Source organism: Rattus norvegicus, chromosome 5 (assembly GCF_021556685.1).
Source record: "Rattus norvegicus strain SHRSP/BbbUtx chromosome 5, alternate assembly SHRSP_T2T, whole genome shotgun sequence".
Lineage (NCBI taxonomy): Eukaryota > Metazoa > Chordata > Mammalia > Rodentia > Muridae > Rattus > Rattus norvegicus.
Genome location: NC_141538.1, coordinates 144,388,326 through 144,528,755, shown reverse-complemented (window position 1 = coordinate 144,528,755; position 140,430 = coordinate 144,388,326). Strand labels below are relative to the sequence as shown.

General features: G+C 47.2%; 5 protein-coding genes and 1 long non-coding RNA gene across 40 annotated transcripts; 3 read left to right on the top strand and 3 right to left on the bottom strand.

Annotated features, from left to right (window-relative positions):
• The first annotated feature begins 20,325 nt into the window (after positions 1-20,325).
• On the top strand, positions 20,326-62,383 carry Thrap3 (thyroid hormone receptor associated protein 3). 16 transcript variants are annotated; one of them, XM_087549300.1, is made up of 14 exons: positions 20,326-20,403; positions 21,862-21,923; positions 23,163-23,196; positions 30,003-30,089; positions 40,365-40,518; positions 46,812-47,714; positions 49,038-49,220; positions 51,257-51,429; positions 52,376-52,487; positions 53,687-53,771; positions 55,281-55,468; positions 58,953-59,148; positions 59,560-59,703; positions 60,840-62,383. In XM_087549300.1, exons 5-14 carry the CDS (start codon positions 40,382-40,384, stop codon positions 61,059-61,061), a joined length of 2,343 nt encoding a protein of 780 aa, XP_087405426.1. In that variant the 5' UTR covers positions 20,326-20,403; positions 21,862-21,923; positions 23,163-23,196; positions 30,003-30,089; positions 40,365-40,381; the 3' UTR covers positions 61,062-62,383.
• A 655-nt stretch (positions 62,384-63,038) lies between these two features.
• On the top strand, positions 63,039-78,463 carry Mnmip1 (manchette microtubule inner protein 1). 3 transcript variants are annotated; one of them, XM_087549980.1, is made up of 16 exons: positions 63,153-63,263; positions 63,360-63,517; positions 63,612-63,672; positions 63,902-64,020; positions 64,204-64,294; positions 64,446-64,501; positions 64,588-64,633; positions 64,770-64,870; positions 64,960-65,046; positions 66,479-66,521; positions 76,617-76,710; positions 76,796-76,848; positions 76,938-77,023; positions 77,172-78,022; positions 78,108-78,165; positions 78,244-78,463. In XM_087549980.1, exons 1-16 carry the CDS (start codon positions 63,260-63,262, stop codon positions 78,313-78,315), a joined length of 1,980 nt encoding a protein of 659 aa, XP_087406106.1. In that variant the 5' UTR covers positions 63,153-63,259; the 3' UTR covers positions 78,316-78,463.
• A 723-nt stretch (positions 78,464-79,186) lies between these two features.
• Eva1b (eva-1 homolog B) lies at positions 79,187-80,554 on the bottom strand. 6 transcript variants are annotated; one of them, NR_174171.1, is given in 3 exon segments: positions 79,187-79,736; positions 80,009-80,170; positions 80,397-80,554. NR_174171.1 is itself a non-coding variant. In NM_001399219.1 (3 exon segments), coding segments are annotated over 2 exon segments (492 nt in total). In that variant the 5' UTR covers positions 80,076-80,170; positions 80,397-80,554; the 3' UTR covers positions 79,187-79,393.
• A 1,095-nt stretch (positions 80,555-81,649) lies between these two features.
• Positions 81,650-88,201, top strand: LOC108351032 (uncharacterized). Of its 5 annotated transcripts, none has more exons than XR_015621122.1 (4): positions 81,675-81,835; positions 83,084-83,659; positions 86,353-86,525; positions 86,628-87,077. It is a non-coding gene; the product is annotated as an uncharacterized LOC108351032 (long non-coding RNA). The 5 variants fall into 5 exon arrangements; XR_015621119.1 differs by lacking the exon at positions 81,675-81,835 and adding an exon at positions 85,326-85,414 and having other exon boundaries at positions 83,305-83,659; positions 85,989-86,525; XR_015621118.1 differs by lacking the exon at positions 86,353-86,525 and having other exon boundaries at positions 81,650-81,835; positions 82,961-83,659; positions 86,628-88,201.
• A 1,552-nt stretch (positions 88,202-89,753) lies between these two features.
• Stk40 (serine/threonine kinase 40) lies at positions 89,754-126,794 on the bottom strand. 4 transcript variants are annotated; one of them, XR_015619779.1, is made up of 11 exons: positions 126,405-126,794; positions 105,489-105,608; positions 104,242-104,327; positions 103,783-103,926; positions 101,431-101,658; positions 100,720-100,772; positions 95,262-97,838; positions 93,667-93,811; positions 93,388-93,507; positions 92,952-93,036; positions 89,754-91,973 (listed from the first exon to the last, which is right to left on the bottom strand). XR_015619779.1 is itself a non-coding variant. In XM_087549582.1 (11 exons), the coding sequence occupies exons 2-11, from the start codon at positions 105,598-105,600 to the stop codon at positions 91,755-91,757; spliced, it is 1,308 nt and encodes a 435-aa protein (XP_087405708.1). In that variant the 5' UTR covers positions 105,601-105,608; positions 126,405-126,794; the 3' UTR covers positions 89,754-91,754.
• A 4,708-nt stretch (positions 126,795-131,502) lies between these two features.
• On the bottom strand, positions 131,503-140,170 carry Lsm10 (LSM10, U7 small nuclear RNA associated). Of its 6 annotated transcripts, XM_087550222.1 has the most exons (3): positions 139,877-140,170; positions 133,543-133,637; positions 131,503-132,263 (listed from the first exon to the last, which is right to left on the bottom strand). In XM_087550222.1, exon 3 carries the CDS (start codon positions 132,237-132,239, stop codon positions 131,871-131,873), a length of 369 nt encoding a protein of 122 aa, XP_087406348.1. In that variant the 5' UTR covers positions 132,240-132,263; positions 133,543-133,637; positions 139,877-140,170; the 3' UTR covers positions 131,503-131,870.
• Between the last annotated feature and the right edge of the window lie 260 nt (positions 140,171-140,430).

The window sequence follows — 140,430 nt, the reverse complement described above, 5'->3', positions numbered from 1 at the left end:
CTACACTCAGTTCGTTTGGTTTTGTTTTATTAAATAGGGTTATGCAAACACTTATGGATGTTTTGTTTGTTTCAGAAGGCTCTCCTGTAGACCGGATTAGGTTTGAACTCATTGTACAGCCAGAAATGACCTCTAACCTCTGATCCTTCTTGTAGGGAACCCAGAAGTCAGCTCAAGGCACCCTAAGGCCAAGTTCCCAGAGGGACAGAGGACAGGGATAAAGGATAAAGACAGGAGATCTTGGGGCTGGGGATTTAGCTCAGTGGTAGAGCGCTTACCTAGGAAGCGCAAGGCCCTGGGTTCAGTCCCCAGCTCCGAAAAAAAGAACCAAAAAAAAAAAAAAAAAAAAAAGACAGGAGATCTTGAGGGAAGAGGGAAAAGACATTGGGGGGAGGAGTTGGGCAGGGAACTGACAGACAAAGGACTGCCTCTAAACAGAGAGAAGACAGATGTTGGCACATAGCAAAATGGCAGTTTATAAAGGCAATGGGGAAAGCCCCTGTTAGGACGAGGTGTTTAATTTTAATTAGCATGTTAATTAGGTGAGTCAAGGAGGCTTTTGATTGCTGGACTTCAATACTTGGATAACCAGACCTTGGTGGTCAGCCTCGGGTGAGGAAGTGGCCAAATAAGGGAATAGACCTTGGAGGCCAGCTTTAGGAATGTAATCTAACGGTTTTTAGCAAGGCGGAGGGGACTGGGGAGAAGGGTAAGGCCTGCCAGAACTGTGTTCGCCACGTTCAGGCTAGCTGGAGTCCCTCACTTCTGCCTCTGATGACTGAACACCATGTATGTGCCACTACCCCTAGGGTTTTTGTTTGGTTGGGTTTGTTTTTGTGTTTTAAGATAGGGTCTCTTTATGAACTCCTGGCTGTCCTGAAAATCACCGTGTATACCAGGATGGCCTCAAGCTCACAGAGGTCCGTTTGCCTGTCCTTCCCAATTGCTGGAATCAAAGGTCTGCACCATCAAGCTTGTCTCATCTGCACGATTTTTAAATGTACATTCAGTGGCACTGAATGTGCAACCACCACCACCACCACCACCCAACCTTCCCATATTCCCCAACTGGAGCATTTATTAAGCTCTGTATATTACATTGTCTGCATCAGAGTGTGACCGTCTTGATATTGGGTGGAGCTGGGGAAGCCCTAGGTTTGATCCTCCCTCGCTACCACAGAAACGGTGCATGGTAATTAATACAAGCCCATAATCTCAGCACTTGAGCTCACCCTCTGCCATGTAGTAAATCCGAGGCCAGCCTGGGCTGAGTAAGACTTGTCTGAGTCAGGTGGTGGCGGTGCACACCTTCAGTCCCAGCACTCGGGAGGCAGAGGCAGGCAGATCTCTGTGACTTTGAGACCAGCCTGGTCTACAGAGCAAGTTCCAGGATAGCCAGGGCTACACAGAGAAACCCTGTCTCAAAAAACAAAACTAAAAACAACTGTGACCAAGAAAAAAAAGAGAATAACTTGTCTATAAATAGATGGGCAGTAGTGTCTTTATTGAATTAATTAATTAATTAATTATAATTTTTTTTTCTTTTTTTCGGAGCTGGGGACCGAACCCAGGGCCTTGCACTTACTAAGCAAGCACTCTACCACTGAGCTAAACCCCCAACCCAATTATGACGTTTTTGAGACAGGGTTTCTCTGTGTAACCCTAGCTCTCCTGGAATTCCCTCTGGAGACCAGGCTGGCCTTGAACTCATACATAGATCTGCCTTCCTCTGCCTACTGAGAGCTGTGACCAGAGCTGTTTGAGGAACTGTTTTGTAAAATTGAAATCTTTCCATGCAGTCTAGACTAGATCCAAACTTTAAATCCACTTATGTCTGCCTAAGAATTACAAGCTTGTGCCACCATGCCTGGTAACTCTGGCACCTCAGACAAATAGCCTTACACAACATCTCATGGCTAGCTAATTTCACCTGGGACAATATGCTCACGCGTGAGTCAGATTGTAGCTTATGTTGAAATGTCCCCCTTGTTTAAGGCTTTTCAGCACGAGGTAAACTCTTGTCTTCCCTTTCCTCTGTGGACAAGATTACTCCCCCTTGTTGGCTGCTGAGAAAAATGCTGGCACGAATGTGGGTACCCAAGTGTGTTTGAGTCCTTGGTTTTCAGGTCTTTTGGGTGTACATCCAAAAGTGGAATCACTGGATCACACGGCCATTCTATTTTTAACGTACCGAGGAACTGCCCCGCTATTTTTGCATAGCAGCTGGGCCACTTTAAACTCCTGCCCTGGCAATGGGCAAGGACACCAACTTTCCACATCCCGGTAAATGCATATTTTATACTAACGGCTGTCCCAGTAGGCATGAAGAAGCAGCTCACTGTGTTTTGTTTTGTTTGACTGTGATTTTCCACATTCGGTAATGTTCAGCACCTATTCCTGTACACGTGAGTCGTACACTTTTATTTAGAGAACTGTCAGATCCTTTACCCGCTTTTAAATTAAGTTTTGTAGCTGGGCATGGTGGCACATGCTTTTAATCCCAACACGCATGAGGCAGAGGCAGGAGGATCACTGTAAGTTCAAGGCTAGCTTGGTCTACATAATGAGTTCCGGGTAGGCAAGGATATAGTGTGAGACCCTGTCTTAAAAAGTTATTTATTAAGCTAGGGTCGTGTGGCACACCTTTAGTCCTAGCAGGGGCAGAGGCAGGCAGATGTATGTGAGTTCAAGGCCAGTCTGGTCTACAAGTGAGTTCCAGGACAGCCAAGGCTACACAGAGAAACCTCGTCTCAAAAAACAAACAGGGCTGGAGAGATGGCTCAATGGTTAAGAGCACTGACTGCTCTTCCAGAGGTCCTGAGTTCAATTCCCATCAACCACATGGTGGCTCACGACATCTGTAATGAGATCTGATGCCCTCTTCTGGTGTGTCTGAAGACAGTTATTATTATATATAATAATAAATAAATACATCTTTTTAAAAAAAAAGTTTAAAAAATATTTGTTTCTCTCTCTCTCTCTCTCTCTCTCTCTCTCTGTGTGTGTGTGTGTGTGTGTGTGTGTTGCACACACATAAGAATTCACATCTGCCAGGAGACATTACGGAGGGCAGGAGACAACTTTGTGGAGTCATTTCTTTCTCCTCCTCTTTACCTGGCCCTGAGGATCAAGTGGAAGTCATCAGGCTTACTCAGGAAGCATTCTTCTTTTCTTTCTTTCCTTCTTTCTTTTTTTTTTTTTTTCGGAGCTGGGGACCGAACCCAGGGCCTCGCGCTTGCTAGGCAAGCGCTCTACCGCTGAGCTAAATCTCCAACCTCAGCAAGCATTCTTAATCTGCTGAGCTGTCTCGCCAGCCCACAAATAGAGTCATATTGTCATCTTTGTGCTCATGGTTGCCCAATAAGAACCTCTAGTCCAGCCAGGTGTGGCGGTCCATACCTTTAGTCCCAGCAGTCAGAAGGCAGAAGCAGGTGGATCTCTGAGTTCAAGGACAGCCTGGTCTCGAAGTGAGTTGTAGGCCAGTCAGGGCTGCATAGTGAGACTCTGTCTTAACTGCCTCTCCCTCAAAAAAAAAAAAAAAACACACAAAAAAAAAACAAAAAACAAAAAAACAAAACAAAACAAAACAAAACAAAAAAAAACAATTCCCAGTTCATACTTCTTCCCTAAGGTTAGCTATTGGCTCCTCTCTACGTGTGGGACATCTTGATTTGAATGTCCTCCCCACTCCCTCTTCTCAAGACAGGGTTTCTCTGTGTAGCCCTAGCTGTCCTGGAACTCACTCTGCCTCCTGACTGCTGAGATTAAAGGCAGACCTGTGTGTCTTTGAAGCACTTAGCAAATCTGAACTTAAAAAGTCCCTTCCAGAGAACAGGACCAGAAGCCACTAGCCCTCAAAAGCCGGACTCTGGAGAGATCACCCTCATTGCTGTCTCACCTCATCTCTGACTCTGTCCCCAGTGCCTTCTTCTTACCCCAGGCTGTCGTCATTTCTACCATCCTAGGAAGAGAGGCAAGGCTTCTCTAATCTCGTCTCTGCACTACATCCACAGGCTGCGTGGCTACCCCTCACGAGGTCCCTCCCAGTCTTCCTCATTGTTCTCAGACACAAAGGCAGGCTTCAGGATCAGTGGAGTAGCTTCCAGGGGACTTCCCACCTGTGGCTCTTTTGCTCTCTCCTGCGTGTTTCTACCAGGCTGAACTCAAGATCTCTGTACAGAGGCTGCAGTGACAGCTCAATGGGTAAAGTGCTTGCCCCCAAAGCATCAGATACCATAGTTCAAGTCTGCAGAATCCCATGTAAAAGCTGGACACAGCTTTTATATGAATCCCATATAAAACCCTATTGCTCTTTTGGTAAGACATACAAGGTCTGACTGCCACATGTGCTATATGCATGTGTCTGCACCCACACACACACACACACACACACACACACACACACCTTCCAAGCTCACAAAGACTCCTCTCCAAGTCTCAGAGCCTTTGACAATCTGCCCCTGTGCCAGAGACACTACCTGGTGGTCGGTTCAAATCTTAACTCACCCATCTTCCCAGAGGCCCCCTTTTACCCAGGGTTCCAGATCACCCTAGGACAACAAGCACCTCCTTGTCGCTGTTTGCCCAGCAATGCTCCTCTGCCAGAATGTGAGTCATAGCAACAGAAATGCACCAGTCTGGCAATCCACAGCATCCGTCCCAGCCCGGGGCTGGCATGCAGGAGGTTCTGTGCAGTAAAGTCCAGGCGAGAAGCATGAGCAATGCAGCGGGAGCCAGAAGAGGCTGCCGAGCCTGGGAGACAGCAGACTGTGCACTGTGAAAGGGGAAGATGCTAGAAGTGAGGCAGGGGCCATGCGCCTACTGTGCTGTGTCCTGTTAAGTCAGGAAGCTTGCTTTCCCACTCTCATGATGAGAAACCATTGCCGTAGAAAACTGACTGTGGCTGAGGGGAGAGAGAAGCCGCTGTGAAAGGGAGGTCGCTGGACTGGAGACAGGAAGATAGGAATGAATCTGCAGCAAGAAAGTTTCCACGTCCCACCCGCTAGAACCATCGATACCAAACTGCTCTAATGCTGACTCTTATCTAAAAAGTTAAACTCGACGACGGTTAGGGAGACGGTTCAGCAGGTCGAAGCTCTAGCCATGAACGACCCAAGTTCGACCCTCAGAACCCACATAAAAAGCTGAGTGACGGGGTTGGGGATTTAGCTCAGTGGTAGAGCGCTTGCCTAGCAAGCGCAAGGCCCTGGGTTCGGTCCCCAGCTCCGAAAAAAAGAACAAAAAAAAAAAAAAAAAAAAAGCTGAGTGACCAGATAGTAATAGCACACTCCTTTAATGCTAGCACTCGGGAGGCAGAGGCAGGCAGATCTCTGTGGCAAGTGCAAGACTGGAGGTAGAAACAGAATTTCCCAGAAGCCTTCAGGCCAGCTGTCTGGAATGCAGATCACAGTAGCAGAAACGGAAGAGGCCCTCCTAGCTTAACAAGATGGAAGGCAGAGACCCAACCTTTATTCTGCACTGTGCACTGTGTAGTACACCTGCACTCTCTTACACATAAATAAATGAACAGTTTTTTTTCACAGTTTAAATATATATTTTTTTGAAAGATTTATTCATTTATTATATATAAGTACACTGTAGCTGTCTTCAGGCACACCAGAAGAGGGCATCAGATCTCTTTACAGATGGTTGTGAGCCACCATGTGGTTGCTGGGAATTGAACTCAGGACCTCTGGAAGAGCAGACAGTGCTCTTAATCGCTGAGCCATCTCTCCAGCCCAAATATATACTTTTTGAGATAGGTTCTTATTGTGTATTTACGCCTGGCCTAACTCACTGAGATCCACCTCCCTTTGCCTCACAAGCACTGGGATTAAATCTGCCTGCTGCCACACTGGGCACAAATAAATATTATTTAAACATAGGAATTTGGCCAATGAGAAGGCTCAGCTGGTAAATATGAGCCATGAAACCCGGCGATCTGAGTTTGATTCCTGGGACCACAGAAAGGCGAAAGCAGAGCTTTGACTCCATAAATTGTCCTCCGACCTCCACATGCACGCCTTGGAAGGCGCGCGCGGATGCGCACACACATGCACACCCACACACTAATAAATCAAACGAGGGCTAGACAGTAAAGAGCCCTGGTTGCTCTTCTACGGAACCTGAGTTCTAGTCCCAGCATCTACCTGGTAGCTCATATTGTCTGGAACGTCGGTCCGAGGATGCCCTCTTCTGGCTGCCTCTGGTACTGCATGCATGTGGTGTCTAGACAGTGGTGCAGGCAAACACCTGTAAGCTTAAAATTAAAAAACTGCAGGGGCAGGCAGATCTCTGTGAGTTCGAGGCCAGTCTGGTCTACAAAGAGTATCCTGGACAGCCAGGGATGCACAGAGAAACACTGTCTCTAAAAACAAGCAAAAAACTGAAGATGTAAGTGAGAATAATAAAATAAAGACCCTCCCCCCGTAAGGTTGTCCTTACCCCAATGTGGGCAGTGTCAGACATATTTCCTGTGTCCCCACCTATAGCTACTAGGGAACGAGATCCATGGGAAAGGACTGATTATCCCCCACTAGGGCTGCCAAACTGAACACATTAAAACAAGCACCCCGGGCCAACATAATGACACACAAATGTAGTCCTGGTATTCAGAAGGCTGAGGAGAACCTTCAGCAGAATTTCAAATTCAAGGCCAATTTAAACTGCTCTAGCGGGGTTGGGGATTTAGCTCAGTGGTAGAGCGCTTGCCTAGCAAGCGCAAGGTCCTGGGTTCGGTCCCCAGCTCCGAAAAAAAAAAAAAGAAAAAAGAAAAAAAAAAAAAACTGCTCTAGCTAGCCTCGACTTGCTTTGCAAACCAAGCTAGCCTCAAAGAGATCTGCCTGCCTCTTTCTCCCACCAGAGTGCCAGGATAAAAGGTGTGGGTTACCATACATGCCTGCCTGGGCTCAGGCTGGCCTTCAACTTTATTATTATCATTATTTTTAAGATTTATTTATTCAGGGCTGGAGAGATGGCTCAGCAGTTAAGAGCACTCACATATAAAAAAAAATAAATCTTATTTTCTTTCTTTAATGTATATGAGTATACTGTAGTTGTCTTCAGACACACCAGAAGAGGGCACCAGATCCCGTTACAGATGGTGATGGTTGTGAGCCACCATGTGGCTGACTGGGAGTTGAACTCAGGACCTCGAGAAGAGCAGTCAGTGCTCTTAACCTTTAATCCCAAGGCCAACCCAGTCTAGACTGTAAATTCGGGGTCAAAAAAGGGGTACACAATGAAATTCTTTTTTTTTCTTTTTTCTTTTTCTTTCTTTCTTTCTTTTCTTTTTTTTTTTTTCGGAGCTGGGGACCGAACCCAGGGCCTTGCACTTGCTAGGCAAGTGCTCTACCACTGAGCTAAATCCCCAACCCCCACAGTGAAATTCTTGTCTCAAAAAACAATAAAATGATTTCCTGGTTTCTTGACATCAAACCAGACCTAGCACCCTCCATAACCCCCCCCCCCCCCCGTGCTCTGTCTTCATCCTTCTCCGTTTACCTCACTAGCCCTTCCCCCCCCCCCCCCGTTTTTACCTTATTCATTTGAATAAGATTGGACTTCAGAAGTCCTTAGGGCCTAGGATATGGCTCAGTCCTTGAATGTGTACGGTGCAATATCAGGCCTCGCTGATACTTGCCCCTGCACCACACTGGCCTAACACACAGTAGCCTAAGCCCCTAGGGACTGTGAGGTGAGAGACTGGGAGGGATGGAGTAGGCAGCTCTGAAGGCTGGGCCCTGGTGACATTAGGCTGGGTGTAAGTCCTGGGATTCAATACTTGAAACCGTGTCCTGGCTCTGGACGCTACACTCTGGGTTCTGAAAACTAGGCCCATGGCAGAGGCCACAGGCTTCAGGTCATATGACCCTCGTTTTGCGTCAATTGGTACCCAAGGTGGGGCCAAGATCAAGGAGCTGCCTAGTTCTCAGTTTTATAATAGCTATTGGACAAGCCTAGAGGAAAATATTAGGGAGCTGCTGTGCGTGCGTGCGTGCGTGCGTGCGTGCGTGAGGTCAGTGAAGAGGTGGAGAGGGCACGGAAGGTTGGACACATAGACTTCATCCTAGGTCCTGGAGATAAAAGCCTGGGTATGGTCCAGGGCTCTTAGGGGTCTCTCACAGTTAGGGAAAGATGGGGTGGGTGGGAAGAGTGGAGACCTTCCATGTTTCCTGTCTCTATCCACCCCCATTGCCTACCATTTGGCTCAGCTCCCAGGCAGAAGTGGCTGGAGCAGTTTCTGTGGGTGAGGAGTATGCATGCCTCAGGCACGGGCTGCTCTCAGAACACAAGGATCCTACCAGAGCAGATGGCAAGACGCAGAGTGAGAAATGGGACAAACAGGGGTGTCACCAAAGACACGGACCAAAGAAGCAGGTCAGAGAGTAAGTAAGAGTTGGAAAGCCCGGGGTTGGGGATTTAGCTCAGTGGTAGAGCGCTTGCCTAGGAAGCACAAGGCCCTGGGTTCGGTCCCCAGCTCCGAAAAAAAAGAAAAAAAAAAAAAAGAGTTGGAAAGCCCACAGAGAGAAATGGATATTGAGGCTGGGAGTGAGGGGTCAGTAAATACAGCTCGGCAACTCTTGGCTTTGTGTTCTCTAAGATTTGCCCTGTCTGGGGCTGGAGAGATGGCTCAGCGGTTAAGAGCACTGACTGCTCTTCCAGAGGTTCAAATCCCAGCAACCACATGGTGGCCCACAACCATCTGTAATGAAATGAGATCTGATGCCCTCTTCTGGTGTGTCTGAAGACAGCTACAGTGTACTCACATAAAATAAAGTCTTAAAAAAAAGATTTGCCTTGTCTGAGTTTCTCTTTACTGCACCCAGGTTCTAGAGAGTTAGGACCTATTGACTTTGAAACAAGAATATATATATATATATATTTGAAACAAGAATATATATATATATATTTGAAACAAGAATACACACACACACACACACACACACACACACACATATATATATATATGACATGCATACACATGCACACAGCACACTTTTTTTTCAAGGGAGGGTTTCTCTGTGGCTGTCCTGGAACTCACACTGTAGACCAGACTGGCCTTGAACTCACAGAAATTTGCCTGTGTCTACCTCCCCAGTACTAGGATTAAAGGATTAAAGGTGTTCATCACCATTGCTTACCTGGAACAAGATATTTATTCTTAGACAGGTCAGGGAAGCAGGCTGGCCTTGAACTCAGTGATCTGTCTGCCTCTGCCTCTCCAATGCAGGGCTTAGAGGCCTGTGCCACCACAGCCTTGCCTGAAGCATCTATTTCATTCCATGTAGAAAGCTTAGCAGTGTACCCTATAAAGTACTAGGGCATGCTCTTTGAGAGAAGAAAGATGAGCCCTGGGATGCGTATACAGGGTACTTATAGTGACATACATGTATTTTGTTTGTTGGCTTATTTTTTTGAGGAAAAAGTCTAACTATGTAGCCTTGGCTGGCTTAGAATTTACCGTGTGGATCAAGCTGGCCACTTCTCTGCCTTACAAGAGCTACGGCTGCAGAGGTATCTTACCATGCCTTGAAAGCATGCATTTTTTTCCCATAGAATTAGGTGTAAGAGACACCTCCTGTCTGGGTATGGTGACACAGCCTGTAATTCCCAACACTGGAGTCAGAGGTAAGAGAACAAGAAGGTCTTAGTCAGCCTCTGCTATGTCTTTAGTTTTCTTTAGTCATTCTAAATCAGCTTGTCTACTGGAAACTACTAGGCAGGCTGCTGGGAAACCCAGTCACAGCGAGGTTTTGGAGTTCTCTGGTGTGCTGGTAGCTGCCTACAGATGACATGGGGATTGGGGAAAGGGTGCTTTCCAAAAGGACAAGGTCTGCAGTATTCTCCAGTTCTTTTTTTTTTTTTTTTTCCGGAGCTGGGGACCGAACCCAGGGGCCTTGCGCTTGCTAGGCAAGCGCTCTACCACTGAGCTAAATCCCCAATCCCTTATTCTCCAGTTCTTTTTTTTTTTTTTTTAAGATTTATTCATTTATTATATATAAGTACACTGTAGCTGTCTTCAGATACACCAGAAGAGGGCATCGGATCTCTTTACAGATGGTTGTGAGCCACCATGTGGTTGCTGGGAATTGAACTCAGGACCTCTGGAAGAATAGTCGGGTGCTCTTAACCACTGAGCCATCTCTCCAGCCCTATTCTCCAGTTCTTATGGCCAGTGTCAAACCCTCAGCCTGAAATTACTGTCGGTGGGGTTGGAGAGAGTTGAACATAGCACAGTACTATATAGGGGTCACACCACCAGCGTGTGAACAGCCTCAGAGCTCTGACAGTTCCAGGCTAGTGGAACTTAGAATCCCAGCACTCAGGTGGCTGAGGAAGGAAGATCCTGGATTCAAGGCCAGTCTGGGCTACGTTAGGAGACTCTGTCTCAAACTATGACAATAATTGATAATAGGAAAAGAAAAGGAGGTCGTTGAGATAGCTCTGTGGGTGAAGGAACCGGCCGTCAAGCTTTACAACTCCTGTGAACTTTTCTTGGGCCCCCATCCAGGGCCTGAGTCCAGTTCCCAGTGCACACCTCGCAATGGCAGCCACTGGGAACTCCAACTCCTGGAGAGATAACGTCTTCTTCTGGTTTCCATGGGGATACACATACATGGTATAGTATCACACATGCACATGCACATGCTTGCATGCTTGCATGCACATGCACACAACACCAAGCAAACAATGTAGCAAAACTCTGTCTCAGAACCAAAACCAAGTGAAAAATAGTAAAGTGACTAGGAAGGGATGCGCCAGATGTTAACATCTGTAGGTCTGTTCTTTTTTTTTTTTTTTTTTTTTTTGGTTCTTTTTTTCGGAGCTGGGGACCGAACCCAGGGCCTTGCACTTCCTAGGCAAGCGCTCTACCACTGAGCTAAATCCCCAACCCCTGTAGGTCTGTTCTTATTATAAGTTTACAATCTATTTACAGGTTTTGGAGTCAGATCTAAGTTTCTGCCATAACCTTTCTCTCTGCCCACCCTTGTCCTTCTTTCTACTGGAGATTGATCAAAGAGCCCTGAGCATGCTAGACAAGTACCCCTTCCCGCCCCCAAGAAATATACCCCATCTTCCATTGATTGCTTTTAGCTGTGTGGCTTCAGGCAAGTGACTTTTCTTCTTGAATCTTAATTTTCTCACATATGAAACAGGACAACTGTCACACAAGGTCCAGGCACCCAGCATTTGATACATCACCTCATTCCTTTGAAACACAGTGTATAGCAATTCTTGCAGAGTTATCCAGCCTGAACTATTTGGGGAAGGGCTGTAACCGTTGACCTGCTCCATCCTCCTAGATCTGCTTGGCCTAGTCTCTGTCTTTCCTAAGTAGCCCTGGCCAATGGGAACTCCCTCTATAGATCAGGCAGGCCTCGAATTCAGAGATCCAACTGTCTCTTCCTTCCAAGTGTTGGGGTTAAAGATGTGTACCACCACAGGCCAGCTAGATTTTTTTTAGGTTTATTATTTTATTTCTATAAGTGTTTTGCTTGCATGTGTAATATGTTCCATGTGCATGCCTAGTGTCCTTGGAGGTCAGAAGTGGGCACTGGATCCCCTCGGATCCCCTCGGAGTTACAGAGGGCATGAGCCACCAAATGGGTGCTGGGAATCTAATCTGAGTTCTCTGTAAGAGCAGCAACACTCTTTTTTCTTTCTTTCTTTCCTTCTTTCTTTCTTTCTTTCTTTCCTTCTTTCTTTCTTTTTTAGTATTTAACGTATGTGAGTACCCGGTCGCTGTCTTCAGATGACTGTGAGCCACCATGTGGTTGCTGGGAATTGAACTCAGGACCTCTGGAAGAGCAGTCAGTGCTCTTAACCACTGAGCCATCTCTCCAGCCCAACAATGGCTCTTAATCACCCAGCCATCTCTTCAGATCCTTAGTTTTTCAAAATTACTTAGTTATATTTTATGTGCATGGGTGTTTTGCCTGCTTGTATGTCTGTGCACCAAGTATGCACCTGGTGTCCACGAAGGTCATGATCACAGTCATTTGCTGTGGCTCCCAAGTCAACCGCCTGGGTACCCACTTCCTCCTGCAAACAACACCCAGAGACCCACCGGAGGCCCTGAAAGATGTCAAAGGGAGCCTTGAATATCACTCCCAGAAGGAAGCTGCTCCTTCCTGTGAGTCTCCTACACGGCTGATTATAACTGGCTAAAAACTTCAACAAGGGATTGGGGATTTAGCTCAGCAGTAGAGCGCTTGCCTAGCAAGCGCAAGGCCCTGGGTTTGGTCCCCAGCTCCGAAAAAAAGAAAAGAAAAGAAAAAAAAAACTTCAACAAGGGGCTGGAGAGATGGCTCAGAGGTTAAGAGCACTGACTGCTCTTCCAGAGGTCCTGAGTTCAATTCCCAGCAACCACATGGTAGCTCACAACCATCTGCAACACAATCTGATTCCCTCTTCTGGTGTGTCTGAAGAGAGTGACAGGGTACTCACTTATATAAAATAAATAAAATCTTAAAAAAAAAACTTCAACAATTGACGGAAGGCTGGAATGTTGCAGATCCAGGTCTAATTCAATTATCTTGGGCTCTCTGTAGTTCCTTAAGTAGCCATTCCTTGCCCACCTCTATGTCTGACCTAACTGATATCCTGTGACTAACAGATAAAACATTTAGAGATGTGTCAAACCTCACAAAGCCCTTCTTTTTGCTGATTGAAAGGTTAATAGTGCCATCAGATGGAGACCTACAGCTGATATGTCCCTCTTTTTCTACAACTGCACGCTTAACATTTCCACCAACGTATTTGAATTTTCGTTTTGTTCGTTTGTTTGTTTGTTTTGAGACAGGGTTTCTCTGTGTAGCCCTGGCTGTCCCGGAACTCACTCTGTAGACCAGGCTGGACTTTGAACTCACAGACATCCACCTGCATCTGCCTCCTTAGTGCTGGGATTAAAGGTGTGCGCTACCACCATTAATAAATTTGAAAAATCTATTGATTTACAACTTTCTTCTGTTACTATAAAAACTTCAAACTCTTAACACATTGGGGCATAGAATTTGGGCTGATCTAAAAATCCGGGTTTCCCCGTCCAGAGTCATTTTTTATTCCAGAATAAACGATACCTCACCCCTTTTGAAGAGAGAACGGTTTCTTTTGTGGACAGCTATGTAATGTCTCATGACTCGAGGGCAGAGATACAGACAAAGAAAGCTCGACTCATGTTGGTGTTCTAGGATTACTTAACTTTATCCTCCCCCCATCTGGAAGCCTCACCGAGGCTCTGGAGGCTCTGGAATAAACCAACTCCGAGTCTCCTGGAGCCTGGCCTTGGTAAACAATAGCCCTGGCTGGCAGATGTCTTCTAGTGCCTAGCAACTTCCGGTTTTGGCCAGGCAACCCCTAAGCCTTTGGCAACTTCAGTCCTTACCCCCACCCCCACCCCCCAAGGCAGGAAGGAGAAACCATACCCACATCAAGGAGACCAAAATGCAAATTACAACCACCTTCTGCTGAGAGAGCATCATGTGCATGGGTACATGCTGGCAAGATGTCCCCTGACCTGCTAGTCCATGACAGGATCTGCAGATCCTACCCCAACAGGTCAATATTGCAGACTTTGCAGACCATAGAGCCTTTGGTAAGTAAGCCCTTGACTCTTCACAAGCAAATATATGAATGGTGGCTATTTAATTTATTTATAGATAGGGTCTCTCAAACATAGCTCTGGCTGTCCTGGAACTCACTCTGTAGACCTACCAAGCCTCCAAATGCAGAAATTTGCCTGCCTTTGCTCTTGGTTGCCAGTCATTCAATAATTTTTTTTTCTTTTCTATTTTTCGGAGCTGGGGACCGAACCCAGGGCCTTGCACTTCCTAGGCAAGCGCTCTACCACTGAGCTAAATCCCCAACCCCGCAATAATTTCTTAAACAGCAAAAAAATTAACAAGGATAGTTTGAGTCTCCTTTTTCTTTCTAATCTTTTTTTTTTTTTTAAACTTATTTATTACATACAGCTTTCTGCCTGCATGTATTCCTGCAGGCCAGAAGAGGGCACCAGATCTGATTATAGATGGTTGTGAGCCACCATGTGGTTGCTGGGGTTTGAACTCAGGACCTCTGGAAGAGCAGTCAGTGCTTTTAACCGCTGAGCCATCTCTCCAGCACGAGCCTCCTTTTTCAAAGACTTACATGTGCATATATTTGCGCGAGTGTAAGCTATCTATGAGCGGGTGCCAGCAGAGGCCAGAAGAGGGCATCCGGATTATATGCAGCTGCGAGCCACCCAGTGCGGCCGCTGGAAAGTCAACCCGCACAGTCCAGAAGAACAGTCGTAAGCACTGTTAGTCACTGCACCATTCCTTCCAGCCCTGAGATTTTTTGTTTTTATCGTTGTTTTTTCCAAGGCAGGGTTTTTCTGTGTAACCCTGGCTGTCTTGTGTTGCAGTAAATATTTAAAAGTCAGTCTATGCTCCTGGCTGATGCATGCGTGGTCCTGCACCTGCCCAAGAGCTCTGGATTCACGAATGAAAGACACGCGCGCGACGTTATTTTTAATATGCCTTACTAGCTCAATGGCTGGGCCATTCCTGAACCTCCACGTGGCTAACACTCCCCTCCGATATTCCTGAGTTAATATTTGATAAATCTATATTTCATCTCTGCTACCCCAGACTCAATCAGGGGGAAGGGCTCTTAGGGCTGCTTTCTGTCTTACTGTCGGTGGCAGGCTCTTAAGTCTGATCTTTCTGGCTTCTGTCATGGGTGCTTCTGCGCCTTCTCACCTCTGTGTTTCTTGCCTGGGAATCCTAAAAGTCCCGCTTCTGTCCCCCTGCCCAGCCATTGGCCGTTCGCTCTTTATTGACCTATCATAAAACCAATTATTGGCAGGGACCTGCAACGGATTTCCACATAAACACAAATCAAACCCCAACAGTCCTGGACCTCACTCTGTAGACCAGGCTGGCCTAGAAATCTGCCTGCCTCTGCCTCCCAAGTGCTGGGATTACAGGTGTGTGCCATCACACCTGGCCATGAACTAGTATTTTTTTTTTTTCGGAGCTGGGGACCGAACCCAGGGCCTTGCGCTCCCTAGGCAAGCACTCTACCACTGAGCTATATCCCCAACCCCGAACTAGTATTTTTTTTTTTAAAGATTTAATCATTTATTATTTATAAGTACACACTGTAGCTGTCTTCAGATACACCAGAAGAGGGCATGGGATCTCTTTACAGATGGTTGTGAGCCACCATGTGGTTGCTGGGAATTGAACTCAGGACCTCTGGAAGAGTAGTCGGGTGCTCTTAACCGCTGAGCCATCTCTCCAGCCCCCGAACTAGTATTTTTAAAAAACTTTTTTTTTTTTCAGGTTGGAGTGATGATGGCTCAGTGCTTAAGAGTGCTTGCTGTTGGGGTTGGGGATTTAGCTCAGTGGTAGAGCACTTGCCTAGCAAGCACAAGGCCCTGGGTTCGGTCCCCAGCTCCGAAAAAAAAGAAAAAAGAAAAAACAAAAATAAAAACAAAAACAAAAACAAAAACAAACTAACCAGAGAATGCCTTGGGCGGGTGAGAAAGGATGGAAACATACTTTTATACACTGTATAAAAATGTTACACCAGGGGTTGGTGATTTAGCTCAGTGGTAGAGTGCTTGCCTAGCAAGCACAAGGCACTGGGTTTGGTTACACCAACATTTCTCCTTCTACAAGGTAGGTCTTGGGGATTAACTCAGGTTGTCAGGTTTGGTATCAAGTGCCTTTATCTACTGAGCCACCTCAGGGTCTGCTTCAATCACAGTCCCCTTGATTTAAAGTCCCCTTGACTTATTGAGGCAGGGCCTCTCAACTGACCCCAGAGCTTAAAGATGAAGTTAGTTTGCCTCGCCAGCTTGTGCCAACGATCTGTCCTGCAATCACATCACGTTTGGATGGCTAGCACCTTTAACCACTGAGCCACCCCTCAGCCTGCCATGATATATTCTTTTGAGTTTTCTTCAACTCCTTAAAAACGTAAAAGTCATCTTAACTTATTGCCAAATGAAACAGGAGATGGGCTGGAGTTCTTCTTAACTGGTATGAGATCATGTGACCACTGTTCTATATTATCAAGGCATACCATTTCCTGTATTTCACTTACATAGTAGCAGTTATACTAGTGATAGGATGCCATTGCTGCTGCTGATACCACTACTACTACCACCACCACTACTACTGCTACTACTATTACTGCCACTACTACTGCTACTATTACTACCACTACTACTGCTACTATTACTACCACTACTACTATTACTACCACTACTACTGCTACTATTACTACCACTACTACTATTACTACCACTACTACTGCTACTATTACTACCACTACTACTATTACTACCACTACTACTGCTACTATTACTACCACTACTACTACTACTACTACTACCACTACTACTACTACTACTATTACTATTACTACTACTACCACTACTAGTACTACTACTACTACTACTATTACCACCACTACTACTACTATTACTACCACTACTACTGCTACTATTACTACCACTACTACTGCTACTATTACTACCACTACTACTACTACTACTATTACTACCACTACTACTACTATTACTACTACCACTACTACTACTACTACTATTACTACCACCACCACTACTACTATTACTACCACTACTACTACTATTACTACCAAACCCAGGGCCTTGCGCTTGCTAGGCAAGTGCTCTACCACTGAGCCAAATCCCCAACCCTAGCACATTTTTCTTATTAAAACATCCTCTGTTATAGGAATCCTGAGAATGTTCACATGAGCAGTAAAATATATAAATAATAGGGGTTTTTTTTGTTTTTGTTTTTTCTTCTTTCCTTTTTTTCAGAGCTGGGGACTGAACCCAGGGCCTTGTGCTTGCTAGGCAAGTGCTCTACCACTGAGCTAAATCCCCAACCCCAATAATAGTTTTTTTTAATCCGCAGGGTTTTATTATCAAATTTACTGATACTTCCGAGAGGTAGAAATGTGCTTTATAGTCACACAATGACTTGGAAAGCCTTTCTTTAAAAATTATTATTTTTTTTAAAGATTTATTCATTTATTATATATAAGTACACTGTCGCTGTCTTCAGATACACCAGAAGAGGGCATCGGATCTCATTACAGATGGTTGTGAGCCACCATGTGGTTGCTGGGAATTAAACTCAGGACCTCTGGAAGAGCAGTCGGTGCTCTTAACCACTGAGCCATGTCTCCAGCCCCTGGTCTTCTTATGTTAAATAAGCCAGAGCCATTTGGAAGAGGAAACCTGTGGTACATCTTACTGTTGGTGATTGATGTGAGAGGGTCCAGCTCACTGAGGACAATGCTACTCTCTGGGTAATAGCTCCTGGCCCAGAACTATTAGAATGGGGCCCTGTGAGGCACTGGGAGTTCTTCAGTAAGCAGCCGTCCTCCTGCGCTTCGTGGCCCCCTGTGCTTCCGGTCCTACCTCCTGATCTCTGTCCTGCTTGCAGCCCTATGTTGACTTCCCTCACTGACAGAGTATGACATGAGGTGAAAGAAACCATTTCCTCCTTAGGTTGTCTTGGTCATGGACTTTTATTTTATTTTATGTATTTATTTTTTTTTCGGAGCTGAGGACCGAACCCAGGCTCTACCACTGAGCTAAATCCCCAACCCCTGGACTTTTATTACAGCAATAGAAACCCTAAGATATGATAGAACTGGGTGCCACAGTGCAACCCTGTTGTCCTAACACGTAGGAGGTAGAGTCGGGTGAATTCTGAGATACGGGTCAGCCTAGACGACAAAGTAAGACTCTTTTTTTTCTTCTTTTTTTTAGACAGGGTCTCTTGTGGCCCCAGACTCCTCAAACTTATTTTGTAACAGGATGACCTTGACATTTAGAAATGAGTTAAACAGCTCAAACAATGGACTGATGTAAAGGCTCCGAGAGCACACGGGATCAGTGGAGGAGAGCAGGGACCCGATGAGACTGGATGAGAAGAGAGGGCGAGGATCAGACCCAAGGGATAGTTTCTGTGCCAGAGAAAAGGCATTTAACTTATCACTGTGTTTGCAGTATTTTGCACTGAGAATGACTCTGTAGTAGACACCCAGAAAACCTGCAAACTTTAATTTAAATCGAAACCGAATGGCTCAAGAGGAATTATAGAGTATTCTGCTCGCAGGAAATGCTTCAGAAGTGGGGAAGTGTGAATTAAGTAGCAGAACACAGCTAAGACCAGAGAGCTTATGAGTTGAGTTTCCCTTGGCAACTTTTCTCTCTTGACAAGCAGATTACCGATGTGTGTATTTTGTCTACTTTGACCTGGTGTGTGGAGAAATTCATCAAGACTCATCTCTGTTGGGGTTAGTCTGGTGCCGCCATTGGTGTTGGTGTGCACGACAAAAGCTGGTGTACATGAGAATTGGCTCTTCTTGGGACAAACAGATCTTGGGGTACAGAATTTAGCTTTTAATACCAACTCAGACCAACTGAACATCTGTACTCAAAGAGCTCACAGTCTGTTGATGACAAAACAGGTATTATAGGTGGAGTCCCTGAGCAGCACACCGAAGGGACAGTCTAAATATCGGCAACTGCTTTCCCCGTCTCAGCCATCTTGAGATACCACCACAGTTGTGGCATCAACTCTCCAGCCTCTGTAAGCAGTTCAGCGGTGATGGCACTTCAGTCAAAGCTGCCTGCAGATGGTAAGGTCTTCTTATCCTAATCCATGGACCCAATACAGGGAAAAGGATGGGGATAAAAAGCCACCAATCCCTGTGCTCCAGGACTTGAAATCCCACCAATCGTTACTCTGGAAATCTCTGCCCTGAAAAGTCCCGCCCCCAAATAAATCCTATATAAGCCCTGCCCTTTGTTCACTTGCTTGCTGGTCACTTCCAGGAGCAGAGACAGCCACTTCGGCATTCGTCCTTCTGTACCCTGAACCCTCCCAATAACTTTCTTTTATGAGATTTAGTGCCTGGTGTGACTTTCTCATTGGAAGAAGCCAAGGAGAAAAGAAGCAATGAAGAGAAAAAGCGAAGAAGAATCAGGGCTGAGGCTCCCGAGCTGCACCACCTCTGCTGAGGAGGCTTCCTCTCAGAGCTGTGTGGTTCCTGAGTTTTCTGAATCCCAGGATACCCATCCATCTGAGCAGGAACATTTTCAGTGCGTACAACAGTATAGAGATCGGAGTAGCTAGTAAATGCACAACAGAAAAGGTGACATTTGAATGCATATAAGTGCAGGATTCACTAGGGCAAGCAACTGCAGAGAAAACCAGCCTGCTGTAAAACCTGGTGTGATTATGTGAGAAACAGCCTAGTGACTTACATCTGTAATCTCAGCGGTCACGAGTCTGAGACTGAAAGGCTGCCTTGGGTTTAGGGGCCAGCCTGTGCTACCTAGTGATTTCCAGGACATTCAAAGGGAGATTCTATTCTAAAAATTAAAGTTATGGGGGGGAAAAAAAAGAAGACACAAATTCCAGGACATTTGTGGTTCAACGAGTACTGAAATACTTCCTGGGCCCATGCTCTTAAAAAACCTCTCTGGACCAAGTTTGAGGCCAGCCTGGTCTAGTGTTTTAGGACCATCAGGGATACAGAGAGAAACCCTGTTAGAACCTCTGTTCCCCACGCCCCCCAAAAAACCAAAACTATAAACTTCTTTGGGCTTTTATTGTCATTAAATGGGATGGGAAGCGGCTGTAGGAGAGAGCGAGATCCACCAGGCTTCTGGGTCCCCTGAGGTCACACTATAAAAACAAGAACTCTTCTCCATTTTGCGTTGCATTTTCTGGATTCCGGGTGATCATTACGTGCTTTCCTTTATCCGGGCCTCTCAACAACTCTGTGAGGTACAAATTATGAACCTCACTCTATACACAAATGATCTGCTCAAGGTCAAGAAAGCGGGGAAAGGGTAGGGTACAGAATGAAAGCCAAGAGGGCTGGTTGGTAGCCACAAAACCAGAGAATTTCCGGGGACGGAAGCAAGCAGTCCAGTGGGTGGGGCTCAGGCCCTCCCTCAGTCCCCGCGAGAGGCCTCTCCAAAATGGTGGGGGCAGTGGCGTCAGCAATGCCCCGGCCTCTTCCGTCCACCTCCCTCCCTCTTCCTCAGGCCACCCAAGCTGGAGTGGGGGGAGGGGGATGGAGACACAACGCAGCTGCCCACGTGATCGCCGATCTTCGGGCGCGTGACGCAAAGCGGTGGGCCCAACGCTCGCTTTGCTTTGTGGGAAATAGAGTTCGAGAGGACGTCCGGTGAGCCAGGAGAGAGGAGCATAGGACTACATTTCCCAGGAGGTAGCAGACCGAGGCGGTAGCAGGCGTCGTCGGGGAGCGGGGACGCGGGGCGCGCTATCGGGCGGGGGCGAGGTTCGGGCCGGTTGTGCCGTTGCGAGACTGCAGCTGTAGTCGCTTCGGCCGGTCAAGGTGAGTGAACGCAGCTGATGGGAGTTAGGACACTTCAACTAATCTCTGTGTTTTGGAGTTTTTCTCTTTTCTCGGCGCCGGCTGTTTCCCGGCGAGGGGAAGGCCTAGCGTGCGGCGGCTCCCCCACGCTCAGCCCGGGCCTGCTCTGAGCGGGCCTCCTCGATCGGCTCCTCCCCCTCCCCGCCCTTCAGCGCTTCCCTCCGCTCCGGCCTAGTTCTCCAGGCTCCGGCCGCCTTCTCTCTTGCACACTTCTGTGCACTGTGCGGAACCGACGGCTCCCACCAACTCTACATTTCCCCCCCCCCTCCCCTGGCTGGGCGAACCCCATTATTTGAAAAAAATTTTTTTTTCGGGAACTCTTGAACGCCCTTCCCCCACCTAGTCTCAATTGGCCTGGTTCTGTCTTTTAGAGCGCATGTGGATGATAACACACTAAATGTTAATATTTCCTTCCGTTTCTTTTTTTTTCTTGTTTGCTTTTTTGTTTTGTTTTGTTTTGTTTTTCTCCTACCTTGTGGCCGAAAGAGACATAGTCCAAGTTTATTTCCTATCGGAAAAATAGTTCCCAGTTTCTTCCTTTGGTTGCAAGTGAGGCTGACTTGCATTCCTTTGGTGATTGGCGTGTGCCCTGCTTATGAGAAACAGTTGTGTCCCACACTTAAACAACTTTTCTCTATTCGCTCTTCTGAATCTTGACGGGTGGAGCGTGGCGGCAACATTGGTGGCCCAGAAGTTGGAAGCCATCGGTGAGAGTACTGTGTTAACGGGGAGGTTGCTAATTGGATATGGCAAGGACGCAATAGGACAGAGCTAATAAAGTCGGCTTTACCAGCTTTTGATTTTAAATTTCAGTTTTTACTTCCACGTACCTTCCCCCTCCCCCCCCCCAAATGGCAGTGCACAGCTCTGGCTACCTTTAGTGGGTTATTGTAAATATTCAATGAAATTAACTGAAGATTAGCCCCTTGTTAGCGTGTATGGGAGTTTTGATTGTGGGTCCTGAGTCAAAAGGCTTGTATTATACTGTCATTTTTCAGATTTTTCCTAGTTTTGTTTGTGGAAATACTGTCCAGTAGTCAATCCTATTATTTAGACAGCTTAAATATATATTATTCTGTATAAATGTTAGACAGCTGTTACCTTGAAACTTGTGAAAAAAAAAAACAGTTCTTTGTATTTTTTTGGTTCTTTCTTTGCAAACATGTATCCTGAATTAATGTTAGTACTTAGTGAGCTAAAAAGTAGTTAAAGTATTTCAGCATGATTGCATTTTTTTCTTTTTGTTTTTCCCCTGAAACAAGTCCAGGCTGGCCTCTAAACTCTGTATGTAGCTGATCCTGGCCTTGAACTCTTGAGCCTCCTGCCTCTACCTCAGTGCTGATTTTTTATGGGCTTTTGCCCCCTATTGGTTTTTTTATTTGTTTGATTTTGTTTTGTGTGTGTTTTGTTTTTTTAAAGACAGGGGCCCACTGTTTATCTCTGGCTGGCTGGAGAAGATCCCAGCCTCCTGCCTCCCAAAGGTGAGCCCACCACTCTGCGGTGTGATTAAATTTTGTAAAAAGAACTGGTTGAAGGTTACTATATGGCTGAATGGCTGGGTGTGGTGGTTCTTGTCTTTAATCATACCAAGGCACCGGTAGACAGGTTTCTGAGTTCCAGGCCAGCTGGAACTACATAGTGAGAACCTGTCTTGGGGGTTGGGAGAGACTTACTAAAAATATCATTTCTTTGTTTTTCAATTCTTTTAGTACCCATGTAGGATCTCTAGTTTTAGAGATTGACTGATGTAGGGCCTCTCTGTCTCCTGAGTGTTGGTGACTGATGAGATCAATAATCGCACTTAGTAAGATTGGTATTTTAGTCTGCAGACTAAGTACAGTTCTGTTTGAATGGGGTGCTGGTAATTGTTAATGCTCCAGTATATTTCTTTGCTATCAAGTATGGGCATTTTGGAATTTGGATTAGTTAGTGGAATCAGGGATCACATTCCTGGGGTGTAGTTCCGTGATTGAGTGCTTTCTTTGAGTACTCTTTCTTTTCTTTTTCTTTTTCTTTTTTTTTTTTTTTTTTTTTCGGAGCTGGGGACCGAACCCAGGGCCTTGCGCTTGCTAGGCAAGCACTCTACCACTGAGCTAAGTCCCCAACCCCCTTCTTTGAGTACTCTTAAATATTGGTTTTCCTTCGAGCAGAAGAAAGGAAAACTTCGAAGAGCTGGGCTAGGTAGGACGAATCTTTAATCCCAGGACTTGAGAGGCAGAGACAGATGCATCTCTGAGTTCAAGGTCAGCCTGGTTTACTTAATTCTAGGGCAGCTGGGCCTGTGCAGAGATATTCTCTCCAAAAACCAAAACTAGATTATGAAAAGTGATCTGCTTTGTATTAGTTAGTTTTTGGAAGAAACCCATGGAGTGTGTCTAAGATTTGCACAAAAGAGGTACTAGGCTGTCTGAGGAGCTCAAACTAAAGTTTATTTTAGAGCCCCCTTCCCAAGACAGGATCTCTGAGTCGAGGCTGTCCTGGTGATGTCTCAAGGACCAGCCACCATGCCTGGCTTTTATATAGTTTAGATTGGAAAGATTTTTAGAATGCTACCATGGCTCTTTGGAGAATTATGAGATCTAAATTGAAGGAAATGTAAATGTTTTCGGTTAAATACTAGATTTTGGTGGATTGCTTCATAAATCTCTAGGGTCAGTGAACTAATTGACTCTTTTTTTTTTTTTTTTTTTTTTTTTTTTTTTGGTTCTTTTTTTTCGGAGCTGGGGACCGAACCCAGGGCCTTGTGCTTCCTAGGTAAGCGCTCTACCACTGAGCTAAATCCCCAGCCCCAACTAATTGACTCTTTGTGGGTGAATGATTCAGTAGTGCCTGGCAGCCTATCTTCCCAGCATGTGTTTAGGCTTTGTGAGTACCGTGCAAGAAGCCAAGGCAGTGTGGTCACCAGTTGCCTCCCTGGCAGCTGATGTGCACTAGGCTGGCCTCTGTCTCTTCCTCCTGAGCGCTTGGACTAGAGTTCGAATGCCTGGCCTGAGTTGTTTGGGAGACAATTGAGGAACCAGCTTTGTGGGGTATTGCAGAGAGAGTATTCAGGAGGAAGGAGTAGTAGGTGCTCACATAGGAATGGATAGATTTCCTTCTTGCTCTCTTTCTTTTTTTTTTTTAAAGAAGGCCAAGTACGGCGGACAGGCATGACTTTTAAAGTAAGTTAAGAGGTGCGGAGGTTGGTGAAGGGATTTCTCACTGGTACAGATGAAGAGGAAAGATTTGTGACTTAGGTTGTGGGTTAGATCATTATTGCAGGGCTCGGTGTAGTGCACTGTAGGGTAATAGAGGCTGGAGACAGCACTTGCCTGGTGTAGAATAATGGGTGGAGGTGTAGGATAGAATTACAGCATAGACTAGGGATTAGCTTTATGTTCTCTAGAGTCCAGACATTACTGTATGATTCAGAGTTCAAGAAGGCCAAGATCTCTGTATAATTTTTATGCAGTGTGCACAGTTTTAGAAGTGTCTCCATTATAGTTATGAATATCAAAAAGTTTAGGTTTGTGAGAGGCTAAGGAGGTTCAGATAGAGTTCCAGGACAGCCAACGATACAGAGACCCTGTTTTGAACTCCCTGACCCCCAAAAAATTATGATGAAACTCCTAGTAAATGCTAATTAAACACCAAAGAACACTTGCTTTAGACCCTGTAGTGTAGGATTATAACCTATAAAAATATAAAGGCCTAAAAGTTTGTCTTATTAGTCTTTAAAGAAACTTTTCTTTTTTTGAAGAAATAATTAAATGATGTGCCACAGAAATTAGATATGCTTAGTTTCATTTTGTCCTGAAGATGTGAGGAAGCTAAAAGTTAAAAGTTAGTTCACATAAGTTAATTTGCTGTTTTGTTTTCGTTGTGTTTTTTTCCCCCTTTCTCTCTCCCTTTTTTTTTTTTTTTTTTTTTTTTTTTTTCTTTTTTTTTTGAGGCAGTTTCTGCGTAGACCTGGCTGGCCTCAAACTCAAAGATCCACCTTCCTTTGCCTCCTGAGTGCTAAAGAAGGCATGTGCCACCTCTACCTGTTGTCTTTTTAATTTTTATAAAGACTGCCTGGTTGCTCAGGCTGTCCTTAAACTTGGCAACTGTCTGAGGATAGCTCAACTGGCTCCTTTTAGATTTTGTTTATAGATCTTATTTTAGTGGCAGAAGTGGAAAGTCTGGTGTGAGAACAGGTGGTTTTCAGGTTTGCATTAAAAAGTGTGCTTTATTGGAAGCATAGGATAGACATCTGCCTTAGGTGCCAGTGGAACCTGTTTTTCTTTTATGGTGGTAGTTGAACATTTAAGTCTCTTGGACTAAATCCAGTCTCTAGATTGGTTTTGTTTGGCTTACATGGAGTTAAAATTGAATTGTTAGCATTTGGAAAGATATATATATATATATACATATATATATACACACACACACACACACACACACACACACACACACACATACATATACATACATACATACAGATTCGGGCAGCTCTTTAAAAATTAGTTCTCTTGTGATTGAGACGTGTCTTTCCTGGTTGCCACAGACCTTCTCAGCACAGCCTGATGGGCATCCCTGACTGGAGCAGTGTCCTACTTGTCTGTTTATTACAAGCATTTTAATTTGCTGTCCCATTTTGCATTTGTGATGCAGGTCTCTGAATGTTCTGTGACTGGGCATGGTGGGGCTGGCTTTGGATCCTGGCAGAAGTACCAGCAGGATCAGGAGTTCAGCCTTATTTCCTTGGTGACTTTTATTTATTTGGGCTTTATTTACCTTAACTTTTGTTTTCTGAAATTTTTTCTTTTGTTGAAAAAAATTTTTTTTCACAATGTATCTTGATAACAGCCCTTTGAGACAGGGTTTCTACAAAGCCCTGGCTCTCCCAGAGCTCACTTTGTAGAACTGGCTGGCCTGCTCATAGAGATCCACTTGCCTCCTAAGTGCTATCTTGCCTGATAACATTTTTTAGAAAGATTTTTTTTTTAAGGGAGGGTCCCCTAAAACATGGAAATACTTTGTTTTGGAACTGAAGCACAAGGAGTTTTAGAAGGCAGTGCCTTTAAAATGATAGTCATGTGCCCTAGCTGACTTATTTTCAAAGTCTCCTTTTTTTGCTTTGCTTTGCTTTGCTTTGTAGCATCTGAAATGTAACTGCAAGTTTGGTCTGTCTCAGAAGGCCAAACAAAGGGAAAGGCCACGTCCAAGAGTTTGGACTGGTTGTCTTGAGACTCTCCAGAGCTTGCCTTGTGCGGGAATAGCCTTAGTTCTAATGGCTTCTGAAGCTGAGGGTCATGATCTCTTTCAAGGCCTTTTGTAGCCCTCCCTCCATAGCAAGTCTGAAGTAAGTCCTGGTAGCAAAGCATAGCAAGACAGCCCCCTAAAAAAAAAACCCAAAACAAACAAAAAACATAATGGTCTCTGGGATGTAGAAAGCCTATTTAGCATTCAGAGGCTCTAGGCTCAATTTCTAGTACTGCATAAAACAAAACAAAAACCCTTGAATTAGAGTTTGTTTTGTTTTGAGAAAGAGTTTCTCTGTAGCCCACTGTCCTGGCTCTGTAGACTAGACCAGGCTGACTTCAAATTCAGAGATCCGCCACCCCTCTGGGCTCTGGGGTTAAAGATGTGAGTCCCTGCTACCCAGCTCACACTGCTCTTTATTAATATGAGAGAAATGACTGGGCAGGTAAGCCATAAGACTTGGCAACTACCCAAAGGAAGGGGGTGGTGATAGGAAAGGAAAAACAGTATCATTTGTGAATGACTACGTGGAGAAGGGGTAGGAAGCTCCTATGAAAGAAAGTAGACACATTCAGGAGTGGTGGTAACTTCTAAGTGACACTGAGAATTTTTTGAGAATTTTCATTTTTAAAATTACTACACATCTGTGAAAGCCATTGTTTTGCTTTTAGTAATTCTTTTTCTTTGAGGTTAATGATTAATAACTGACTTCCCTCTATTTTAGTAGAGAGTTGAGTTATGGAGAATTGATAGAGTGGCTCACTGAGATGAGGGTGCTCCTAAAGTTATTCAGGAAATTTCATTGTGAGAAAGCCAGCATTACCTCAGGAGACTTTGGCTTTCATCCTTAGCACCAAAGATAGTAAAACTAGTATCTTGGAGCCTTAACCAATATTAGCAAAGAAAGAAATGTGCTTACCAGTGAATCTGATGATCAGAGTCTGATCCCCAAATCCCAGATGGTGAAAGGAGAGAACTGACTTCTGCAAGTTGTTCTCTGGGTGTGTGTGTGTGTGTGTGTGTGTGTGTGTGTGTGTGTGTGTGTGTGTGTGTGTGTGTGTGTTTGAAAAACAAAACTTTGAGAATGATGAGATTCTGCTGATCAGAGTGGTCCATGCCTTTGGTCCCATCATTCCACAGGTAGAGAAGTAAGTGGATTTTTAGAGTTTAATGCCATCTTAGGCTATAGGGTGAGTTCTAGGCTAGTCAAGGCTACACAGTGAAAGTCTGTATCTAAAAGAAGGGACCAGTGCAATGACTCAGGTTAAGAGAACTCAGGTTACATTCTCAGCACCCATGTTTGGTGGTTCACAACTGCACATAACTGCCTCTAAGGGTTTGGGCATCTTCTTACAGGGCAAGCACTTTACCATCTTTCCAGCTTTTTTTGTTTGTTTTAGAGATACGGTTTCTTTGTGTAGCCCTGACTGTTCTGGAACTCAGAGAAGAAGGCCTCTGCCTTCTGTGCTAGGATTAAACTGACCGAACTTTATTAGCTTCAATAGACCTTTGAATACAAATTACTTGGAACTTCTAGAAGAAATATTTTTCATTTCTTTTCTGTTTTGAAAATAATATGTATACAATTGACAGTAATAGAAATAATGCATGTATATTGTAAAAAAATCAATATTTCATTGAAACTTTACTATAGCTTAAAACGAAACAGCCACATACTTTACTCATTTCACTTACTAGTCATTCTGTCTCTTTAATAGTAAATGGCAGTAAGGACTTTTACTACTTTGTTGGTTTGTTTTTGTTTTTTTTTTTTTTCCCTTTTCCGGAGTTGGGGACCGAACCCAGGGCCTTGCACTTGCTAGGCAAGCGCTCTACCACTGAGCTAAATCCCCAACCCCTACTACTTTGTTTGATAGAGAACTAAGTAGTGCTAGTGGACCACACTAAAACTTCTCAAATGCATTTGTCCTGTGCTGCATTTAGATTTAGTTATTACAGTGAATAATTTTCCAACCAGGGCTGAGCAGTGGAGGTACAGGCCCTTATCCCCAACACTAAGGAGGCAGAGACAGGTGAATCTCTAAGTTCAAGGCCAGTCTGGTCTACAGATCAGGTTCCAGAATAGCCAGAGCTACAAAGTGAGACTCTGTCTTGGGGGTGCAGCAGGGAGATTAGAAAAAAGATCTGGATTAAAAGTGTAACTATTTCAAAGATCAGATCAGAAGAGGATCTTCCCACTTAAATGACTTAATTGTTTTAAAAAATTCTTCTGGTCTAGAGAGATGGCTGGCTAGTTAAGTTAATTAAGTTAATTAAGAACACTGACTGCGGGCTGGAGAGATGGCTCAGCGGTTAAGAGCACCCAACTACTCTTCCAGAGGTCCTGAGTTCAATTCCCAGCAACCACATGGTGGCTCACAACCATCTGTAAAGAGATCTGATGCCCTCTTCTGGTGTATCTGAAAACAGCAACAGTGTACTTATATATAATAAATGAATAAATCTTTAAAAAAAAAAAAAAAAAAGAACACTGACTGCTCTTCCAGGGAACCCAGGTTCAGTTCCTAATACCTACATACATAGTTGGTGGCTTGCTGCTGTCTTTGACTGGAGACACAACATAACTTTAAATACAAAATATATAATTTTAAAAAAGAAAAAAGTCCCTCACATGAGTGCTCAGCTGTTGTGTTTTAGTTAATTATATATGTAGTCAAGTTGATAGCCAGGAACAGCCATCACACATGGGCTTTTGATTTTTCTGGGTAAGAATTGTGTATGTATGTTAATAGAGATTGACGTACACATGCATCCTGCACAATAGGCAAACACATTTTTTTTTAAGATTTATTTATTATTATATATAAGTACACTGTAGCTGTCTTCAGACTCACCAGAAGAGGGCACCAGATCCCATTACAGATGGTTGTGAGCTACCATGTGCTTGCTGGGATTTGAATTCAGGACCTCTGGAAGAGCAGTCAGTGCTCTTAACCACTGAGCCATCTCTCCAGCCCGGCAAACACATTTTTAATTTTGTTGTCTGATTTTTCTAAGATAGACAGCTTTCTCAATCTTTGTTTCTTTAGTTTTTGTTGTTGTTTTGTTTTGATAGTGTTATAGTCCAGGTTAGCTCAAACTAGGTAGCTGCAGATGATCTTGAACCACTTTTCTTGTTTCAGACTACATAGTGTGTGTGGGTCATAACTGGGCACCAAATTTGGGTTTTCAGGAAGAGCAGCAAGTGCTCTTAACTTCTGAGCCATATCACCAGCCCAGACCTTGAACGTCTGATCTCTGCTGTCTCTGTTTCCATAGTGATGGATTTATCGGCATGCATGTAAGCATATCTACCTGGCTTAAACTGTTGGGGATTGAATATGCTGCTGCTTATGTCCTTGGCTACTAAACTAGATTCTCAGTCATCTTTCTCCCCATCTTTTTGTTTATTTTTTTCTGAAACAAGGTACTTTGTATAGCCATAGTTGTCCTGGAACTCACAGAGATCTAACTGCCATCTCTCTAGTCCCCCTCACTTTTTTGAAACAGAAAATGTTTATTATATGTGCTTGTATGTATGAAAGGGGGACTAGAGATTGTTGAGGTCAGAAAACAACTTTCAGGAGTCTTTTGTGGATCTTGGGAGTTCAGGCCAGTCTTGATATCCAGTGCCCTTACATCTTGTGAAGGTATACTCCTCTCCCCAGTTTTTTTGAGACAGAATTTTGCTCACTCTAAATTGACAATTTTCTTATCTTAGCCTCCTAAATGTTGATTCTAGGCAGGTACCACCCCTCCCAGTTTAAGAATAGAATTCCATTTTAACATCAGCTCAGAGTTAGCATTACCAGCAGATAGATATCCCTCTATTAGTGCTGTAATACTTCTTTCTCCTCATCCTTTTCCTTTTTTTTTTTTTTTTTTTTTTTTTTTTTTTTTAGATAGTCTTTTAACGCTGGGGAAACCCACATGCATGCATGCTGGTGCACACATTCACACACCCAGATCTTATTTGCATGCTGGTGATTCAAACTCAGGTTCCCACAATTGAATAGCAAACAGTTGGGATAGGTTGTTTTTTGGTTTTTGTTTGTTTGTTTTTTGTGGGTTTTTTTGTTGTTTGTTTGTTTTGTTTTAATACAGTTTCAATTTATTGCTTTGACTGTCCTGGTACTCACTGTATAGGCCGGGCTAACCTTAAATTTGGAGCTCTATTTGTCTTCTCCTTCCAGGTACTAGGAGTAAAGACATATGTTAACCACGACTGACTACAGCAAGCACTCTTAATAAATGAATCATCTCTCCAGCTGTGGGTTTTAAGCAATAATAGATTCTTTAAGGTGTAGTAAACATTTTATCATTTCTTGTCATTGCAGAGTTATACCCTGACTGTAAATTGGAGAAGCCAGTAGTGCTGCTGGTGTTTTTTTGGAGACAGTTGAAGTTGAATCATTAATTCTAAGGTAAATGCTTGTGGTAAAAGAATCTTAATAAGCACACTCATTTTAAGGAACATTTATGTTCCAGTCCAGCCAGGGCTTTATAGTGAGTCCCTGTCTCAAAACACACCCATACCTCCACCCACCTGTTATATTGAATTTTTAGCATTCTAAATCCATAAGATTTCTAAATCTCAATTCTATGTTGTAATGTGTATGTGTGTGTACACATGTGTCTGCACATGCCTGTGTTCATGCAGAGGCCAGGAGAAGGCATTGGGTGTCTCTCTTTTTTACTCGGTCTCTTCCTGTGAAGCAGAGTCTCTGAACCTGGAGCTCTTGTTGTTTCACTAGGCCTCAAAGGTTCTTTTGTCACCTCCCCACACTGGTATTACAGGTGTTGTTGGGATGCTCAGCTTAGTACTGGTGCTGGGAGCTGTTAACCACTAAGTCATCTCTCTAGCCCCTAGGTTATATAGTTGTTTGTTTTGAGACAGTGTTAAACTATGTAGCCCTGGTTTGTTTAGAACTTCTTTGTAGACCAGTCTCTCCTCAAACTCAGAGAGATACTGTCTGTCTTTGCTTTCTGGGTGCTGGAATTAAAGGCATGAACCACCATGCCCAGCCCTGTAATTTAAGAAGTCTTGGGTTAGGTTTATAATGATAATCTGAGTTCTTGGGAAATGAAAGTAAGAGTTACATAGTGAGTTTTAGGACAGCCTGAGTTGGAGACCCAATCTCTTTCTACCAAAATAAGAAAAAGAAAAATCAAAGTCAGGATATGGCTTATATGATCCTGTAAATCTAGTACTTAGAAAGCTGAGACAGGGGCTGGAGAGATGGCTCAGCGGTTAAGAGCACCGACTGCTCTTCCAGAGGACCTGAGTTCAATTCCCAGCAACCACATGGTGACTCACAACCATCTGTAATGAGATCTGATGTCCTCTTCTGGTGTGTCTGAAGACAGCGACAGTGTACTTATATATAATAAATAAATAAAATCTTTAAAAAAAAAAACTGAGACAGAATGATTAGATTCTGGGGTCAGTTTGGGTTACAGACTATATATACTCCCCCATCCTCCAAAAAAATGCAGAAAGGAAAACTTTGTTTTGTCAACTAGAACTATGAAACTAAATCTATAAGCACAGATTTGTTTTTGTTTTCTCTCCTGATTTCTTTGAGATGGATCTTTTGTAGTCCAAGCTGGACTTGAACTCTCCTATCTTCTTGCTTTAATCTGTTTTGAGTATGGAATTTTATAGCCATGTCTTGCCAGTCCGTGGTTATTCTGGGTATTTTTTTTTTTTCTCTTTTCTTTTTTTTCGGAGCTGGGGACCGAACCCAGGGCCTTGTGCTTGCTAGGCAAGCGCTCTACCAACTGAGCCAAATCCCCAACTCCGGTATATTTTTTTTTTTTTTTTAATTCTGGGTATTTTTGTTTGTTTTTTTCTCTTTTTTGTTTGTTTGTTTTGATTTTGTCTTTTTTTTTTTTTCCGGAGCTGAGGACCAAACCCAGGGCCTTGCGCTTGCTAGGCAAGCGCTCTACCACTGAGCTAAATCCCCAACCCCTGTTTGTTTTGATTTAAGACCACCTTTTGGTGTTAGTTTCTTGAACAGAGAAAGCACAAGAAAGTTGGGTAGCAAGTACAACTCCAAGAGATTATACTATTGCTCTGGGGCTGGAGAGATGACTCAGTGGTGAAGAGCACTTACTAGAGTTTGGTTTCCAGTATCCATATGGTGACTCCAATTTGAGATGCATGTGGCGCATATACATACATGCAGACCAAAAAAAAAAATCCCACAAAGTAATAAAAATACTTTTACAAATTCAAACTGCTGGAATCAAGCCTATATCTTAGTGTTGGAGCATGTATATAGCATGTACAAATCCTTCATCCCCAGTGTTACAACAAAAACAAGACCTGCTTGGGAAGGAAGGGATTGGTGATGAGTACAGAGGTACAGAGATTGGATAAGGACAAAATACAACTGGACCAGATAATAGTATGGTTGAGATGTTACAAACATATGATAAATTAGTGTTACAAGATACATTCATACCAGATATTATCATACATGCCTGCTAATCCAAGCATTTGGGAGGTGGGAGTAGGCAGGATCAAGGTCTTCAAGGCTAGCTTCAGCTAGACAGATTAGACCCGTGTCAGAGAACCAAAATAAAAATAAATACACTTACGTGTTTTTCTTGTTCTAAATCTCCGTGATAAACTTGTAGGAAGAGGACTTGATGTTTAAAAAAGTGTAGTCAGGTATGATGGTGTATACCTCTAATCCCAGTACCCTGAAAACCCTAAAAACAAAACATGGATGTATAAAATGTGAAGCTGCTGGGCACACCTTTAATCTCAGCACTTGGGAGGCAGAAGCAGCAAGATCTCTGAGTTCAGGGCCAACAGGTCTACAGAGTTCCAGCACTGCCACAGCTAGCGCTACACAGAAAAACCCTATCTGGAGGGAAAAATATAAAATTTTCAAATGCAACTTGAAAGAGTTTAATTTGGGGTTCACAGGTTCCAAAGGATTAGAGTACATTCCATGACTATCATGGTGGGGAACATTGTAGCAAGCAAGCAAGCTATCAGGCATGGCACTGGAATAGGAGCTGAGAGCTGATACCCAGATCCACAAACAAAAAGCAGAGTCACACAAACACTGGGTATGACTCAGGCTTTTAAAACCTTAAACTCCACTCCAACGGACACACTTCCTTCAACAAGACCATACATTCCTGATCTTTCCCAAATAGTTTAACCAGCTCGGGACACCAAATGTTCAAAGTTGTGCCTATGGTGCTCATTCTCATTCAAGTTGCCATATTATCACTCCTAATACAGTTGTGAATAGGCTTTGTATAAAAATCCACAGAAATGAATGGCTATGTATATCAATGTTCAGGGGCATGATTATATACTGTAGAGACCAGGACCTAACCGGCCTTTAGAATATTTCACTTCAGCCTTCCCAATAGCTGGATTTCTGGGTTTGCACCACTGCATCTGAATCTAGTAGTTTTATTTAAGAAAAGCTGGAGAAATGGCTCAGTGGTTAAGAGCACTTGCACAAATCAGATTTGGTTCCCAACATCCATATTGGACAAATCATAAGTACATGTAACTCCACTTGTAGGGGATCTGAGATACCTTGCTCTGACCTATGTAGGCAACCGTGCAATAGGTGCATGTGTATACATACACGGTGTAGTTTTTTTAAATGGCTAATATAACAATTGGCTGCCAAGTTAGTTTAATAATGAAAATTGGAAGGACACCATAGGCCATTAGTTAAGTCAGAAAAGCTAAGTTTTTTTGAGTGAGGAAATATTCCCATGGTAATGCATACTCATTTAAAATGCATACTGAAATTGCCATCACTCTCGCTGAGGGACATAGAGAGGAGCCTCTGGGGCGAGTCAAAGATTGTCTAAACTACCACCTCTGTAGTTCATTCTCTTTCCCTACTGATGAAAAATTTAATTGCATAGATGATCATATCATATAGTAGACCCTTTATATTGAGTAAATTCTCTAGAGAAGATCTAGAGAAGATACACAAGCTGCTTACACTGGGGATATTATTGTAAGGAAAGTTTTAAATGAATGACCTCTTAGCTTGCTGTTGATTTCTACCCATCCACATCAGACCTCTTCTTTTTTTCTTTCTTTCTTTTTTTTTTTTTTTTTTTTTTTTTTTTTTTTTTTTTTTTTTTTGAGATGGTTTCTCTTTATAGCCCTTGCTGTCCTGGAGGTTTCTTAACCTTGAGTTCAGAGATCTATCTGTTTCCCAAGTGCTGGGATTCACAGTGTGGGCCACTGCTGCCATCAATATTTTTGATCTGTCTTAGTAATACAGGTCTTTTCTTTTAGTATATTTCTTCTGTTTAATACTAGCCAGTTTAGCCAATAAAGAACACAGCAGTTTACTTTGTATAAGAAGATATCTGATCACTTATTACTTAAACAAGTAAATCACAATAAAAGTAAGATCTCTGAAATTCAAGGAAGTGTCTCCCCCCCCCACCCCCACCCCCGGAGCTGGGGACCGAACCCAGGACCTTGCGCTTGCTAGGTAGGCGCTCTACCTGAGCTAAATCCCCAACCCCTCAAGGAAGTTTCTAAATATGCCCTCTAGCCACCCTAGAACAAAACCTAGTTTAAGATGTACTGGGTGCCAGGAACTAGCGCAATGGTTCCTCGGTTTAGAAGTCACTGTTCTGGGACTGCAGAGATGACTGTAGTTTGGAGCTTCTGTTGCTTTTGCAGTTACCTGGGTTTGATCCCTAGCACCTACTGGTGGCTCACTGCCATCTGTAACTTTAGTTCCAGGGAACTCAATGCCCTGTTCTGGCCTTGGCCTCCACAGACAGTAGGTATGCATACGGTACACAGACGTATATATAGGCAAAATACCCACACATACAGAAAAATTAAAAAAAAATTGGGTAATAAGATCTGGTCCAGTTCCTAATACCCACATAGCAACTCATAACAAAGTATTATGCCAGTTTTAGGGAATCTTATGCCTTCTGGCATCCAAGGGCCCCAAGCATAAATATATACAAAAGCAAAACAAATACACTAAAAAAAACCCTTAAAATTATGCAGGTATTATTTTATTATTTAAATTGACCTAACTTATATGTTATTTGCTATTTCTTTTGGATGGAGCAAGAAACAGTCATTCTCAGTTTCTTTGTTTTTAAACTTGGGTTTCTGGGGCTAAAAGTTAGGTCCTCATGCTTGAAAGACAAATGCTTTATCGACTAAGCAGTGCCCCAGCTCCTGTTACTTTGTTTTGTATAGTGACAATTTTGGTTTCCTTGAAAAACACAGAAGCGGGCTTGGGGATTTAGCTCAGTGGTTAGAGCGCTGGCCTAGGAAGTGCAAGGCCCTGGGTTCGGTCCCCAGCTCCGAAAAAAAAAACAAAACAAAAAGAAAAACCAACACAGAAGCATTTTAAGAATGTATTTTTGTTTTAATCCCAGGTGTGGGGGGCTATGGGACTGCTTTGCACCAGCTGACTATGATCTAACTATGATCTCCCTTGTGCTCTAGCAGAGGCATGGTTTTAAGCCAACTGTAGATATAGTTTCTGGGATTGTGTGACATTTGGAATTCTGGGGACTTTTCAGAGGGTATATAAACGCAGGTGGCTGGTTTGTGGTGGTGGTAGTGGTAGGTTGTGGTTAGTTGTATTCAAAGAAGAAACAAAATAAGAAAAATTAGATTCAAGGATCTCTCTCCGATCCTTTCTTTCCTATCTGGTGATAGGAGGTGAAACCAAGAGGATACAGGGTGAGAAAAAGGACAGCCCACAAAGTAGCAAAGACCAGCTACAGTTTTTGTTTCTATTTTTTCCTTTCTTTTCTTTTTTTGAGACAAGGTCTCATACCATGACTTTTAAACTCTAAATCTTCCTGCCTTCACCTTCCAGTATTAGAATTTACAGGTATATACTACCACAACTGGGTTTATAGATACTTTAATTACCTTGATTTTCCTGCACAGTGATGATATTAGGATCCAGTTCACAGAGGGAAGATTTAACCCCTGACCTCCTCCCTTTCTTGCCAAAGCTTCTATTTAGTCAAGACCATGGCTGTTCTTCCAGAGTACCAGGGTTCAATTTCAACAACCCACCTGGGAGCTTACAACTGTTTGTAATTCTAGTTCCAGAGGATCTGACACCTTCATACAGGCATGCATGGATATAAAAAAGTAAAAGAATAAATCATTTAAGAACAAAAACAAAAATCCCAGAAAATTGTATAGGTAGTACAGAGTTATTGAATTTGCTATGGCTTCTGTAACAAAATATGGTTTAAATAGATGTTGTTGGTGTCTGGTAGTTCTATAGGCCAGAAGTTCAAAGTCATGGTATTGACAGGTTGTTGGTTCATTCTGAGAGCTGCAAGTGAATTGTTTGCTCTTGTTTTTTGGATGGTCAGTCCTGTCGCCCCCCCCCCCCCCCATGTCCCTATGTCTTACATTTTTTTTTGCATATATCTGTCTCCAAAATTCTGTTTTTAGAGATATCACTGTACTCCTCAGTAATATTATACCCTAAAGATAACATTCTGGGGTGCTGGAAACCAAGAACTTCTTTGTTGGTAATTGGGAAAGTAAGTGGACCCACAATTAGTATTCTGTGTCACAATGAACCAATTAGTGTTTTCTTTTTAACAGCAAAAAGAGGCAGAAGCGGTCTACAGAGTGAGTTCTAGGACAGCTAGGGCTACAAGGAAAAACCCTGTCTCAAAAAAACAAAACAAAACTCCAAAAGAAATGAAGCAATTTGGAAAAGATCTCTGGTGTTTTTACCACTATTTGCCAAAACAAGTCTTAATTGCCAAAACCAGTTTTCTGCCCTAAATGACAGTGGGGCAGAGAACTTTGCCAGTTTTATTTTAAACATAAGCCATACATAGGACAGAAAGTGTTCAGTGAGTCTGGGTAAATTGATGAGAAGAATGCTTAGATGTATTTTATTTTAAACTGTATGTGCCTGTGTGTTTATATTCTTGGATGGTCTGGAACTGGATATGTAGACCAGTTGGCATTGATCTCAGGATCTGCCTGCCTCTGCTTCCCAAGTGCTAGGACTAAAGAGATGTGCCACTACCATCTGGCTTGTTTTATTGTTTTTTGTTTGATTGATTAAGATAATCTCTGTATTCAGGCTGATCTCAAACTTGCCTAGCCTTCTTGCCTTGATATTGGGAATGTTGAGAATAATAAAGCTGGGCCTCTAACAATATACCATACTTTGCGATACTATTATGTTTGGTAATATTGGGCATTGGACTTAAGTATACTAGACAAGAACTCTTCTCATTGAACAATATATTTCCAGCTCTTAGTTTAGTTTTTGAATAACTGTTAATAACATAAAAGAACACCAACTGGAGGAAGCAGATGGGTTTATTTTGGCTCATGGTTCTCAGGGATACAGACCATCTTAAACAGGGAAGATGTGGTAGCAGGAGTAGGATGCTCTGGGTCTAGTGCATAGTAGGTAGGTCAGAAGCAGAGAAATGAGTGCTTGTGCTTATCTTTTTATTCTATCTCACTGAAGGCAGTGGGATTGTGCCACCATATTTAGGATGGGTCTTGCCACCTCAGCTAGCCTAATTAGAAAAATCTCTCCTAGACGTACATACCCAGAGAGTTGTTTCCATGATAGTTCTAAAATCCATCCAATTGGCAAGGTTCACCATCAGTTAAGGTGTTTAATATTTTCATTAAGGTATACAAATCCTAGATTCTAATGAGAAAATCAGCCTTGAAATAATTAGTTCTCCTCTGCCTTTGTTGTATGCTCCATGAAAAATACATGAGAATTTTTTTCTACCTTTTTAGTTACTGAGAAGTGATATAGTCCCTTCCTTTAAAAAGTGAACAGTGGAAAAAGTTGTTTAAGATGTGAAAGAACCAGAAACTAAGCCAGCAGGGTGTCCTTCACCAGTGGGATCTTAGAGCTGTGACTTACCACTTCTCTCAGGAGCTTGGTGTCTCCTGCCCTTGTTGTAGGTATATTGCCCCACATGCATTTCAGGGCATTCAGGAGATGAGTGGCCTAGATGGTTAGTGTCTTTATTTTTAGGTAGATTGGCTAGATTTTTAAAAGGCAGGAAAAGCCAGTCAGTGGTTGGTGCTGCACACCTGTGAGTTTTAGGCCATCATGGTCTACAGTATGAGTTCCAGGACAGCCAGGGTTACAGGAACCCTTGGTGGAACATTTGTTTCTGAAAATTGCTCTCATTTGGGGAGCCAAGATTCTTGCTTGGTACCAGTTAGGGATTTCAACCTTTAGTTACCCTTTTGTAGCAGTGAGAAAGATTGTTTCACCTATCCAAATGAGCGTTGATATTTTTTAGGGAGAAGAAAAGAAGGAAAGAGGGTTTTTTTGTTTTTTGTTTTTTGTTTTTGTTTTTTTGTTTTTTTTTTTTTTTTGTTTTTTTTTTTTTTTTGTCTGTTTTTGTTTTCCCAGTAGCTAAACAAGAGGCTGGAGTAACATCAGTTATTAGTGGCTGACTGGTACTTGGGTTTAAGCTCACATTTTTCACTCAGAATACAGAGACTACCTGCTTCTGCTTCCCCAGTACTGGGACTGAAGTCACGCGCCACCAATACCCAGCTTGTGATTTTGTTTTTATAATATATGTATATTTTTAAAAGTGCAGCAGTAAAATTGCCAGAATGATGCCTTGAGGAAATTCTTTAATGCACATGTGAATATTATAAATCGTAAATTCCTAGAATTGAACATTTTTACATGATTTAGAGTACAAAATAGCATCCACTTAATTGCAGAAGTGTCAGAAAGGTCTGTAACTTGACTCTTGATTAGGTGTGTTTCTTTGAAGTGTTCCCTAGAGGTGCCGCAGCTGTTCCTGCTCTTGTTTCCCCTTTTCCCCTCTTCCCTTTACTCTGGAGAGTAAGAGTACAGTCTCAGGAGAGACAAAGAAAATAGTAAACATGTTTAAAATTTCACCTGAGCTCTGCTTTCCTACTCAACTACCCTGAGGCAAATAACAAAAATAGGCAAATAACAAAAAATAACTCTTTGGCTGGTGGGTTCTTTCCCTTTTTTATTTCCATTCTGTTCCTTCATTTTTTTTTGAGGTAGGGTTTCTGTTTTATAGGCTTGCCCTGGTGCAGGCAGGATTTTGTTACCTTTACCTGATTTCTGAACCTCTTACCCATCTTCTCAGTGTTGGGATGACAAGCATACACCACCAAGTTGGTTTCCTGAAGCCACATGGTCGCACACAACCATCTATAACTCCAGATCATGAGTTTCAAAGGCACTTGATACCCAGGAATGCACCTTGTACACATACAGGCATGTATGCAAAACACACTCCAACACATTCAATAAATCATAAACATATTGGAGGCCAGGAGGATGCTGATTGTGGAAAGTATTTGCTGTGCAGGCCTATCAACCTAAGATTGGCTCCCCAGAATCCACATAAAAGCCAGATGTGATATGCAAGTTATTTTTTTATTTTTTTGACACCGTGTCTTTTTTTGCAGCCTGAGGGGGACATAGGGTCTTATTTTGTAGCCATAGCTGATCTAGAGTTTGTATGTAGACCAGGCTGGCCTCAAATTCACAGAGATCTGACTGCTTCCTGAGTGTGATGATTAAATTATGTACATACTACTATACTTGGCCGTGAGTGTGACTCTTCTGAAGAACATGGAGACTAGCTGGCGCATGCCTTTAATTCCAACAAGTCACTCTGGTCTACAGAGCCAAGTTTAGGGCAGCCAAGGCTGCACAAATTCTGTCTTGGAGAACTGAGAGACAGAGACAGACAGAAAGAATATGGATACTAGGAAATCAGTAAGGTTGGGAAGACGGCTGAATCAGTAAAGTATTTGTCGGGGCTGGGGATTTAGCTCAGTGGTAGAACGCTTACCTAGGAAGCGCAAGGCCCTGGGTTTGGTCCCCAGCTCCGAAAAAAAAGAACCAAAAAAAAAAAAAAAAAAGTATTTGTCATGAAAGTGTGAGGCCTGGAGTTCCAATTGCTAGAAATCTAGTCTAGGGCTAGAGAATGGCCTAGTCAGTGAAATTGTACTAGTTTGTGTAGGGGACCTGAGATAGATTCTCAGCATCTTCATCGAGCAACTTAAAACAGTCTACTGTAATTTAGGGAATTTCACATCCTCTATCATTTATACAAAGATTGGTTCTCATGTGGCTGTGAGCCACAATGTGGTAGGAACTGAACTAAGGTCCTCTGTATTCTTTTTTTTTTTTTTCCCCCCCGGAGCTGGGGACCCAACCCAGGGCCTTGCGCTTGCTAGGCAAGCACTCTACCACTGAGCTAAATCCCCAACCCCGCTCCTCTGTATTCTTTTTTTTTTTTTTTTTTTGGTTCTTTTTTTCGGAGCTGGGGACCGAACCCAGGGCCTTGCGCTTCCTAGGTAAGCGCTCTAACCACTGAGCTAAATCCCCAGCCCCGGTCCTCTGTATTCTTAACCAGCACTCATGCATCTCTCTAGCCCCCAACATCTACACATGAAAGGTTTTGGGTTTTGAGTTGGAGTCTCAGTATGGAGCTCTGATTGGCCTGTAACTACATAAACCATCCTTTCCTGCCTCTCCTCCCAGGTCCTTGGATTATGAACATAGCCATAAATTCCTTGTTAAGGAGTTGGCTTTAAATAATTGTGTTGTGTGTCTTCCCCTATGACCCCAAATGCTTAGAGAAGTTGAGATTTGCAGAACTGGTGAATTTGTTTGACTGAATTCTCTTAACATTAGGTGTAAACTCTTCCAAGATGTCAAAAACAAACAAATCCAAGTCTGGGTCTCGCTCTTCTCGGTCAAGATCAGCATCCAGATCTCGGTCTCGTTCGTTTTCAAAGTCTCGATCCCGAAGCCGATCTGTCTCTCGTTCAAGGAAGCGCAGGCTGAGGTAAGGGGGTGTGGTCTTGTGTGCTGAAATGGTGATTGTATTGATTTGGGTTTTGAATGACTCCTGTCATGGGGCAGGTAGGATTCGAGGCTGTTTGCTTCGTTTCTGTTTGACAGTCCTATACTTCCACTCACTTTAGAAGAGAGCATTTGTGTCTAAACTCCTTGGTTAAAGTCATGCAGCTGATTATCTTTTGTTAAAGTGATTTTGAAGGCTTATTTCAAACTTATTTATCAGCAATGAAAGGACAACTAAGGATTAATATTACTAATAGCATTGCCTTGGAGAGAAACCATAATCCACTAAACTCAGTTAACTTTAGAGATTTACCAGGTATCATGGGTATATATCTAATGTGCTGATCACTAACAAATTGATTTAATTTAGCAAAACAGATCTTAAAACTGAGAATCAGTTATAAACACCAACAGTTTTCTTTTGCTAAATATAAAAATGACTTTTTTTTTTAGTTTTCACAAATACTTTTAAATGAATACTTTAGTTTTCAAACCTTCAATAAGCATCTCCATTTCGGTTATGTTTCCAGGAGATGCCCAGCATCTTGTTTGAATGGTTTGTTAAGGCAGGCTTCTCATTCATTGAAAGCATGGTGGTTTGTTCTTTTCATGACAGATGGTGTAATCCAGGCTGGAACTGAATGTGAGAGCCTTAGGTTTCAGCCTCTTGAATCCTGGGGTTAAAAGGTTTAAATTTTCTTCTAAGGATTGATTTTAATGCTTATAGTTTTTTCTTGTGAATTTTTTTTTTTCTTTTTTTCGGAGCTGGGGACCGAACCCAGGGCCTTGCGCTCACTTGGCAAGCGCTCTACCGCTGAGCTAAATCCCCAACCCCTCTTGTGAATTTTTGAGAACCACTAAATATTCAAGGTGATCTTTGTGCAGTTCCTCCCCCCTCCCCCCAAATTGAATTAGCAAGGTATTACTGTATCATTTTTACCATCTTAGAAATTCTAGTAAGTAGTACCTAGAATCTTTTTCTTGGCAATTTATTATGAAACTAAACCTTTTCTACATAAAGTCATTATTCTTGATGACTTCTGTAGTTCTACAGTACTTAAACATTAAACATGTAATTGGTCCAAAAAAAAAAAATCTTCCTTTTCCTAACAAAAAAGTAAGTTAAATCTTAGTGAAATCTGTGAAAAGTCAGCCTCAAAATTAATTTTAGATCAGAGCTTGGACAAAGGGGGATGTATGAATACGGACGGGAAACCTACTGATTCTATGTTTATCCCTCAAGAGATTAATGTCCAGGCCTGGGATGGAACAGAGTCCTGCCTTGCACACAGTCTTGATTTAGGTGACTTAAATTTCATTTTCAGCTCATTTTGTTCTGAAAGATACCATTTTAAAATTTAATTCGGTAAATGGAAGCTAAATAAGTGGTTCAAAGCCAAGTATGACTGAACAGCCAAAGCTAAACAACAAAATTGAACTGATACAGACCAAATCGAAACATGCCAACCAACTCTGAAACAGCGGGAATTCTGGGCAGATCTTGTCTCCTGATCTACACATTTGTCGTGGCGATTGACTTGAGAATGAAGGAGCATTGTCGTAAACAGGCAATTTGTTGGGTAGGTCTAGAGCCAATTTAAGTGCTATCTTGTTACCTAGAAGATTGTAAACTATGGAAGAATTTTTTTTTTTTTGTCCCTAGAAAATAATGCTTTTTGTCTTGACTATTGCCTGACTTCTGTTTTTAAGAAGCAGATTAAGCTTGCCACTGTATGCTCAGCTTTTTATTTCTGGCTTATCTGTTTCATGGTTTTGCTTTTGTTGTTTCTTTTTGTTTTCCCTCTCCTATAAGGAAAGTATCCTGAGAGTTTGAGAAACCATGCCTTTAAATTAACTAACTGCTGAGTCTACAGAATTGGAGAAAGTTCATTTTTTCCCCCTTTATTTCAGACTGTATCCTTTTCAGTGACTTTAAATACTTTTGCAGTCTGCAGAGCCAGCCTCATGTTTCTGCATCTTAGTGACTACAGCTTTGGCTGCAGGGAGCCACAGGGTCCTCCCTTACTCTAGTAATTGGTAACAGGAGCAGCAGTAGACCTAAGTATGGGAACATGAATTATACACCCTCCTTAGGGCTGGTGATGGATCTCCTTCAGTGGGATCATACTCCTTCTCATAGCCTGCCTCTGCCTGTCCTTTTTTATTGTTACTGTTTCTGAATGAAAAATATAGAAGGTAAGTTTTTATTCTTGACTTTTAAATTTTGCTTAGATAGCAACTGTTAATTGACAATTAGATGCATCTTTGCTAGTTGTTTTTCTTTATGGTGTAGATAGATCTAAGAACAATGGACAATACTAGAAAACCAATTCTGTTTTATCTTCAGTTTCTGAACTGAACTTCAGCTTCTCCTGATACTGTTATCAAATCCTTAAAACAACACTTCCTAAAGGGAGTTACTGTCTCCAAGATTCTGTGTATATCTGGGATCCTGTATCACAGCTAGGTCTGATCCCTATACTTAGTTTTATGTTTCTTCTTGTATATACATCTATGATAAAGCTTAATTTACAAATTAACTACAGAAAGAGATTAATAGCAATGAATAACTAAGTAGAATATTAATAACACTTTACCATAATAAGAACTGTTGAGGGGGCTGGAGAGATGGCTCAGCAGTTAAGAGTACCCGACTACTCTTCCAGAGGTCCTGAGTTCAATTCCCAGCAACCACATGGTGGCTCACAACCATCTGTAAAGAGATCCGATGCCCTCTTCTGGTGTCTGAAGACAGCTACAGTGTACTTATATATAATAAATGAATAAATCTTTTAAAAAAAAAGCTGTTGAAATGTGGTAAACTAGGGGTTGGGGATTTGGCTCAGTGGTAGAGCGCTTGCCTAGGAAGCGCAAGGTCCTGGGTTCGGTCCCCAGCCCCGGGGGGGGGGGGGGGGACCGAAATGTGGTAAACTAAAGAATTAGGTGGCTTAGTGGATAAATATCAAACCTGAAGACAGGAGTTTGATCCCTGGGATCCTCAAGGTGGAAGAAGAGAACTGATTTCAAGTTGTCCTCTGACCACCTGTACACAATACACTTGGCACGCACATCCAACACACAACAAATAAATGGGGCACTAAAGAATTAGTTATTTTTTTAATTTACCACTTAATATTTTTGATTCTGAATTATCATAAGAGATTTTGTAAAACAAGACCTTGAAAAAGATAGGAGAGAAGACACTATCTTTATTACTTTATATGTATGAATGTTTTGCCTGCCTGTAGGTGTTTGTGCATCATATACATACAGTGACCTTGGAGACCAGTAGAGAGTGACAGATTCCTTGGAACTGAAGCTAATATATAGCTATGAGCTAGCATGTGAATGCTTTGACCCAGGTCTGCTGCAAGAGCAGATGATTGATATATATATATAATGGGCAAGCAGTGCCACAATTAGTATGAGGTCAGAAAATTGCAGGAATTGATACTCCCCTTTTATGTGTGTCCCAGGGATTGAACCCTGGGTTGAAATGCTTAGTGACAGGCATGGTTATCTGATGAGCTATCGGGCATCTGGCAAGCCTCAGGACTCAGGAACTATCATTTTAAAAGCACATGTAGCCAGGAACTCTGGCACATGTCCTCTTTTAGTCCCAACATTTGGGAGGCAGCGTTAGGCAGATCTCAGAGTTTGAAGCCAATCAAGGCTGCATAGTCAGAACCTGTCTCAAAAACAAAACAAAAGCAAACATGGCCCAGTGTTGCTCCATGGGAGAGTGCTTGCTGAGTGTGTGTAAGGTTCTGTGCACACACAAAAGCCTCTCAGGCAAGTTTACGGTCTAGAAAGACCATGTTTTTAAGTGAAGCATTGTACCAGTGAACTATATCCCTAATCCCTTCTAAATTTTGTCTTCAAACCAGGTCTTGCTAAATCCCCTAGACTATCCTCTAGCTTCAGTTCTCCTGCCCAGGCCTCCCAGGTTAACTTAAGATCACATGTATATTAACATGCTTGACAGAAGGTTTCTGTTTTGTGTTTGTGCCTGCACCTGCAGAGGCTAGAGGACACCAAATCCTCTGGAGCTGGAGTTAGAGCTATGACAGCTTACCCGCTGTGAAATGCTGTGGGTGTGGGGAACCAGATTATGGTCCTCTGGAGGAGTAGCAAGTTCTTTTAACCATTGAGCCAGTTCTCCAGTCCTTTTAACCAACCATTGAACCGGTCCTCCATTCCCTGGTCCGTTGTGTTGTTTCCTGAGACAGTAGCTCACGTGTCCGAGTGGCTTCAGACCTGCTGTGTAGCTTTGAGTGTTGTTTCTTTTTCCTGATGCTACTGCCTTACCTTGACAGTGCTGAGATTACTAGGTGTGCAGTAGCATGGCTGGCTAGACTTTTAATTAATACAAAATAGTGAATTTCATTATCGATTTCCATACATGAATACCATATACCTTGATTATGCTATTGTTTCTGAAGGGATTTTATTTTATATCTTGAGAGATCATATTTTTTTAGTATCCCCTAGTAATAGTAATAGTAATATTATGATTGGCAGAATAAATGGTATTTAAGGGGGCTGGAGAGATGGCTCAGCAGTTGAGAGAGCTGACTGCTCTTCCAGAGGTCTTGAGTTCAAATCCCAGCAACCACATGGTGGTTCACAACCATCTGTAATGAGATATGATGCCCTCTTCTGGCGTGTCTGAAAATAGTAACTGTACTTATATATAATAAATGAATAAATCTTTTTAAAAAATGGTATTTTAAGAATCTCGGGGCTGGGGATTTAGCTCAGTGGTAGAGCGCTTACCTAGGAAGCGCAAGGCCCTGGGTTCGGTCCCCAGCTCCGGAAAAAAAAAAAAAAAAAAAACCAAAAAAAAAAAAAAAGAACCAAAAAAAAAAAAAAAAGAATCTCATCAGATGTCCTAAATATTAGCACTCAGTGGGCAGCGGAGGCAGCTCTCTGGAAATGTGAGGCGGCCAGCTTAATCTGCATAGCAAGTTCCAGGCCAGCCAGGGCTACCCTGAGTCCCTGCCGCACCAAAGGTGGGGGTGGGGGTTGGGAGGAGAGAACTAAGTGAATTTGTACAAACCACTTTTTAAAATTACTATATTTATGTGTGTGTGTGTGTGTGTTAGTGTGTTAGTTAGTTAGTTGTAGCACATAGCTGGAAATCAGAAGACAACTTGTGGGAGTTGGTTCTCTGGCATGTGGGCCCTTGAGATCAGATCAAACCAAAAATGGAACTCAGGTTGTCAGACTTCCTGCTGACTACCCTCATTTCTGACTTCTTTGCTGTCTTGGTTAGGGTTACTATTGCATGATGAAACATCTTGACCAAAAGCGAGTTGAGAAGCAAAAAGGTTTATTTTTAGCTTATACTTCTATTGCTGTTCGTCGCTAAAAGAAATTAGGACAGAAACTTAACATGGGCCAGGGACCTGAAGGCAAGAGCTGATGTAGAGGCCATGGAGTGGTGTTAGTTATGTGGCTTGTTCAGCCTATTTTCTTCTAGAATCCAGGATCACCAGCCCAGTGATGGCCCTGCCCACAACGGGCTAGGTCCTCCTCCATCAATCACTACTTAAGAAAATGTCTTACATAGTACAGACTTGCCTATAGCCCAATCTTAGGGAAGTATTTTCTCAATTGAGGCTCTTTGCTCTCTGATGACATAAACCAGCCAGTACACCGGCCCTGGCTTTGGCCTTTTTGATGGTTCCTGGTTGTCTAAGGCATTTTATTTTTGAGTTCTTGTGGTTCTCTCAGTGGACCTTGGCTCTGTCACAGTCCTCCTGTATTAAATAAAAAAACAGTTCTGGCCTTGCCGCTGAGTTGAAAGATGTTCACACTGTGGGGAGGTGACTCTCCCTGTGCTTGGGTGCCTTACAGTCAGATAGTGCCACCTTGTGGTACCTAAGTGAGATCATCGAGTTCAGCCACAGAAATTTGACCTAAATTAAACCATCTCCAGTCTCTAGAACAAAAGTAGTGTTTTGTGTTTTTCTGATCTAATTTTGGCAGATTCTTTTGAGCTTTTCAATGGCTGTGTTCTTTGTTTGACAGCAAGCTGTTACAATTGTGCCTTTACAACCTCAGGTCTCATATGTAAGACCTTTATCTACCTGCTAAGTGTCCTGTGCCTGTATGTCTTTAGTTTACAGAATTGAGGGAACAATTGCTTCCACAACAAAACTGAAAACAAATATACAGAACCATATGGATTGGAGTGTTACCTTTTGTTGGCAGTTATTTTTTTTAACTGAAAATGCTCTTTAAAAAACATTTCCCCATTCCCTTCCTCTGCAGTTCTAGGTCTCGTTCCAGATCATACTCTCCAGCTCATAACAGAGAAAGGAATCACCCCAGAGTATATCAGAATCGAGATTTCCGAGGTCACAACAGAGGCTACAGAAGGCCCTATTACTTCCGTGGACGAAACCGAGGCTTTTATCCATGGGGCCAGTATAACCGAGGTGGCTATGGAAATTACCGTTCTAATTGGCAGAACTACCGGCAAGCATACAGCCCTCGTCGGGGCCGATCCCGATCTCGGTCCCCCAAGAGAAGGTCCCCTTCACCAAGGTCCAGGAGCCATTCTAGGAACTCGGATAAGTCATCCTCTGACAGGTCAAGACGCTCTTCGTCCTCCCGGTCGTCCTCCAACCACAGCAGAGTTGAATCATCTAAGCGAAAGTCTACAAAAGAGAAAAAGTCCTCTTCCAAGGATAGCCGGCCATCTCAGGCAGCTGGTGATAACCAGGGAGATGAGGCTAAGGAGCAGACATTTTCTGGAGGCACCTCTCAAGATATAAAAGGGTCTGAGAGCTCAAAGCCATGGCCAGATGCTACCACCTATGGCACTGGTTCTGCATCACGGGCCTCGGTTTCTGATCTGAGTCCCCGGGAGAGAAGCCCAGCTCTCAAAAGCCCCCTCCAGTCTGTGGTGGTTAGGCGAAGGTCACCACGCCCTAGCCCTGTGCCCAAACCTAGTCCTCCTCTTTCTAATGCATCCCAGATGGGCTCATCTATGTCAGGCGGTGCTGGATATCAGTCTGGAGCACACCAAGGTCCGTTTGACCATGGCTCTGGGTCTTTGAGTCCATCCAAAAAGAGCCCTGTGGGTAAGAGTCCACCAGCCACTGGCTCTGCATATGGTTCATCTCAGAAAGAGGAGAGCGCTGCTTCGGGAGGAGCAGCCTACACAAAAAGGTAAGTTTCTCATTTCCGCATCCCCAAGTGGCCAGCAGCTTAGTGCAATAATAATGCCTGAGTTACTGCTCTGATTAATAGCAATAAGGTAATACCTGCTTCCTTGACTCTTCATTAAAGGCCTCAGGAAACCTTCAGCCTAACTCAAGGTTTCCTGCGTATGTAGTGTAGTACAAGTTTCTTTAGACTCGTCTGCAATGGTGTGTTTTCATTAAACACTGCCTTGGATTCTACCAATCTAAGCTAGGAAATAGTAGAGGTTTGAGGGTCAGCTACCAAAAATATGTCTTTGCTAACATGACTGGCCACTGGAACTGTAAACCTCTAGGTTCTACCATCTGCCGTGTTTGATACACATTGGTCCATCATGATAAAGAGCCACACTGAAGAGAATGAGCAAAATAGGAAAGGCCAAGGCTTAGTCCAGGAGAGCCGTTATTTAAAAACACAGGGCAGGTGTATGTCCTAGTAGAAGTTGCAAGCTTTGTGTTACCCTGGAAGGGAGCATAGTGAGTTTGATAAGGAATTGTTTCTGTGTGGATTGGATGGAGTCAGAGGTCATAGGAAAGGTGCCAGAACTGTTTAGTCAGGAGAGACTCAGCGAGAGGTTCCTTCTTCAGTTCTCTACTCCTGGTAGCACATTCTCTGGTGCTGGCAGTCATGTGGCTCTTTGCCATGTTCATTCGTGTTGACCATTTATTGCCCATAATTACCTAAGTCTGCAGTTAGGTTGCTTTGCAGTATATGTTTTAGTCCTTGACAGCACTGAGTGTAGGTTTGAGTCTGGTCCCTGCTTTTCTATTAGGAGAATAATGATTTTGCCACCTCCCTTCATAATTTCCCCCATTAACAAGTATTTTGTTTTTATGTGTTCACAGTATGTTTCATTATGTAGATCTTCTAGGTGACTTGAAGCAAATTTGAAGTCTCTTTTGAGACTTGTATTTCCAAATGTGAGTTGTATAAAATCAAAACAGTCCAAGGTTGAACATTCTGTTTGCTTTGCTGAAAGCAGATTTTTAAATGAATGAGTGAAAGTTGGGGTAAGACTTTAGTTGTTTTCCCCTTAGACCACATTGCAGGTAAGTAAAAAATAATTTTCAGTATCCTAAATAACTTGCTCTTCTGGGTTTTTGGTTGTTTTTATAAGGCACAGTTCCACTGACTCTTAAATGCTGAGCTCATAAATTGTTAGAAATGTTTAGAAAAGAACAGGTAGACAGTTCTGATAATACTGAAAGATAGGTATGCTTGCTCAGAGACTTCAAACCAGAGCAGGAGGCTTAGGTCTCTTGTGTGTCTCCCTTGTGTCTTTATAACTAGGTATCTGGAAGAGCAGAAGACGGAGAATGGGAAGGATAAGGAGCAGAAACAAACAAATACTGATAAAGAGAAGCTGAAGGAGAAAGGGGGCTTCTCTGATGCTGATGTCAAAATGAAATCTGATCCATTTGCTCCCAAGACGGACACTGAGAAGCCCTTCCGAGGCAGCCAGTCACCCAAAAGGTATAAGCTCCGGGATGACTTTGAGAAAAAGATGGCTGACTTCCACAAGGAGGAGATGGATGAACAAGATAAGGACAAATGTAAGGGAAGGAAGGAACCTGAGTTTGATGATGAGCCCAAATTTATATCTAAAGTCATAGCCGGTGCAAGCAAAAACCAGGAGGAAGAGAAGTCAGGCAAGTGGGAGAGCCTGCATGCAGGGAAGGAAAAGCAGAGGAAAGCAGAGGAGCTGGAGGAGGAGCCTTTCACAGAGAGATCCCGAAAGGAGGAACGTGGAGGGTCCAAGAGGAGCGAAAGTGGGCACAGGGGCTTTGTGCCAGAAAAGAATTTCCGGGTGACTGCATACAAGGCGGTCCAGGAGAAAAGTTCATCGCCTCCCCCAAGGAAGACCTCTGAGAGCCGTGACAAGCTGGGAAACAAAGGAGACTTTTCCTCAGGGAAGTCTTCCTTTTCCATTACTCGGGAGGCCCAGGTCAATGTCCGGATGGACTCCTTCGATGAGGACCTTGCACGGTGAGGAGTGCTCCTTGTTGACCCCCAGGGCTCTAATGGCCTAAATAGTTTCCTTACCCAGTCTTTCTGAGGATGGAAAGTTTCCTTGCTGCCACCTGTCAGTGCCAGCACCTTTATATCTGTCCCTGGAGTGGAGAGTGACTATGGCTTACAGAATGATGATGGCCCATGAGCATTGTGGGGATAAAGGATCTTTCAGCCCTTTGTGGCTGGCTTTCTTTGTTTCTGGGAACTTGGAGCAACTATTTTGGTCTGTTTTCCCTCCAAACCAACTCACACCCACATTGTTTCTTTTACCTATGAAGACACTTGAGAACCGTGTCTCCATTTTACGTGGGTCACCAGAATCTATTTTTTGCCACCATTAAATAGCAGAAAACTTCAAATTGATGGACTCTGCCTCTTCCGTTCTTCCTCTAACTTCAGGAAAGCATGGTAGAACCCAGACTGACTGCTTTTTGACTTAGTATAATCTACCCAGTTAGTTGGAACTCTGCCTGAGTGGTGTTCTAGCCACATGTTCCATCCACTCTTGCTACTTCTGTTTAAGAAGCGGGGAGGGGGCAGACATGCCACAGCATGCACGAGAAGGTCAGAGGACATCTTGTGGGAATGAGTTTTTCTTTTTGCCTTGTGGGCCCTGGCTTGGTGGCCATCACCTGTACCCACTGAACCATCTCACCAGCCCCACTTCTTTATGTTGCCTCGTTGAATGACCTTCCTAGCCAAGTTAGTTGATCGTTTACAGTATTTTTGTTTGATGTATGTGTTGAAACAAGTACGGTCACTAAGGTTTAATACTTCCCCACTTGAAGATTCTCAGTGAATTTTGGACCAACCTTTCCTTAGTTGTAATGTGATAGAGAACAAAAGGAACATTTGTGGATAGGCTTAAAACTTGGAATTGCCGGGCAGTTGGTGCTGCACACCTTTAATCCCAGCACTCAGGAGGAAGAGGGAGGTGGATCTTTGAGTCTGAGGCCAGCCTGATCTACAGAGCTAGTTCCAGGACAGTCAAGGCTACACCGGGAAACCTTATCTCAAAAACCAAAACAAACAAAGCAAAACAAAACAAAACCTTGGAACTGTCTCAAAGAAAAAAGGAAGGAGGGGCTAGCAAGATCCACTAAGCCTGGTGATCTGGAAGGAAAGAAATGACTCCTACAAGTTGTCTTCTGACTTTTACTTATGTATTCCACACTCTTTCATCCTCCCCTCCCTGGCACAAAATAAGAGGAAGCTGTGGTTCCATGTTGGAAAACTCAGATATTTAGTATGTACAAAGGCCCTGGCTTTGATGCCCTGCATTCTATACCCTCACCCAAGCTTATAAAGGCTGGCCCAATTGTGCAGTTCCAGTACTCAGGAGGCTGAGGCAGGAAAATCACAAGTTCACAACCAGCCTTGAGTTACATTGGGGGCGGGAGGAGGGCTATCTTGAGAATTAGAATATTTTTATGGTTAAAGAATTTGGACTCTGTGTATCTCTTGTTACACCAAATCTCCATGTATTTGTTTTTCAGACCCAGTGGCTTATTGGCTCAGGAACGAAAGCTTTGTCGGGATCTAGTCCATAGCAACAAAAAGGAGCAGGAATTCCGTTCCATTTTCCAGCACATACAGTCAGCTCAGTCGCAGCGTAGCCCCTCAGAATTGTTTGCCCAGCACATAGTGACCATTGTTCATCATGTTAAAGGTGAGTTGATTTCTGCATATTTGTCTTTCTAAAACAGGATGACAAGGGAATGAGGAAGCCTCCAGGATCTTTAAAGCTATAGGTTAGGTTAAAGGAACAACTTTCAGTGAGAGATTTCCATATTTTAATAGAGATGAGTGTTTTGAAATGCTAACAATCTGTAGTCATGATTACAAAATTCTCAACACAAAGTATGAAGACTTTAGGGCTGGAGAGATGGCTCAGCGGTTAGGAGCACTGACTGCTCTTCCAGAGGTCCCGAGTTCAAACCCCAGCAACCACATGGTGGCTCACAACCATCTGTAATGAGATCTGATGCCCTCTTCTGGTGTGTCTGAAGACAGCTACAGTGTACTTATATATAATAAATAAATCTTAAAAAAAAAAAGTATGAAGACTTTAAAGACTTCTTTTCTATTGATTTATATATGTGTTTGGAATGGGAGGTTCCTATGGAGGCCAGAAAAGAGCATCAGATCCCCTGGGAGCTAGATTGACAGTTGGTTTGGAGCTGTCTGAGAAGAGTGCTGGAGAGCAAACTTGTGTCCTCTGGAAGAACAGCAACCTGTCTTTGCCAAGTTCTATTGTCTCCTGAGAAAATGGAGGTGGTCAGGCTGAGAAATGCCAAGAGCAATAAATGATTGAGAAAGCTGAACTGGGCTGGTTACAGGCCCAATCTAGAGTTAGAGTCAAGTAGTCATTGAGCCTGTGCCCCAAAGGGAGGTGAGCACCAGGGTCTTTGTCCTTGTGTCCTGTTCCCAAGATACCGGAACAAACTAGAAACCCAGCATGGGATTGTTTGTGAACCCGCTGCTTTCTTCCTTTTCCCAGCGTATTACTTGGGTGTGAGTACTTGTGTTTATCTCTAAGGCTACAGGTTCTTGGGGGAGTTGACCATTATACCTGCCTCTGATAGCCTATTCATGTATTTCTTTGAATCTTACAGAGCATCACTTTGGATCCTCTGGAATGACATTGCATGAGCGCTTTACTAAATACCTAAAGAGAGGGAATGAACAAGAAGCAGCTAAAACTAAGAAAAGCCCAGAGATACACAGGTGAGGTCCTCAACCTTACACTGGGGTTGTGGTAAAACAATTGTCACTTGATTCTAAACTCACATTGATGAGTATTAGGGGATTTGTCAGGCACATGGAGATCTTGTGTAGAAACAAAGTTGATCATACCTGTAAGTCCTTAGTAGTCAATCAGATAAGTACCGGGTAAGACCAAGTTTGTAAAAACAGTCTTAGGAATAGCATCTGGTGGGGTCTGTCAGCTCACTAGAACTACCAGTCTTACAGAGAACTAATGGACCCATGTACTTAGATTCTCAAGATGGGAACTGCTCTTTGAGTTAAACAGAACATACATATGCAGTCAGGGTAGTAGACGTGATTATAAGCGAATCTAAGATTGAATCTACTTTGCAAACTAGTAAGTAGCACTGTTGGGAAGAAACAGAGCTCTGCTGGGCGTGGCAATACACTTTTTTTTTAGATTTATTTGTTTATTTTATGTAAGAACACTGTACACGGGGGTTGGGGATTTATCTCAGTGGTAAATCCTAGGAAGCGCAAGGCCCTGGGTTCCGGAAAAAAGAACCAAAAAAAAAAAAAAAAAAAACCACTGTACACACTTATTTTAAGATACACCAGAAGGACAACCATGTGAGTGCTGGGAATTGAACTCAGGACCTCTGGAAGAGCAGTCAGTGCTCTAACCACTGAGCCATCTCTCCAGCCCCCAGCAATACACATTTTTAATCCCAGCACTGGGAGGCGGGAGCAGGCAGATCTCTTGAGTTTGAGGCCAGCACAGGCACACACAAATAAAAACAAATTCTTTTTGTTTGTTTTTGAGACAAAATTTCTCTATGTAGCCCTGGTTATTCTGTAACTCATTAGGGTAGCTTCAGGCTCAGATCATCTGCCTACCTCTGCCTCCCAAGTGCTGGATCTAAAGGCATGCGTTCCCTGGCTATGAATACTTATTTTTAAATTATTTATTTTGTGTGGGGTGAGAGGGTGTAATTTTGCTACAGGTCTAATGATAGAGTGCAGCTAGGCATATACACTTAATCCCAGAGAGTGGGGGGGAGAGAGAGAGAATGAGTGAGGGATTATATACATGGCAACAGATAAACTATGAAAAGTAATTATGTCCATCTATGGCTCCATTACATACCTTAGGATCTAGAATGTTGACTAATACTGTTGTGTAGAATAGTATGCAATTACTGTACTTTTAATTTTAGGAGGATAGACATTTCCCCCAGTACATTCAGAAAGCATGGTTTGACTCATGAGGAATTGAAAAGTCCACGGGAACCTGGCTACAAGGTGAACTGTTGCTTTGATCAGTAATTCCAACAAAATGAGTGCGTTGGGCATGAACTTGACAGAAATGTGTTTGTTTAAATTACTCTCTACTTAAGTTTGTGTTTTTCTTTTAAGGATGGGCATAATTCTAAAAATGAACTACAAAGGGTTAATTTTTATTAAAATGTATCAACAACCTTTGTGAAGTGGTTAGAATATGGTAAATGACCCCAGAGTCTATTGAGGTGAGCTTGAGAAAAAAAAGAGAGGCGTTTTGGAACAAGTGCCCATGATGAGAGAAGAAACTTTTTGTGATATTTTTCTGCTTGTAAGTATTATCAAATCAACTGTCTACATGCACTATTTCCAACCATGATTTCAGAAAGACATGCATGTCAGAGCAGAGTGAAATATTCATATCTTAACTCAGTAGACTGTGTTCAACAGCTGGTGCGCTTTTTTGTTTTTTTTCCTAACATTGTACCATATCATCTGTCAATTACTGTTACTTTAAAATGGCCTGGCTATATTTGCAATGATGTGCACATAACACTGTTACTAAGAGGTTTAAACTCATGCAGTCTCTTACTGTAAAATAAATAGATGGAATTTTTAAGATCTTAATATTTATTGACCATCATTCATATATACAGTTTAAAATTTGAAATGAAAGATGGCTGTTCTGTGCTGCTGAAACCTTTTTTTAAAAATGCTGTTTTAAAATTTTCCAAACAAATTTGTCTTTTTGGTTGAAAGTATTGACCCCTTACCCCTGTCTCCACATGCCTGGCCCTAGTGAAGCAGCAGAAATCTGTGCTCCATGCCTCCAACAGCCAGCTTCTTAGTGATGCTGTCTAGTGGCCTAGGAGCGGTGGCTGCATTTGTCCTTTGTTGTCATTTATTTGTCTATTTATTGGCTTAGATCCTCTCAGAAACAGGTGGATAAAATAATAAACCTTCCTGTCATTCTTGCTATTAATTTCAGTGAAATATTATTGCATTGGGAAGTCTATGGTTCATGTGTGTAAGATGTTAATATAGAGTAGACGGCTTCCTGTTAGCGAGGGCTTGTTTCTATTAGACCAGTCCCAGTGCATGATGTCCTTGAAGCCATCTTAGGCATTTGCCCTCTTGAATTTTCCCTGGGTGTTATTGAAGGCCATTGCAGAGGTGATCTGGCCAATGTTGCTTTTTTATCTTTTCTTATTCCTAAAATACCTTAAGGTAGTTCCACACAGTAGTTGGTAACCGCTTTAGGTAGAGAGAAGTAAGCATTTCCTATAAAACTAATAGAAACACCTTCCAGAATTGATTTTGGCCATCTCAGCGTGAACACCTAGCCAGTCAAAAATTCACATACAGCATTTTCAAGAGATAGCACCTTGATTGTTCTTTTGAAAAGCAAAACAAAACCTGGCTGGGACGAGGCTCTTAGATCCCCAGGGCTTCCATTAGTAGAAACCACATTTGAGAATGAGTGAGTCAGCAGTTCTGGATCCCCAAACCGTAATTTTGACATTTTTTTGGCAGGCTGAAGGAAAGTACAAAGATGATCCTGTTGATCTTCGCCTTGATATTGAACGCCGTAAAAAACATAAGGAGAGAGATCTTAAGCGAGGTAAATCAAGAGAGTCGGTGGATTCCAGAGACTCTAGCCACTCAAGAGAAAGATCAACTGAAAAGACAGAGAAAACCCACAAAGGATCAAAGAAGCAGAAGTATGTGATACCCCTGTCTGACACCTTAAATTCTGGAGTAAAGTCTTTCCACACTACACTGTCTTAGTGGTAGTGGTTTGGTTTTGCCTTTTGCTACAGTCTGAACACAAAACCCTGGCTGGCTTAGAAGTTACTATGTGGAACAAAACACTCTGCCCTCCAGTGTTGAGATTACCTGAGAGCACAGAGCACATGTTCCTTTGGGCTCTTGTGGTACACTGGTTAGGAATGTAAGCATTTGCAGCTTTGTCTTAAATACCATGTGATAGTCAAAGGGGATTTCTAACTTGCAAATAGAACTTCTATATCTAGGTAATGTTTGTTACCTTAGTCCAAAGAAGGCTTTGTGCAAGAAACTAATGCTGGTAAGGATGTTATGGGGATTCATTGGGAAAGGTTGTTTGACAGATCTTTTGGACATGGTTTTTCTCATTAAACATTTTCTCAATGGACTTACCGTTTAGGAAGTCATTATTGCTGAACAAAAATAATAACCAGGTAGAACTAGATAGGAGAGGATTGTTGTTTTAAACTAGTTTCACAGACAGTTTAAAAGAAGTGTTCCAAATATTTTTTTTTCAAAGAATTTATTTTATGTGAGTACACTGACGCTGTTTTCAGACACACCAGAAGAGGGCGTCAGATCCCATCACAGATGGTTGTGAGCCACCATGTGGTTGCTGGGAAATGAACTCAGGACCTCTGGAAGAGCAGTCAGTGCTCTTAACTGCCGAGCCATCTCTCCAGCCCCTCCAAATATTTCTTAAAGTAGTCATTGTTGAGTTATGTAGGACAACAGTGTGCCGGTGCCATGAAATTTCTATTTGCCTTTCTTGGTGCTGCTGAGGAGTAAGTCCTGGGCCTCCGAATACCGTGCAGGTTTCCAGCTGAGCTGCTTTCAGCGTTAGTGCACTGTGGAAGGTTCTACAGGTTTGGTCAGCATTCATCAAACAGCAGAGTTGTAGCCTTTTCCTTCTCAAAAAGCAGCCTCTCTGCTGTTCTAAACTTGAACTGGCAGGCTTTTCTCGGGTCTCTCAGTCTGGCTTCATTCACCGTAGAGCAGCTTAAGGGTGGCCTGAACTCCTGGTCCTCATTTACCTCCCAAGGTAGGGATGATAAATGTACACTACATTCTTATTGGTGAAGAGGGTGAATTCCCACAAAAACCTCAGGACTGAGCGTAAATAAGTAATTACGCTGGCTCTTTCTGAAGTATGCCTACCCATGAGTTGCAGTGTAACTTTTAATAAGTTGCTTAAGCAGGTTTTTTTTAGGGCAATGCCAGCCCTACCAATGAAAGGGAACAGTGGGCTACTAAATGACTCTAAGGTGTCAGAAGAACTAAGCTCTCAGAAGTAGAGACCTCAGGTATTCCATAGTTTTTCTGTTTATTTACTTTTTTATTTTATATGCCTTTGTGTTTTACCTGACTCTGTTTGTTGTGTAAGGGTGTCAGATCCCTTGGAACTGGAGTTAAGGACCTGTGCGAGCTGCCATTTGGGTTCTGGGAATTGAACTTGGGTCCTCTGGAAAAGCAGTCAGTGCTCTTAAACACTAAGCCACTCTCTAGCCCCCCACTGTACAGAAAGCACTTACTCATTTCCCAATACCCATATGACAACTCCGAACCATCCAGTCCTGAGGAGCCAACAAATGCCCTCTTTGGCTTCCTTTGGGCACAGAATGCTTGAGTGGCTGAGTCAAAGGAAAATGATTTGATTACATGACTCTTCTTATTACTGTGTTTCTGTACAATTGGTAAAAACTTTGTTTATTTTGGCTTTTTTGTTTTGGTTTGGGTTTAGCTTTTCAAGGTAGGGTTTATATCCTTGATAGACCTATGGTCTTGAACTTAACAGAGCCCCACCTGCGTCTTACCTCTTGAGTGCTGGGCCTGGCTCAAATTGGGACCTCTTGAGAGAGCCCAACTTCTCAAAACTTCTTGCAATAGCACTGAGTTTTGGAGTGGTTGGATTTTCACATTCTGTTCATGAGAACAACAACAATGTAAGCTTCTCCTTTTCATAAGTAGATATTAAAGTGGGGGCTGAAGGAAGTAGGAGGATGTCTTAGTCACGAGTTTCTATTTTTGTGATGAAACACCACAACCAAAAGGCAAGTTGGAGTGGAAAGGGTTTATTTGGCTTACTCTCCAGATCTATAGTCCATCACTGGAAGAAGTCAGGACAGGAACTCAAGCAGGGCAGGAACCTGGAGGCAGGAGCTGATGCAAAGGCCATGGATGGGTGCTGCTCACTGACTTGCTTCCCGTGGCTTACTCAGCCTTCAGCCTGCCTTTTTATAGAACCTAGGACCACCAGCCCAGGGGTGGCTCCATCCACAGTGGGCTGGGCCTTTCCCTGTTCATCACTAATTGAGAAAATGCCTTACAGTTGGATCTCATAGGGGCCTTTCTCAACTGAGGCTCCTTTCTGTGGTGGCTGTAGCTTGTGTCCTGTTGGCACAAAACCAGCCAGTCACAGAGGACAAAGTGCCTTTTATTTATTTATTTATTTATTTATTTATTTATTTATTTATTTTTTAATGTGTATGAGTCTTTTTTCTCAACTGTATGCCTGGTGTTGAAGGAGGCCAAGGGAGGGTGTTGGCTCCCCAGGACTGGAGTTATCAGTGGTTTTGAGCAGTTATGTGGGTGCTGGGAATCAAACAAGTGCCCTTAATAGATGAGCCAACTCTCCAGTCCCAAAGTGCTTTTCATAAATGAAGAACTGAGAAATACTTTGTGGTCTCTTTATCTGGAAGCTTGGTTCTGACACTTTAGAGTCATTTAGTAGACAGACTCCTGTTACCTTTGGCAGGGTTGGCACCATTCTGTAGTGTATAGACACTTAGTCATCATCGTCATCTAGTTTGTCTAGTCTGTAATCCTCCCCCCACCCCCCCCCAGATGAAGGGAAAGAAGAGAAATTACTCCAGAAAAAGTTGCTGCCAATTCTGGGCTTAACAACACAGCCTATCTGAGATCAGTACAGGGTGGTGAGGAGTGGGCTAATTACGATTTGGTTTGAATCAAGGCTCTTGCTCAGCTTTGTCACCTATAAATTGAGTAATGTGGAATTCCCTGGTCACTTTGTTGAAAACTTGATTTACCAGTAAGGTGTTTCATCCTTAAATGTGCCGCCCACCCCCTGCGCCCACCCACAACACAGCGTCCCTTTGAGTACTAGTAGTGACAGCTCACAACAAAGGGGCTTTGCTGCAGAGCCAGAGCCAGCCGCTGTGACTCCCAGGCCTGCTAGCCTTCTCTGTTGATTCATGTGTTAGACCACACTGGAGGCCAAGGTTGTTTTGTGTTCTGTATGTGTGATACATATTTACCACAGGCCTCGAAACTGTTGTATCACTGAAAGTGACTGGAGAACGGGAGGAGGCCCCAGGTCTACTTGGGTGGGGTGAGCAGGTTGGCGATGACTTGGTTGCTCAGTGGTTATCTGTCTTGATTTCCTTCTTTTTGTCTGTGTAGGAAGCACCGCAGAGCAAGAGACCGGTCTAGGTCCTCCTCGTCCTCTTCCCAGTCATCTCACTCCTACAAAGCAGAGGAGTACCCTGAGGAAGCAGAGGACAGGGAGGAGAGCACCACAGGTTTTGACAAATCCAGATTGGGGACCAAAGACTTTGTGGGTCCGAATGAAAGAGGCGGCAGAGCTCGGGGAACCTTCGTAAGGGCTCCCTCCCTCTTTCTCTACACTTCCGGCTCCTCCTAGGCCTTAGTAAATCTCAGTAGAGTATCCGTTCTTTTGCCTCTGATATGAGCTATCCAGTTGTAGATTCTTTGGTTCCCTAAGCTTCTCCATTCACTTGCTTCTGTTTGTAATTACCTCCAAAGCCTTTTATAGCTTCCCATCCCAGAATTTTCCTCTGTATCTTAGCTCTTATTTAAAGGAAGGCCTCTGGCTATGTATAGCCCCTGGACTGTCTACTTGGGAGGAGCGGAGAAAGGGATAGGTAGAAACTAGTTTAACTACTTAACTGGGAGACAACTTTCCATTCCCTGTCCGGAAATGTTCTAACAGAACGCAGGGACCTTCTACTGCTCACCTCTGTTCCTGTTGCTTCTTTTATTTCTACAGCAATTTCGAGCAAGAGGGAGAGGTTGGGGCAGAGGAAACTATTCTGGTAACAATAACAACAACAGCAACAATGATTTCCAAAAGAGAAGCCGGGAAGAAGAATGGGATCCCGAGTACACACCCAAGAGCAAGAAGTATTACTTGGTAGGTGTCTGGGACTAACCAGCAAGGGGCAGAGAGCCTTTTGCACACAGTGACTCGTTTGAGGGCTCTAATTGGTCTGTCTAATTTGTGTGGGGGCTTAGAGCACTGTGGATATGTTAGTATAGTGCAGCCTTTGGAGGGCTAAGTCAGTTTATGGATTCCAGAACAAACAAGAGATGTTATTGTTGCCTTTCTTATCCTGTGATCTTAGACTCCTCACTTACCCACAGTCTCTGTCACCCTCCGTTGGTGGATTGATAAGAAAGGCAGGTCTAGGCTTTTCCTCACCTAAGTTGTGGATCGCTCCCACGCCCCTCTGGACGGTTACCTAGGCAGTAACTCAGCCTCGCTGTGACTCAGCAGCCTCATCCAAGCCCGAGTGGCTCTTGACGGTTGTGCCCAGTTGCTTGGAGCCAATTTGAAGCTTCTAGAAAACCTAGGTGTGGGGTTGTTGTGAAAGGAAGGGGCCCTATAAAGGCCAGTCCCAGCTTCTGTTTGCCACTTGAGGGAGGAGCATTGCCAATCTGCTCTGTTCTTTACCGAGGCATCTGGCAGCTTCCCTGACCTTCAGGAGCTAAGACTTTCTTGGGTGTGGCACTCTACTGGGAAGTACCAAGTCTGATCAGTAGACTGATGGGGTGGTTTGTACAGGTTTTCAGAATGCTTCACTCACTCACCTCTTTGTTATCTCTGCTGTGGAGACTGTCGGAACAGGGATTGTTAAAGGTGCAGGCTGCTTTTCCTCCTTAATACAGCTGAAGAGGGGGTGTGCTACAAGAGGGCAACCTGGGGTGGAAGGTTTGAAAGTGCTAGAGCCCCAGGTATGTCTTCTGTTATCTAATGGCCTGGTTCCATTTCATATGTTAGTATGATTGACTTTCAAAATTAAATGAGATGCCTCTTGGTCTTCCTGCTTTTTTAAGGCGTTCCATCACTCTATTACTGTTGCGATGTTCACGGTATTGCCTTAGTCCTCAGAGCTCCTTAGGTACACCAATGATATTCTTGGATCTGAGCCTGTGGGAGTTTTGAGCGGGAGAAGGGCAGAAAAGGAGGCTGAGAGGGCTCTCTGGCCTTTGTGGATGGGTACAGAGTAGAGGCTAGCACTGATTGATGCCCGTCTTCTTTCCTTGCAGCATGACGACCGGGAAGGCGAGGGCAGCGACAAGTGGATGAGCCGAGGCCGCGGCCGAGGAGCCTTCCCCCGGGGGCGGGGCCGGTTCATGTTCAGGAAATCCAGTACCAGCCCCAAGTGGGCCCATGACAAGTTCAGTGGGGAGGAGGGGGAGATTGAAGACGATGAGAGTGGGACAGAGAACAGAGAAGAAAAGGACAGTTTACAACCTTCAGCTGAGTAGGGGCCACTCTTGATGGAGCCCTTGCCGGGGAGAAAGGCACTGGGAGAGGCTGGTCGAGCTAAACAAGGAGCCTCAAGAAGATCCTGAAAACCCCACCCCACAACCCACTAGCCACACAGAATCCCACTACAGCAGAGTGTGTCCCTGGTGCTGTCTCACTGGACAGGACGCTGCCACCGAGCCTACATCAGGCCCATGTTTCCAGCAGAGCACACTGGGCTCCGGCTGCTGTTTGTGTGGGGTGGGGCAGGGTGGGGAGAAGGATGCGATGCTTGGACTTTGTGTTGGTTTTGTCGTCCCATCCCCACTCCACCCCCAATTAGAAACCAAGTTTTCTTAATTTCATTTCATTTGGAACTAAATGGGAATTTGGTTTTCAATCTCTTCCTGTCCTGAGTTTTTAAAAGTCCTTATATTTTTCTTTTTTCCTTTTTTTTGGGGGGGGGTGGGGGATATGTAGTAATATTAGCATAAAGATTTTAATTTGGGCAACTTTGATTCCTAAGAGAAAACAAAGCATGTGAATAAAAATTGAAGTGTTCACCTCAGTTTGGGACCAAACTGCTTGGATCTTTGTACAGCCGGTTTTGTATGTTAAGGAGGAGTTTAAGGCCTTTCTGACCACCTCGTGTCCCCCTTTCTACACAGCCATGTATCACATGGAGTTGCTCCCAGCCTCCCCGTGCACCCTGCTCTTGTCTGACTTCTCCTGGGCTGGGCTTCCCATTCTCACCAGCAGCTCCAGCATCCTGAACTTTGTAGTCCTGCTGGTCTTCAGCAAAAGGAGTGGAAACTGGAGGGCAGTTTCTGGACGGGGTTTTCTAAGAAACTTCTGAATTCTATTATCTTTACAAATATAAGATGAGAAAATAATTTTTTCAATATTTTTTATTAATCTTTTTATAAAATGAAAAGACGCCTATGATTAAGGATGGTGGTTATGGCTGGGTGGTCTGTGGGGTTGTGTGTTTTTGGGTTTTTCCTTTTTTTCTTTTTTAACCTTATGTTTTGGGTTGAAACATTTTCAGATGTTGGGGGGCATTCTCATTAAAGGGTTCTTGTGCTTGCCTTCCGGGGTGGCGTCGCGGTCCCCAGCAGGTGAACCACTGCATCCGTGCATCTGTTGGATACCCACTGCACCCTCCTCCCTCAGCCTTTGCTCTTAGGTTGCCCTGCATACTGCCCTTTACTTTGCTAATTTCAATAGTTAAATTGGTTTTACTTGAATGATTCATGTTTAGGGGAGAGAGAAAAAACACCCTTAAATTTTTGTTTCAACTCCTCCTGCAAATAAAAACAATAAATGAAGTGGCAGATGTAAATGGACTGTGTGTGTTGCTTGTGTGAGTGACCCTGGGGTAGTAGGTGGGTCCTTGAGAAGTTCTTCCTTCTCAGGGAAGAAGCACCTCTTGTTCTCAGTGGAGTCTGGAGTCTGCATTCCGTGCTTTTGACACCTCCAAGAGCCAAACCTAACTACCATGCCAGAAGCCAGGACTTTGGCTTCCTTCGTGGTGGGGCAGGGGTCAAGGCTTCAGTCAGCTGGCTCGGCCTTTGTATGTTCACCTAGAAGTTGACTTTCAGGTGAGCCTAGCCCAGCTGGTAAACCGTTTGTGGGTGTACTCTAACCTTCAGACTCTTGCCAGGCCTTAATAAAAGTTGGTTCTTCCTGCCTTTCCCCAAAGAGAATTTGCAGTAGTTGTCAGAAATCCAACTAGACCCCCGAAAGAGTCAAAGCTCAACCAGCTTTGTTTTGAAGTTTGGAATATACCCGCCACAGCTTTTAAGAGACTGGGGCCACTTTCCCAGCAATGGCCCCACCTTGGTATGTACCTCTCCCACCTTCCCCTGCAGCTAAGAACTTGCAAGCCAGAAAAGAGGGTGGGCTAGGAAACGTATAAAAGACGTAGAGTTGGCCCAGGTTGGGAGGCTTGGCTAAAGTAGAACTTAATAGTTCTATTTAATAGTAGAGCTCCTGGGGGAGCTGTTACCCCAGCCCTGGGCTAAGACCCTGGACTCCTCCTCCAAGAATTGGGGCCCAACCTGCTGAGCCAGGCCGCCCACTCCTAGTACCTGGATTCTGACCTATGACTCGAGTCTCCGCCTCATCTACATCCAGTCTACTACCTGGCGGCCTCGCCCGCCCTCCGCGCACCAATACCAAGTCTGACGGTCAGGCTGTGCAGGGCGCCCCAGAAATCATGGGTATGTGTGTGTGGGGTTCGGGGTGGGTTCTTCTGTACCCAACTTTCCGAAGGGCAGCATTCCCCCCAGCCTTTCTTAGCACGCTTCCGCCCGCAGAGGTCCTGGTCCTGGCCAGATACCGTGCGCAGACGGAGGACGAGCTGAGTCTGGCTCCGGGGGACGTGATCCAGCAGGTGTGTGCCGTGCCCGCTCGGGGCTGGCTGCTTGGGGAGCTGCGGGGCCGCCGTGGTCTCTTCCCCAAGCGCCTGGTGCAGGTAAGGCCCGGTGTGGGTAAGGCGGCACAGGGGAGCAGGAGCGGCCTCAGCCTCGGGCCTTGTACTGAGTCCCACCCCCACGTGATTTTCCCAGGAGATTCCCGAGGCCCTGAGGGGCGTCACGGAGTCCAGACCGCGCTTTCCGCGCCGTCGCGGTGAGCCGGGAACTGGGCCGGCGGGTGGGGGCTGACTGCCCGCGTGGAGCGTGACGGCTGTGGGTGGGGCACCCGGGGCTATTTTGCAGCCCTCTGATTGGCTCGAAGTACAATGCTCCGCTCGAGGGCGGGGCCTGAAGCTACTAAAGGGAGTTCTGGGGTTCACCTCCTCCCCAGTGCTGCAGACGGGGCTCCCTGCTCGAGCTGCTTCCCTGCTTATCTGGCCTAGGTCACCCCATCGACTCTCAGAGCCCCCAAAGATGGTGCAAAGTGAATTTCAACTACAGTCCAGAGCAGGCAGACGAGCTGAAGCTTCAAATTGGGGAGATTTTGGAAGTGATAAAGGAGGTGAGGGGGTACTAGGGGACTTGGAGTGATGCTGGATTTCTTCACACAGAAGAGAGTAACGTAAGGGGAGGCAATGGGAGGAAGACAACTGGGGAGGAGGTAGTCCTTGGGTAGAACCGAGGATGGACACCTCAGTTACTCTTGGGCAGAACCAGATGCTCCCGCATCCTTCCCCCTCCCCAGATTGAGGACGGCTGGTGGCTGGGAAAGAAGAACGGGCAATTGGGAGCCTTCCCATCCAACTTTGTGGAATTGCTGGACAGTGGGCCCCCAAGTGAGACCGTGACCCTGTGATCCCCTGGGACCAGACTCAACAATCTTCAGTGATCTTCCCAGTGACCCTCCTGACCCTGTGCCCCTTTGACCCTCTCCCTTGACCTGGCTAAATTAGCACCTCCCTAACACCATCAATTGCCCCTCCACAGGCCTTGGAAACACAGACATGCCTTCGATCATTCCTACTTCACAGAGGCCTCCTAAGGTAAACTGGGTCATGATGGGCACGGCCAATGAAATCTTAAAATGGCTTGAGACTAGTCTTACTCTCCCTCCCTTTGCCCCTAATAGCTGAGCAACTTGACCTATGACAGCCCTCCAGATTACCTGCGGACAGGTGAGCATCTCGCCAAGGAGGTCCTCCCACGGTACCAGGTCTCGCCCTGCCTTGTGGGAGGTGAACCAGCTAGGTTGTTGGAGGGAGTCACTGGCTGCTGAGGGAAGGGCTACACAGTAGAATGACCTTCTTTTAGTCTCCTGCCCTGAGACCTGCAGGGTCCTGTTTGACTACCAGCCCGAGGCCCCCGATGAGTTGGCGCTGCAGAAGGGCGACCTGGTGAAAGTTCTGAGAAAGGTACGAGAGGATTAGGGGTACAGAAGAGTAGGGGCCCAGGCAAGAACTTGAGTGATGCTCACCTCCCCACTGGCTTGTTTCCCAACCAGACAACCGAGGATAAGGGCTGGTGGGAAGGAGAATGCCAAGGCAGAAGAGGAGTTTTTCCAGACAACTTTGTCATCCCACCGCCCCCAGTGAGTATGGAACCAGGTGTGGGGAGGAGAGAGGAAAGGCTGTTTTTAAAAAATCGGGGGGTTGGGGATTTGGCTCAGTGGTAGAGCGCTTGCCTAGGAAGCGCAAGGCCCTGGGTTCGGTCCCCAGCTCCGGAAAAAAAAAAAAAATCGGGAAAATGGATATGGTGGTACATGTCTTTAATCCCAGCACTCGGGACACAGAGACAAGCGGATCCCTGAGTTTGAGACCAGCCTAGTCTATAGAGCAAGTTCAGGAGAACCAGAGTTACACAGACAAACCCTGTCTCAGAAGTATAGATAGGGAAATGAAAAATCAGGGATCATGGATTTGCTGGATCACTAGAGAAAGGCACATATAACACTCTTAAAAACAAGAGACAAGCTGGGGATATGGCTCAGGGTTAAAGTGCTTGTTCAGACAGCCCCCCAGAACACATAGAAACGGCAGGTGGGCATGGCAGCGCCTCTGTTTCAGGAAGGGAGAGGCAAAACAGACCATACCGGTGAGCTCTGTGTTTGACTGGGAGATTTTACCTTTAAAAATTAGGTAGAGGGCTGGAGAGATGGCTCAGCGGTTAAGAGCACTGACTGCTCTTCCAGAGGTCCTGAGTTCAATTCCCAGCAACCACATGGTGGCTCACAACCATCTGTAAAAGAGATCCGATGCCCTCTTCTGGTGCATCTGAAGACAGCTACAGTGTAGTTATATATAATAAATGAATAAACCTTAAAAAAAAAATTAGGTAGAAAGTGTGGCATGGTGGCCTTGAATCCTAGCACTTGGGAGGCAGAGGCAGGTGAATCTCTGAGTTCAAGACCTACAGAGAGTACCAGGACAGCCAGAGCGACACAGAGAAACCATGTCATGAAAATCCGAAAAGAAAAAAAAAAAAAAAAAAAGAATTAGAAGAGTGATCAAGAAAGATTTCCTGGGGCTGGAGAGATGGCTCAATGGTTAAGAGCACTGACTGCTCTTCCAAAGGTCCTGAGTTCAATTCCCAGCAACCACATAGTGGCTCACAACCATCTGTAATGGGATCTGATGCTCTTTTCTGATGTGGCTAATATATATATCAAGAAGAAAGAAAAGAAACTCCATTTCTTAAAAGAAAAAAAAAGGGGGGGTTGGGGATTTAGCTCAGCGGTAGAGCGCTTGCCTAGCAAGCGCAAGGCCCTGGGGTTCGGTCCCCAGCTCTGAAAAAAAAGAAAAAAGAAGAAGAAAAGAAAAAGAAAAAAAAAGATTTCCTATTTGAACCTCCTGCTTACACATGAGTGTATGCATTTTACACACACACACACACACACACACACACACACTAAAACAGGGGTTATGGAATTCCTTGGATCCAGCTGGAGGGTCACCCCTAGATGAGGCTGGACTTAAAACTGCTGGGACTTGTCCTTGTAGTCTAATTTTTTTTTTCTCGTTTAGATCAGGAAGCTGATCCCACGGAAAATTATTTCTCGGGAATCAGGTGGGTGCCTGGGGAGCATGGGGTAGAGGAAGCTGTTCTACAGGCGAGCCATTGTTTCTAGTTGAGCATAAACACTTGTGGTTCTCCCCCTGGTCTGGTACACCATAGGACCTCCCTCCCCTGGGGGAGGGAAGGGTCAAGGCTCTTGCAAGAACTATGTGAATCCTGGGTGAGTCAGATCATGTTCAAATGCCGTGTGCCTCTTGGGACTGTGATGATCACAGAGCCCCTTGTGCTATGCCTATTAGTATAGGTGGTGTTGAGGATCAAACCCAGAGCTTTGCACAAAGAAGGCAGGTGCTCTACCACTGAGTGGTGCAGTCTGGATCTAAACCTTGAAGTCCCTACAGATAAATTCTGGGTTGGAAGATGGCTAGGTGAGGAAGCTGTTTATGCAGGACCACGGGGGGGGGTTTGTAATTTAGTTTTAGTTTTATGTGCATTGGTGCTTTTGACCAGTGTGTATGTCTGTATAAGGGTGTTGGGTCCCTTGGAACACCGTTTACAGACAGTTGTGAGCTGCCACGTGGGTGCTGGGAATTGAACCCAGATCTTCTGGAAGAGCAGTCAGTGCTCTTAATCACTGAGCCATCCCTCCACTTCCCAGGACCATGTTTACCCACAGCAAGGGCCTTTGTTGGAGCGGGTAGTCTGGGTCCACTAAAGAGGGGTGTCCTCTGGTCCTGTAGCAGCAGAAAAATCTTAACTCGGTCGTCAGCTTTGATTAACCAGGCAGTTGCCATCCTGTATTTCTGGAGAGACTTGGAAAATGATTCTGAGAGAGCCAGAAGCAGACCATTTGGTTACAGAGTGGAACTGAGAGATTTTTCTAGGAATGTTGAGGAAGGGAGGAGCTGAGGTGGGAGAGACTCGGGCGGAGCGAGTCTCAGAGAAAGCGGGCATGGAATGGATTCAGAGTAACGGGAATGGGTCCCATTGCCAGGGCTGCTGCACTTAAATGAGCTTTCACAAGTAGCAGGGAGCTTCAAAGCATCAGAGGAAAGGAACAGGAGGAAAGAGGAAAGAATTGTATCTGGCCTGAGGTGAAAGGGGTGATGGTCCCCTTGAGCCGGAGTTTCTGCATAGCTTTTTAGATGCTGTAATTTTTTTGCAGCTGTATTGGGAGCCAATGGAGGGAGCTGTCACAGAGAGCTCTTGGAGAACTCGGTAGAACATCTTGCTTGGACATAGGGTGAAGTTCAGGAAATAAAACCTGTAAAAGAAAGGGGAAGGCCAGGGGTTGGGGATTTAGCTCAGTGGTAGAGCGCTTGCCTGGGAAGCGCAAGGCCCTGGGTTCGGTCCCCAGAACCAAAAAAAAAAAAAAAAAGAAAGGGGAAGGCCCAGGGGTGAGAATAGTGAGGAAAAGAGTAAGTGAAGGGGAGAGGTAGGGGAGGGGGAAATCAGAGGCTCACACACAGGAGGCTGCTTGTGGTTGAATTTTCCCTGGTGTCTGTCTCTGGGCTTCATCTTAAAGCACTCAGGGGTTGCTGGTGTGGAGGCAACCGGGAGGAGGGCGCAGAGGTCACACTGTAGTAGCCGGGGAGCTGAAGCTGACAGAACACCCTCTAAGGCTCTTTGCAGAGATGTTGCTCTGTTAACTGAGGCCTGCAAGGCTTTCGGTCGAGCTGTTTCAGTTCTGGGCCCCAAAACAACATTTGGGATGTGGAAGTGGGTAGATTAGACGTTTTGGAGGTCACCTGAACGGCGGATAGGAGTTTGGGAGTCACCTTCCGTAACTGCTTCACGGCTGACAGGAGGGTGAGTGGCAGTTCGACTGCCTCAGAAGAGGGTCATGGTAAAACCTAACAGTTGGCAAAGATCTAGATCACAGGAGGGAATAACCGTGCAACTTTGTGGGGAACATTAAGAGACAAAGTAACATGAGGAAAACTTTTTTTTTTGTGGGTTTATTGATTTTTATTTTATGTGTATGAATATTTTGCTTCATGTGTGTCTGTGTATCACATGTGTACCTGGACCTTTTGGTGGCCAAAAAAGGGCACTGGATCCACTGGAACTGAAGCTACAAATAGTGTAAGGCATTAGGTGGGTACTGGGACCCGAACCCAGGTCCTCTGCAAGAGCATCATGCGCTCTTCAGGTCAATATGAACATGAGTTACCTGCAACTGTACAACTGGCTGGAGCATGCACCAGAGCTCTGCAGAACTCGATAGGGCCACTGTAGTTGGTTGGATGTTTGTTATATCAGACTCTCGCATAAAGAACAAGAAGCGTCTGGAAGCTTTGTAGACGATGTCAAAGTCCACATCCAAGAAATACATCGGAACAGAGTATCTACTTGACATTCCTTGCTTACACGTATAATAAACTTTGTATATTTGTTTCAAATATTAGCAATACAAAGCTATTGTTTAATAAGCAAAACCAAAGTATGTCAAGTAAAATACAATTTTTTTGGATAGGAAAAAATTGATAAGGTAAGATTTTTTAAGTCGGGACAATTACCCTAAATGACCATATCCACTATTTGCAAACATGACTTAATACTTAGCTTTCTTCTCACTGAAATGTATGTCCGGTGTGCCACATGCATGCAGAGGCCATAGGAGGGCATCAGATCCCGTTACTGGAGTTACAGATGGTTGTGAACCACTACGTGGGTACCAGAAACTGTACCTGGTCCTCTGGAAGAACAGCCAGTGCTCTTAACCGCTGTAGTGGTTCTCTAGCATGTCTCTCTAGCGTGTTCGCTATTGAACCTGATCGTAGCCAGAAAACCAAGAAGTGATAGGAACATTCAATTTTTTTTTCCCTCCGGAGACAGGGTTTCTTTATGTAGCCCTGGCTGTCCTGGAACTCAGTCTGTAGACCAGGTTGGCCTTAAACTCACAGAGATCCACCTGCCTCTGCCTCTGGAGTGCTGGGATTAAAGGTACCACCTGGCTAAGAGGACTTGTTACTGTAGATGACTCAGGTTTGGGTCCCGGTGTCCACATGGTGGTCAAAACTATCTATAACTCCAAGTTCTAGAAGATCTGACCCCTCTTCTAACTTCTACAGTCGCTGTACGCACATGTGGCACACATGCATAATACAGGCACGCATGCATACATGCATAATATAGGCATGCATACATACATGCATGCATACACACAGGCATGCATACATACAGGCAAAACACTCATATAATTTAAAAATATTTTTTTAAAATTGAGTTCCTTGAAACTCATCAGTTGCGTTTTCAATCTTAAGCACTTTTGGAAGCAGAGACAGGATTGTTCCAAGTTTGATGTCAGCTCGGTCTGCACAGTAAGTTCCTAGTCAGCTAGAACTACATACGTGGCAAGACCCTACCTCCCCAGACCCATGAATCTGCCTCTCCGGGTTTTCGGTTTATGGCTGGCTTCCGTCTGTTTCTATTCTTACTTACTTTTGAGACAAGGCCTCGTGTAGCCTCGGGCTGACCTTAAACTCTCAATCCGCCCACTTCCGCCTCCCAAATATGAAATCACAGGTGGGAACCAGCACACCTGGCTGCAAATGAACGCAGCTCTTCCCCTCCAGTAGCAGGTTTGTCCCGTCTCATCCTGCTTATCCGTGAGGTTGGTTTTCGTGTTGAACCCAGGACCTCTTGGGTGCTAGGCAAGCACTCTATCATTTAGCTGTATCCCAAGCCTACGTACTTAGTGATTCGATCAAAAATTGATTTCTCCCAAACTATTCACCTCCATCTTTGGAAAGGAGTGTAAGTGTCCTCACTACTGTGTCAATGTTATGAATGAGATCAATGGAACTTGACCTCTGTGCACATTTGTGTGTGTGTGGGGGGGGTTCAAGTGCGCCATGGCATGTGTGGAGCCTTGCACGTCCTCACCTACCTTGAGACGAGCTACTTGCACTTCTGGGCAGGGTCCTGTCTCTGCCTTCCGTCTCGATGTAGGAATGCTGGCTTAAGATTTATGCCCGCACATGTGTGTTTGCACCTGATATGGGGGTGGGGAATCAAACCCAGGTCCTCTGCAAGAGTGGAAAATACCCTTAACCACTGAGCCATCTCTCCAGCCCCTGAGTCCTGGGATTACAGATGCTCGTTATGTGAGTCCTGGGGGTCCAGAGTCAGGTCCTCACCCTTGCATGGCCATATTCCTAGCCTCAGTAGGTATGTGTTTGTACGTGTGTGTATGTGTACGTGTGGTGTGTGCATGTTTGTGTGAGTGTGTGGTATGTGTGTGGTGTATATGAGTCTATCTTGTGAGTGTGTGGTGTGTACATGAGTGTGTGTAATGGCATGTGTGTGTGAGTGTGTGAATGTGAGTGTGTGTGTGTATGTGTATATGAGTGAGTGTGTGTGTGTGTGTGTGTGTGTGTGTGTGTGTGTGTATGAAGATGTACTCACCTGTTTGCCCATGCAGAGGCCAGCAGTTGATTTTGGTTCTATTCCTTTGGGTGTATTCCTACATCACCTTGGAGCTTGCCAACTGGGCTAGGCAAGCCCAACAGTGACCCTAGGGGATCCCATCTCACATCCCAAGCATTCACAATGCTGTATATGGAGGCTGGGGTCTACTGCCCTGTCCTCCTGTTCATGTAGCAAGCAAGCACATTGCCGAACTGGCTTTCTGGTTCCTCTGCCCTTTTTCTTTCTAAGATGTACTTATTTTGAGCTGGGTGTGGTGGCATGCACCTTTAGTCCCAGCACTCAGGAGGCAGAGGCAGGTGGATCTCTGAGTCTGAGGCCAGCCTGGTCTATAGAGTGAGTTCCAGGACAGCTTGGGCTACAGAGTGAGTTCTAGCCTGGCCTACACAGAAGAACTCTTGTCTCAGCCTCCCCACCCCGCAAAAGACTGTTATTTTTATTTTACATGTACGTTTTGCCTGCATGTATGTCTGTTCAACATGTATGTGCCTGGTGTTTGTATAGGCCAGAAGAGGTGTCAGATCCTCTGGAATTAGTTATGGAAGGTTCTGAGCCTCCATGTAGATGTTGGGTATTGAACTGCAGTCCTTTGCAATAGCAGCCAGTGCTCTTAACTACTTAGCCATCTCTTCAGTCACACACAGCCCATTTCGATGCTGGGGTCATGGGTCTCTGCACATGCTCAGCTCTGACACTGAGCTACATCCCTACTCTTTGAATCTTTGAGACAGGCTCTCACTTACATAGGCCAGGATGTCCTTGAACTCATGGTCCTCCCGCCTGTCCCCAGCAGTGCATGAAGATCTTAGGCTCTCCACAGTGACCCCCGGACTTGTTAATGTCTTCATTAGAACCACGCAGGCAGGCAGATAGGAGAGCATCTCGTGGTTTTCTCTGTGTTCCTTTGGAGCTTAAGGGTGTCAGGAAGCTTTTCGTGTGTTTGCTGGCACTGCGGGCATTTTCCAGTTAGGCTGCGTTCTTTACTACTGAGTTATAGGAGTTCTTTATGCTCCAGATGAAAGGCTGGCTGGAGCTGCAGCCATGTGATAGAGCCCTTGCCTGGCAAGCATGAGGCGGGCCTTAGCTTCAACTCCCAGTACACCAAAGCTGGGGATGGTGATGATGGTGATAGTGATGTGATTGATGATGGTGATAAACATCACTATCATCACTGTAGCTGTCTTCAGACACACCAGAAGAGGGCACCAGATCTCATTATAGATGGTTGTGAGCCACCATGTGGTTGCTGGGATTTGACCGCAGGACCTCTGGAAGAGCAGTCGGTGTTCTTAACCACTGAGCCATCTCTCCAGCCCATGTCTATCATCTTGTAAAACTTTTTCCTATCCAGTGAAATGTCTTCATTTTATTGTCACACTTTTTCTGAGACAGGGTCTCACTATGTAACCCTGGCTGTCCTGAGACTTGTTCTGTAGACCAGGCTGGCCTCTAATTCACAGAGATCTGCCTGCCTCTTCCTCCCAGAGTGCCACCCCACTTCCTTTTTTTTCAATGCGTGTGTGTCTGTACAGCCCATGTATGCAGTGCCTCCGGAGGCCAGAAGAGGACACCAGATCCCCTAGAACTGGAATTACAGGTGTTTGTGAGCCCTGTGGATGCTGGGAATTGAAGTCTGGACCTCTGGCAGAGCAGCCACTGCAAGCGCTCCTAACTGCTGGGCCATCTCTCCAGCCCCTAGTCATCCTTTGTTAAAGTTGTCCTTTGATGCATAGAATTTTTTCTTTTTTTTTTTTTTCGGAGCTGAGGACTGAACCCAGGGCATTGCGCTTCCTAGGCAAGCGCTCTACCACTGAGCTAAATCCCCAACCCCTGATGCATAGAATTTTGTGTTCCAGTAAAGTGTACCATTTATCTACTCTTGGGTTGGTTGTGTCTGGGGCTTCACACGAGCGAGCGAGCTACCTTTGCTGCTGTGAAATTGGTGTTCCTCACACCCCTCCCCCACCCTGCACTGCGTATCCATTCTGTGGACCAAGCCAGGGGAAGGGATTTCCACCCACAGGGAGGAGCATTATCAAGCACAGACTCTTCCCCAATTACCGACGCCCTGGGTGGTGTCTGGAACACAACAGTGTTCCTCTTGTCTTTCCTCTTAGCTGTCTTTCCAGGAGAGGACTTAGGCACTACTCCATTGAGAACATCCGTTGGACTGTCTGCAATCCCCTCCCCGCACCCCCACCCTCTCAGCCTTCCCGCTCTCCCATTTATCATTCACTAATTCTCTAACTTCTAGCTGTGTTTGCTTTTTGACATGTATGTGCATGCATACATCTGTCTATACACACGCGGGTCATGGGCTTGCACGGTGTATTTTTCCAGGAATGCCGTCTTCTGTAGTCAGGTTTTTTTGTTTGCTTAGATGACTCTTCCTGACAAACCCTTTGTTGCTTGGACATCTTTTACCTGATGATTTATTTCAGTGTGTGTGTTGAGTTAGGCCTGGTGACTCTGCTCACAGCGGCCTGCCTTGATGTGTGTGTTTTCTTCATGAGCTTAGGGCTTGATCTTACCTGTGGGAGCCTTGCAGGCCTTAGGGAAGAAAGACTTCCAGTAGGATTTGATTTCCTGTCTGCCAGCAGCCAGAGGACACCAACCTGGGTCCCTGCTCCACATCACTGGCCCCAAGCTCTGGGGCCAGAGCACACCCACTTTACTACCTGTGCTGTGTCTTGGTTATTAATTGGCATAGAAAGACCCAGTGCATTGTGGGTAACACTGTTCCTAGGCAAGGGAGCCCAGGACAGCATAAGAGAGAGCTGGCTGACAAGAAGGAAGGACCTGTGTATTTATTTCCTCTGCGGATTTGACATTTCCTGCTTTTACTTCCTTGCAGTAATAAACTGTAGCCTGGAATGGGAAGTTGAATCAGCCCTGCCCCCGTGTTTGTGTCCTTTATCAAGGCATTTTGTCACAGCGACAGAAACGAAAGCAGGATGCCACTTTCTGGCCTCTGTTCTCTATTTGTGGACTTATTTTTTTCATGACAGGGTCTCTACATAGGTCTGGCTGTCCTGGAACTTGCTCTATAGACCAGGGTGGCCTTGGCCTCCCAAGTGCTGGGATTAAAGGCATGTGCCCAGGTCCTTGTGCATGTCCACGGTCTCTCTCTTTTTTAAAGGTTTATTTATTTATTATATAAGTACACTGTAGCTGTCTTCAGACACACCAGAAGAAGGCATCAGATCCCATTACAGATGGTTGTGAGCCACCATGTGGTTGCTGGGAATTGAACTCAGGACCTCTGGAAGAGCAGTCAGTGTTCTTAACCGCTGAGCCATCTCTCTAGCCCCCTGCTGTCTCTTTTTTAATTGCCTAAATTATTTTATGTGTACAGATATATTCTTTTTTTTTTCTTCCTTTTTTTCGGAGCTGGGGACCGAACCGAGGGCCTTGTGCTTGCTAGGCAAGCCCTCTACCACTGAGCTAAATCCCCAACCCCCAGATGTATTCTTTGCACACATACCTGCACCATGTTTGTGTCTGGTGCATGAGGCCAGAAGAGGGTGTTGGATTCCTTAGTAGGAATTACAGATGGTTGTGAGCTGTCATGTAAGTACTGGGAATCAAACCCAGATCCTCTGGAAGAGCGGCCAGTGCTCTTAACTCCTGAGCCATCTCTCCAGAGCCTCTCTCAGCCTCTTTTAAATCCCAAAGTGTTGGGAAACAATCCTAAGGAGTATATAATTGCTATCTAGTGGGAGGGCCCTATAGAGTCCTTAGCCAAAAAACAAGCAACAGAATTCAGGGTTAACTATATTGAGTTCTGTGTGCCAGGCAGCTGGGCACCTAAGTATCGAGTCACTCAGGCCTCAGCACAGTCCTACAAGGTGCACACTGATATCCATGTCTCGAAGACGAGGACACTGGACTTCAGGGTTCACCTGCCCAAGTTCTTCTGCCACTAGCAAGAAACAAAGCTAGCTAATCAAAGCCTATACTTACTAGAATGCTGTCAAAGGACTTGTTCTAGTGTGTGTGCATGGATCAGAATGACTTTGTCTGGAGATGTGGACACCACTGTGTATGTGGCTGCCTTCAAAGCTCCCTCCAATGTCATTGTCACCTTTATGTGGCCTGCTCTGACCATTTTGTTTGGGATTTTTTTTTAAATTTATTTATTATATACGAGTACAGTACAGCTATCTTAAGACACTCCAGAAGAGGGCATCAGATCTCACTACAGATGGTCGTGAGCCACCATGTGGTTGCTGGGATTTGAACTCAGGACCTCTGGAAGAGCAGTCAGTGCTCTTAACCACTGAGCCATTTCTCCAGCCTGGGATTTTCTTTTCTTTTTTTTTTTTTTTTAAGATTTTATTTATTTACTTCATGTATGTGAGTACACTGTTGCTCTCTTCAGACACACCAAAAGAGGGGATCCCCATTACAGATGGTTGTGAGCCACCATGTGGTTGCTGGGAATTGAATCAGGACCTCTGGAAGAACAGTCAGTGCTCTTAACCGCTGAGCCATATCTCCAGCCCTGGGATTTTCTTTTAATACTTATTTTGAGACAAGGTATTACAACATAGCCAGGCTGCCCTCCAACTCCCAACATTCCAACTACCTCTACACCTCCAGGAGGCTGGGATTACAGAGCATCCAGATCACCTCATTAAAGACTGTATACTGTAGGGCTGGTAAGGTGGCTTACCCAAGTTCATGACCTTGACTTTGATCCCTGGTGCACGGTGGAGAGATAGGACTTAACCCCTACTGTAACCCCCGATCCATCTGTCTTAGCCCTCTTGCTGAATTTTTTAGAAGTACAATGTAAGGATTAAGAAAGATGAGTCTAGGGGTTGGGGATTTGGCTCAATGGTAGGGCACTTGCCTAGCAAGTGCAAGGCCCTGGGTTCGGTCCTCAGCTCAAAAAAAAAAGAAAGATGAGTCAAAAGCCAGTTCTTCATTGTCTCATCCTTGCAAAGTGGGACCTGAGGGTAACAGGAGAGAGGAAGGCGCCAGGGTCTGGGAAGCGGAACCTGCATCTGGATGATACACTGCAGCTACTGGTGGCTCTCCAGGAGGAACCTGGTTTTTGATTTTGAGACTGAGTCTCTCTAGTCATCCTTTGAAAGGACGGGCAAGAGGGCAGCGGGGCATGACTGAGGTCTCGGTGGTAACAATGGGGGAGGCTGGGCATCTTGGTTTATTGATGGAGAGTAAACTCTTTAAGACTGTGTGAGATCACTTAGAAGGCGTGAAACGGCATGAGAGGCTGAAGTGAGATCAGAAAGGGGCAAATTACGGCTGGGTATGGTGTTGTACACCTTTACTCACAGCACTTGGGAGGCAGAGGCAGGTATTTGAGGCCACCCTGGTCTATATAGTAAGCTCCAAGATAGCAGCGCTACACTATGAGACCCTGTCGTGGTGGGGGGTGGGGGGGCAGCTCTGTTGCAGATGTGGGGGGATTGTTGGTGGTCTATAAAGAAGTCAGGACTGAACTTCAAACACTGAATTAAAACCTGTTGGCATAGGGTGCTCTCTCCCACATACAGCCTCTCCTGCTCCCTGCTGTGTTCGGATGGGGTGCTTCACAGTTCCCTAAGGGTCATCTCCCAAAGTCAGAATCCATCTCCCGTTCAGTCTTCTGTGCACAGCACAAGACACACACACAGACACACAGACACACACACACACACACAGCCAGGGACTCGGGCGGATGAACACTGCTCATCTTTCTCTTCCCAGCTCCTATTAAGGAAACAAAAAAACTGATGCCCAAGTCATCTCTACCCACTGTAAAGAAGCTGGCAGCGGCGGCCCCTGCACCTAGCAAAGCCAAGTAAGGAGGGTGGGGTGTTGAGCCTGGAGGAGGTGCAGAGGAGAAGCTTCTCCTGCCCGACTCTTACGCTGCTCCTGTGTTCCAGACCACCTTCAACACTCAATGTGGACAGCCAGAAACGGCCCTCCCGAAACTCTGGTAAGGGCTTCCTTCCAACGGTGGAAGATGGGGGCGGTTGTGTGGAGGGATAGAGGTGAACGTGGGTCCCTGAAGGTCTACTCTCACAGGCTTCAATGGCGGCTGCCTCAACGCAGGGTCCAGGCAGCCTGGGAGAAAGGGATCCAGAACCCTCCAACACTCTGCATCCAGTCAGGTGAGGGGCCAGAAACATGGAGGAGGGCATTACTGGGAGGAGATGGTTCCCACAGGTGTGTTGAAGGGTGAAAAGACCCCAAGGGGGTAAGGGAACTCCTCTAAGGTATCCAGCGTTCAACCGAGATCCCATCCAACCATGACCACAGGAGGATGAACAGAAAAGCCCTGGAAAGGGTCCCTCCAGGAGTAAAACCCCTACTTCAGAGAAGTCTCGGCTTCCAGAGAAGGCCCTTGACCCAGAGCCGATCCCAGCTCCTGACAAAGTGTCCACTCCAAAGGACCTCGTTCCAGAGAAAGCCCCGGATTCTGACAAAATTCCCACTACAGAGAATACCACTCTGGTCAAGGCTGTCACTCCAGAGAGCGCCCTTTCTGGGGATGAGCCAGCTAAGGACGAAGCTCTTGACCTGAAGACGGCCCCTCATGTGGACAGTGCCCCTGCATTAGTAAAGATCTTGACCCCAGAGCACATGATTTTTAAAGAGGAGCCTTCTAAAGACAACATTCAGTACCAGCACTCACCTCAGGAAGAAACTACGCAGAGGTCGGAGTCCTTCATATCCCCAAATGACATCCAGGTGCAGGGAGAGTACTCCCCACAGCCGAACTCCTCAGATCCATCCTGCTGTGGTGTCAAACAGGTCAGCGGCTCTCCAGCCCAGTCCAAGGCTGAGGATGTGTCTGCCATGGAGGAGGCCAACTTTTTAAGGAAACCACTAGCCAAAGATGAGATCACCCCAAACAGTGCACTCCCCAAAAAGCTGCCTTCTGAAGGGGCGGGTCCCCAAAAGCAGGTGCTGCCTCAAGAGTCAGTCCCCACTCCCCAAGTGCCACATACTGTCAAGAAGATTCCAGACCCTGAAGCTCCCACACTTCAGCCTTCGGTCCCACTAACCTCTCCCAAAAGCAAGAACGACAGCGTGGATGAACTGGAATTGTTAAAGGCAGAGGTGAACTCCCTCAAGAACAGACTGGCGCTCCTGGAGCTGAAGCTGGAGTAAGCGGGCAGTAATGTGGGATGGGGCGGGGTGGGGCAGGAGGAGGGAAGGATCCAGCGTTTCACCTGAAACCCGTATACACAGACAGAAGATGGGGGAGGTCTGGAAGGAGCTGAAGACGGAGAAGCTCCAGTCGCCAGAGGTGGGTTGAACAGGAATGCAGGAGGGGAGGAGGGAAGTAGTTGGTGGCTCTGGTCCGTGATAACCCTTTCCCAACTAGGTTCAGATGACGCAGAGGAACCAGAAATCCTTCAAACACGCACAGACACAGACGGAAACACAGACAGAATGAGAGCAGGTTCAGACCGAACCTCAGCCCAACCTGGAGGGACATCTATCCTGCTTGGGCCACCCCGGTCCTTGCACACAACTTTGAGAAACTCCATGGAAGTTAAAAAAAAAAAAAAAACCCCAAAAAAACAAAAAAACTCTGAACCCTCCGACCAGCCTGGTCCTTGTGGGGCGGGGCCAGTCAGCACACCGCCTTCTGCATTCCTGGCAGTCTCTCTAGGGCACATCTGGCCAACATGTGGCTCCCATTACCCTCTCAAGGCCTGTGCAAGGCTATTTTTATCCACCGGATGGTTGGGGGCAGGGGTAATCTCCTTCGGACGCCACAGCCCTATGCTAGAGGCAGGGGGTGGAGGGGCCTGCCTGGACGCTGGGCTGGATTCAGGAACCCAGCTGTGTGCTAGAGGGGTGGAGCCAGCCTTCTCTGGGCCCAGCTCCTCCCAATTAGCCTCTGCCTAAAGGGACTCCTATGTCCACTCACTTGGAATAATTTTTGGCCTAGAAGCATCTGCTCAGGCACTAAATCTAATAGAATCTGCATCAAGGTCGGAGCCTCAGGCTTCCCTCTGATTGCGGTGAGGACATCCCAGTGCAGGTCATAGGGCAGGGGACTAGGTGACTATTTGTCCAAATGCCGGCTCGAAAGGACGAAATTTGTGAGGAATGCTCATAATACCCGCCCTCTGTGGAAGAGGCGTGCCTCGGTCTGTTTCTTTGATCTGTGAAGTGAGCACAAGCATGCACTGGGTGGACCCCCAGAGGGGGTAACAACCAGCAAAAGGAATGAGTTACTCCCACAGCCCCGGAAACTCCCCTGCAAGGCTGGAGCCTGGGGGCCTGCCGAAAGCTACAGTAACCAGTGAGAGACTGAGTCGCTGAGATTACCTTTCATTGGTCATTATTATCGGGAAAAGGTGGGAGCTGGCATTCTGTTCCCACCCACACCTGCCCCACGAAGAGTGCTTAGTAGGTGGCGATCCAATGCCCAATAGCACCAAGAGAGTTGGGGCAGAGGCAGTTTGAAAGCCCTGAGGCAGTCCTGTATCCAGTACTCTGGCCCCACTCTGTGGGACCGGGTGTCAGTAATAGTGCATTCGGCCCAACGTGGCCGTGGCTCCGGGCCCGAGAGTGCCGCTGCCCAACAGGTCTGGCTGCCCAGTGCGCCAGATCTCCCGCAGGATTCGTTCACGCTCCTCCAGCCGCTGTGCCCGCTCTAGCTCCTCTGCTGACGTGAAGACATTGACGCTAAGGGGCCCGTCGGGTTCTGTGGACAGCTCCTGGCCCTGCAGGGTGTCATCCGGACCCAGCCTGGTCATGGTGTCCTCATCCTCGTCGTCCTCGTCTTCCGGCTCTAGGGTGCTACTGCGAGGGTCCCGGTGCGGGGCAGGGGTCCGGGGCCGCGAACGAGGTGCGCAGGAGATGCTGATGACCAGCAGGCATAGGGTCAGCAGCAGGCCGAAGCAGACGCCAAGCACGAAGTAGAGGCCGAAGCTCTCAGGGTTAGCTAGGGAGCAGGGAGCGGAGGTCACAGGGGGCCCTGACAGGCTGGAGTCATCCCATCTGGGAGAAATCCAGGGTCTAGTTAGGCTTGGGGTAAGGAACGGAAGGGCAGCAAGGACAGGGTGAGCAGCTGGGAGCGGAGGGCTGCCTGGGTTATGATGGACGAGCTCCGTGCCCCCAGGCCTGGCCCTCACCTCGGATGTGCGCATAGGCTGCAAGGCTGTTGCTGAGTAGCTCCATGTCCCTTCTCGGGGCATCCATGCTGCTGTGGCGCAGCTCGCCTGTCAGCCTGCGAGGTTACCCAGGTCAGGTCCTCCAGGGCACAAGGCGCTCGCTCCTCCCGTAGCTGCTCCACCCTGGGGGGAGCGCCTCACTTGGTCACAGATCTGGACTCTCAGTCCTTGCTCCCCCGCAGACGCCCCTCCATCCCCGGGAGCGGTGGAGAGGCAGCACACGCTCCGCCCCCTCGTGGGGTCCCCAGGCGAGGCCCAGCGCACGGAAGGGCGAGGCGGTGCCTCGGACTCCCCTTCCACCTCCCTCCTGCACCCCTCCACTCGCGGGGCCTCGGCCCGGCTCGCTCACCCGTCAGCGTCCCGCAGCCTGGCTCCGGCACTGGTGTCTTCCCGGTCGCCGCATATACCCGGGCCGGGCCGCCCCGTCCGCCTTACCGGGTTCGTGCGGCGGTGCTGTCGGACACCGCGACAGACCAGCGGGCGGAAAGTTTCCTCCGAGGAAAGAGGAGGGACGGGGCGGGGCGGGGCCAAGAGGAGGGAGGAAGAGCGAGCGCCTGGAGGAAGGGGAGAGGGGGCGGCCCCTGCTCCCCTACAGGAAGCCGCTGGGGAGGCCGCTCACAGGGGCCGCCCCCGCCAGTACTAACAACGATTAGTTACTAAACATCCCTAAGGCCTGGGATTCCTGGCGGGAGGTTACCTCCCCTCACTCTTCCTGTAGACAGACGTCCCTTCATTTCAGCCTACCAACCACGGAATGTGGCTACCATTAAATTTCCAGTTTGCAAATGAAGTAAACTTGAGTCAAAGAGCTTGAAGACTTGCTACACGGTCAGGATTTGAACCCACAACTGTGGCTCTAGCGCGCAGGTTCCAAACTACTTTCCTGTGCCTAACTCCCTGTGATGGGGCGGGTCCAACCTCGCTCACCCCTTCCAGCCCTTCCTAGACCCAGTGGAGGCAACCGGCACCCACGGCGTCCTTATTGGTTTTTCTCGGAGAAAAGATCTCTCAGTCCCTCCTCCCAGTACCCTGGCTGAGTGTGTCCAGCTGCTGTGGTCACCCAAGGTTAATGATTGCTGGACTCGGCGGTGAGCCAGGTCCCAGCATATTGCAGACCCCAGCGGGGGCCTCTGCCCTAGGGAACATCCGAGCTGCTTTGCCCGTTGAACCTGCCCGGAGTCACACGTGTGCTTCCACCTGGGCCCCAGGCTTGCACCGAAGTGCGCAGGAGGGGTCTGCAGCTGGGCTCTTCTTTCTGCCTTGTCTCCTGGCTAACCCCCTTCCCCTCCCGACGACGCTGGAGCTGGGATGAGGGGGAGGCCTTCTTGGCGGGAATCTTGGGAAGGAGGAGGGAAAAGAATGGCCAGAGGAAATTGCAGGCATAGCTGTAGGCGCTGCCTGAAGCCTGAAGACTGTTAACCCCTTCCCTGTTGAAGCTGCAGACCCCGACTCCCCCAAGCCAGCCTGGGTTCAAGGAGGGGTCAAGAGGAGCTGGAGAAAGGACCAGGCTGGCTCAGACCTGGGTATATTTGTGACTGTTTAGTCTGCTTTGCCAGCATGTGTTGGCCCATGTGTCCTTACCTATTTGCATATAACTATAACGATTTCTCAGCGTTTAGTGTGTGACGAGTACAGTCAGTAGTAGATGCCTGGCCTCTCCTAAAAATGGAAGGTTAGAAGCCCTCAGGAGGCAGGCATCTTCAAGGGCCTCATGAGGTGCTGTGAAGGTGGTGGAATGCATTAATGTGACAGGGGACATCTTGGGCAGCTCTCACAAGGACAGCCCAGGTAAGAGCTGAGTCCTGAGGAGAGGGCAGCCATACCAAGATCTCAGGGAGGGTGTCTAAGGCAGGATTCAAGGAGTGGAAGCCTGAGTGGAGTTCCTGGCTTGTAGAGAAAGAGCTCACATGAGAGGGTCAAGGGCAAAGTAATTGGAGACTACACAGATTTTCAGATCACTAAGGAGCTTGGATTTAATTGGAGGTGAATTGATAAACCCCTGGAGGTTTAGCAAGGGAGTGTCGTTAACCACTCCACACATTGGAAAGACTCCTTAAGTGGCTCAAGGTGGGCTTTGGCCACAGCAGGGCAAGAGTGGAAGCAGAGGAAGGAAGAGTTGCAGATATTTAGGGAAGTAGTGGTCTGGGTTGGAGGAGGAAGAGGAAGGGGAGGGGGAGGGGTGGGAACGGGGCTGCAGGACTGGTAGCCTGAGGGAGTTTCTGTGTGGAGGTGGTTTTGAGTGAAGATGATTTTAGGCTTGATCTTGGGCCTGTGCAACTGGGGAAAGTCTTCCGGGTTAGCACCTGCCCCTAACCCCCGGAGGGGAGGACAGGAAATGACAGTTGGATGTTAGATACATCAAATTTGGGTTCATAATATCCACTCCATACCTGGGTATGGGTGTTAGAGAGAGGCCAGGGGAAGCCCCAGCCTACCATTTCCAGGCAGGAAATCTGTCTAAATCTGTCTAAATCTGTCTAAAAACCCCAGCCCTGAACGCTGACATTGAGGGTCCTCCTGGAAGAGGAATCCTCAGCAGCAGACCAACAAGGTTGGGGGGTTGGGGGGAACCAGGCAGGAGCAAAGATGTGACGGTTTGGGTTATAGTAGGCTATGAGGTAAAGATAGGACCAGAATCAATACCCAGGAGGGGTCAACAATTTTAATATAGTCAGGGATGCCTGTGAATGATCAAGGCCCATCCCTCTTTCTCCAAGGCATGTGTGTGACTGGTACACATAGAACAACTAGTTAGTGACTTACAGACACGTACAGAACAACTAGTACTGGGAATGTGTTGACCAACGTGGCCCTGCCAACCACTTACCTATCAGTGTGCGCTTGTGCGGCTGACTGACTGGACTGAGGAGACCGTACCTACTTTACTTGGCACATACCTGTTCTCTGTGACAGTCTAGATTAGATGTGACTCATCCTTGGGGAAACAGAGACGGAAACAAAGGGAGTATTGAGATGTCTGAGATGTCGCTGGACTCTGCGGACTGATGCACACTAATGGAGTGCTATCTCCTTCAGCCGGCTACTGGTGGTTAAGCACATGAAGTGACTCTGTGACCCTGATGACTCAGAAGCAGAGAGCTACTCAGAGTTCCGGAGAAGGCTGGAGAGGTGGCTCAGCGGCTAAGAGCACTGACTGCTCTCCCACAGGTCCTGAGTTCAATCCCCAGCATCTACATGGTGGCTCACAACCATCTGTAGTGGGATCTGATGCCCTCTTCTGGTGTGTGTCTGAAGACAGCGACAGTGTACTCACATACATAAAACAAATAAATAAATATTTAAAAAAGAAGAAGTCAAAGTTCTGGAGAAGGTACCTAAAGCCTTCAGCTGAGATGGCTGTCCCCAGTGGCTGCCCCTGCCAGCCATAGTTTTGTGCAGCCTCTCATTTCTCGCTGGTGGCTGGAATCATCCATTTAATCTGCCCGTTTTGTCTGCATCCTGCAACCTGCAGATCTCTGCTTGTTTGACCAGAGCTCCTCTGCTTGCCTGATCACTTGTCCTTTGGCTGGCCCATCTCTGCCCTCCTAACTGTGATATCTGTGAGATCAGGGATTGGTCATCTTGGAAAGGCCCAGAGAGGAAACAGGAAAGGTAGGTCTTGGCAGGTCAGGGGTGGGCTGGTGGGGGAGGGGTGTTGGGTTTGAGAGATCCAGCCTGGAAGAGGCCTCAGGGCCCTGGCTTAGTCAGTAGGGAAAAGGGGACTCACTCAGGGCCTCCTAGGGCTTGTCAAGTCGCTCCGTGTCCCCATTACCCCGGCACTAGTCCACTGGCTAGGAAGGGGATCCCGGATAGAATCTGCTTGGGGAAGTGTACTAGATATGAACTGCCCCCCGACCCTGGCATTCCCTGTGTAGTTTGTAATGTGGCTCCCATTGACAGAGGAGGATGAGATTTCGCTACCTTGCTTGTAGGCTGACATAAGGTACAGGCAGTGAGACCCAGAATGAACTTGTTTGGAGACAGAGTTCCATAGAGGAGTTTGTCATGAAGAACACTCAGCTGCTTTCTGGCTGTGTCCTATCGGGCTCGCTGTTCATGCTTCGGAAATGAAACTTAGCTAGTACCAACTTTCACAACTAAGTAAAATGTGTCGTTTTGTCCAGTGGTCCAGGAACGTGAGAGTCACTTGTGACCGATGCTAGAACATCACAGCGAAGGGGGTGTGTGTGTTGTGATTAGTAAAGCTCAGGACAGCATAAAGTATAAATTTCCTCCACCTTATACAGAAGTTAAAACAGTCCCAGAAAATAGCTGGGCATGGTGGCACACCATCCCAGCTTTTAGGAGGCAGAGGCAGGTGGATCTCTGTAAATTTGATGCCAGCCTGGTCTACAAAGCGAGTTCCAGGACAGCGAGGATTGTTATACAGAGGAAAAGCCTGTCTCAAAGAAAAAAACAAAACAGGGGCTCGAGACCCCGTATGAACAACAATGCCAACCAACCAGAGCTTCCAGGGACTAAGCCACTACCCAAAGACTATATACATGGACTGACCCTGGGCTCCAACCTCATAGGTAGCAATGAATAGCCTAGTAAGAGCACCAGTGGAAGGGGAAGCTCTTGGTCCTGCCAAGATTGAACCCCCAGTGAACGTGATTGTTGGGGGGAGGGCGGTAATGGTGGGAGAATAGGGAGGGGAACACCCAAATAGAAGGGAAGGGGGAGGGCTTAGGTGGATGTTGGCCCGGAAACCAGGAAAGGGAATAACAATCGAAATGTAAATAAGAAATACCTGTTAATAAAGATGGGGAAAAAAAAACAAAGCAAACAAAAATTCTCAGAAAATTCACCATGCACCATGTAGACCCAAATTCTTTCAGTTTGTGTATGAAATGGAATTCCGGGCTCTGATAAATCCTTTCTATTTTTTGTTGTGCATGGCGTAGAATCTGCCTGCTTCTGGATTGTCTGGGGTCTCTGGCCCCTACTCTCTAAATGCTAACGGCAACCCCCCAACTCCTCCCACTCCACAGTAGACACAATAAAAAAAAAAAGGATCCGACTGACATTTATGGGTCTTGACATTTGAGTAGGAGAAAGGTGGTCACTAGCTGAACACGCGAGTGTTGGTGAGCAGGAACCAGGAATTGTTCAAGAAGGGTAGAGCACACGGAGTGAAGGCTTTGGGGAGGGGCTTAACAAAACAGGCAAAGTGTTAGGGGTACCACATGTGGCTGGCTGAGGAAAGAGAGGCTGCAGTGGAGTGGAGTAGGTGAGGGTAAGTAGAGGAGAATTGAGGCCTCGGCACTTCATTAAGTCCTAGCTGCCTGGATGAAGATACAGAACTCTCAGCGTGCCTTCTTCCTTGTTCTCACCATGATGATGACGGACTGAACCTCTGGACCTGTAAGCCAGTCCCAACTAAATGTTATCTTTGTAAGAGTTGCCTTGGGCTGGAGAGATGGCTCAGCGGCTAAGAGCACTGACTGTTTCAGAGGGAGGTTTGAGAGTCTCTTAATATTGGGACTGCTTGGGGTTGGGGATTTAGCTCAGTGGTAGAGCGCTGGCCTAGCAATCGCAAGGCCCTGGGTTCGGTCCCCAGCTCCGGAAAAAAAAATAGGGACTGCTCGTGTGCTGTTTTTTTTTTTTTTAAAGATTTTATTTATTCATTTTATATATGATGAGTACACTGTAGCTGTCTTCAGACACACCAGAAGAGGGCATCAGATCTCTTTACAGATGGTTGTGAGCCACCATGTGGTTGCTGGGATTTGAACTCAGGACCTCTGGAAGAGCAGTCGGTGCTCTTAACCACTGAGCCATCTCTCCAGCCCTCGTGTGCTGTTTTTTTTTTTTTTTTTTTTTTTTTTGGTTCTTTTTTTTTCGGAGCTGGGGACCGAACCCAGGGCCTTGCGCTTCCTAGGTAAGCGCACTACCACTGAGCTAAATCCCCAGCCCCTCGTGTGCTGTTTTGAACTAGGAGTCCAAACTGGTTTCCTGTCAGCTGGAGCCGGAGAGTCAGCCATGGTTAGCAAGAGACCAGAACCACTGAAGTGAAACCTTCATTTTACTGAGGTAGTGATGCTGGTCAGTCAGAGCCGGGGAAACAGCTGTACTTCACGATGGCTGGACTTGGTAACGTGTAAGAGTCTCTCAGGTTGGTTTTGAAGGCACGAAGAGGTTGTGGAGGATAGCTGAGTCTCCACCTGGGAGAGGCCAGGAAAGGCCATTGGTCAACAAACAAACATTCAGCCTCAGTTACAATGAAAACCCCAGAATTGAAGGGGTCATGGAGAGAGGCTGAGGCTTGGCACCGTGTCCCTGATATCAAAGTCCCTGAATAGAATCCAGGAGGGGGTGAAGGTGCAGCCCGAGGAGACCCCCAGCATATTGGAGATGTCAGGATCGTGGGGCATTTGCCAGAGCAGAGAGCAGATCAAGACAAGCAGAGTGAGGAGCTGGGGAATGGAGCTGCCAGGGCCCTTTCGAAGCCCAGAGGATCGGGAGTGGATCTCAGGTGATAATCACTGAACCTTTGTTTTTTGTTTGTTTAATTTGACTATGACTATGCCCTAGCTTTCTCTCGGAGTAAGAAAATATTTATTTTTTTATTTTACAGGAGCCCACAGTTCACAGAGACTTGGGATGTTTAAAAAAAAGAAATGGATATGTTACAGAGACGAAGCTTTAAAAATCTTGAAAATTGCAAAGACTGTGGGACTTAACAAAAAAAACCAAAAAACAAAAAACATAAAACAAAAAACAAAAAACACTGTACAGTTGGGTTAGGTGCGGTGGCTCGCGTCTTTAGACCCAGAGTGCAGGAGGCAGAATAGATGAGTCTCTGTGTGTTCTGGGCCAGCTAGGGCTCCATAGTGAGACCATCTCAAAAATAACAGCCAGCCATGGGTATACCCGCCTTTCATCCCTGCACTTGAAAAGCAGAGGCAGGCAGACCTCTATGGGTTTAAGATGGCTGGATTAGCCTACATAGTGAGTTGTGGGAGAGCAGAGCTTCATACATGGATGGACCCTTTTGAAATAATAAAACAAACAAACAAACAAAAAACAACAATGAAGTTTAGACTGTGTTTTACATTATATTAACTTGAGATCTTGGAGATAAACAAGAAAGGTTATGGTTGTGATGTGTTTGTGTCAAGCTGACAAGGAGCTAGTTACACTGGTTAGGTTTTGTTGTTGACTTGACAAAAGTTGAATCATTTAAAGAACCTCAACTGAGAAAATGTCTCCATCAGATTGGCTTGTAGGCAAGCCAGTGGGGCATTTTCTTGATTGATGAATTGATGTGGAAGGTCCCAACTTATCATGGGCGGTGCCGCTCGTAGGCAAGTAGTCCTGGGTGGACAAGAAAGCAATCTGAGAGAGCCAGTGAGCAGCATTCTTCCGAGGCTTCAGTTCCTGCCTCCGGGTTCCTGCCTCGGCTTCCCTTGGCGATGGGTGACATAAACCTTTTCCTTCCCAAGTTGCTTTTGATCACGGTCTTTTTTTTTTTTTTTTAATAGCAACAAAAACCTAACTTTCAAAATCACTATGGCTGGGGTTGGATCAGCTTTTAAGAGCACTGACTGCTCTTCCAGGGGTCCTGAGTTCAATTCCCAGCAACCACATGGTGGCTCACAACCATCTGTAATGGGAACCCAAGTCCTCTTCCAGTGTGTCTGAAGAGAGTGACAGTGTACCCATGTACATAACAATATCGAATAAATCTTTAAAAAATTCACTTTGGCAGGCCCTAAACCTGAGGCTTGTTATTTATGTGTGAGTCTTTGCCTTCATGTTTGTCTGTGTACCACATGCCTGCCTGGTGTCTGAAGAAGTCAGAAGGGGGTGGGTGGGTCTGATCCCTCTGGAACTGGAGTTTAGACAACTGTGGTGCTGGGAATCAAACTTGGATCTTTGGCAAAAACAAGTGTTCTTAACTGCTGAACCATCTCTCCAGCCCTGTATTACCTTTTGGAAAAAAAAAATTTGTGTGTACCTATGTTTGCTGTGTGGGGGAATGCTTGCAAAGGCTAGAAGAGGGTATTCCTTCCCTTGCAGCCATGAGCCGTCTGATGTGGATGCTGGGAATCAGGTCCTCTGGAAGAGCATTAAGTGTTTGTAACTGCTGTGCCATCCTTTCTCTGGTCCCTTCTCTGACATTTTATGCATGTTAATATAGTGTGTTACAACTGATCTTGTTTCTAAGACAGTTTCATGGTCTCAGGGGATGACCTTGAATTTCTGCTCCTCTTGCCCCTCTCCACTTCCAATACTGGCCTTATGGGCATGTGCTCAGTTTATGCAGTTCTGGGGACTGAGTCCAGGGCTTCTTCCTATGTGCCAGACAAGCTATAGCCCTTATATGAAACCCTTACAGGCCTGAACTCACCATGTAGACCAGGCTAGTCTCAAAGTTGCAGAGATTGGAGAGCTGAGATCATAAGCATATGCCACCACACCTGCTATTCCTAAGTTGTAGATGGCTCCTTCTGGTCCCTGTGGCACCTGGACTGTCAGGGGTAGGAGACAGGGCTGGGGACAAGTGTTGTCACTCTCAGCCGGTCAGATTCAAGGCAGAACTGGGGGTGGGGTTTACAGGGAAGAGAGAGGGGTGGGGCAGGCCTCATCCAGCACAGCTCTAGGGGTAGACAGCAAGGGAATGAAGACGGACAGATGGACAGACCGCTGGGATCAGAGTCTGTACTCTTGGATGGAGACACTTCAGCTTGCTTATTATAGAGTCGAGGAGAAAGCCCAAAATCTGATAATTGGTAAAGGATACATAGCCCTGGTACTGATAGTAAACCAGGGGCTGGAGAGGTTGTAACTCCGATTCTAGGGATCTGATGCCCTCTTCTAACCTGCGTGAGAACCAGGCACACACGTGGTACAGAGGCGTACATACATGCAGGCCAAACAGCCACAGGCATGAAGGATTAGATACATATCTTTAAACTCAGCACGCAGGAGGCAGAGGCAAGTGGATCTCTAAGTTTGAGGCCAGCCCAGTCTACAGGATTCCAGAAAAGCTACAGGGATACACAGAGAAACCCTGTGTTGAAGGAAGGGGGAAAAAAAAAAAGAAATTTAGTGTCTAAGGAAATAGGGCTGTTTTGTCTAACCTGTAAAAGCAAAAATCAAAACAAACTAGTCCAGACCAGTTCTGAGGGCTGAGGACATAGAGAGAGACCTACACACCCCCAGACAGAGTTGTACCCAAAGAAAAAGGTTGTAAATGGAGCCCAGGTCCCAGGGCAGCAGCTGGCAGTGGTGGGCTGAGACGAAGGGCCCTTCATTGTAGTGCACCCAGGGGCTGCATTTGTGGGATGCCTAGCCCACCTCTCCCTTCTCCAGGAAGCTCTGTCTCTTGGCTTCGTTGGGAAATACAATGTGTAGTCTAAACTTAGGCAACAGAAGGAGGAAGGCAGGCAGCACCGCTGGGCTTCCGGAGGGTAGAGAAGGGGAGCTCCTTACCCCGGCTCACTGGAACAGCAGGCATATGGGTGCACGGCAGCTTCTGACACTGCAGAGGGCTCTCTAGCTGTCACGACCCTAGCAGGACCAGGACACCCTGGGTCCCCTCCCACTTTGGACTTAACTACCTTGCTTGCTGCCCAGAGGCTGTGATGACAAGAGGCACAGGACTTGCCTTGCTGAAATGGCAGATGCCCGGGCTGTGGGCAGGGATGGTGGACTAGAGTGAGAACAGGAACAGAAGCAGGCTACAGACCATGGTGGCTCCAGATCAGGAAGTTTTATTGCTGACATGCAGGAAGAGTCCCCATGTAGTACAAAAATACGTCTTTATACAAACTTTTTTGTGACTTTTCCATTTTGTTTGTTTTTTTGTTTTTGTTTTTCTTTACCGTAGGGCTTCTCAGTGCCTGACAGCAGCGAGGGCAGGCCCACCCTCCTCTCATCTGCATTGCCAGAAACACCAGCAGACCCAGGTTACCCTAAGAAGGAACCAGGCTGGCTGATGGCGCTGCAGACCTGAAGGTATTGCTTTTAAAAGGGGGGCAAGTGGAATCAGGCCTGAGGGGCTAGGCAGGGGCTCTGCCCAGGAGGGCCCTAGCCAGGCCTCAGAGCCTCACTGGAGGGCAGTCATGGGCTAGGGGCCCAGGCTGACTGCATTTCTGCTCCCTTCGGAGACTTATCGCTATGAAATAAATATAGAAAAGAGCCCTCCTCCCCCACCCCGCCCCAGCACCATGCCCTGACTCTCAGTGGCCGGATGGCTGAACTAGAAGCAGAGCGGAGTGCCAGGGGAGTAACCACTGGGCTCAGGTGGGCTCCCACAGACCCAGCAGAACAGAGGCACAGGTGCCCAGGGCTGGATATGGGGCACGGGGAGGAAGGGGCACGGGCAGCCCTGCTACTGCTGGCAAGAGGTGGCCCCATTTTTTCCAGATGGGGAAACTGAGGCACAAGGAGGTTTGGGAACTTGCCCAAGGTCACTCACAGTGAGTCAGCTTTTCAGGGGGTGAGGGGCAGCTCACACTCTAGGAAACATGGTCTCCCCATAGGAGAGCAAGAGGCAGGAAGGGTCTAGGACTACCTACCAGGAGGGTGACATCACCCTTCCTGAGGGTACACAGGATGTAGGCCTCCAGAGTTGGGTCTCTGCTTGGTTCTGGGTGCGCCAAGTCCAGTGCAGGGAGGGGCATTCTGGAGAGAACAGCGTTTCTGGCAAGACGGGCATCCACTTCAAAATTTCGGCTCAAAAAGGGGTAGCAGGGCTGTTCTCAAGCCAGGAAGGTGGGTGGGTCCCTGATCCCTACAGAGTCCCTCCAAGTCCTACCCTCAAGTAGGTATCTGCCCAGAGTCTTCTGGGAGAGGCACCACTTCTGCGCAGGGTGAGAGGGTCTCTGAGCACAGTCCTGTCCTCCGTAGGCCCAGAGCATCCTCCGAAATTGGCCACAGGTCCCTTCACACTACGTCCGCGTTACCTGGGTACCACATGAAAGATGGAGGAGGTGGGCAGGACTAATGCGAATGTGCAGCCGCTCAGAGAAGCTGCTAGGACAGAGAAAGCGCCAAGGCTAGAAACAGAGGGCCTGGGGGGTTGAGAGCAGACAGAGGAACTGGCCAGAGGGCTCCTGGGTGCCTGGGGCGAGAAGGGAGCCTACACACCTGGGCCCTGTTATTCAGCCAGGCTCAGGGGCGAAGAGTGGCCATGGGCTGAACCTAGAGATACAAGTTGGGTTCAGTAAAAAAATAAATATATTTGACTTGGGTGGAAAGTGAGGTGAGAGTGTTCCAAAGCTTAGACTGAGGGCAGCCCCAGGGAGGGGCTGTGAACGGTGGGAAGGGGTGCTTACTGGGGGCCAGCAGCGAGCTGCGTGGTCAGCTTATATGGACTGGGGTCAGTGGCCTAGCCAGGCTGTTCCAGTGCCTGGGATATGAGCGTAGGCTCCCCTCTTTCCTCCCAGCGTTCAGTCCAGAGACAGCGTGGTTAAAGAGACAGAGGTAGATTAAAATGTCATGATTAAAAGCAGATTAGGTATCTATCTAGAATTCTCAGATAAAAAAACAATCAAGCAATCATCCCAAAAGGTAGCTTTGTGGTACCTCTGTTGACCCTGGCTGTGACCTGGGCTGTCCCTATCCCTGCCCTGTCCCTACTGCAGCCTGGGAGACTCAGTCCAGCACTGCTGGGCCCGGGCCCAGGCAGGCCTGATGGCTGGGCCTCAGGCGGGCCGAGGAGAGGTGTGCTGGGCTAGTGCCCTAGCTGAGGGCACTATTTCCGCAGATAGCGTTGTGCCAGGATGGCTGTGTCCAAGGAGGTCATTGGCTGTGCATCGTGGCCTAGCCGTCGGACGGGTGGCATGCTACCAAACTGCCGCTTGGGTACCCAGGTCCGGGCCTCGTGAATGGAGCTCTTCTCTTCAGCCAGCAGCAGCTGCTGTCGCATGTAATTCTCAAACTCGTACTGGGAGCATTCCTCTGTGACCTTTGCCTGTGAGGTGGAGAAGAGCAAGGTGAAGACAGAACACAGGGCGCCCAGCACAGTGTGGCTGCTGAGCTCTTGCTTCCCAGGCATCACAATTCAGGCTCCATCTTTCTAGAGGCTGAGTGTGGGGCCCTGAAGTCCTCACCTTCTGGCCCTAGCCACACACAACCCTGTCCTCTGGCCTTCCTGGCTGCGTTAGCATCCTCCCCACAGTGGGGTGTGTGTGTGGGGGTGCAGGGTTCAGGGGTGTGTACCCGTGATTAATGAGAGTGGCAGTGAAGGGTGTCTCCTCACAGAGGGTCCTGGAACTCTGAGGGACTGACGCATGTGGGGGTTAAAAACAAAGCTATTCTCCAACTCATGGCCTCAAGCGAGCTCCTTCCCATGTAGGCAGGCGATGTAAGACTGTGGGGCAGGTCCCAACTAGTGGGAGGCAGGATTACGGAATCAAGGCACAGTTCCCCAGCTGCCAAGCTGTGTGACCATGGGCACATCAGTTTACTTCTCTGATCCTCAGATAAAAATGGGCTCCATGAGCCTCAGGGTGGACTGAATGGGAGCTGACTTCCACACTGGCTCCTCCTGGTCCTACGTGGAGCTCCCAGGGAGGCTCCTGTAACAGCTCGGGCCCAGCTGCCCTCCAAGCGGGTGTCCTGAACCTATGCCAGCTGCTGCCCAGCACTCACAGCTCTGTCTCCACCCCTCGCCCAGCACTTTCTCCAGTGCGGGAAAGGGAGGAGAGAGAAGAGGGATAAATGAATCATGTAAAAACTGAAAAGCAGGAAGGGTGAGAGAAACCAGTGAGTCAGAGAGGGAGAGAAATGTGACTGGGGCAGGAAGAGACTGCTCCAGAGGCCCAGAGGGTTGCCTGGCACTGGGGGTGGGCGCGTGTGCGGGTCCCATGACAGGTCACAAGGCAGGCTAGAAGTACCTTTCTATTGCAAGGGCTGGGGAAGGAAAGCCTAGAAACCCCCCCCCCCTCACCTCCTGGGAGCTGTCAGAGCTGCTCATTTGGTCATCGATGTCAGGAACCACTTGCAAAGGCCCACTCAGAGAGGACAGGGACTGCCTGCAGGGAAAGTGGCCACATCAGATTAGACAGGTCCCTACTGCTCCTGACTTGCCTCCAGTCAGTACAGCTTAGGACCCAGCCAGAACCCGCCTTACATGGCTGACTATTCTGGGCCTCTATCTTCCTGTCCAATAAGGGAGACATTTCCTGCTGAGGGCCAGGTTAAGAACTCTTTGAGGCAATGCCAATCTCACATGTCTAGCAGGCAGGAGACACTTTGCCCTCTGCCCACTCCCTCTTACCCGGCCTTTAGGGTGATCTGAGGCTGATGGCACAGCAGAGAAAGGAGCTGCTCTCCTGGTAGGGCAGCAGAGCATGTGTGCCCCCGGCCTTGTACAGCTCACTCACCAAGATGCAATGATGGCACTGAGGGCCTCCAGGACATCTGCAGCAGCCAGGCGTTGCTGGGGGTCAAGGACCAGTAGTTTCCGGATAAGACACACTGTGTTCTCAGAGACTCGCCCATCCCTAGACAGAGAGGAAGCACAGCCTAAGCCAGGTGATGAGGAGTGGCGTTGGGGGCTTTGACCCAGGACTCCAGGACCCCAGTGGTGTTTCTGTCTGTTCACTAAAATCCCAGAGGGCCAGCTGGTCCCTTCCCAACCCTTCCCAGGAGGCAGGACTCACTCAGGGATGGTGTACTCAGCAGCCTTGATCTTGCGGAAGAGCTCCTGTGGGATGCTGTCGTAGAAGGGGAACTGGCCATAGAGCATGGTGAAGAGCACCACGCCCAAGGCCCACATGTCACTAGGCTTCCCCCGGTATGGCCGGCCTGGGGACAAAGGACATGCACACTCAGGGGAAAGGATACCTGGGCAGCTTTTCTCTCTAAATCCCACCTTTGCTTCCGGCCCTATTAATGCTCTTCTTCAGCTGGCAACTGTGCTGGGAGATCCTGCACTCTTCCCAGTCCCCACCCCTGTAGATGCAGGGCTGTGTGCAGCCACCTGCTGTGCCCCGCTCTGTAGGGTTCTGTATCATCTTCTCCATCAGCCAGGAAACTCTGGCAATCAGGCCTGCAACTACTCCTCCCACACCCAGACAGCGGCTCACACAGCGGTGCTCAGTATATCTGTGGACACAGCTGGAGCCACTCACACCCTATCCAGCACCCTCATGTGGCCTGGTTCTTCCATAGGTTTTTCACCATCGGCCAAGGTCCTTTGTCTGTGTTGCTTTCCAGCTCCCCTGCTAGATGGTGGTGAGCTCTCTCTCTTTCTCGTGCTTGCTTTCTCTCTCTCTCTCTCTCTCTCTCTCTCTCTCTCTCTCTCTCTCTCTCTATCTCTCTCTCTCTCTCTCTGCCTGGGCTCAGCCTGGACTTGTACATTCACTTCATTAGTTCCTCCTCAGAGGTAATGGTCTGAATGTCCCCACTTCAGGGAGGGGAAGGGGAAAGCAGACTGTAATAGGACACAAGGCTAGGAGGGACTGTTTGAGGGAGAAATGTGGGGGACTAGGGAGAGGGACCAGAGGGATGAGGAGGACTGGAGGAGGGCAAACAGGAACAAAGTATACAAACATATGCATTAAAACAAAATGCCGCAGGGAAACCTAGCACTAATTTTTGAAGGTCCCAAACAAAAAGGTCATCTTACTTTGATTTCCTTCTCTGTAAAAGGGGATTTTGTGAGATTGTTCTTGGGATAGTAGTCTGGGGGAGGGGGGGGCAGGAGTGTAGAGGCAGGATCTTGTCATTATATGGTCCAGGTTAGCCTAGAACCCTTCCTGCCTCTGCTGCCCGTGTGCTAGGGTGTGCTGGTTGTGCTATACCATGCCCACAGAGCTGAGCTTCTAGTTAACACTGCATCTTAAATGCCACATCCCATCCCAGGGAATCTCTCCCGGGCTCCCAACCCTGAGACAGGGTTTCTCTGTGTAGCTTTCGCTGTCCTGGAACTCACTCTGTACACTAGGCTGACCTCGAACTCAAGAAATCCACCTGCCTCTGCCTCCTGAGTGCTGGGATTAAAGGTGTGTGCCACCACTGGGCAGCACTGGGGAGAATTTCTTAAGTGTCCTTCAATGTTCTTTTGGCACTCTCCTCCCTCTGTCCTAGCTTTAACCTGATGCAGGTATGGGACCAGCCTGTCTTCTTCCTCCACCAGACCAAAGATCTTGTTCAGGGTAGGTCAGGAAAGCTCCGGCACCTACTCCAGGTCCTGCCCCAAGATTACCATCTGTTCAAGGAGTGTACTGCCACACCATGTGGGGACCACACATACCGCTGAGCACATCAGGACTGATGTAGGCAGGGCTCCCCCTCTGGTCCTTCAGCAGGTCCCCCTCACTCACAAGGTGCTTTCCAAGGCAGAAGTTGGTGATAGTTATCCGATGGGTCCTAAGGGTGGGAGGCAGAGAGTAAATGCAGGGGCCGTGGAGCCAGACCCGCTGCGGCCAGCTCCTATTCTCACCGCTGGGCCTCTGTTTAGAAGCACAGCAGCAGCCTCCCCTCCACCTGCTGCTCTAGCTGAAGCTCAGAGCTTGGAACAATTCCCAGAAATTTTTACCAATATCCAAGATTGGGAGTAACCTGGAACCTCAATACAACGTCCTCATTCTCCCAAGCAGGAAAAAGACCAGAGGTGAGTGACCTTAACCCTCCCACTCTATGCTGTGGCGAGTGGGTATCCTGAGCTTCGCTGCCTCACCACAGCAGAGACAGCCTGTGCATCCTCTGGGCAGGAAGCCCGCATGCCACTCCCTGGTGGAGTGTGGAAGCTGATCCTACTACCCATGCCCTCTGGCTAACGTCGGTGAGTGTCTGTGTGTGTACACACTAGAAGGGCCACATGTCCAGATCTGGGATCTTTCTATTGTCTACTTTAGGCCTCATGCTTTCTATGCTAGGGATCTGAACTTGAATCCTCCATACCTGCCTAGTGACCACTTAACCAACTGACCCATTCGCCCTGCCCCCAGCCTAGCCTTTCTGGGGACCTCCACGGAGCCCTGGCATCCAGTTAGGTTAAAGTGTCATCCAACTCTTCCCCACAGTCCCCTGCGCTAACAGAATAGGAATGGAGGTGCAGCACAGTTGTCACAGCCTAGAGCAACCACACAGCTCACAGAGTTCAACCAGGCTGTCTTTCTAAAACTCCACTGTAAGCCAAAGCTCCCCAGGAGATTCAGCACCAGAAGGGTGGGTGGGACTTTTCTGACATCTTCAGGGTGCTGTAACCTCCATAGGCAGGTAGAACCAGGAGACGGAGCAACTCCAGTCTTGGTGTCCTTCCTGCTTCATGGTAGGGCATGCACACACTGCTGCTGATACAGGGTACATGTGAGCCCAATGGCTAGGGATGGCCAGCAGTGCAGGTCTGGGTCTTCACTTGTTCAAGGCCTCCAAGAGATAACGTTCACACCAGAAAGGGAGGGCATTGTGAATTGGTGATGCTGCCACGTTGGGATTCCCTTTGCTTGTAGTTTTGAACAGGTAGCATTTAGAAGAGTTCTGGGGTCCTGCTGTGTGGGCTTGTGGAGGCTCAGCACATAGAACCATACTGTGTATTGAATGAGGGACTCATGACACATTGCCCTGAAATTTAACAGGCCACTGTGGGCTACAACCATGCTGCATCACGTACAGAGCTTAGCAGGCAGATTTCAGAGGCGCCATGAGACAGTGTGCTATCTACTCCCAGCAACCTTTACGGATGTTTCGCTTGTTTCCTGTAGTGCTAGGGGCCAAAGCCAGGACTTGTGCACACCAGAGCTCTCTTACTGACTATGCCCCAGCCCTATTTCCAATAATTACAAACCCTAGGATTGTCACTGACAGCATAGCTTCCTGGTGGCCCCCATTTGGAGCAGCAGGTCCTGCTGGGAGGTAACACTGACATCAGAGGAGGAATGTGGCTCCCACATAGCAGGTAATAGTCATTTACTATGCTGGGGCCAGCATCCCAGGAGGGCTCTTAGCATAAGAGGGGAAGCTAAGGGGAGGAGATGCATCTCAATAATTATGGAGAAAATACCTAGGAGGAAATGCAGTACAGGAAATGCAGAGCCAGCTCTGGACCTGCCCCCAGCAGCTCACCTCCCTCCCTCTGCAGGACTCAGGTGCACTGTTTTCATCTATCAACTCGTATTCGTTTGTTTGTTTATTTATCCATCCCCACCTCTGAAGGAGACTTTTTCAACACCCTGTTTCAGATAGCACAACTAAGACCCAGAAGCAAAAGGACGTGCCCAAGGTCACACAGCTTGCGAGCATTGGCAGGTAGGACTAAGCCCAAGTCTGTTAGGCTCCAGACGCCCTAGTAAGTGCCCAGCCCCCAAATGACTCTTCTCTTAGCTTGAGTTTCAGACTGCCTTGGCCTTAAAAAAAAAAAAAAGTCATTAAGCAGGTGGCTTTGGCTTGGAACCTTTCTAAGAAGCTCATGGTTCTCTATAGCTGGGGGTGAAGGGAGGATGGCTCTTGCCAAGAGAACCTAGGGGAACACCAGTGAAGAGGGCTGTCTCTTCCCTAACTGCAGTGTCCTGTACTTAATGGCTGAGCACGGCAGCTGGGGAGCAGCAGTTGAGAGATGCTCCATTGAAGGGCACTGAGCTCCTCTTTCTAGAGCAGTCTCCAGGGCAGGGGGAGGGTGGGCTCAAGAGCAGGGTATGTGGCTGCAAGTGGATTTCCCCAGGAGTTAGATCCAAGAGGCTCTGAGAACCCTTCAGCCACTTCAGGGAATTCTGCTGGCAGAAGGCTTGGTGCAAACAAAAGCCAGTCTGTCTTCCACACTTCCCGTTGAAACGTGGGCTCCAGCTCTTATCCAGGACGTCCTGCAGAAGCCAGCTTGGTGGCCTGCAGGCTAGAATGCAAACAAAGAGTCTCAGCTAGGATTATCTGCAAATCAAGACCTCCTGTGTCACTGTCCAGTCATAGGACTGTAAGGCTTTACAGAACAGCGCTGTTTTGTGGCCACCGGAGCCACAATGTATCCGGTGGTCTCTGAGGCTTAGGATGCTGGGAGGATAGCTCAAAGCAGAAGCCATGGGTCTGAGACTCAGATGCCCAGGTCTGATCCTGTCTCTGCACTTCCTTGCTGTGTGCAGCTCTTGGGAAACTCAAATGTCCTTTTCTGTGAAGGGGAATATGGCAGAGCCTGACTCTCAAGATCGGGCTGACTCTGACTGGGTAAGATGGTCCTCAGTGGGTTTGCCAAAAGAAGCTGACAATGTTCTCGTTCTCTGCAAGCCAGCATGCCTAGGAGAGCCCAGGAGAGAATCTCTGACATGGGTGACAACATGCCCCAGAGCATGCGTGCAATTGTGATGCTCGAGGTCCTGCCAGTAGGACGTCCAACCTTCTGCCACAGTGGTGCCTGGAATCTCTGCCACAGGAAACGCCGTGGTCAGCCCAGAGACCTCCTAAAGCTTGGCAGGCAACACTTGCCCGCCCTGCCACCACCACCCATGTAGGGAGGGTGGCATATAGCTCCCCAGGAATCCCAGACCCCCCAGTTGGTCCTGACAGGAGAACAAGGGCATTGAGGGGTGGTGGGGCAATGTTCGTCAGCAAGGCCTGCTTTGGGTGAGTCACGCTTCAGTTATGGCCCCTGGGCTACCACAGTGTTCTGCTTTTCTAGGAATTGGTATGCAGCTTGCCTACCCAAGAGGAAGGAGGAGAAGGAACCCACAGTCAGCCTCACATAACCCCAAGGAGGACTTTAGATTTCAGCCCTTGCTTCTCCCTGTTCCCTTCCCTAGGGCTCTCGTCCCATTTTTCTGCATTCCACTGGCTAGCACAAGAACCTGGCAGGATGGGTGGGAAAGGGCTGGCATGCCAAGGACGAACTGGGAATAGGAGGGGCTTTCCATGTATCCTGTACCCTTCCTGAGCACCCAGGAACTTAATGGAAGGTAGCTGGATCCTGACTGTCCTAAGTGAGCTACAGAGAGTGCTCTGCAACCTGAAGGTCATTTGAGAGCTGCTACAGCTACGCTAAGGGCTCCAGAGGTACAGAACCAGGGGCCAGGAGAAGGGAGAAAGCAAAACCACCAGTGGAAAAAAGAAGCCTCACATACTAGTGTAGTTAACAGTCAGGAGCCCCACTGTGTTTCCATGACAACCCCTGGGATGCTCATTTAGAGAGCCAGCAAGCCAACAAGCAGCTGTTAGGAAGAGCCTGGGCTCTGTAGTCCAGCTGGTTAGGACACGGGTTCTGCCATGTCCACAAAAGGCCTAGGACAAGCAGGGCTCAAGTTTCCACTTTCTCATTCATATACATACATACATACATATATACATACATGCATGAATGTTTTGTTTTAAAGACAGAGTCAGTCTTGCTTATATAGCTCAGGCTGACCTCAAGCTTGTGATGCCCCTGCTTTGGGCTTCTGAATGCTAGAAACCAGGCATAAGCTCTCACATTCAGAGGTTAACTCAGCCTCTCTAAGGCTGTACCCTTTCCACAACTTAGGGCCAAGGTAGACAGCACCCTCCAACACCTGTCTTCGTCTTCTGAGTCCCAGCCAGGATTGGGGGAACCTGTAGGGCCTTTTCTTCGGTCTCTCACTCACAGGACCTCAAGCCCTGTTACAACTGACACTGGTGTGTTCTTAGGAAGAGTCAACCCCACCGGGCAATTTTACATCTACTTGTATCTCGGGCTGCTCTCTGCAGCAAGGTGGAGTCACTCCACTTCTACAGATGAGAAGCAAGCGCAGAGTTCGGTAACTGGACACACAAACGAATTCACTGAACGGGTAAATAAACAAAGAGGCGGCACAGTCGGAGGTCTAGGGCGGGCTCTGAGCCAGGCCCAACCCCCACATCCTGCACTACATCTTCCTAACTCCTCACTTAGCCAGATGGGGTCAAAGCAGTCTTGGAATTTCCTGTTTCCTTCCCTCCCCTCTGCAGTGTGTGACACTAAGGATCTCATCCCTTCACATCCTCAGGCTGGCAAACCTTTGCCCATCCTTCCTAGTCAGCCAGCATGCAGTAGCTCCCCTCATCCTGTCCTTGGTAATGTGATGTGATATTTGTTTTCTGGTCAACACCCTGTCATCAGATGGCAAGCTACATGGGGTAGGTGTTGCACCCCAGAAAACAAGTCTTCAGCCTCAACCCCCGGGGGGGGGGGGGGCTGGCAGAGAGCGAGGTTGCTTAGCTGGCTCTGTATGGCACTACCCAATGTTGTATCAGGCTGGAGCTTTGAAGTCTGTGGCCCTTGCTCTCCTGAGTGGCCCACCTCCCCACTGAGGCCTCAGCTACTATATAAGGACAGTGGGACCACTCCTGGGCTGACTACATCATGGAACAAATCACCACCATGACACTTGTGCTATAAGCATATGCTGCTGCCATTTCTGCCCTCCAACCTACCCAGAAGAGAAAGGGAAGGAGAGGCTCGGAGAAGCAGGTGAGGGTACCTCCCAAGTGCTGAGCTATCTTTCCAGGACCGTGGCGCCCACAGAGCACTGCTTCCTTCCATGGGGTCCTGAAACCTTGCTTAGTTGGTGTCCTCACACCACTGCCCTTCCCCCACCAAGGCCCAGGCAACTGCCTGACACTGGGAGCACCGAGTGCTGCTTTCTCTCTGTGACTCTGAATACCCAGTTTCAGCAAGACAGCATTCCCAGTCCTAGGATTCGGGGGTGCTGGACTGTTCTGAGTCAGTTCCCACAGGCAGCTGCTGCATGTGGCCAGCACTGAGGTTAAACAGAGGAAGAATGAGCCCTTACCTTTTATTGAGCACCATGTTCCCAAGCTTCAGGTCTCTGTGCACGATGTTTTTCTGAAAACCAATGAATGGATGGTTCACATGAGAAAGTGAGAAGTGGGGTCCACCTTGAAAGATGGAGACTCCTCAGGGTTCTGGGAATGCAGGGACCCCCTAGGATCTGTCCCTTAGGTCTCGCCAAGCATGCATCTGAAGTGGGTAGGAAGTAGCCTAGCAGGTGCCTCTGCTTTCACCCCAGACCAGCAGCTTATGGGGAAATCTGTCTCCTTACTCCACCGACTGTCCCATGAAGAAAACAAGCTTCAGTCTGGAGGTGGGGGCAAGGAGCAGGGGCCATAGCACTTCTGGATCTAAGTACCCCAGGCTTGGCCCATGGAGCCCTGGGCGAGCCTCAAGCATTTGCCCTTCACCTTGGGGTACCTGGTACCCCAATCCTACCAAAGTTCAGATACCCTGTGGCTATAATTTATTTTCTTAACTGACTGGGAATTACTACATGGAGCTCTGATGGGCTGCTATCTGCCGGCCTTCACAGGGACCATGGCTGGCTGTGGCCTGCAGTGTCTCACACAGGGCAGTGGACATACAGCCACTCCCCTCCGGACACTCCCAGCTGCAAAGCACATCTGAGCGAGGTCAGAACCAAGCAGGTTTCACTGAGCAAAAGCCAAGAACGATATTTGTTTCTGGGGCATGTGGGTCTGGGCCTCACCTGGTGCAGGGCTTCTACCACACGGACTACATCATAGAAAATGACCACAGTCTCACGCTCACTGAGCCGCTTCTCTTTGATGACGTAGTGCTGTAGGTTGATGAGGTCAGCGGTCTTGTCACTGAAGTCGTGTGCACAGAGGCAGTCAAGGACAAGGCAAATGCGTTTCTTCATCTTCTTTACCATCCGCCCAGACTCTGTGTCCTCGACCGCTTCACACGTGCGGTCCTGGGAGGCAAGGAGACAGGCCAAGGCGAGGGAGTTAAAAGGCTCTCTTTCAGAGGCCCAGAGGGAAGTGGCTGAATGTTGCTGCCTTGGGTGAGGCACACACAGGTGGCCACGCAAACCTCTGCAACCATCTGCAGGAGTCAGTGTGCGAGAGAGGAGAGCAGACAGCCTGACTGGGTGCACCAAACGCAAAGGCCAACAGGCTCATGCTCAACATCTCAGGTGAAGGCTTCATGCTCTGACCACAGGGTCAGTCCTGGGCATTTATAGCCAACTGACCCCTCAGCAACGTGCTGCAGCAGTGCAGCTGGGCCCTGGGGTGTCTTCCTCCTGCAAACACCAATGTCTCTCTACCACGTTCAAGACTGTAGATATTGTTATTTTTTTTTTTTTCAGTTTTTGAGAGTTTTTTTTCCCAGGGTCGTCTAACCGTGAAATCTTGACTGGCCCTGGACTCCCAGATCTGTCTGCTGGGATTAACGTCACGTGCCACTACCCTAGGCATAAGATTCTAGAAGGTTGGGGGCTGGAGAGATGGCTCAGCGGTTAAGAGCACCCGACTGCTCTTCCAGAGGTCATGAGTTCAATTCCCAGCAACCACATGGTGGCTCACAACCATCTGTAAAGAGATCCGATGCCCTCTTCTGGTGTATCTGAAGACAGCTACAGTGTACTTATATATAATAAATAAATACATCTTTTAAAAAAAAGATTCTAGAAGGTTAAGAGCGGCCATTCCTGCAAAACTTCAGGGGTCACACAGTATTCTATGTGTGATGGATGATTTTGGCTGCCAACTTGACTGCATCTGCAATCAACTAAATGCCAAGCGGCCTGGTGCACCCATTAGAAAACCCTGACAGTCCAGTGTCTTTCCTGTGGCTACAGGACTGCTGGGCAGTCACATAACTGGCAAGGAATACCGTGCTGGCCTCAAATAGTTCCTCGTGCATAAAGGGGAGTCAGCAATCTTTCCCTCCCTGATGTCAGGGACTAAGTAAGCTGGCTGTGGCCTGCTGCAGTCAGGGGTGAGCAGGTCAGATACTAATGCTGGGTCCGTACCCTAGTTACTCTTGTTACTGCAAGAGAGCCCAAGTGTGACAAAAACAAGTGCAAAATGAATTCTGGGACCCTGCTGGCCAAAAGAGGCCTGGTCATTGCCATCACACAGGCAAAGCCCTCTGGTGAACTCCTGGAGGAAGGACCAAATAGCCAGATTACTCCTTAAATGCAGGATCATCTCTGGGATTCACTTGCTGCAGGGTCGGGGTCCAGTGTCCAATGCACACAGATAACTTGCTCAAGGTACTTTTGGTCACGTCTGTCATCCAAAACAATGCAAATGAAGGCCACACACGTAAAGATATCAGAATTTGAGATACTAAAAACAACTTAATTTCTATTTCAGGGGAACATGCCAGTGTTGGGAACTGCTTCAGTGGCAAGTCTAAGAATAAGGCGGTGACAGGTGTGGGTGTGAGTGGGTAGCTCACTGTTAGCCCAGGCTGGGAAGTGACACTTCGACCTCCTTAGCACTGCTGTATGACTGCTGTACGTCAATGATCACACCAACAGGAAGACTGTGTAACGAGCAGGTGTCACAGCAGCCAGGGCTGGCCGCACTCCTGTGCACCTGCCAACCAGCCTGAAGGCAGGTGACACTGTGACCCTCCCAGGATCCCCATGGGCTTGGGGCTCAGAGACCTGAAATACCTGGGCAGGCAAAAGGACTGCGGTCTAGTCACACTGTGAGAGCTGACCCCAGCCCCAGGTGACCCAGCTCTTGCTCCTCCGTCTTGCGCTTTAGCCTGGCCAATCCAGACAACACAGTTGGAAAGAGCATGGGAGACATTAAATGACTTCCTTTTCTCCCTCAGAAAGGCAGCTCTTCGAAGCTAGCCTGGCTGCTCTAAGTTGACGTGTGTGAGCCGTTCTTCAGGATGAGATCATCACGGGCACTGTAGCACCAACATGACTCCAGCCTGATTCCAAATCCCTCTGCCTAGGCCTTGACAGTCAGCGGGGAAAGAATACCAGGAGTGGCATGCTGGGAAGCTGGGAGCTGCTCACAGACAGGTGCCTGTAGTAGATGCCAGGCAGGACCAGGAGTGTGGGGCCCCTCACCTGGAAGAGGCCATGGTGGTGGACCACGCCATCCTGTGTGTGCAGCAGGGACAGCAGAGAGTACTCGGTATGCAGCAGCATCTTGCCCTGCCTCTCCTCTTGGCTCTCAATTCCTTGCTCGCCCCTCTCCTCAAGGGTGAGGATCTGCAGGAAAGCATGTGGAGAAAAAGAACAAATGTTTTCCTTTGCCCAGGAGAACAGCTGGAGAGGGGAAGCACGTTCACTTCTGCTACACCTCGCCTGGCCTCACACAAGCATACACGACAGCTGCTTGTCCTGACAGCCTGTAATGCACACCGAGCTCTCACATGGGGTGCTGAGTAAGACTGAACTTGATTGTTTCTCAGGAAGAAATGGGGCTACTGGTGCTCACAGGTGATGCAGGTGTGAAGGTGCTGAGGAGGGAGGGTGGCGTCTAGGACAGCCCTGGTCCTGAGGGTCCTGCCCGATGCTGCTTACCTTCAACTGATAGAAGTCGTCCGTGCCGTCTTTCCTTGCCAAACATTGCACAATGCTCGGTACCGGTGAGTTGCCCAGGCGGGGACCTACAGCACACAGAACCACGGGCTCACTTTCCAGAGGCCTTCTGGCTGGGTCTTCTCTTCACACCTACTAGGCTGCCCCCAAAAAGCCTCTTCCAAAAGTGGAGGTGGACGTGTGTGCATCTGCTGGATACATGCCTGGCTTTTGCTGGCACAGTCCTCAAAACGAGTTTCCAGTGTCTAGTGTGGTGCATGCCCATGACCCTAGCACTCAGGAAGCTCATGCAGCTCGATGATGGCCAGCTTGAGGCCAGCCTGGGCTAGTAAGACTTTCCTGGCTTCACTACCCACAGATCTTCTCACTTGTGCCCACCCCCCAGCCCCTTGTTTGTCTCCTTCGAGGACTCAGCTAAAGTCTTGTTTCCCAACAGACATGTAAGCTGTTCGAGGGCAGACGCAGTCCAAACTCATTACTGTTTACTTGCACACCCCTACAAATAGCACAGGGCTATCTGCTGGTAGCAGGCACCATTATGAGCTATTTTCTGGGTGTCTGAAGTTGGAACTAGGCTGTGCCTTTAAGTTCCAAAGGCTGTCCTAAAATAGAAGTCCTACTAAGGTCCTACTAAGGGCCTGGTGCCAGAGCCCAAACTATCTGCAGCTCTGGCCATCAACAACCTGGACTGGCTGGGCCTCAGACACCATGAAGAACGCCTTGGGGCTCTCTGGCCTCCTGGAAACATTCAACCCTATTATACTTCTACACTACTCTATAAGAAGTCAGGGCCTGCCTTTAATCCCAGCACTTGGGAGGCAGAGGCAGAGGCAGAGACAGGCAGAACTCTTGTTACTTCAAGGCCAGCCTGGTCTACCTAGATCCTGTTTCAAAACACCCTTCTCTAAAACAAAGTAAACACAAGAAACTCAGGAAATGCTATACAAAACCACTGAAATCAATTATGTCATTTGAGAAAGTCAAATAGTGCCTTAAATGGTGAGTCACGTAGTCTAATGTAACCATGTCCTATTGTGAGTTTATTGATGTTCTGAGGGTCTTATTCTCAGGGGAAGGTTAGAATCTGGTTCTTATAGAGTTGGTGTACTGACAAGAAACTGACAACTTTTGCTAAGGAGTGACCACAGCCCTGGCGGGCACCTCACTCTGTTGTGTATAGGTCAGAGATGGCCCATGCCCTGGCCACACCCCCACAGTCAGAGGCTTACCCAGGATGAACGGTCCTGCTCTCTTTGCATTATTTCCAGCAATGCCAGTCCCTAGAGCCTGGGCCTTGGCCGACGTCTCCCCAGCTCCTCTGTCTGATGCTCTCCGCTTCATTCTCAGTTCTAAACAAGACAGAAAAGATCCTTTCTGCTGAGTGAATCAACAGCTTTCCTGACACGAGCCCAGACTAACTTAAGGATACATCCCACAGCTGCTGCTGCTTCCCACACCTTCTCCCCACCAGGAGCAGCCAAGGCTCCTGAGGACAAAAGAATCACAACTGCTTTTCTTGAGCGTCATTGCACACCAAGAGCACATGTCCTTGAAGGCAGCAGACACAGACTGAAAAGGAAGTGAGGGTAGGGAAGTCTGCTTGCTGTAAAGGTGTCAGAGGGAGGCACAGGACTGTGTGGGTGCTGAAGAACCTCTACAAAGACAGGGCAGGCAACCAAGCCCCAGCCCCAAGTAGCTGTTCTCAAAGTGGCCCCTACCTCCAATGCTCACAGCCAAAAGACTATGAGGAAGAGGTGCCTCCTTCTAGGCCATCTCCAAGAAGTGATGGGCTGTGGACCCTGGGAAATGCCCCCTTAGACATGATGCTTAGCACTTCCTTCCTGCCCATGAAGTCTGAGGAATACTGGACTGAAGTAAAAGATGACCTTGAATTTGCTTATTTTTAATTACCAATGAACCATTTGAAAGTATTGAATGCAAAATCATTTTTAAATGAATACTTTTTTCCTTTTCTTTTTAAAAATTATTTATTTGCATGTTTGCCTGCATGTATGTCTATGTGAGGGTATCAGACCTTAGAAGTACAGACAGTTGTGAGCTGCCATGTGGGTGCTAGGAATTGAACCCAGGTCCTCTGGAAGAGAGTCTGTGCTCTTAACCACTGAGCCATCTCTCCAGACCTTTTTTCTTTTTTTTGGTTTTTCAATACAGGATTTCTCTGTGTAGTTCTATTTGTCCTGGAACTTGTTCTGGAGAACAGACTGGACTTGAACTCAGAGATCCACCTGCCTTTTCCTTGCAAGTGCTGGTATTAAAGGTATGTACTGAGGGTTGGGGATTTAGCTCAGTGGTAGAGCGCTTGCCTAGCAAGCGTAAGGCCCTAGGTTCAGTCCTCACCTGGGGGTGGGGGGGAGGTCTGGCTTAATGAATATAGACTTTTAAATAGTATGGGTATTTTGCCTGCATGTCTGGTGCCTGTGGAGGCTGGAAGAGGGCACTGGATCCCTGGAACTGAAGTTAAGAGCTGTGGGCCACCATGTGGGTGACGAGAATTGAATTGATCCAGCAGCAAATGTTCTTACCTGCTGAGCCACCTCTCTAGTTCCAAGATATTATTTCAGAGGAGGAGGAGGAAGAAGAGAGAGGGGGGAGGGGGAGGGAGGGAGGGAGGGAGGGAGGGAGGGAGGGAGAGAGAGAGAGAGAGAGAGAGAGAGAGAGAGAGAGAACAGATGGATGGACAGATGGACAGGAGTGATGAGAAGGGAAGGGGGCCACTGTCTTTGCCCATCAATGGGGTTTTGACTTTCCTGAAGATCCATTCCCTTTAAGGCTTCAGTACAAGCAGATAGAGAAGCAGGTTTGGAAGCCATTAGCCTCATGACAGATAACAGAAACACATCTTATTCTCTAAGTCAGACCTCTTGGGGAGACTGAGCCCAGGTTGGGGAGGAGGGTAAAGCTCAGTGCAAGCTGAAGCTCTGAGAAAAGTTAATAGGGATGGGGTGAGAAAGCAGCATGAACAGACCTGACAGAGTCCAGGAAAGCAGATGTACAGGCAATAAGCAGCAAGTTCCCGAGAGTCCATGTTGCTGAGTCTGAGGTGAGGCACAGAGTGGTGCCGGGAGCCAGGTGAAAGGTCTAGCGGCAAGCGATGTTAGATGTGTAGCTCTGGCCATTCCCCTCAGGGCTCAGAGACACAGAGCACCAACTTCTCTTGTAATTTCTTTTCCACATAGAAGTAATTGGCATTCCTTGTACGAACACTGAAAAACGGGCCAGCCTGGAAACTAAGGAACCTAACCTCACCACCTAGACAGCTGCTCTCCAGTCAGGCCTGTGTCTCCTGGGTTTTTCCTCTCATACAAAGTAATAGAAATCACTGTGAAAATATGGACCACACTCTGACGCCACTTTGAGAGTTTCCCTTTTCCTTACTCTAGGCAGAATTTTACAGAATGTGAAGTTTATCCTATTAAAGCTGTAAAAATAAGCAAGCAAGCAAACAACTCTAGGCTTGGCGCATGCCTTCAATCCTAGCACTTGTGAGGCAGAGGCAGGTGGATCTCTGAGTTTGAGGCCAGCATGGTCTACAGAGCCAGTTTCAGGCCAGCCACGCTACATAGAAAGACCTCATCTTGAAAAAACAAACAAATAAAAATAACAACAACAAAAACCAAAACCAAGGGCTGGGACGGAACCCAGTGGCCGAGACTGGCATTGTGTTCTGTCTTCTCCATGGTAAATATAAAGCAGAAAGCACATGGTAAAGGCACCCTTCACTCTCCTGCAGCACCCAGGCAGGTTTTGTCTCCCCACTTTATGGGCATCCATTTCCTTCTTCTTCTTCTTTTTTAATGGTCACACAAATGCCTGTATATTTTGGCTCTTTTTCTTTTTTAATTTTTCTTTAAAATTGAAACCCCAGGGTAGGCAAACTGCAACCATCAGCAGCTATGCAGGGGAAGAGAATAGAAAAGAGAAGGAAAATACCATGCTGTTTCCACCCCAGCAGATGTCAGCCACACAGCAATCAGCCACCTGGTGGGTGGGTGCGGGGAACTTAAGAGAAAGAAAGAGTAAGGAGCCCAAAGTACCAGAAAAAGCAAACAGGCTCTGGCCAGCACCAGAAAGAAAGAAACAAAGAGAAAGTTATTCCAACTCTTTGAGTCAAGGCTCAGAAAGGTAGACAGACCCAGCAGAGCCTCATGGTGGCTCACAGAGACTGCTCTTGGCGCTCTGTTCCCTCTCAGGATAAATGCCAAGAAGCAAGACTGCAGAGTCAAATGGGGTAAAGAACTTTATTTTTTCAGACCGTCTCACTCTGGCCCATTGGTTCTCAGATTTCCTCCTGCTTCAACCCTTTCATACAACTCCTCATGTTGTGGCAACGCCCAGCCATAAAATTATTTTCTTTGTTACTTTATAACTTAATTTTGCTACTGTTTTATAAATCGTAATGTAAATATCTGTGTTTTAGGATGGTCTTAGGAACCCCTGTAAAGGGTTATTTGACCCACCGGGTTGAGGACCACTGCACCTAGCCCATGGTGACTCAGAGCTCATTATATAGACAGGATGGCCTCAAGCTTGTGGTGATCCTTTCTCAGGCCAGTGTTTAGCTATAGGTCTGAGCCATTGTGCCTGGCGGGGTGAATGTTTCTTTCCTAAAGCATCTGGCACACTGACAGTCCCATCAGCAGCGTGGAGGAAGGGAGTCACAGGTCTTGCCCTGAACCAGGACTGTTTCCTTACTCTCACAAATGACCCATTTCAGGAGTCATAAAAGGGATACTATTGCTTTTTAAAGTCATAATTCTCTTTTTCCTTTCTAATTTTTATTTTGTGGATAATTACAACATTTTCCCCTTTCCTTTCCTCTCTCCAAACTCTTCCATATTCCATAACCACCTCCTCCGAAGCCATAATTCTTTATGGCTTTATGAGGTGGAGCCTGCTCCGCATGCTTACTGGTTGTATGCACTGTTTCTTCTTAAATTGTCTTTATTTTGTTCTGTTTTAAAAATTATTACATTCATTATTTATATATAAGAGCACGCGTGTGTGTGTGTGTGTGAGTATACACACATCTTAGCAGACATGCAGCATTCCTCCTCCTAGCATGTGACTCTTGGGGACTGAACTTGGCTGGCCCGGGTCCTCCATGGTTTATTTCTATGGTTATGAAAGTGTTACTGCTTAAACTGCTAGCTAGCAAAATATATGTCTTTTCCTTTAGCCTTTGCTGCTACCCTGGAAAGCTTCTTCATGCTGAGGGTCACAGTCCTGTCACTAGGGGTTTCTCTTAACATCCAACAGTCCCCAGATGCAGAGGCAGCCATGGTTAGATTGGGCTGTGATCTCTGCAGGAAACAGTCACAGAAGAGAAGAATGAAATAGCTTTAGATACACCCCCAAAACGTCATGCAGGAGCACCATGCCAGTATCCCTGTTCTTTGCCTGACTAACTCCTGGCACCCCCAGTGTACACACAACTTCCTCAGAGAAGTCAAGCTTGAAGCTCCTTGACAATGGCTTCCTGTCACCTGGTTTCACACTGTGTCCTATGGTTTTCTCCATGCACTTCCCACATTTTGTAATAATGTTTGTGTGTGTTTAATGACTGTCACCACCACTAGAAAAATAATCTTTTTTTCGAGTTGGGGACTTAGCTCAGTGGTAGAGCGCTTGCCTAGCAACCGCAAGGCCCTGGGTTTGGTCCCCAGCTCCGAAAAAGGAAAAAAAAAAAATCTTTTTTTCTCTATCTTTATTAAATTGGGTATTTCTTAGAAAAAAAAAACTTTTATACACATATGAACCACTGTGCCTTGGGGTCTGGCCCAGCACATAGTAACAAACAGACGTATTCCTTCCAGTTGGTGTCCTTGTCAGGGCCAGCAGCCTCTGGTAGTAGCTATATCACTACACTCTGATCCTGGTCTCCTGCTCTGGAGTACTGAGCCTCCTCTTTTCTCCAGTTCCCTGGAGAGCACCACGCAGGCATCACATCTGTGTCGATGCTGCTTCTTCGCCTACACACAGTCTAGACGCCTGTTTGCAGGGAGCAGCTGCAGCCCAGACAATGAGTGGGCTCAGCCTGACCCCTCCTACCCCACTCAGGATTCTACTCAAGCAAATGGCACGGGAACAGCTCCAAGACACCGGCAGACAGAAGGATAGAAGCAGATGGGCAGGGATAGGAAAAGATGCTGGCGGGGAAGAGGTACCCTGACTGCTTTCCTCCCTAAACATCATTTCCTACCCAGAGTTGACTGAAGCAAAGGAAATCATGGTGAAGAGTAAGCCAGGAAAAACTGGAGGATGAGGTTTTCAGAGACAGCCTCGTAGCCTCTGCTCCTGCAGATGCTAGACACGTAGGGCGGCTCCACCCCACCCTCAAGCCATCCTGACAGGGATGCTCCAAGCATAGTTCTAAATGGTCCACGATGGCCTGTTTGAGGAATCCCACACCTGTGGTGATGACAGTCAGTGCTGGCTGCTATGGCCCCAAAAGAACTTGGGCAATCCCTCTCAAACAGTTGTTCTCCTCACCCTGGGGTAGAGGCTCCCCTCAGATACAGCTCAGTGTCTCCCAGGCCGAAGGCTCAGCAGCTGTGGAACTCAATAACCTCAGCTTTGAAGTTTGTAGAGCTTTGAGTGCCAACTTTCCCATGTTCTGTATCCAAGCACCACACCAACTTGGATCTCAACAGAAAGCTTGGTGAGACCAAATGGGCTTGTAGGGTGCCTGAGAGGAAGGCACCGGAAAAGAACACAGACCAGCAGCCTCACCAATTGCAGGTTGTAACCAGAATGGGAATTCTGAAAGCAGGGGGCTCGGTGGACTTTGCTGGCCCTGGGGGATATAAGTGGGCCTCAGCATGAGAAGGCATCATCAGGTCTAAGTCAGCTACCAGCAGGCCCAGATGCTGTATACCCTTTTAATATAGCTCCTCATATTGTGATAACCCCAATCATAAGATTATTCAGTTTCTACATCATAACTGTAATTTTGCTACTGTTATGAATTACAATGTGAATAACTGATATGTAAATGGTCTTAGGTGACCCCTGTATAAAGCTTGTTTGAGCCCTCCTAAGGGGTCATGACGTACAGGTTGAGAAGCATTGGGACAGGGGCTACCTATGCTAAAAGCATCATCTCACCTGAAAGCCACCAGGCAATGAGAGCCTCCAGCCAGAGCGGGAAGAGATACAGAAGATTCTACAGATAAAGATGCCCAGAGCCCAGGAGTTTAGAATACAGGGCAGGCACAGAAAGGGTAGGGGTACGGGCCAGCCAGGCACTACACAAGAGCATGGTTAGATTTTGCCAACACACCTGCACATCTCCAGAGGGAGGGTGGCTGGAAAGACAGGTGGTTCCGAGCTAAGTGCAGGCTCTATTCCCCCACCATGCCTGGCCTCAACCACACAGCTAAGAAGAACTAAAGCCTGGCTGTGGAGGATCCAGCCACTCATATCCAGAAGCATCGACATAGCAGTGTTGGCACAGGCTCGGGGCAGAGGGAATCCCTGTCTCAGTGAGTCTGAGGTGCAGTCCATGGGCCTATGTGTGATAAAAACACCAAGTTCCTCAGCTTTTCTTGTTTGAGATGGAATCTTTCCATGTTGCCTAGGTTGGTCTTGAACTCCTGAATTAAAGCAATCTCCTTGCTCCAGCCTCTGAGTACCAGGATTACAGATACCTCCCAGTTTGGGTCAAGGCTTCTTGAAGCAGCCTCTGGGTTTCTGAAGAGTTGGGTGTTGCTTCAAACCAACACGGTGAGGTAAGAATACAAGACCAATCCTCCTGTCGGGGAAATAAGCCATAATCCTGGGCAGTGGATTACTTACCGTGGGAATACAGACATGTTTGTATGTTTGCCTGTGAACAGAGCAGCTAGGAGCTATGTTTCTCAGCAGCTGCCAGTGCCCACTAGTAGCCAAACAACGACGTTTATTCTGCCAGGTCAGGTCAGCCAACAATTTCAAGCTGTCCCAGTCAGTAGGCCCAGTTCCCACCCTCAGGTTCCTAGCTGTCAAAAAAGCAGTAGGTGCCCCTGAGCTGTGCAGCCTGCCATCTTCTGGTCTTTAACCTCTGGCATTTTCTACTGAAGGCAGGGGTCTAACACCTCTACCTCCCTCACCTGGCCTGGAAATGTGGGCGAAGACCGACTTGCCCCCACCCTGCATCCCATCTGCCATGTACTGGTTAGGAGTCTGGACCCACTCCAGATTCTCCAAGGGAGAGAGGAAAAAATGAGTCGTTGCCCAAGGGCACCAAGAGCACAATGGTTAGAACAACATATCTCAGTCAAAATGGACTCCAGTTTCAGCCGTCTCATACACAGCCCAGTCCCATATGTTGGCAATTGAAGAATCTGGAGTAGGTCAAATGTGTATTCAACCCCAGCACTATCACTGGAGCTGTGGGCTCCATCTACAGAGAATAACACCTTCCATACTTCCATAGTTGTCCTATAATTGAGGGATAACTCACAAAAGGTTTAGCAGAGAACCTGTCAGGATAGTACAAGCATCTGATAAACTATGCTTAGAAGCCTGACTACCGTTGGGTGTGGGAATAGTGCCAACAGAATCCCGAGTTTGAGGTCAGCCCAGTCTACACAGCAAGTTCCAGGCCAGCCAGGGCCACAGAGTGGGAACAAATAAAAACTTGAACATAGATTTTCTCCTTTTCCAGGGAAAGGGGACAGTCACTGAACTGAGAGCTAGAGAGAACAGGAAGTAGTAGGAGGTTAACCAGGCTTGAGGGGTGTCGAATCTGCTTCCTCAGACTATATATAGGTCTGATGGATTGGTAGCTAGCCTGAGAGTAGCCCTGTAGCTCAGGGAGAGAAGAAGCCTGGGCAGCTGAGCTGCTGAGGGCAGAACAGAGGAGAGCCAGGGGTGTCTGCTGGAGAAGGCTGAGCACAGCTGTTGGGGGCGGGAGTGCCAACAGGAACACCTGTTTCTTGAATGGAGACAGAGCATCACGTCCTTGTGCTTGTCGCTCCTTCAGAGAGCATAGGCACTCTACAGTCTGCAGACCAAGACTGGCACACCAGCTGGCACTACTCTGCTTGAAGCACAGTAGGGTTGTCCAGGGTGATGAAGCCATCTCTGACAGTTCCACCATCCCATTTCAGGTGGGACAGTGTGAGGGTTAGGGAAGCGCCTGAAATGAAGATGTGGTCCCTCTAGCCTAAGACCCTCTGGGGCACCATGTGGGAGTAGCATGCATGCTCTAAACCTTCCTTTCCACTGAAAGACTCATGCTTTTCTCAAAACAATAGAACCGTCAACGCAAAATGGAAATTCACCCCAACTAAAGAAGAGCAAGCTGCAACCTGACCCAAGAGGCAGGAGTTACTGTCACTGATGACAGAAGACAGAACGAACGCCATGGCCTCCTTCGCAAAGATGCATTCCTTGCTTATACTCTTCTTTGGCTAACATGGGCAGAATGAATCCTAAATGGGACAACCCTGAGTTGAAGTCCTTTCAACAAAATGGGTCTATGTGCTTCAAAGGCATCAGTGCAAGTTAAAGAAAAGCTGAGACTGGAGAGGAGGCATAGGACTGTCACCACAGGACTCAGGAGGTGGGGAAATGGGGGCAGGAAGACAGAGCACTTCAAGATTAGCCGTTCTCAGTCATCCTCAGCTACACGGCAGGTTCAAAACCAGATTGGGGACTCATAAGAATCTGTCTCCGGGGGTGGGGTGGGGGTTGACATACTAAGCTGGGTATGATGGTTATGCCTGCAGTCTCGGCACAGGGATGCTACAGCAGGAGGATAGTTTTGAGTTTGCAGCTGAATAGGCCAATACAAGCCACAAGGTGAGTCTTTGATGGTGGCCTGTATCTTTTTTTTTTATTTAAAGATTTATTCATTTATTATATATAAGTACACCTTAGCTGTCTTCAGACACACCAGAAGAGGGCATCAGATCTCTTTACAGATGGTTGTGAGTCACCATGTGGTTGCTGGGAATTGAACTCAGGAACTCTGGAAGAGCAGTCGGGTGCTTTTAACTGCTGAGCCATCTCTCCAGCCCAGGCCTGTATCTTTAATCCCAGCACTCAGGAGACAGAAGAAGGTGGATCTCTGTGAGTTTAAGGTCAGTTTGGTCTACCTGGTTGAATTCCAGGCTGGCTAAGTCTACGCAGTGAGACTGGTCTCACACAAACAGCATGGTTAAAGAAATTAAAGACACACAGCAATGTAATCCTGGAAAAGAAAGCCATGAGGGACATAGGCAATCAGCAAAGAATAAAAACACTCTCACTGTGTATGCATTGGTAGTTTTTCTTTTTAAAATTTTTTTACTCATATGCATGTGTGTGAAGGCACTGGACCCTTAGAAGTGGAGTTATAGGCAGTTGTGAGCCTCTGATGTGGGAGCTGGGAGCCACTGAGCCATCTCCCCAGCCCCAGTTATACTTCCTGGATTGAAAAGCATGTACGGGCTATATAAGATACTGCCCTTGCTCTCTTAGATGCACAAGTGTTGAGGGGTGGACAGGAGTCATGATGTTTGGCATGTATTCTCAGAGACACAGGACAAAGTCCTACCTGCTGGACTAGCTCCTGAGACTCAGTTCAAAAGTTTAAAGGGGCCTGCCTTTGAGTACATAATTGCAGCGGGGTTACCTGAAACCCCATTCTTGCTTGGCAAACTCAGCATGGCATAAACAGATTTAGTCTTATATGGCCAACAAATGGGCGTGGGGTGGGGTGGGGTGAGGGTTTTGTAATCTTCAGGTCCACCACCTGGTGGCGCCTTTCTGCAACACATCTTTCTATGCACCAAGGGCAGAGCAGTGAGCCACAGCTCTCCTTCCAGCTGATAAAAAGGATGCAGGGACCACTCCATCAAAGACAAGCCTCTCTGCCTCTGCTAACTGGGTAACAGGCTGGATAGACATAGAGTCCATTGGGCAGCAGCATCACCAGCTATCTACTGCAGAAGTCCTGCAAGGTTCCCAATTTTCAGGAAGAAATCCAAGCTCTCCAGTAAGGCTGCCAGACCCTGGCTACCTCCCTACCTCACTGCCCTTATATGACGTTAAATGTAGCCCATGAGTCATGGGAGCTGTATGTACCGTGAACAGTCTTGCCCTACCCTTCTCTCTGGCCTCCTTGTCACCTCTCTGTCTTCATTGAAGTGTCTTGTCACCTACGACATATACTCCCAGCATTTGCCAGGGCTAGGTAGCCTTCTTTACCACCCAGAACACCAGAGCCTACCTCTGCACCCTTCCACTGGGCTGTGACTATTGGTTTGTTTACCTTCCCCCCACCCCAGGTTTGGGCTCCCAGAATGCAAGTCTGGCTCCTGGTCGGTGCCTGCCAAAAGGTTAAGAGCAAACCGGCCATGCATCTACAAGGCACCGAGGCCAGAGTTAGGGCAGGGGACAGACAGCTGGATACGGAGCTATTCACAGGTGAATCTGCCCTCTGCCAGGCTGGGACTGATATGGGATCAGATGAGAACAGAGCCGGACAGGCTAGGTAATGTCTACCAGCTCAGGGCGACAGACACCTGGACTCTGCTGGCATTGGGCAGTTTGACCAGAAAAAAAAAATCCCCTGGCATACTGGGTGCAGTGGCACATGCCTATAATCCCAGCACCCAGGAAGCAGAGTCAGGAAGGCAGAAAGTCTGAGGCCAGACTGGGTTACATAGTGAGAGCTGACCTGCAATCCCCCACCCCTTCTCCCACCAAAGGAAAAGAAAAACAAAAAGAACCGCCCCAGTATTAGTGAGGCTGAGACAAGAGGATCACTGTGAATCAAAGCTAGCTACCTTAAGACCCATGTCAGAAATGCATGAGACAGGACACGGGTTGTTTGGATAGCAGAAAGATATCCCAACCATGGGACCAAACCCATTCACGTATAGAATCCCACAATGAGGAAGGGACAGACTAAACCTAAGGGATGCAAGACCTCTTGGAATGCAAGTGAGAGCTCTACATTCTTACACTGTCTATCCTAAGTGATTTTGGCTTACAGCTTTATAGTTTACAAAACAGCTACAAATACATAATTCTAACTGATCCTCCCCGGCACACACAGGAACATGCACACGGCCTAGAAAAAGAAAAGGAGATAGTGAGACTCCTAAGGTCTAACTTAAAAGCTGAGGCAGGAACACGGGTTTTCCCGTGCTAAATCTGCATAAGCGCTTTGCTTCTGCAACTGTCCCCAGACACCAAAGACAGCCAACCTTCCTACAGACCCGCTCTGTCTCAAGAAAGCAAGAGGAGGGCTGGAGAGATGGCTCAGAGGTTAAGAGCACCCGACTGCTCTTCCAGAGGTCATGAGTTCAATTCCCAGCAACCACATGGTGGCTCACAACCATCTGTAAAGAGATCCGATGCCCTCTTCTGGTGTATCTGAAGACAGCTACAGTGTACTTATATATAATAAATAAATAAATCTTTAAAAAAAAAAAAAAAAGAAAGCAAGAGGAACTCACAGCTCACGAACAAGGGTTTCAAATCATGAACAAGGGTTTCAAATCACGGGCCGCCACCCAAATGCCAGTTGGGAGAGCAAGACCAACATGGGGTCATGTAAACCAGGGTTCAAGACTTAGCTTTCATCACTCACTTGCTCTGTGACCCTAAGCCAGTTAACCCTTTGTGGACCTCACTTTTCCCATTTTGAAAAAGGGGGTGGTAATATTTCCTTCATATAATGTTCAAAAGATCAGCTGTTATCTTGGGGCTGGCAGGAGAAAGACAAGTGTCCCTGGTATAGGTGTACCTGAAGAGCTAATTACTAGGATCCATTGTTAGGGCTTTTTTTCCCCTCCCGCTAAATGCAGGGTCTTATTCAATATACAGACCAGGCTGATCTTAACCTGGGAGTCTCCTGTGCCTCTGCTTTCCAAGTGCTAGGATTGCAGGTAATGCACTGCCATGCCCTGCCTGGGTTCTTTTTAATTGCTACACCTTTCTCGTTCATTCATTTATTTTTGTTTGTCAGAATGCTGGCCATAGAACCTGGGGCCTTACGCATAGAGACAAGCACCCTATCAATAAACTACCTGCAGAGCCAATGTCTGTCTTTTCATGACTGAGAAACCAGAGCCTGGAGCCGGGAGCCTGAGACTCTTGCCCTGGCTAGAGTGAGACAGACTTTCAGGGCTATTCCTTTGAATCTGAATGACATGACAGATATGGCTGAGAGAGGACTGAATCCTCTCCTGATCTCCAAGGAACCACTGGAAGCCACTTCTTTGTGCTCTGGATGGATGCTGGGGGATGGGGAGGAGGATTAGTAATCTTTCCACTCCAGCCAGGATTCCCTGGTGACAAAGACTCATGACTGTGCTGTCATCTTCACTATCCCAAACAGTGATGATTCTGCTCAGTTTGTAAATCAAGAGGATACACACAGCTCCATTTGTTAGGAGAATATAACACTGTATCATTCTCTGCCTGCACTGTCCTGCCTGGGGTTACTAGTGAGAGGGCTAGAGTGAGCCTCACCCACTGAGGCTGCTCTGCTCTGGGCCTGTGGGAGAATACCTGCTGTAGCCAGAGAGGAAGTGACTCAGCCAGGGGAAGTGGGAGGGGTGCTCTCAAAGGGCCTGCACAGCTCCCCCAAAGTACATCCGCTGCCATTAGGGAGCCTTTCCTCAGCAGCACTTGGTCTTGCTGGACACTGCAGCTGGGGACAAGAAGGGGCCTGAAAAGCCCACTCTGCAGCTTGGGGATCCAGCTCTATCTTGTCCCCTCCAGGAGGCAGGCTTTACAAATTAGCCCCATACAAGGAGATTGTGTAATCACCACTTACTACCTTCAGGAGTCCCCCATGGGCTAGAAGACCAAGGTACTGGTCAGGGCAGGCTCAGGACAGTTTTAGAAGAAAAGCCAGAGCATCACCAGTCCCTGTGGATGCTGAAGTGGACCAGCTGCTCCTGAAGGCATTTCCCCAGCAGTCACTCTTAAAAGCCACCAGAATGGGTTCCAGGGCATTGTCGACAGTCCTGTCACCAGCTGACCCCCTCCTCCCTGCCTCCAGAAGCAGCTGAAGTGACAACAAATAATCTGTCAGGCTGTGTGGGTGTCAGAGGAAGGGACAGTCTTAATAGCTCTTTCTCGAGCTGTGCCGGCCTGGTAAAAGCAGCCAAGCACACTGTCTTGGTAGACATTTTTGATGGCCTTGGTTCAGCAAGGACCCTTGTGCCACATGTGAAGAAGGGATCCTGGAGCAAGTCACCGACAGCTCTCCCTTGTCATACCAGTCTGCTCTAGCTCACTGGCTAGAAAAGAAGCTCACAGCAAGGAAGATCCTAGCATGTGACTCAGGGGCCTTTCAGCTCAAAATATCAGTTACTGCTTTGTGTGGTTGACTCAGCCCAACGACATTGCTGCCACAGGGTCCCATATGGAGTTCAATACTGTCACCCAGAATAGCTGAAACCAGGCAAAGAGAAAGCAACAAGAGATCAAAGAAGGGCTGGCTGTGTCTAAGAGCTACCTTTCTGTCCACTTTGTGACCTGGACACCTGTCTCTGTGCTTATAGTTTCCTCACCTGGAAGAGAGGGGGGTGGCACTGCCCCCAAGTAGGATGCACCCTGAGGGACTGTCCTCAGAACCAACACACATAAAGAACCAGACCAGTGTCTAGCCCAGATGTTCAGGAAAGCTCAGGCTGAGCACAGATACACACAGCTTTTCCTTATATTGTCTGCATCAGCTTTAAAAGAAGCAGCACTGCATCATCCTGCAAGCAAGGCCATTTGAATCACAGCCATACACCGTTCTGTAACCGCTTCTATGCAAAGTTAAATTTCACAACTTTGGGCTTAAGATGTAGCTCAGCTGGGAGAGCACTCTTGCCTACCTCCCAACACCACAGAAACTGTGTATCCAGGCATACATATGTCTGTAACACCAGTACTTAAGAGGCTGAGGCAGGAGGTTCAAAAGTTCTAGGTCAACTTCAGTGATCTCCAGACTGGCTTGGGCTTGATGAGACCCTATCAAAAACAACAACAACAACAACAACAACAACAAAACAACAACAACAAAACAACAACAACAAAACAACCAAGCCTGGATATCTTTAGTCTCAGCATGTAGAAGGCAGTGGCAGTTGGATCTCTGAGTTCAAGGCTAGCCAGGTGTACAGAGAACGTTCGTTCCGGGACAGTTGGGGCTACACAGAGAAATCCCATCTTGAAAAAACAAGCAACAAGCATCCTACAATACTGTGTGTACATACGATCCTATTTCATTAACGAAATTGCAAATACCCTTGAATTGCACAGGGAGCGTTTAGAAGAATTCAGAGAGGAAGGGACTTTTGCATTTCTTATTCATATTCTTTTGCATTATGTGGTTATTTCCTCATGGTTATGATAGTTATGAGAAGGTGTATTCTGGTGGCAGGTGGAAGCTAAGGGCCCCAGACATATGGCGCTGTGTGCTAAGGCAAGGGGGTCCCAGGAGTTAAGGAAGGAAGGGAAGTATACTTTCCCTCAGACAGCTTGCAAACATGCCTATAAAGAACTTCCTGCTTGCCACCTGGTATCCAGACTCACGGCACGGAGAGTCAGAGATTACTAACGAAGACAGAGTGGGTCACCCCAGCCCTGGGCCAGGAACCTGACCATGTCAGGCACTTAGCAACACTTGGTATCACAGTAACCTGTTTCAACCTCAGTGCAGGGACGGTTATATTCCTTCTACAGGAGAAGACACTGTGGTTGGAATAATTTGTTCAAGGTCATTTGGTGAGCATGTGACAGAGATGGGTTCTGAAGCCAGGTCTGACTGTGGCTAACGTGGTTTACAGTGTCTGTCTACTCCCCAGAGGGAGGAACGAGAGGACCTTGTCTCCAGGCAGTGGCAGTTCCATTCTCCACCCAAGGGAAGGATTGCTTCAGCCCTATCAAGGTCCCTTCCAGCTCTACAGCTCTTGACTCCAAAATTCTGGGGACTGGACTCCCCGGGGCCAAAGGCAGGCCAGGATGGAGGAAGGGGTAGCATGGGCTCCAGAGTCACACAAACATGGATGTGCAAAGTCCCAGTTCACCCAGTTCACTGGCTGCTTAGCAGGGCAGGCTCCTTAATCCCTCTAATCCCTGACAAGCTGTTCTGTAAAGCAGAGACAAGTCCTACCCCCCAGAGGCCATCCAGGACAGTGTCCGCAGTAATCAACAGGGAACCTCTGATGGTCTGAAGCCTTTGGCTGCCCTTCGTTTCCTTCCTGTTTTTTCCAGGAGAAAACACACCCCTTGCCCATGATGCACCCCTATCCTGGGATGCTGCCAGCACCAAACTCACTGTAAAAGCAGCAGGACTTTTCTGGCCAGACCTGGCAGGGGCCCAAAATCCCACAGTATGTTGGACCAAGTCACCCAAAGGCCAAGACATCCTCTCTCTAAAAGCACCGCTCTCCCTCTAACACACCTCATCATACCAATCCCAACTGTGACCATCTGCAGAGGCAAAAAACACGTCTCAGGCCAACCCCTGTCTCTCTGATTCCCTCTGCTACGGCGGCCCACTCTCTTCATTCTGGACCCTTGGGCAGCAAACTTCTCAGAGACTGAAGAACCTATGTCTAGCCCTCTTGCACGGTAGGTGGCAGTCCGTATGCATATTTAGAGGGGACACTGCTTCCTGACAGTGGGATTTCCTTGAAAGCATCAGCCCAGTATAGCACTAAGCCCCTGAGTCCATATTCCCTCCCACCCACCCACTTATCCCCTTATCTGCCTTAGGTCAGAGAGAGATGGGCTGCTCTACCTGCTCTCCCAGTAGTAGCATATTTGCTGGGGAATAGCTATGAAGGCTTGACTCTCAGGGAGCTGAGAAAGGAGGGTGGTGAGTTCAAGGTCAGCCTGGTCTAGGTAGGAACTCTGAGGACAACCTGGTCTATTAGGGCAGGGCCTTGTCAAAGAAGAAGCTTTGAGGTAATAGCTCTTCTACACATTTGTTCCCTCAGGTACTTTGGGGTGGGCTAAACTGTATGTATGAGGTAAGTCAGGGTTTGGAGAAACGGCCTAGTGACTAAGAACACTTATTGCTCTTGCAGAGAACCTGAGTTCAGTTCATAGAACCCACATCAGATAGCTTATAACCACCTGTAACTCAAGCTCCAGGGCACATAAACTCATGCAGCCTCACATATACACAAACAAAAAATATGTAAGAAAAAGAATGGGCTAGAGAGGTGACTAGAAGTTCAGAGCACTGTTTGCTCTTCCAGAGGTCCTGAGTTCAATTCCCAGCAAATATGGTGGCTCACAACCATCTGTAATGGGATCTGATGCCCTCTTCTGGTTTGCAGGCATAAGTGCAGGCAGAACACTGTATGCATAATAAACAAACAAACAAACAAATCTATCTTTAAAAAGAAAAGAAAGTCAGTCTAGCTAAGTGCTTGCTCAGTTACACCCAAGATGGTACACAGTGTGTACTAGAAAGACAAGCATATAAATAGAACCATCTCTAAAATAGCAAGCCAATCAAGCATGCAACACTAGCCTCTCCCCTCTTGGCTCTTGATTCCATGGCTTGCTAAGATGTGTGTAGGGGGGGTCTGGGGGCCATCCTGAATCTTAGTGTTTTTGTTTCAGACCACTTTCTCATAGCCACCTCACTTGAGACAGGGTCTAATGTATCCCAGGCTAGCTTCAAATTCACTGTGCAGATATCAACATGTCTTTCCCCTGTCTCTACCTCCCCAGTGCTAAATGACAGGCATGTACTAGTATACTCAGTTTTTACGTCATACTAGAGATGGAGCCAGGGCTCCACAAATGCCAAGCAAGAATTCTACCAACAGGGGCTGGGGATTTAGCTCAGTGGTAGAGCGCTTACCTAGGAAGCGCAAGGCCCTGGGTTCGGTCCCCAGCTCTGAAAAAAAGAACCAAAAAAAAAAAAAAAAAAAAAAGAATTCTACCAACAGAGACACCCCCATCGCCCCCATTCATTCTCATTCTCATATATTCCCCCCTTCCCTTCCCCCTCCCTCTCTCCTTTTTTTTTTCCTAGACCAGACTGGCCGTGACCTTAAGAGATTAGCCTGCCTCTGCCTCTCGAGTGCTGGGGCATGTGCCACCACCACCAGGCCAGGGTTAACTCTTGGTCAATATCAGAAAGGTAATCTTATTTCATGGTCTTTCTAGGTAGGCTCTCCATGGGAGCTCTGAAAACTACCTCTAAATGAGGTTATTCAGGGACCATCCAGCGGTGGCTCAATTAAGGTAGCTATGAGCAGATTGGAAGGAATACACTTAGAGTTTCTGAAACTTGACAAAGCTCATTTCTGTGGTCAAATGTGGGCAGAAGAAAGGTAAAGACAGACAGGCTGACCTCATCCAAGGTGGAGATTCAGGTAAACCGGCAGGAAGCCTGGCCCAAGGCTGGACAGGGTTCTACAGGGCTGTGTATTTGAAACTCCTTTCCCTTGTGGGTGAACACCAGGCTTTCTGAGAGGGGCTGGCTGATCCCACTGACTGTTAATCTTCTCCCAGATTGTTGAATTGTCAATATCCCCTCTTTCACCCAAACCGAGATCTGCAAGTTATTCATCATTCCTCCTCCTCCTCCAACCACCACTGTGGAACACTACTAGAGCCCAATGGGCTTCCCCACAAACAGGACTGACCCCTGCCCATCTTCCCCACCTCTACCCCCTATGCCCTGAACCAAGCCCTCTCTAGCCTTCAAGGCACTCACTCTCCCCTGCCCACTGCTCTTCTGAAGCCAGAGGGCTCTTTGGAAGACACAGGTGTTTCCAGCCCGCAGGCATCCATCAGCACAGAATATCAAAGCTCGATCATCTTCACCGAGTGCCAGCTTCTCTCTCTACTTTCTCCCTCCTGCATATCCTGCAGCCAAGTCCTGTTATATCCTATGATGGAACCCCAGTGGTACCTAAACGATAGAGTGCTTCCCAAACCTCCAGAAACTATCTATTCCTCAAAGGCTTAAGGGCTCTCCAAACTTCTCTACCCTGATCCCCAGGTAAGTCATTCCTTCTGTTCCCTCCATCTGTACTTCATGCTGCACAGACTTCTGGAAAAGGCTCCCCAATACCTGTGCAAGTGCCAATGGACTGGGGTGCCTGTCCCTCTCTCCTCTTCCTTGCCCTTGTACCTAGCATGTGGCAGTCACATGTGGGAATTCACAAGTGCACCACAGAGATTCTCTACTTTGAGCCATCATACATATAAGTATGGTGTACCACATGTTCATCAAGCATGACACTTCCTGCTGATGCTAAGTCAAGCTGCAGAGCAGCCTCGTTAGAGGGGACTCCAGAGAACCTGACATCCATCCTCCAGTTCACACTTCACAACGCTATCTATCAGCCAGGTGTGGAGGCACAAGTCTGAAAGCCCAGAGCTGGGGAGGCAGAGGCAGGAGGATCAATACAAATTTGAAGCCACCCTGGTCTACATAGAGAGACCCTGAACCACAGGGCCAAACCAATCTTATTTCTCAGCGGTTCTCCTACTTTTCTGGGGCCTGGGGCAGGGTTAAGACAGGGTCTCTTTATGTAGCCTTAGCTGTTCTAGAACTCACTGTGTAGAGCAGGATGGGCTGAAACTCATGGAGATCTATCTGTTTCTGCCCCCTGCCCAACAATACCATGGCTAGCTCTGCTTCTGCTTCTGCAAAAGGCTTTAGGAGAGAGACAAATCTTCATTGCTGCTGCACAGCCTGGGAAGGCCCCATTTTCTTTTCAGAAAGAATACATAAAATGCAGTGCTCTCTTGACCCTCAGAACAAACAGCTCAACGGGACACAGCTCTAGTTCCTGTGAATTGCATCAAGTAGTTTCCAGATCTCTCCAGCAGTCTGCCATGAAAACTACCATTCAGCAAACATCTACTGCACAGTGAATGCTGAATCCTAACTCTGCCACATCGGTCTTGATCCTCACAACGGCCCTATTGGGGAGGCAGTCCTCCTGCGTCTTTTTACAATGAGAAATCTGGGCAGAGAGAATATGTGGCTAGTTGAGTTGGGATTCGAATCAGATCTATTTGAGCCAAACAAGCTCTTAACCTCTCCATTAAGGCACAAGAGAGAAAATGTAACACACCCTTATATCTGGCCTTCTGGTTGCCAATGCCTCGCTCTTTCACCCTCCTTGGCTCCTCACAGAGAATGTGATCTAAAATACAGATCTAGTCCTGTCACTCCTCAGCTCAAAGCTTTTTACTGGCCTCTCACTGGCCCGGACACAAAGTCCCAAATTATCAGTGAGATGCTCATTTTTTCATTAACTTATATTGCTTTACTTTGTACCCTGTTGACTTCCATGCAACTCTCCTGACCCAGCTGAGGTTGTCTCTCTCAAATTCTCTGTATTTTTCTCCAAACATCTCCCATTTTACCCTCACCTGGCTAAGCCTCCCCTTTCTCTCCTTCTAGACTTGGCTCCTGTCACTACGGTCCAGGCTTCCTAGACTGAGCTAGCAGCTTCCCATACTGGGTTCCCTCAGCACTCGGTTCCTGTTGCTTTTCTAGATCACATTTCAACTCTCTGCTTGCAGGTCAGTTTCCTCTAACTAGACAGCGAACTGGTTCAGATAGGGACCTCTTTATTATGTGTTAACTTAGTTCTCCACAAGGACTCTTTTTGCCACTACCAGTGTTTTGCAAATGAAGACACTTACGAACGGTGGCAGGTCGGGCAACCATTAGGCTGCTGCACCAGAATTTGAATTTAAGGATTTCAGAGGAAGGTGACACACACCTTTAATTCCAGAATTTAAGGAGTATGCCTTCAAAACCTACTAATACCACACAGCACTTGGCTCTACAGGCCCTTTTGTTATGTGAAAAATAAATGAATGAATGAATGAATGAATGAATGAAGACTATCTCTGGCAGGTCGAGGTCTAACCTACAAACTGACATAACAGGACCTTTAAGGAGGAACTCACTGCAGTGTTTACAAATAAGGGCTGTAGGATTTTGCTCTTCCTTATCTCATGCAAAACTACTCAGCCAAGAGGGAAAGGCGCCCAGCCCAGCATGACTACCCTCTTCCTCAATGATTCTGAAAACCAGCAAAGCCAACCGGTTTCCTCCAGTGACTTAAAACAGAGCAAAGTCTATCCTGCCACTGAAAGCGGCTGTCACCTCTTCCTTCCGCCAACAACCTGGGGGAGTGGGGGTGGACAGAGAAGCCACCAGGAATCCGAAAGCTCCTACCCAAGATTGAAAGGTGGGGCCAAGCATTGTAGGAATGGGCGGACCTGACCAGGGTGGCAGGTGAAACACACTGACCACAGCAAGCTCCCCCACGGTGAAGACCGGCCCAACGTGGATCTGGCAAGCAGGTAGCTGTGACTCGCACCTGAACGCCGCCCAGGATGTGAAAATTCCCCAGCAGCGATGGTGTCGGTGCCAACGGGTGAGGGCTCCGGGAGGAAAACCTTGGCTGGCTCTCCTTGGGGACTAGTCCTAACTTTCAAGTCACTCTCTGGGTCAGAAGAGAAGCATGGAGAGGAGGAGGGGGCTCTCTCTCAGGGAAAACCTAGAGCGGGCCAAACGCCGGGTGCTTCGCTGACTGGCTGAGTGGGTCTGGGCAAGGCGGGCAGTGCCCATTTCCCAGGGCTGCGGCGAAGACCAAGGCTCCTGGCAGTCGACGCCCCCGCCGCCGGGAAGGACAGACCCCGGTGGCGGAGGAGGAATTCACTATGGCCATTCTGGTCGCGCAGGTCGGCTTCGGGCTGTCACCGGGGTCCCCCTGCCACGGTGGCCCGCCCCGCCAGCACGCAGCCCCCACCCGGCTCTGCGTCCCGGGACCCCCCGCTCACCTTTCCCGGGGGATCAGCGCTGCTTGCCCATAGTCCGCAGCCCAGAGCCGGGGCTGCTCGGCGCTCCGTCCCGGTGGCCGGGGCCGGGCCGGGGGCGTGGGAGCCGCTCACCGCCGCCTCCCAGCGCAGCCGCCAGAGCTGCCGCCGCCGCCTCCCTCCATGGCTGCGGCGCCGCCACCTGACAACGGAAGTGACGCATAGGCCCTCGGCCCCGCCCCCCGCCCCCTCGCCTGAGTCTGGGGTTGGTGCGCCATCTTCAGGATGGGCGGAAACCGTCAGGCAGGCGGCACAGATTAGATCGCCAATTGGTTCTGGGTGGAGTCTGAGTCAAAATCTGTAAAGCGATTGGACAGTTAGGGGGCGGTACTTACCGCTAATCTACATCTACAGTGAGACTGGGACTGAGGCGCCGCCCCGCTTTGGCTCTGCAGAACCTCGTCGACTTACTGCTCTCCTTGCTGGGGTTGGGGAACACCTCTAAGTGGCTGCAAAAACCGCCAAACTGCACTGCATTCTTTAGAAAAGTGGCCTTTCTTTGCTCCTCATTTCTCGGCTTCTGGAAATTTATGTGGGAAAGCGCTGAAGTTGGGTTCAAGAGAAGTCACGAATTGCTGTCGCTACTGTCACAATTCATTTCACTGTGGGCCCTTCAGAAACCCCAAAGATGGCCTAGTTCTTCTTGGACATCCCTAGAGTCTTGTCCAGGGAGATTGCAGTGAAGAGTTCCAATGAACGATCTCAGCCGGCTGTCTACCTCACTCCCTGCTGCCAGTTTCCGTCCCTTTCTCCTCCTTCAGCAGCCACGCCCTCCATGAATCAGCTTCTTGCACCAGCAGATGAGCCCTTTAAAGGGATTGCATCAGTCTGGTGACTCACTGGGGGCCCTCGAAAATCCTGGCTTCCGTCCACTGCTGTGTAGAAGCGGCCAGAAGGGCTCGGTGGCAGCAGTACCAGCGGCCATAGTCCCACTCCTTTGTCTCAGAGTTAACAAGTGTACTTGATGACTCTCAGCTTTTTTCTCCCCTCCCCTGGGTCATTCTGTTTCCACGTGTAGACTCACGTGGCCACGACTAAGCCCTGCTAGGAGTAAATGTTTGTCACATTTTCACAAGGTATTGCTGGGACAGGAAGGCTGGTCTTCATGAGGTCCCAGTCTGCATCCTTTCTTAGTCCCTTTGAATGCTTGGTGGCCACTCAGCTGCAGATAATGCTGAAAAACTAGTAATAAGAGCAGCTCCCAAGGCCTTGGCTTTGGGAAGCATTTTTAGAGACCTGTTTACAAAGGCAGAAGGTAGCACTCAGAGAGGGGAACCTTTGCCATGACACTCAGCTAATAATAGTTGGACTGTGGTTTAAATAAAGTTTGGTGGATTCCAAAAGGCTAGCGCTTGAATCTCCGTTGTATCACTTACAAACTAGGCAACTCAGTGTAAATCCTGATTGTCTGAGTGGGAATAACACATCACACCAACTCTGGGAGGACCCGAAGAGTTTCACATCCAGCTCACCACACCCTATAAATGCCCACTGGTCTCAGTCAGGGAACCTCTAGGAGGCACATGACCCAAAGGCAGGGCATCCAAAAGCCAGGCCCACTTTGCTCCTCTCTATGACAAAGTGGAGAGAGTAAGGATTCCGGAAGCCCTGCCTTTGACACAGAGGAGTCTTGGGTTTTCTCTTAATTATCAGTAAGATGAATCACTGGGCGCTGACACCACCATCCCAACTCCGGGTAGGCTCTCAGCTGACTCAAAATATAGACGTTTTAACAAAGCAGAGGAGGAGAAAGAGGGTAAGGAATAGAAACTAAAAGTGCCAGCCAGAGGAGTTAAAAAAAAAAAAAACAACCAAAACTGTCATCAGGACACCAACTCAAGGATCTCTGGGACATACATGCGTGGTGACAGTCTCCTGCTGGCTCTCCAACTCGGGCTCACTGGCAGATGGTGCTGCCATAACAAAGTGACACCTGTCACAACAGCTCAACATGGCTTCTTGAAGAGGGGTAGGCAGATTGGACTATCACAGAAGGAGGGGAGGAGACCTCACCCCCAGGAGCGTCTTCAGACTATAGAACTGCAGTCCTACTTAGCAGCTGGTTTTCAGCTTCTCTGGGTCCAAGCTCCAAGGCCTGAGTATGGCAAGGTTTTGGTGTTGGTTTTGCTTTTTTGATGCATGGGACCAAATCTATGGCCTCTTCTGAGGTAGAGGATATATCACCACTGAGCTGTATCTCCTCTGCTTTTGTTTTTGAGATGGAGTCTTGGTAAGCTGCTCAGGAGGGCGCTTCACTCAGTCTATAGTACTGTCTGGCTTTGAACCTGTAACTTACCTCCACTTCCCCAACAGCCTGGTTATAGGCCTGCACTACCCGATCCAGTGGTATGTCAAGTTTTGAGTGTCCAACTCACACTGGGAATGAGCAATAGAATGAATGCCAAGAGTACTGGGAAACAGATGAGTGCCACAGTGGCTGGAGAAGTAGCCCCGATGGTACAATGCTGGCCTTAGCATGGGTGAAGCGCTGAGTCCCAACCCTAGTATTACAATAAACCGAGCATGTAATCCCAGTGTCCTTCCTTGAAGGCCAGCTTGGGCTACATGCGACCACGTGTTAAAGAACAAATACAAAATAAAAGTGCCATGGTTCAGAGATGGAATCTGGTATTAGGGAAGCCTGACTTCAAATTCCCACTGTCATTCACCTTGAGACTTCATCTTCTACTTGTGTCTGATGAAGCTGTTAGTGCACATACACGGGCTAAGCCTGCAGCCTCTGCACCCTGTGGGACTCCCCAAGCTCCCAACACAGGGCGTAGTAGTTGACTACTTCTGACCAGATTAGATTACGCTGCCCAGTAGCACTCATTTAACTCTGGGGAAGAGTCCCCTCCCTTTCTGGAGTGACATTTAAAAACTGGGTTTTTTTTCCCCTTTAAAAACCACATTTCCTCCAAAGGTCACGCCACGCCCTCCCACCTTCCGAGACAGCGTCTTGCTATGTATCTCTGGCCTAGAACTCATTCTGTAGGCAGACCGGGCTAGCCTTGCAACTCAGGAAAATCCACCTGCCCCTGCCTCTGAGGACCAGAGGCATGGGCTACCATGCCTAGGCAGACCTCCAGCCTTAGCTAACAGCCATTAAGCTTGTGACTAAGGTAAGCCTTAGCTACCTAGCATGCTAACCTTGCTGTTGGGGCAATTCTATGCCCTTGTTGAATCTAAGCTGCTTTCACCCTTCTTCACAAAATGTAGTGTATTTCTGGGTCTTCCTGGAACATTAATGAGAGCTTCAAGGGCCCTTGTTACCTTTGCCCACCCTTAAGCCAGGGATGCCAGACTAGCGCTCTCTGGACTGGTTTAAGTCCCACCTGCTCAGCCGTGCTGAGGCAAGGGCAGACTCTTGTCCCTTGCATGTTTCTGGCATGAGCCAACTTATAAATGTCCATTCAGCATTCTGAACTTCTGTGATCTCCTCCCTACAAACAACACTGATTGTGCCCCCCCCCCCAAAAAAAACACCTCTTCTCTCCAGGAGTGAGAAGTGAGTATGAACAAAGCTGCTTGAACATTCAGTTCTTGGGGGTTCTGCCATCAATGGGACCCCCCCCCCAACTCTGGCTGGAGCTGCAGGAAGGGTGGATGTGAAAGCGTGGGCAAATACCATGCCCGTCTAGACTATAGTACCATCTTGAAACGCACTGCTGTCTTGTCCCTGGTGTTCTGGGGTCCCTCTTGTTCACAGCTAAGTCACCCTCCGTTTGTTACCTCGGGGAACAGAAGACACAACAGAATGCAGAGACTATTTTTAGTTTCTGAATTCCAAAAGCCCAGCCTTCAGGAAGGAATGGAAAGATTGCCTGTGTAGAAACAAATTTAGAAAACCATGGAAAAGGTGGATGCGGGAGCCTGAGACATGTCTATGTGTGCGTGTGCGTGTGTGTGCGTGTGTATGTGTGTGTATTTATATGTGTGTGTGTGTTCCAGCTGGGACTCAGGGGCTGCCAGGAGACAGGAGCTAGCTCGTTTGCCTCTGTGAGGCAACGAGACCCTCCGGAGACAGAGAGCTCTGGGGGTGTGGGTTACATTTGGCCTAATTGATGTAAGGTCCTAAGAGGACCTAAAGAGAGCAGAAAAGAGCCTGATAAACCTAAGCGGGCTGGGGTTGGGGATTTAGCTCAGTGGTAGAGCGCTTGCCTAGGAAGCACAAGGCCCTGGGTTCGGTCCCCAGCTCCAAAAAAAACAAAAAACAAAAACAAAACAAAACAAAACAAAAAAAAAACAAACCTAAGCGGGCTGCAGTGGTACACTCGGCAATACCAGTGCTTGGGAGGTAGAAGCAGTGAGGCCAGCCTGGTCCACATGAATTCCAAGGCAGCCAGGGCCACATAGTAAAACTGTCTTTAGGGGCTGGGGATTTAGCTCAGTGGTAGAGCGCTTACCTAGGAAGCGCAAGGCCCTGGGTTCGGTCCCCAGCTCCGAAAAAAAGAACCAAAAAAAAAAAAAAAAAAAGCTGTCTTTAAAGGAGAAGAAAGAAAATAAAGTCCTATGCTGGAGAGAGCTCCACGAGAAGAACACTGGTTGTTCTTGCACAGGACCCAGATTCAATCCCAAGCACCTGCTTCGTGGCTCACTTCTATCCATAACTGCAGTTCCAGGAAACCAATGTGTTCTTCTGACCTCGGAGGACCCCGGGTACTCAGACGGTGCCTGTATATACATGTAGGCGGAACACTCAGACACGTGGAAAAGAATCAGAGTGAGGGCAGCACCTTCGCTGTGCTTCCTTAGGCCATTTTTTTTTTTTTTTTTATATTTCTTGTACTGTTTTTGTTTTTGGAGATAGGGTTTCTCTGTCCTGGAACTTGCTCTGTAGACCAGGCTGGCCTCAAACTGATAGAGATCTGCTTGCCTCTGCCTTCTGAGTGCAGAGATTAAAGGTGTTATCTACCACCATTTGGCTAAAACACTTAGCATGGACTAGCCTCAAACTCATGATCCTCCTGCCTCTGCCTCCTTCATTAAATCCTACTGTGTGCACCACTACTCCTGGTCTCCTTTGGTTTTTTGAGGCAGGGATTTCACCCTTAGCCGAGGCTGATCCTTGTTCTTTAGCCTCCTGAAAGCCAGGATTATACATGTGAAACACTATGCCTGGCTGAGATCAATTTCTTATTAGCTGAACTCTCCAGCCTGAGAGGAGGACCAGGGCATCCAGACTCTGGGCTTTAGTGACTAGCAGGAAAATGATAGTCTCAAGGACTCTCCAACAGAAAGGCCACTTTCCGTTAGATTTTTTCGTAATAATCTGGGAAACAGGGCCACAATCCAGACCAAGTAAATCCTGGTGTGCTCTCCACCTGCACTCTGCTCCTACACAGGAGCCAGAAGCCCAGTACACACCAGGCAGGGCATCAGGCAGAGACCCAGAGCATTAGAGCATGTGTATCGCAGGACAAGGACTACAAGTCCCAGGAGTTTGGTTTTATGAGAAAAGAAACAAATGACAAGAGAAATGGGATGTTAGAGGTGATTCACTCCAAACACTCTCAAGTAATCCTCACTGGCAGAGTTAACAACTCCTTGATGGATGGGGTCAATCAGTGAATGGAGATTCCAGATACAAATGATCAAAAAGAGGGATTGTCACCTACCCCAAGGCCACCAGCAGAAGGAATTCTGGGTCCCAAGGTGTGTCTGAAAAGTGGAACCCTATGAAAGGCAGCTGTGATGTGTCTATAAGACACCAGGTCATTGGTGGGGAAGGATGGACGGGAGTTGGCTCAGAACACTGGAGGTCCCTGAGGTGGTGCTGGAATTTGAATGAGGACACAGTCTCATGGCCTTTTGGAGGGGAACTCTCGACGACCTTGACCCTTGCCACCAAAGTTGCGCACACGGTGGATGATCTGTAGCTGCTGCTCGATTGTGGCAGTGATGTTCACACCGTCTGGGATATGGACATATCGGACATTACGACCTGTCACGAAAAGGTCATCCAACTCAACCTGATGCCCCCAGCGGTCGGTGTAGGTGACATTGGCCAGACGGATGTTCATGAAAGCATCAACGTTGTCGATGCGTCCTCGGGCCACACTCTCATCTCGAAGGTCCACAGTGGTTATTTGTCCCTGGAGGCCTTGCAACAGGATGATCAGGCTGTTCTCAGAGATGGTTCGCTCCTTCACAGAGTGGCTCAGTGCCATTTTTCCACATTGGTTGGCTGCTCACTGTGGGCAGGAACACACAAATAGATGGTAACTTACCTTTGCAAAGCCCTGAAACTCCACACTAGTGCTCCGGACCCCTCACTGCACTGGATACACCTGGGGAAACTTTTGCCTGGCCTATGCATCCCACGCAACCCACGCATCCCAGAGAGATTCACTTGCCTGGGAAGGAGAGGTCCAGATTGTTTTGGTTTTGTTGTTGTTTTTAAAGACAGGGTCTTACTATATCTCCCTGAGTAGGCTAGAACTTGATATGTAAACAAGTGTGGCCTGGAACTCGCAGAGATCAACCTGTCTCTTCTCACAGGTGCTGAGATTCAAGGTGTGTGCTATTTTTAAATGATTTTGGGACAGGGTTTCTCTAGGTTGCCCTGGCTGTTCTGGAACTCTCTATGTAGACCAGGCTGGTCTCAAACTCATCAAGATCCTCCTACCTCTGCCTCTCTAGTGCTGGGATTTAAAGGCGTGTGCTACTATGTTTAGTTTATACCTTTTTTTTTTTTAAAGGCACCCCTGATAATTTTAATGTGCCAATCGGCTTGAGAACCACTACTGTAAATTGTAATTTATGTATGTCCTCTGCCAAGCGCTTGTTAATATGCAATCTAGCCAAACATGATGGCGCACACTTATACCATTAAAGTCTGAGGCAGGAGAAGCACCCTAAACGCCAAACCGGCCTGAACTATATCGTGAACTCCGGGTCAATCTGGATTATGGAATGTTTCCAAAACAAAACAAGCCAAGCCTAGCCAACCAAGATGCATGCATTTAAGCCCAGCACTCAGGAGGCAGAGGCAGGTGGATCTCCGAGTTACAGACCGACACCCTGTCTTAAAACAAAATCCAAAAGGATAGTCTTTGAGATCTCCAGGCAGGCCCTGACTTTAGCTCCGGTTCTGCTGCTTCCAGGAAGGGAGGCCTGGGGCTTGCCATTAGCGGTCAATCCGGGAAAGTCGGGTGCCTAGTGCGTCCCTTTCCTCACCGCGCGTAAGGGGTTTGGGAAGAAGAGTCCGCAGCCAGTGCGCCAAGGGAAGAGGCCGCCCGGGTCCCAGCGAACCCTAGTCCCCACACTCTACTGCCCGACCCACCGCGTGATGCCTTCCGCCTTCCGCGCGCTACGCCGCCAAAACCCGCCTGTGTCTAGGGGAACACCCACGGAGGCTCAGAGAAGCCATGGCAACCGCGGGAGACCCAGAGCATCAGAGCATGCGCATCGCAGGACACGGACTACAAGTCCCAGGAGGCCGCGCGCCTCACGTCCACTCCCCTTCTCTACCTAGTTTTCCACCTTTGTAGGCTTCCACCTTTGGGGCTTGGAGCTGTGTCCCCTGTTGGCCTTCTGAGCTGATGGCGCTGCGTGAGAAAGAGCATCTGGAAAAAAAAAATAAGGGAAAAAAAAGTTAAACGTTCTTCACCTGATTAAAATTCAGCGAATGTGGCCGGACGTGGTGGCAAACTCCCTTAATTCCAGCGACTCCAGAGACAGAGGCGCTCTGTGAGTTGGAGAGACCAGGAGAGCAAGGATAGCTAACCCTGTCTCAAAGAGGAAAACACAGGGCTATGGAGAGAGTGCTAAACTTTAGCAATTAAGACCACACACGGTCTGGAGAGATGGCTCAGCGTTAAGAGCACTGACTGCTCTTCCGGAGTTCCTGAGTTCAATTCCCAGCAACCACATGGTGGCTCACAACCATCCATAATGAAGTCCGATGAAATAAATCTTTAAAAAAAAATACTGTATATTATTGCAGATGGCCTAAATCTGATTCCCAGCTCACAAGTGCCTGTAATTAACAGTTAAAAATAAAATCTAGAGCTGGGCATGGAAGCACACATCTTTAATCCTAGCACTCGGAGACAGAGGCAGGTGGATCTCTGTACTTCAAAGCCAGCCTTGGTCTACAAAGGTCAGCCAGAAGCCCTGTCTTGAAAAAAAAAACAAAACAAAACAAAACAAACAAACAAAAAAAAAACAAATCTAGTAAGGTTTAATTTTAACTTATCTGTTTCTGTGTTCGCGTGTAATGGCATACAATGTGTGAGTGGTGGCTGCTCTCAGAAGGCAGCATCAATTCCATGGGACTACAGGTACAGCTGGTGAAAACTGAACTCAGGTCCTCTGAAAGAGTGTATGTGTTCTTAACACCTGAGCCATCTCTCCTGCTCCTAAAAATAACAAATAACATCTTTATTTAAAGTGTGTGTGTGTGCGTGTGTGTGTGTGTGTGTGTGTGTGTGTGTGTGTGTGTGTTAGCCAGGAGGGCTAGAAGAGGGTGTCTGATCCCCTGGAACTGGAGTTATAGTTGTGAGCCCATTGTGAGCTACTTGCTGGATGCGGGTACTGGGAACCCGATTCGGGTTCTCTGCAAGAGCTGGATGTATTGTTCTTTCATTTTTTAGGAGGATGGGGTTTGAGAGAGGGCCTCTCTCTAGAGACCTAACTGTTCTAGAACTTGTTCTATAGACCAGGGTACCCTCAAACTCAGAGAGATCTGCCTGCCTCTGGCTCCCAAGTGCTGGAATTACAGGTATGCACCACCACAATTGGCTGGAAAATAACTCTTTTTAAACTGTGAATTGTTTTTGTTTTGCAGTTGGGTCTCCGGTAGCCCATTCTGTCTTGAGTTCACTATGTTCTGAAGGACCTTGAGCCTCGTTCTCTGGCTTCTGCCTCCCAAATACTGGGACTATGTGCATAGGCCCTTCTCTCTATCTGATCAGATTATTACTAAGGCCTGCTTTGTTCACTGTGTGTTAAGCCAATCACCAAAACGATGCATTTTGAGTGGGGGAAGCTTATTCCTGGGGCACCCAAATATAAGACAGACCCCCTCCTCCACTGTCAAACCTGGCTTCCCCAGACAGAATGGCTTGACCTGTAGGGAAGGCAACTGGGAAAAAAAGAAGTGAGATGATTTGTGATCTGCATAGGGTGATCGGACTTCACCGATCTTCACAAGATATTTGCTTAGAACATTCCAGAATTTTCCTGTTGTAAGTGTGGAGTTTGGTCCTAATCCAAAGTCACCCACTAGACATTTGCACAGGCCCGGGGAAGGATTGGTGATTTCAACTAGTTTGGATCCCAAGTTCCAGTTTAAAAACAAAACAAAACAACAACAAACCACAGACAACTATTTCCATCAGAATCTAGGCCAGTGTTGTCTGCAGCAAACTTTCTGTGAGTAGACCGCTGAGTCACCTTTGGTGACAGGGCTTCATCAGGTTTCTTTGGGCATAGTGCCTGCCTACATGCAGCTTGCTCTGCCACTCTTTGTCCCATGCCTGACACTTGTCTCACACTGCCCTTTCTCTAGGTATCTCTGTGGCATATTTCTCCTTTGAGGCAGTGTCTCATCTAACTCAGGCTGTCACTAAACTCCAGATCCTCCTGTTTCTGACCTCAAGTACTGGGGTTATAGGCCTGTTGGCTCTTTTGCTTTTAGGACTGTTGCGTCATGTTGCAAGCTGCAGTTGCATGAAGAAAAAGTGGAGGGTTGGGGATTTAGCTCAGTGGTAGAGCGCTTGCCTAGCAAGCGCAAGGTCCTGGGTTCGGTCCCCAGCTCCAAAAAAAAGAAAAGGAAAAAAAAAAGAAAAGAAAAGAAAAGAAAAAGTGGGTCTCTGTGAGTCCTACATCAGACAGGGTAACAAAGTAGGAGCCTGTTTCCGGTACCCCCAATTTTTAAAAATTGTGTGCTGAGTGAAGGGGAGGGGTGCACATATAAGTGCAGGTGCTCTTGGAGGCCAGAGGAGGGCATCAGATCCCTTGGAGCTGGAGTTAGAGGTGACTATGAGCTGCCCGTGTGCTCTTTCTTACCTATTGAACCTAGTCTCTCTAGAACCTAGAACAGGGTAATTGGGGGAGGTGGTTTAACAGTTAAGAGCACTGGATACAGTAGGCTCTCCTAGATGACCCAGGTTTGGTTCCCAGCACCCACATAGTGGCTTATAACCATCTCTCTAGAACCTAGTCTTGAATTTCTGACCCTCCTGACTTCACCCCTGGAGTTCTGGGACCATAATCCAGCCCTACTACTCTCAGCCCACGGTGGGATTGAGATTCTGGGGAAGAAGAAAAGGCCTGGTTTGTTCTTTACTGGTGTGCCAGAGGCCTCCACAGCCTTGGCAGAGCCAGGGAAAGCAGCAACGGGCTTCTGCAGGTTGCTAAGAAAATACTGTGCTGGATAGTCAGTCTGTCACTGTGTCCCTTTAGGAAGGAGATGATTTGAAGGACTGATACTGTTTCTGGTCCTTGTTAACTACTCTATGGACTTGTGACCTAAGCTCCTTAGGACTTAGCAGACTTTAAATCTGACCAATGACAACCCAGCAGGTGCTGTCTCAGCTCAGTGCTAACATTGTTGATGTCACATGTTAATGTGCCTAGGCTGGCTTTAGTCCTACAGCTGAGGCTGCTCTTGAATTCCTGACCCTCTGGGCCTTTACCTCCCAAGTGCTGAGATTACAAGCAAGCAGTATCTTACCTTGTTTTTATATTTTTGGAGTCAAGGTTTGGTTGTGTAGCCCAAGCTGACCTGGAACTCACAACCCTCCCCTCCTCCTGCCTCAGCATTTTAAATGCTAGGATTAGAGAATGGTGAGATGGCTCAGTGGTTAAGAGCATTTGCTCCTTATCCAGAGGTCTCAGATTCAATTCCCAGAAGCACATGGCACCGAACAACTGTCTCTAACTCCAGTTCCAGGGGATCCAGTGCCATCTTCTGACCTCAGTGGGCCCTGCATGTATGTGGTAACCAGCCCAGACGTACATGCAGACAAAATACTCATACACATAAAATAATAAAACAACTTAACGAGGGTTAGGATTAAAGATGTGTGCCACCAACCCCAGCTAAAGTTTTACCTCTAAAAATGGTTATTTTAGTGGACCACAAAAACTGACTTTTTTTTTTTAAAGATTTATTCATTTATTATATGTAAGTACACTGTAGCTGTCTTCAGACACACCAGAAGAGGGCATCAGATCCCATTACAGATGGTTGTGAGCCACCATGTGGTTGCTGGGATTTGAACTCAGGACCTCTGGAAGAGCAGTCGGTGCTCTTAACCACTGAGCCATCTCTCCAGCCCAAAAACTGACTTTTTCCTCTTGGAACCAAGGGCTAAATATTTCTTCTCTTCCTCTTTATTCCAGCATTCTTTGAGCAACCATATAAAATGGCTTTTTATTTGGTTGGATGTTGTTCTTGTTTATTTACCTCCAGTGCCTCTAACTCTGAAAATAAGAGAGGAACGGTTTTATTTATTTTTTATTTACTATACATAGGTGTTTTGCTACGTTTGTTTGTGTGTGTGCCTGCTGCCTGTGAAGGCCAGAAGCAAGTCCTGATTCTGGAATTGCAGATGTTACACACAGTTGTAAAGCAACATGCAGGTTCTGGGAATCGAACTTGGGTACTCTGGAAGCAGTCGGAGCTCTGAACTACTGAGTCCTCTCTTCAGCCTGTGCTGTTTAATTGAGAGGAAGCCATGGTCATAAAAGAGCTGGAAGGATAGGAGGAAGCAGGGCACAGGGCTGTGTGAAGACACCCTAACCCCGTGTCTCGCCTGGGGCAACGCCTAGGACCTGGAGGTTTAGCACATTCACCTGAGCCTGCTGGTTTGCAGCCAGTGAACTGGGTCTCCCTCTTTCTTACAGTCTAGTGGTGCTTGGTGCAGGCCAAACTGGCCAAAGACAACACGGTGAATTTGGGGCAGAGACGGGACCAGAGCATCTCAGTTCCAGCCACGCTGGGCATTGTATGAGACGCTTATGCCTGCCTGCCTGCCTGCCTGCCTGCCTGCCTGCCTGCCTTCCTTCTTTCCTTCCTTCCTTCCTTCCTTCCTTCCTTCCTTCTTTCCTTCCTTCCTTCCTTCCTTTCTTAAGATTTATTTATTATATATAAGTATACTGTAGTTGTCTTCATACACACGAGAAAGAGGGCATCAGATCTCATTACAGATGGTTGTGAGCCACCATGTGGTTGCTGGGAATTGAACTCAGGACCTCTGGAAGAGCAGTCACTGAGCCATTTCTCCAGCCCCCTCTTTCTTCCTTCCTTCCTTTCTTTCTTCCTTCCTTTCTTTCTCTTTCTTTCTTCTTTCTTTCTTTCTTTCTTTCTTTCTTTCTTTCTTTCTTTCTTTCTTTCTTTCTTTCTTTCCTCCTACGAACATGTAAAAGGCAGAGGACAACTTTGTGGAGTGGGTTATCTCCTTCCACTTTTACATGCTTTCTATAGATTCAACTTAGGTCCTCTGTGTGTGTGTGTGTGTGTGTGTGTGTGTGTGTGTGTGTGTGTGTAAGGAGAGAGAGAGAGAGAGAGAGAGAGAGAGAGAGAGAGAGAGAGAGAGAGAGAGACCTTTGCCTGCTAAGCTATATTGCAAACCCTTTGGCTTGATTCTCAATGGAAATTTTAGGGAGGGTTTTTCTTTTTTTCCTTTCCCTGATGCTAGGAGCGGAGCCTGGGGATTCACACACTTTGATAAATCACAGAGTCACACTCTGGCTCCTATTTTCTTCCTTATTCTTCCCTTCCTGACTCCCATGCAAATAAACTTGTTTTTCTCAATATTTGTGCAGGTCTAGAAGCATGAAACTTAGAGATTGCCTCATCGGCACAGATGCATATCTTGTTTATTTACTGAGGAGGACGGGGATGTCTCACATAGCACCTCTGCAGGACAGGCGAGGGAGGAGGTAGTTTCTGGGCAAGGGTGGCCCATCTCCTAGATCCAGTCCCAGATGACAGTGAGGTCTATGGCTATGACAGTATGGAGAATCACAGCACCTTCCCCTCCCCTTCCCCAGTCAGTACCCAGCTGTCGGCCACATAGCTCAGAGGCTAAACAGAGTTCACGCGGTCTATTTGTAGCAGGCAATTTAAGGCAGTTGAAGTTTCCAACAGAAACAGGTGGGTCTAACCTGCAGCCTATGGGCTATGTGTGCCTCAGAGGGGCCATACATGCAATCCAACGCAGAGTTGTAAATTTAGCTGTGCTCAGTAGCATATACCTTAATTCCCAGTTCTTGAGAGGCAGAAGCAGGGGGATCGCTGTGAGTTCCTGGCCAGCCTGGTCACATAGTAAGTACCAGGACAGTCAGAGCTACCTAGTGAGACCCTGTCTCACAAAAAGCAAAGACCAGGAGCTGTAGAGATGGCTCAGTGGTTAAGAGCACTGACTGCTCTTCCAAAGGTCCTGCCAGTGTGTGCCCCACTTCCTGTCTTAATAAATTGCCTCAAAACAAACAAGAAGCATATTTGTTGTTGTTGTTTGGAGTTTTTTTTTTTAATTTGTTTTACTTATTCATTTATTTTCAAGACAGGGTTTCTCTGTGTGACCCTGGTGGTCCTAGAGGTCACTCTGTAGACCAGGTTGGCCTTAAACTCAGAAATCCACCTGCCTCTGCGTCCTGGGTGCTGGGACTAAAGTCATGTGCCCCCTCTGTTCAGTTAAATCATTTTAAAAAACAAAAACAAAACAAAAAAAAAACAACAACTCCTCAATTGTGCAGTTGTTGAACTTTGTGGCAATGTCAAAAGGCTGGACCAGCCTGGTAGGAAGGGGTGTCTTCACTGGGTGAGAGATAGCAAATTTATCTGGTGGCTTACCTTTTAGGATGGAAACTATGCCTTCTGTCGGCCAAAGGGCAGGTTCCCTGATCTTGCGTTCCAAAACTATATCCTCATACTTCCCATGGGGCATGACCTCAGTGGTCCTTCACGCTGACCCCGTTTCACACAGTGGGCCTGCTCAGATGTGGTTTTCTGCTGCTTGTGCCATGCAGATATTCGTCTCAGAGGAATGGACTCCGACCTCTGACAGTTGGCTGGCCCGGAGGGAACATGAGGTTACTGGTCCCAGGAGAGAGCATGTAGGATAAGGGCTCTTGGCCTTTCTGAACTATCTTGGGCAGCCCTGACCTGAGGCTGTTCACTCATGTGAGTCCCTGGCAGGGGGTGGGGGGTGGGGGGAGGGGGAGGGTGGGAAGAACACCACATTCGACTCCTAGACACCCAGCCTAAGGCTTGCCTAGTGTTTGATGGTAACCTAGAAATACAGATGTCACAGCAAACTGATGTCGTTAGTGATGAAGATAGACTCAGGGAAGGAGTACATGCTTGGAAGAACAGACCCCCAGGTGTCCTCCGGGAGCCTAGCAAGC

Bases quoted from the DNA above. Each gene is read 5' to 3' on its own strand.
- Lsm10 (XM_087550222.1), bottom strand. From the start codon at position 132,239: ATGGCACTGAGCCACTCTGTGAAGGAGCGAACCATCTCTGAGAACAGC.
- Eva1b (XM_087549979.1), bottom strand. From the start codon at position 80,071: ATGCCCCGAGAAGGGACATGGAGCTACTCAGCAACAGCCTTGCAGCCT.
- Stk40 (XM_087549582.1), bottom strand. From the start codon at position 105,600: ATGAAGCGGAGAGCATCAGACAGAGGAGCTGGGGAGACGTCGGCCAAG. The intron at 101,659-103,782 runs GTGAGGGGCCCC...CTTGCCTCCCAG, and splicing joins ACCACCATGGCCTCTTCCAG to GACCGCACGTGTGAAGCGGT. The intron at 93,508-93,666 runs GTGAGTCCTGCC...CTCTCTGTCTAG, and splicing joins GCTGAGTACACCATCCCTGA to GGATGGGCGAGTCTCTGAGA.
- Thrap3 (XM_087549293.1), top strand. From the start codon at position 40,382: ATGTCAAAAACAAACAAATCCAAGTCTGGGTCTCGCTCTTCTCGGTCA. The intron at 55,469-58,952 runs GTATGTGATACC...TTGTCTGTGTAG, and splicing joins AAAGGATCAAAGAAGCAGAA to GAAGCACCGCAGAGCAAGAG. The intron at 59,149-59,559 runs GTAAGGGCTCCC...TTATTTCTACAG, and splicing joins GCAGAGCTCGGGGAACCTTC to CAATTTCGAGCAAGAGGGAG.
- Mnmip1 (XM_087549980.1), top strand. The intron at 64,502-64,587 runs GTAAACTGGGTC...TGCCCCTAATAG, and splicing joins CTTCACAGAGGCCTCCTAAG to CTGAGCAACTTGACCTATGA. The intron at 76,849-76,937 runs GTAAGGGCTTCC...CTACTCTCACAG, and splicing joins ACGGCCCTCCCGAAACTCTG to GCTTCAATGGCGGCTGCCTC.